Source organism: Hyla sarda, chromosome 2 (assembly GCF_029499605.1).
Source record: "Hyla sarda isolate aHylSar1 chromosome 2, aHylSar1.hap1, whole genome shotgun sequence".
In the NCBI taxonomy this organism is placed as follows: domain Eukaryota; kingdom Metazoa; phylum Chordata; class Amphibia; order Anura; family Hylidae; genus Hyla; species Hyla sarda.
In genome coordinates, this window is record NC_079190.1 from 729,913 (window position 1) to 874,091 (window position 144,179).

General features: G+C 43.4%; 2 protein-coding genes across 4 annotated transcripts; one reads left to right on the forward strand and one right to left on the reverse strand.

Moving 5' to 3' along the window:
• The first annotated feature begins 27,634 nt into the window (after positions 1 to 27,634).
• Positions 27,635 to 97,123, forward strand: LOC130358146 (olfactory receptor 52M1-like). Of its 3 annotated transcripts, none has more exons than XR_008889418.1 (2): positions 27,635 to 27,875; positions 96,918 to 97,123. XR_008889418.1 is itself a non-coding variant. In XM_056560976.1 (2 exons), the coding sequence occupies exon 2, from the start codon at positions 39,442 to 39,444 to the stop codon at positions 40,369 to 40,371; it is 930 nt and encodes a 309-aa protein (XP_056416951.1). In that variant the 5' UTR covers positions 27,635 to 27,875; positions 39,427 to 39,441; the 3' UTR covers positions 40,372 to 41,114. The 3 variants fall into 3 exon arrangements, 2 of the variants coding, with proteins under 2 accessions (XP_056416951.1, XP_056416950.1); XM_056560976.1 differs by lacking the exon at positions 96,918 to 97,123 and adding an exon at positions 39,427 to 41,114; XM_056560975.1 differs by lacking the exons at positions 27,635 to 27,875; positions 96,918 to 97,123 and adding exons at positions 28,992 to 29,316; positions 39,427 to 41,114.
• LOC130358139 (uncharacterized) lies at positions 52,872 to 81,226 on the reverse strand. The gene is made up of 3 exons (XM_056560967.1): positions 80,947 to 81,226; positions 79,825 to 80,730; positions 52,872 to 52,924 (listed from the first exon to the last, which is right to left on the reverse strand). The coding sequence occupies exons 1-3, from the start codon at positions 81,068 to 81,070 to the stop codon at positions 52,872 to 52,874; spliced, it is 1,083 nt and encodes a 360-aa protein (XP_056416942.1). The 5' UTR covers positions 81,071 to 81,226.
• Positions 97,124 to 144,179: the final 47,056 nt, after the last annotated feature.

The following is a 144,179-nucleotide window of genomic DNA, read 5'->3' on the forward strand; positions in this document are numbered from 1 at the left end:
ACATTTGGGAGCAGAACCAGATCTGCGCTGTTTACCAATAGTGCACACATAGGCACTTCCTCCCTTATCTAGTCAATCACACCAGAGCACAAGATACTTCTTTTCTGCTATGCCATGACTTAGTGCTGGAGAAAGTGCACTAGACAGGACATGCTGGCATAGTACAGTACCAGATAAAATGTGGGGGAGAAGAAGTTACTGATGCACTGGGTTTGTAAGGTTTTATATGAGCAGAAAGGGAAGTAACAGCAGCAACACAGTAAGGAAGGGGTTACATCAAGCACCGAATTGCTGATGCTAAGAAGCTAAGGCAAAGAGGGAGAGGACACTGCCCCTCTGTGGACATAAAGCAGTAGGTACTCATTTATCTACACAAGGGACAGTCACCCTGAGGCCACATACTGAGCACAGACCCCGTTTACTGTGTTCTGTCCTGCTCTATCCGTTACTAGAGACAAACTTAGTCTAACAACAGGCAGTGGAGAGCAGATTGCAGGGAGACACCTAGTGCGTAGACTTGACAGCTTAACCCCCCCCCCCCTTCCCTTCACTGCTCTACCATGCTCCACCAGTCCGATACCAGTGCACGGCCTCGAGCACTGCTGGTGATGCCCAGGTGGAAACAGTCTGGAACCCCTGACCCAACAGGGATGGAAATCCTGCACTCCGAGGGGAATGTTGTCCATCTCTTTAGTTCCCGCTGCAAAGGTTCCAAAAACACCAGAAGTGACAAGAGGACAAGAAGATCTGGGGCCAGGAGATCACCAAGAGTGTTGTTTAAATCAAGTTTTTTTTATGTGAAACATATTTTTTATTTTGATTACATTTTTTCTAATTTTTCTGTTTATTATTTTTATTTTAAAATAATCCTGAGATCTTGCAGTTTTTATTCTCAACGCTAAGTCTAATATAAGCAGGGACTTCCAGTTATGTCTGTGATGATACTCAGGAGGCTGATGGAAAGGGATAGAAGTAGATAGAGAAGACAATAGATGATGTTCACATCTCAGACTCCCCCACCCTTTGAAATGACCTCTATGAAGGTCACAAAATACGTAGAGTATCCTTTCCTATTCATGTCAGTAAGACAGCTCCTTTCTATTGTTGTGTGGTCCACCGGGGGACTTCTATGGGATGATGTAGTGGGTTGATAACATATCAAGGACTACAACCCTCATGTTAAGTGGGGGTAGTCCCTCTGTGAGCCCACAATGTCCATTTCTAATGAAGATGTTCCACAAATCCCCGGAAATGGAGTAAACCAAATGGTGAATGTGCAGAACTTCACTCCACTTACTTTTTATGGACTATGCTGAGATGTGTCCCTTAGAAAGTCCCATCCAGGAGAAATTCCCTATAATCCAAGTAAGGAAGGAACAAAAGAGGCACAGTTCACTAACATAATATAAAGGGAGAAACTACGTGGATGCAACTCAAACAAAAAATGCGTAGGATGGTATAGGTGGTGCAGGGATAAAGAAGGTAAGGTAAAATCAATGAAAGTAAATACAATATGGAAATCCCGCACTCACCGTGTCCATCGCTAAATCAATGAAGGCACATGGAAAGGAAAGGGGTGGAGGAGGTAGACGGGGGCTCAGAGGCAACGACTGGTGGTTTAGTGCGAATTAGCACTTCTTCCGGCCTCCGAGGAGGCCGTAAGAAGTGCTAATTTGCACGAAACCACCGTTCGTTGCCTCTGAGCCCCCGTCTACCTCCTGGAGAGGAAGGGGTGGAGGAGGTAGATGGGGGCTCAGAGGCAACGACTGGTGGTTTCGTGCTAATTAGCACTTTGTCCGGCCTACGAGGATGTTGCATCTGAGCTCCCGTCTACCCCCTCCACCCCCTTCCTTTCCATGTGTCTTCATTGATTTAGCGATGGACACGGTGAGGGCAAGATTTCCATATCTTATTTACTGTCATTGAAGTTCCCTATAACGTTGTGTCACTGGACCAGGACCTGAGGCAAAACAGTGTCCAGTGTATTCACATTGAAGCCCCTATATCTATTTACTCTTCAATGTTTCCCCTGTTTCTTCTTGTCTTTCTTTTACTTCTTTAGCTAGTTGTATCCTTGTAGGGGGACTCACTATTCAAAGCAGGTTGGATTTTTCTTGTAGGCAGGACTAGTTATATTGTGGCCTAGTTGTAGAAGGTATGCCTGACTTTAGGTTACCTAGGCCTCACTACTGCAGTCTCCTCAGGGGTGTGACAGGAGCTGCAGAGCAACATGTGCTCTACTGACTAAGGCCAAGACTAGAGGGAAAGAAGTTCCACCTCTAATCCCGGGGCTAGGGGGTAGATCTTGGATAATTAAAAGCTGGACATGTGACCAGATTCCGTTCTGGATTTCATAAAATGTATTAATGCTAGTAATGACAATCTAGGGTTTCCATCATATCAACATGCCGCCAATGGCACAGCCACACACCCCTCTGACGCACCAACTTGATTGTTTTGTGGACCTGAGGAAGGTGCGTGCCTGCACCGAAACACGTTGTCCGAAATATTTTAATGAATATCGTCCTGTGCTATCGTGGCGTTCCGAGTCCCATCATTTCCCGCAGAAGCGCTCCACCCAATTCCCTCCTTTTTACCATTTTACTTCACATCATATCAACACTGAGACACTATTTCTTTTTGGATGTCTTACTTATGGGCAATATGGAGGAACCCTGCACATATACCAGACCATAGTGAAAACCGGTATCTGGTAATCTTTATTGTATGTAACCAGTGGTGAGGAATCTCCCTATATAGAGGAGTATGTCCAGGTATGGAAATCATTGTCCATGGATGAATCCTATAAAGAGGAGCTCGACCTCTTAGATATGTCCCCTCAGAGAGAAGGACTACAAACATAGCCAATGGGAGATCCCAATCAGATCACCTAAATTCGAATCCACAGGAGAGAAGATCATATTCACTGTGATGAGGGGTGCCGTACACTCCCGTTTTCTCGATGCCTTAAATCACTGCGAACAGATGACTGATTTTATGTCAGGTTTTGGACATTTTATCATCAGGCTGTAAAAAAAAAAAAAAAAGGAATTCTCTAGCGAACATTTAGTCTTTGTTCCTTTCCTAGCTTTCGTATTACGGTTACACTTGTGTATGATGTAAACTATGGCAGCTTATATCCTCCCCATTTCACCATCTTGGAGTGGAATGCAGTAATTTTGACTATATCGACCCTGTTTATTATCACCAATGACCATGGCCATTTTTTTAGTCCCCTGATGATCCAGGCACTACCCATAGAAACACGTTGGGACCTTTCTTTCTTTGTACATCATTTAGCTGATCTGTACATGGTACTGGAACGAGCCCTGTTTCAGCACCTTGAGCATGTATATTTTCGGTGTCCTCAGTTACTTTTTATAGTAGTTGCCTATCTCTTACAGAGGGTTATTGTTTTGCTCCATATGAGTCAATTTGCACCTTCTCAGATATTCCAATTAATGTTAGTTTAGTAGAAGGTTTAGTACAATGCCACAGTGATACAGTTGTTTGGCCGACGTAGTCTCCGCTTTCATCTCTCTTATTTGTCTGTTCTGTGATAAACTTTTTCATAAGATCGAGAATAAGGTCTGATGACTCAGACGATGTTCCCTATTATCTCTTAGTGGAGTCCTAAGACTACTTGTGTCATCTGTGTACAACAACAAGTCCAATATGGCATGAAGTATGATTTAACTGTCCGGCAGGTAGGTGCAAAGAATACTCGGTGCAGGGTCCGGGATATAGGGAGAGAAGAGTTTTTTTTTTTTTGTGTGTGTGTGTGGGAGGGGGGGGTGGGGGTGGGGGAATCAGTGCAATAGTGCTGGCATGCTGGAAGGATAAGCAGCCTATCAATATTGAGGCTTCAGGAGACTTTGAAAGATAGATGGCACACAGTATTCGTGTCACACACCTTTCCCAGTCTCCTGAAGTAATCCGAAATGTCTGCTTTACCAGACGGATATTCAAGTCAGATGACTGGGAAACCTTGGTGGCAGGCAGTACACAGTGCAAATCCTGTGAATCAGAACTAATCTGCTTCTTTGTTACATATTTAGCTTTTTATAAACATTTACAACCTGAAAAGGAAAACTAGCAAAAAAAAAAAAAGATCAATGTAGTAAAGAAGGTATAAAACACAATAAAGAAAAGAAGGTAAAAAAAAATTATTAAGAAAAGATGGTATAAAACCCAATAAAGAAAAGACGGTGAAAAACAAAACAAAAAATAAATAAAGGAAAAAAAACACACAAAAAAAGACGGTATAAAGCACAAAGAAAATATGGTATAAAACATATTAAAGAAAAGACTGCATAAAACCAATAAAAAAAGTAGGTATAAAACACAATAAAGAAAAGAAGGTACAAAACAAAATAAAGAAAAGACTGTAAAAAAACGCAATAAAGAAAAGACGGTATAAAACACAATAAAGAAAAGATGACATAAAACACAATAAAGAAAAGACGGTGTAAAACGCAATAAAGAAAAGATGACATAAAACACAATAAAGAAAAGACGGTATAAAACACAATAAAGAAAAGATGACATAAAACACAAGAAAGAAAAGACGGTATAAAACGCAATAAAGAAAAGATGGTAAAAAAAACAAAATAAAGAAAAGACGGTAAAAAACACAATACAGAAAAGAAGCTATAAAACACAAAGAAAAGATGGTATAAAACACAATAAAGAACAGATGGTATAAAACACAATAAAGAAACAACAGTATAAAACACACTAAAGAAGGTATAAAACAAAATAAAAGAAGGTATAAAACAAAAAAGAAAAGAAGGTAAAAAACACAATAAAGAAAAGAAGGTATAAAACACAATAAAGAAAAGACGGTATAAAACATAATAAAGAAAATAAGGTAAAACCACAATTAAAAAAGACGGTATAAAACTCAAAGAAAAGACAGTATAAAACCCAATAAAGAAAAAATGGTAGAAAACACAATAAAGAAATGGCGGTATAAAGCACAATTAAGAAAAGAAGTTATAGAACACAATAAAGAAAATAAGGCAAAAAACAAAATAAAGAAAAGACGGCATTAAACACAAAGAAAAGATGGTATAAAACACAATAAAGAAAAGATGGTATAAAACACTATAAAGGAAAGACGGTATAAAACACAATAAAGAAAAGATGGTATAAAACACTATAAAGAAAAGATGGTATAAAACACAATAAAGAAAAGATGGTATAAAACACTATAAAGGAAAGATGGTATAAAACACAATAAAGAAAAGATGGTATAAAACACTATAAAGAAAAGACGGTATAAAACACTATAAAGGAAAGACGGTATAAAACACTATAAAGAAAAGATGGTATAAAACACTATAAAGAAAAGATGGTATAAAACACTATAAAGGAAAGACGGTATAAAACACAATAAAGAAAAGACGGTATAAAACACTATAAAGAAAAGATGGTATAAAACACTATAAAGAAAAGATGGTATAAAACACAATAAAGAAAAGATGGTATAAAACACTATAAAGGAAAGACGGTATAAAACACAATAAAGAAAAGATGGTATAAAACACTATAAAGAAAAGATGGTATAAAACACAAAGAAAAGACGGTATAAAACACAATAAAGAAAAGATGGTATAAAACACAAAGAAAAGACGGTATAAAACACAATAAAGAAAAGATGGTATAAAACACTATAAAGAAAAGACGGTATAAAACACAATAAAGAAAAGATGGTATAAAACACTATAAAGGAAAGACGGTATAAAACACAATCAAGAAAAAACTGTATAAAACACCATAAAGAAGGTATAAAACACAATAAAGAAATAAATGAAAGAAGGTATAAAACACAATAAATAAATAAAAGAAGGTATAAAACACAATAAAGAAAAGAAGATATAAAACACAAAGAAAAGACAGTATAAAACCCAATAAAGAAAAATAAGGTACTGTATATAGCCTCTCTTCTCTCTATATACTGTATATGTCCTCTCTTCTCTCTATATACTGTATATATCCTCTCTTCTCTCTATATACTGTATATATCCTCTCTTCTCTCTATATACTGTATATATCCTCTCTTCTCTCTATATACTGTGTATATATCCTCTCTTCTCTCTATATACTGTGTATATATCCTCTCTTCTCTCTATATACTGTGTATATATCCTCTCTTCTCTCTATATACTGTATATATCCTCTCTTCTCTCTATATACTGTGTATATATCCTCTCTTCTCTCTATATACTGTGTATATATCCTCTCTTCTCTCTATATACTGTGTATATATCCTCTCTTATCTCTATATATCCTCTCTTATCTCTATATACTGTATATATCCTCTCTTCTCTCTATATACTGTGTATATATCTTCTCTTCTCTCTATATACTGTATATATTTCCTCTCTTCTCTCTATATATCCTCTCTTCTCTCTATATACTGTATATATTTCCTCTCTTCTCTCTATTTACTGTATATATCCTCTCTTCTCTCTATATACTGTATATATATCCTCTCTTCTCTCTATATACTGTGTATATATCCTCTCTTCTCTCTATATATCCTCTCTTCTCTCTATATACTGTATATATATCCTCTCTTCTCTCTATATACTGTATATATCCTCTCTTCTCTCTATATATCCTCTCTTCTCTCTATATACTGTATATATATATCCTCTCTTCTCTCTATATACTGTATATATCCTCTCTTCTCTCTATATACTGTATATATATCCTCTCTTCTCTCTATATACTGTGTATATATCCTCTTTTCTCTCTATATATCCTCTCTTCTCTCTATATACTGTATATATATCCTCTCTTCTCTCTATATACTGTATATATCCTCTCTTCTCTCTATATACTGTGTATATATCCTCTCTTCTCTCTATATATCCTCTCTTCTCTCTATATACTGTATATATATCCTCTCTTCTCTCTATATACTGTATATATCCTCTCTTCTCTCTATATACTGTATGTCCTCTCTTCTCTCTCACCTGTGTGGGTGGACACTCCGGGCGGTGGAGTGTGATGTGGAAGGATCCTTGTAGTGGCGATGAGCAGAATTTATAGAGAAGACGTATGTTCTGAGTCTGCTGGGAGAATCCATTAGTGATGATCTCTGGAGATCTGTGATTCCCCTCCGGATCTTCCTTCTGTCGTTCTCTGCAGCTCAATGCCGGGACACTAAGATACTCAATAAAGGAAATATATTCACCATGTACATTACCATTATATTGTTACTGACCAAATCCTGTATACTGACCAATATTACCAATAACACCAATATACAAGGAGGAATATTATCACCATACATATTACCATCATACTGTTACTGACCAAATCCTGTATACTGAGACCAATATTACCAATAATACTATAACGCCGCTCGCGGCTCGCATCCCAATCCCCTCACCTGTCTCGTCCTCCGTCGGCTCAGTCCCAGCGCGTGCGGCCCAGCTCCCTAGGGCGCGTGCGTGCGCCGGCTCTCTGAGATTTAATGGGCCAGTGAGCCACTGATTGGCGCCTGGCCCAATCAGTACTCACACCTGTGGCCTCATTATAAAAACCCTCACCCCCTTCCTAGCATTGCCGGATCTTGTTGCCTCAGTGCCAGTGAAAGCGTTTCTTGTGTATGTTCCAAGCCAGTGTTCCAGACCCTCTGCCGTTGCCCCTGACTACGATCCTTGCTGCCTGCCCTGACCTTCTGCTACGTCCAACCTTGCTCTTGCCTAATCCCTTGTACCGCGCCTGTCTCAGCCGTCAGTTGGGGTTGAGTCGCTATCGGGTGGAACGACCTGGGGGTTACCTGCCGCTGCAAGTCCATCCCGCTTTGCTGCGGGCTCTGGTGAAAACCAGTAACCCCTTAGACTCAGTTCCCCTGGTACGGCCCACGCCATCACCCCACTGACACAGAGGATTCACCACCAGTATCCTCCACAGTATACCCATCCGGATCCTGACAAATACCAGTATACAAGGAGGAATATTCATCATACATATTACCATCATACTGTTACTGACCAAATCCTGTATACTGACCAATATTACCAATAATACCAATATACAAGGGGGGAAATTATCACTATACATATTACCATGATACTGTTACTGACCAAATCCTGTATACTGAGACCAATATTACCAATAATTCTATTATACAAGGAGGAATATTATCACTATACATACTACCATGATACTGTTACTGACCAAATCCTGTATACGGAGACCAATATTACCAATAATTCTATTATACAAGGAGGAATATTATCACTATACATACTACCATGATACTGTTACTGACCAAATCCTATATACTGAGACCAATATTACCAATATACAAGGAGGAATATTATCACCATACATACTGCCATCATACTGTTACTGACCAAATCCTGTATACTTAGACCAAAATTACCAACAATACCAGTATACAAGGAGAAATATTATAACCATGCATATTACCATCATACTGTACTGACCAAATCCTGTATACTGAGACCAATATTAACATTAATACCAGTATACAAGGAAGAATATTATCACTGTACATATCATCATCATTCTGTTACTAACCAAACCCTGTATACTGAGACCAATATTACCAATAATATCAGTGTACAAGGAGTAGAGATGAGCAAATTTTTGAAAAATTCCTTTAAAAATGCATTTAAATTCTATTACATTTGATTTAAAAATTTTCAAGTCCCTTTTCAGAAATTATAAAAAGTCTTTAACCTCTTAGGGATGCAGGGCATATGCATACGCCCTGCATCCCTGATCCTTAAGGACTCAGGGCGTACCTTTACGCCCTGGTCCAAGTTAAAGAGTTTAAACTGTTGTCACTGGTGGAGAACAGGTTAAACCCGGTGAGTTCCGGTTGCTACGGGCAGCCAGGACCCACGTCTAATGCCGGGCACTGCCAATTGGGCCGATACCCGGCATTAACCCTTTAGATGCCGCAATCAAAGTTGATCGTGGAGTCTAAAGAGCAAGTAAAAGAATCACGGCAGCTCAGCGAAACTGTTTGGGACTATCGTAACAAAATCGCAATGTCCTGATCAGCTTACCGGACGACAGGAGGGAGGGTCGTCACCTGCCTCTCTGTAGAGCAGCAGATCGCCGGTTGCACTGATCAATGCTATGCAATGGCAGAGCACTGATCAGTATATGCAATTAGAAGATTGCGTCTTGTAGCAAAAAAAAAAGTGTAAAATTTGATGTCATTATAAAGTACAATTGGGGACCCAAAAAAAAGCCCTTATATGGGTCTGTAGGTGCAAAATTTAAAGTTTTATGATTTTTAGAAGGGAAGGAGGAAAAAACGAAAATGCAAAAACGAAAATTAGCTGAGTCCTTAAGGTGAAAATAGGCCGAGTCCCTACAGGGTTAAACATAGTCGGCAAACTACAAGGCGATTAGATAAGTGCTAAACATTGTTACTTGATGTGCATTACAGATAGAGCTGTAGCTAGCTCTTTTTGCTCCTGAGGTGAGAACAGAAAATTGTGCCCCTCCCATTTTGGCTAGGGACACCCTTACCGAATAATTTTTTTAAATATGTTTCTTATGTAAATTACAGTACGGTTTAATGCAGAGACTCACAAATGACATATTCCCTGATCAGAGTCATTCTCTTTTTTTTTTCTTCCCCATCTGGCACAGGACATCATGATAATCTGTTCCAGCCAAAACTCTTGGCCAGAACCTGCAACACAATCGTATAAGTATTAGGCTCTGCACTTTTCCAGCATTATCCTCCCCTTTTCCCTACAAATGACTCCAGCCTCCTCCAAACACAATGCCACCAGCCTTCCCCCAACGCACAAGGGGGGAGATTTATCAAAATCTGTGCAGAGAAAAGATTGACCATTTGCCCATAGCAACCAATCAGTTTACTTCTTTAATTTTTAACAAGGCCTTTGGAAAATGAAATAAGAAATCTGATTCCTTTTCACAGGTTTTGATAAATCTCCCCCAATGTTTCCAGCTTCACTCAAATGCCTCCAGCCTCCCCCCCCCCCCCACAAGCACACAAAATGCCTCCTGCATTACCCCACACAGTGACAGAGAGGTGTACATGGGAGACAGGGGTGTTCAGTGGTGCCAGAGGGGTATACAGGGGTGACAGAAGGGTGTAGAGGGGTAACAGAAGGGTGTACAGGATAACAGAGGGGTGTCCAGGGGTTACAGAGGGGTTACAAGGGGTGACACTACCTGAAGCTGAGTAGGCCTCTGTCAGCGCCGCCCCGGCTCCTTCCCTCCATCCACATCATTCTGCTGAGGGACCAGGGAGAATACGGAGTCCAGAGTTTCTCCACAGGAGAGGGAGGATACACGAGGATTGGAGCCGCAGCATCCCCCATCCCGGCACTGCACATAGACTTCCCTCCCGCCTGGCCTGCACTCCTGTGACTCACAGACAGGTGCGCAGGCCTGAAAAATCCCAAAATCTTAACACCATATTTACCACCAGAGTGTCCTGGAACCCTGGTTGGGAATCAATGCCTCAGTGTAATGTGTGCTGGATTTAAAAGAGAGAGTTTAAGTAGTAGAAATTTCTGCAACAGTCCGTTCCATAAACCTGAGTGAGGGGAACTCTGAGATTAATGTTTTGCCACCAGTTGGTTTCAAAACAATTTTATCCAGATTTGCAATTTTCTTCTACTTAAAAATCTTAACACTTCCACTACTTTGAGCTGGAATAACTGTGGCTGCTGGCACCAGACTTGCCCTCCAATGGGTTCTAAAAAAAGGATTTAAAAAAAATGTATATAAATTGAATATAATTAAATAAAAATTAAATTAAAAAATCTCTTTAATCTCTTCAATTGTGACGCCATATGGTCTCCTTACCCTGCTGTCACATCCAGATGCTCTGAGGCAGTGATTCAAATAGCGACACCTGTAATCTGCATGTGACATACATTTTTTAATAATATTTAATATAATTTAAACAAATAATTGCTATGCAACCCACTGACTGTTTACTGTGGGTGTCAAATATCACTTGTGATGAAAAATTTCCTCTGCACACAAGGCAGGTATGATGTGTATACCATCTATGAGTCAAGATATTGTCGCTCTAAAAACATGTCAGTACCAACAACTATGCATTGTATCCCCTGCAGACGTGGCAGGTATGATGGGGATACCACTGCCTATGTGTTGTCATGTTATTGTACTGAAGACGTGACCATAACAACAACTGCTCAGCTAATACCCCTGCAGCCGAATCGCGTATGATCGGTATACAACTGCCTATGTGTGGTGATGTTGTCGCTCTTAAAACGTGTTAGTAACAACAACTATGCAATGGGTCCCCCTGCAGATGTGGCAGGTATAATGGGTATACCACCGCCTATGTATCATGATGTTGGCGCTCTGAAGACATGTCAGTAACAACAACTGTGAAGTGCATCCCCCCGCAGAGGTGTCAGGTACAAAGGATAAATCACCACCTATGTGTCATGATGTTGTTGCCCTGAAGATGTGTCAGTACCAACGATTATGCAATGTATCCCCCTGAAGATGTGGCAGGTACGAAGGATACACCACTTATGTGTGGAAATGTTGTTGCACTGAAGACGCATCAGTAGCAACAACAGCGCAGTGCATCCTCCTGCAAATGTGGCAGGTACGAAGGGTATACAACTGCCTATGTGATGTGATATTGTTGCTCTGAAAAACGTGTCAGTAACAACAGTAACAACAACTATGCAATGTATCCCCCTGCAGACTTGGCAGGTATACTGGGTATATAACCGCCTATGTGTCGTGATGTTGTCACTCTGAAAATGTGTCAGTAGCAACGACTATGCAATGTATCCCTCTGCAGTCGTGGCAAGTATGAGGGGTATACACCACCTATGTATCGTGATGCTGTTGCTCTAAATGTGTCAGAAATGAACAACCTTGTCGAACGAAGTGGCAGGTATGATGGGAAACAACTGTAACACTATGAGCGTATAAACTGTATAATTCCATGCACAATATAAATGCCCTGAGTGCCTGAATCCAATGCACAAGCGCGTGTGGAGCATAAAACACCACGAGTACACGGACTGCATGAATGCTACGAGTATATACAGGACAGGAGCATATGCAGAGTATGAATACCCTGATCACAAGACCGTATGACCGCCATCAATGTGAACAGAACAAATGCATTGAGTACCCGACCAGTAACTGCTTAGAATGTATGAACAATATAGATGCTACGAGCGTGTGAACAATATTGTATGACGAAATGAGTGCCATGAGTCTATGATCTTTATATTTGCCAAGAGCATAAGGGCATTATAAATGCCACGAGTGTGCGGACAGTGAAGCGCCATGAATGTATAAAAACAGTATAAATTACTACGAGGCTATGAAATTGCATTAACAATATAACTGCCATAAGCGTATGAACAGTATCAATGGCCTGATCATGAAATAACAACTACGAGCTGGAGAACAATATAAATACTGATGAAAAGTATAAATGCCATAAATGTGTGAACAGTATAAATATTAAGAGCGTATGAACAGTATAAATGCCATGAGCGTATGAACAGTATAAATATTAAGAGCGTATGAACAGTATAAATGCCATAAACATGTGAACAGTATAAATATTAAGAGCGTATGAACAGTATAAATGCCATAAACGTGTGAACAGTATAAATGCCATGAGCGTATAAACAGTATAAATATTAAGAGCGTATGAACAGTATAAATGCCATAAACATGTGAACAGTATAAATATTAAGAGCGTATGAACAGTATAAATGCCATAAACGTGTGAACAGTATAAATGCCATGAGCGTATGAACAGTATAAATATTAAGAGTGTATGAACAGTATAACTATTAAGAGCGTATGGACAGTATAAATGCCATATACGTGTGAACAGTATAAATATTAAAAGCGTATGAACAGTATAAATGCCATAAATGTGTGAACAGTATAAGTATTAAGAGCTTATGAACAGTATAAATGCCATAAACATGTGAACAGTATAAATATTAAGAGCGTATGAACAGTATAAATGCCATAAACGTGTGAACAGTATAAATATTAAGAGTGTATGAACAGTATAAATATTAAGAGCGTATGAACAGTATAAATATTAAGAGCGTATGAACAGTATAAATATTAAGAGCGTATGAATAGTATAAATATTAAAAGCATATAAACAGTATAAATGCCATAAATGTGTGAACAGTATAAATGCCATGAGCGTATGAACAGTATAAATATTAAGAGTGTATGAACAGTATAACTATTAAGAGCGTATGGACAGTACAAATGCCATATACATGTGAACAGTATAAATATTAAGAGCGTATGGACAGTACAAATGCCATATACGTGTGAACAGTATAAATATTAAGAGCGTATGAACAGTATAAATGTCATAAATGTGTGAACAGTATAAATATTAAGAGCGTATGAACAGTATAAATGCCATAAACATGTGAACAGTATAAATATTAAGAGCATATGAACAGTATAAATGCCATGAGCGTATGAACAGTATAAATATTAAGAGCGTATGAACAGTATAAATGCCATAAACATGTGAACAGTATAAATATTAAGAGCGTATGAACAGTATAAATGCCATAAACGTGTGAACAGTATAAATGCCATGAGCGTATGAACAGTATAAATATTAAGAGTGTATGAACAGTATAACTATTAAGAGCGTATGGACAGTATAAATGCCATATACGTGTGAACAGTATACATATTAAAAGCGTATGAACAGTATAAATGCCATAAATGTGTGAACAGTATAAGTATTAAGAGCTTATGAACAGTATAAATGCCATAAACATGTGAACAGTATAAATATTAAGAGCGTATGAACAGTATAAATGCCATAAACGTGTGAACAGTATAAATATTAAGAGTGTATGAACAGTATAAATATTAAGAGCGTATGAACAGTATAAATATTAAGAGCGTATGAACAGTATAAATATTAAGAGCGTATGAATAGTATAAATATTAAAAGCATATGAACAGTATAAATGCCATAAATGTGTGAACAGTATAAATATTAAGAGCGTATGAACAGTATAAATGCCATAAACGTGTGAACAGTATAAATGCCATGAGCGTATGAACAGTATAAATATTAAGAGTGTATGAACAGTATAACTATTAAGAGCGTATGGACAGTACAAATGCCATATACATGTGAACAGTATAAATATTAAGAGCGTATGGACAGTACAAATGCCATATACGTGTGAACAGTATAAATATTAAGAGCGTATGAACAGTATAAATGTCATAAATGTGTGAACAGTATAAATATTAAGAGCGTATGAACAGTATAAATGCCATAAACATGTGAACAGTATAAATATTAAGAGCATATGAACAGTATAAATGCCATAAACATGTGAACAGTCTAAATATTAAGAGCGTATGAACAGTATAAATATTAAGAGCGTATGAACAGTATAAATATTAAAAGCGTATGAACAGTATAAATATTAAGAGCGTATGAACAGTATAAATGCCATAAATGTGTGAACAGTATAAATGCCATAAACATGTGAACAGTATAAATATTAAGAGTGTATGAACAGTATAAATATTAAGAGCGTATGAACAGTATAAATATTAAGAGCGTATGAACAGTATAAATGCCATAAACATGTGAACAGTATAAATATTAAGAGCGTATGAACAGTATAAATGCCATAAACATGTGAACAGTATAAATATTAAGAGCGTATGGACAGTATAAATGCCATATACGTGTGAACAGTATAAATATTAAGAGCGTATGAACAGTATAAATGCCATAAATGTGTGAACAGTATAAGTATTAAGAGCTTATGAACAGTAAAAATGCCATAAACATGTGAACAGTATAAATATTAAGAGCGTATGAACAGTATAAATGCCATAAATGTGTGAACACTATAAATATTAAGAGCGTATGAACAGTATAAATGCCATAAACGTGTGAACAGTATAAATATTAAGAGTGTATGAACAGTATAAATATTAAGAGCGTATGAACAGTATAAATATTAAGAGCGTATGAACAGTATAAATATTAAGAGCGTATGAACAGTATAAATATTAAGAGCGTATGAACAGTATAAATATTAAAAGCATATGAACAGTATAAATGCCATAAATGTGTGAACAGTATAAATATTAAGAGTGTATGAACAGTATAAATATTAAGAGCGTATGAACAGTATAAATATTAAGAGCGTATGAACAGTATAAATGCCATAAACATGTGAACAGTATAAATATTAAGAGCGTATGAACAGTATAAATGCCATAAACGTGTGAACAGTATAAATATTAAGAGTGTATGAACAGTATAAATATTAAGAGTGTATGAACAGTATAAATATTAAGAGCGTATGAACAGTATAAATATTAAGAGCGTATGAACAGTATAAATATTAAGAGCGTATGAACAGTATAAATATTAAAAGCATATGAACAGTATAAATGCCATAAATGTGTGAACAGTATAAATATTAAGAGTGTATGAACAGTATAAATATTAAGAGCGTATGAACAGTATAAATATTAAGAGCGTATGAACAGTATAAATGCCATAAATGTGTGAACAGTATAAATATTAAGAATGTATGAACAGTATAAATATTAAGAGCGTATGAACAGTATAAATGCCATAAACAGGTGAACAGTCTAAATATTAAGAACGTATGAACAGTCTAAATATTAAGAGCGTATGAACAGTATAAATATTAAAAGCGTATGAACAGTATAAATATTAAGAGCGTATGAACAGTATAAATGCCATAAATGTGTGAACAGTATAAATGCCATAAACATGTGAACAGTATAAATATTAAGAGTGTATGAACAGTATAAATATTAAGAGCGTATGAACAGTATAAATATTAAGAGCGTATGAACAGTATAAATGCCATAAACATGTGAACAGTATAAATATTAAGAGCGTATGAACAGTATAAATGCCATAAACATGTGAACAGTATAAATATTAAGAGCATATGAACAGTATAAATGCCATAAATGTGTGAACACTATAAATATTAAGAGCGTATGAACAGTATAAATGCCATAAACATGTGAACAGTATAAATATTAAGAGCGCATGAACAGTATAAATGCCATAAATGTGTGAACAGTATCAATATTAAGAGCGTATGAGCAGTATAAATATTAAGAGCGTATGAACAGTATAAATATTAAGAGCGTATGAACAGTATAAATGCCATAAATATGTGAACAGTATAAATGCCATAAACATGTGAACAGTATAAATATTAAGAGTGTATGAACAGTATAAATATTAAGAGCGTATGAACAGTATAAATATTAAGAGTGTATGAACAGTATAAATATTAAGAGCGTATGAACAGTATAAATATTAAGAGCGTATGAACAGTATAAATGCCATAAACATGTGAACAGTATAAATATTAAGAGCGTATGAACAGTATAAATGCCATAAACATGTGAACAGTATAAATATTAAGAGCGTATGAACAGTATAAATGCCATAAATGTGTGAACAGTATCAATATTAAGAGTGTATGAACAGTATAAATATTAAGAGCGTATGAGCAGTATAAATATTAAGAGCCTATGAACAGTATAAATATTAAGAGCGTATGAACAGTATAAATATTAAGAGAGTATGAACAGTATAAATATTAAGAGCGTATGAACAGTATAAATATTAAGCGCGTATGAACAGTATAAATATTAAGAGCGTATGAACAGTATGATTGCTATAAGAGTTTGAGCGTATATCTGCCCTGAGCGTGTGAACATTATGAACAGGCGTGTGAACAGTACAAATGCCCAGAGCGTATGAACAGTGTAACTCTATGAGCATGTGACCGGTATGAATGTCATGAGTGTATACGCACAATGAAGCCCCTAAAATGTCAAATATAGATGCTATGAGAGTACCGACCGTATCACAAGAATTCACGAACAGTATAATGCCGTAGGCATATGCACAACATAAATGCCATGGGCGAATCAATCCGCATAGCTGCCACAAACACGTATGCTTAGTAAAGTGAATACAGTGAAGCTGCTAAACTAAAAACGTTATCACCTATACTAGATACAAAAAGAGAATAATTGATGGCACTCACCTATTAAAAATGTAGACTTTATTAATTCTTTTAAACCGGTGCTGGCTCATAACTAGTGTTGGGCATGAATATTCGCAATGCAAATATTTATTGCGAATATCGCATATTCGCGGATTCGCAAATATAGCACTATATATTCGCAATTATGATTTTTTTTTTCCACAGCACACATCACAGGGATGATCGCTCCCTGCTTCCAGCTTGTTGTCTAAACAAGGCTACAATACTAGTTCCGTGTCAGACAGGCGTGCGCACGAAAACACAAAAACGGATGGTCCCATCCTTCATGACCTAGACAAGGGGTGCCGCCCAGGGACTCTGATTCTCCCCGCCCAGGGACTCTGACGTCCGCGTACTTCATGTCAACCTTCTTAAAGGTTTTATACATGCCTGGCGCGACCGGACTGTGTCTTTCTTTGATAGGTGAGATGTTGCTGTCAGAATCCGATGCTGGATCATGGACGTACATCCAAAGTCTGTGGGGTGCTTACTGACTTGATCTCTCGGAGTGGTTTCATCTCCCATTTGGAGTTGTGCCCACCAGGACTCAGGGGGACTTGCAGCACATCCTGTAGTCACTTAGGCCGTCCGCTGTCGGGCCACCTTGCGTACTGTTAAGATGTCCCTTGACTCTAGACGATACAGCTTGGCAACTGGGGTGTATTTAGGTAAGACTGTAGCAACATAGGACAGATTGACTTGCCGGACTAGAACTCTCCCATTGGTAAATGTGACAAGGCTTCTTGCTGCTCGGACTAGGGGAGGATCTTCCAACTGCATGGGCTCAGGCAGTGCTTGATAGTCCTTGTTATTTACTCCAGGACGTGCACGGCACTAGATGATTGTCTCTGTGTTGGATTGTAAGGTCACCGACGGGATGTCTTGGATTCGAACTCTGCAAATTTCCCTGGGCTGGTTGGCAAACTTCTGCTCTGCCTGTAGGACCTTTAAGTGGTGCTGCGCAGCCCGCTGGCCTGAGGGGGACATGTAGGGGAGAGAGGCATGCAAAGAATCTACAGTCAGCAAAACAATGTTTCATGATATTCATCCCCCATATAAACTCTGCAGACCCCTTATCAGATATATCCGTTACAATCACTCCCTTTCCCCTAAGTACATGTTTATGTTTCCCCAACTGGATGGGGGGCTCCCAATATCCATGTCTGGGTATTGGTTTCCCGTTACACTACCCATAAATCAACATTGTCAGGTTCACACAACAAATTGGCATTCCAGTACACTTGTGATCCTGTATCTATCAACCCCTCCAACTGTACACCTTCTACAATGATCTTTACATAGGGGCAGGGGGCGACCTAAAGTGAGAGTCCCGACTTAGGTCGTTCTGGGTTCGGACCTAGTGCCTGTTTTCCTGAGGGCCGGTCCGTGACCTCAGGAGAAATCCGTCTAAATCCCAACATTGTACTTTCCAATGTCCAGATTTATTTCAGTAGGTACAGAAGGGTCTTTGAGTCCCCGGGGTTCTATTGGGAAGAGGTCTGCGGGGGTTAACATGGCAAGGAGCAGAAGCAGAGAAAGGTTTCCTATGTTTGGGCAGTTCACGGTCAGGTGGTGCGGCCCATCTGGCGAGCTCCTTCAGAGCCTGAGTCAATTGTTCAATGTCCTGCTTAACAGTCAGAAATTCAGAGGTTGAAGCGACTGGTAGGGTTGTTGACACTGGGCGGGAGCCCTGGTGGTGACAGGGGTCCGGCTACAGCCCCTAGTAGTCCTGGGACTGGGACACCAGTCGGGGTTGATGTACAGGAGCACAGTCAGGTGGTGATGTACAGGGGCACAGTCAGATGATGATGTACAGGGGCACAGTCGGGGGTGATGTACAGGGGCACAGTCGGGGTTGATGTACAGGGGCACAGTCGGGGTTGATGTACAGGGGCACAGTCGGGTGGTGATGTACAGGGGCACAGTCAGGTGGTGATGTACAGGGGCACAGTCGGGGGTGATGTACAGGGGCACAGTCGGGGGGTTATGTACAGGGGCACAGTCGGGTGGTGATGTACAGGGGCACAGTCAGGTGGTGATGTACAGGGGCACAGTCAGGTGGTGATGTACAGGGGCATAGTCAGGGGGTGATGTACAGGGGCACAGTCAGGTGGTGATGTACAGGGGCACAGTCGGGTGGTGATGTACAGGGGCACAGCCTGGTGGTGATATACAGGGGCACAGTCGGGGGGTGATGTACAGGGGCACAGTCTGGTGGTGATGTACAGGGGCACAGTCGGGGGTGATGTACAGGGGCACAGACAGGTGGTGATGTACAGGGGCACAGTCAGGTGTGGTGTACAGGGGCACAGTCAGGTGGTGATGTACAGGGGCACAGTCAGGGGGTGATGTACAGGGGCACAGTCAGGTGGTGATGTACAGGGGCACAGTCAGGTGGTGATGTACAGGGGCACAGTCAGGTGGTGATGTACAGGGGCACAGACAGGTGGTGATGTACAGGGGCACAGTCAGGTGGTGATGTACAGGGGCACAGTCAGGTGGTGATGTACAGGGGCACAGTCAGATGGTGATGTAGAGGGGCACAGTCGGGTGGTGATGTACAGGGGCACAGTCGGGTGGTGATGTACAGGGGCACAGTCGGGGGGTGATTACAGGGGCACAGACAGGTGGTGATGTACAGGGGCACAGACAGGTGGTGATGTACAGGGGCACAGTCGGGGGGTGATGTACAGGAGCACAGACAGGTGGTGATGTACAGGGGCACAGTCGGGGGGTGATGTACAGGGGCACAGTCGGGGGGTGATGTACAGGAGCGCAGTCGGGTGGTGATGTACAGGGGCACAGTCAGGTGGTGATGTACAGGGGCACAGTCAGGGGTGATGTACAGGGGCACAGTCAGGGGTGATGTACAGGGGCACAGTCGGGGGGTGATGTACAGGGGCACAGTCGGGGGGTGATGTACAGGGGCACAGTCAGGGGGTGATGTACAGGGGCACAGTCAGGTGGTGATGTACAGGGGCACAGTCAGGGGTGATGTACAGGGGCACAGTCAGGGGTGATGTACAGGGGCACAGTCGGGTGGTGATGTACAGGGGCACAGTCAGGTGTGGTGTACAGGGGCATAGTCAGGGGGTGATGTACAGGGGCACAGTCAGGTGGTGATGTACAGGGGCACAGTCGGGTGGTGATGTACAGGGGCACAGCCTGGTGGTGATATACAGGGGCACAGTCGGGGGGTGATGTACAGGGGCACAGTCTGGTGGTGATGTACAGGGGCACAGTCGGGTGGTGATGTACAGGGGCACAGTCGGGTGGTGATGTACAGGGGCACAGTCAGGTGGTGATGTACAGGGGCACAGTCGGGTGGTGATGTACAGGGGCACAGTCGGGTGGTGATGTACAGGGGCACAGTCGGGGGGTGATGTACAGGGGCACAGTCAGGTGGTGATGTACAGGGGCACAGTCAGGGGTGATGTACAGGGGCACAGTCAGGGGTGATGTACAGGGGCACAGTCGGGTGGTGATGTACAGGGGCACAGTCAGGTGGTGATGTACAGGGGCATAGTCAGGGGGTGATGTACAGGGGCACAGTCAGGTGGTGATGTACAGGGGCACAGTCGGGTGGTGATGTACAGGGGCACAGCCTGGTGGTGATATACAGGGGCACAGTCGGGGGGTGATGTACAGGGGCACAGTCTGGTGGTGATGTACAGGGGCACAGTCGGGGGTGATGTACAGGGGCACAGACAGGTGGTGATGTACAGGGGCACAGTCAGGTGTGGTGTACAGGGGCACAGTCAGGTGGTGATGTACAGGGGCACAGTCAGGGGGTGATGTACAGGGGCACAGTCAGGTGGTGATGTACAGGGGCACAGTCAGGTGGTGATGTACAGGGGCACAGTCAGGTGGTGATGTACAGGGGCACAGACAGGTGGTGATGTACAGGGGCACAGTCAGGTGGTGATGTACAGGGGCACAGTCAGGTGGTGATGTACAGGGGCACAGTCAGATGGTGATGTAGAGGGGCACAGTCGGGTGGTGATGTACAGGGGCACAGTCGGGTGGTGATGTACAGGGGCACAGTCGGGGGGTGATTACAGGGGCACAGACAGGTGGTGATGTACAGGGGCACAGACAGGTGGTGATGTACAGGGGCACAGTCGGGGGGTGATGTACAGGAGCACAGACAGGTGGTGATGTACAGGGGCACAGTCGGGGGGTGATGTACAGGGGCACAGTCGGGGGGTGATGTACAGGAGCGCAGTCGGGTGGTGATGTACAGGGGCACAGTCAGGTGGTGATGTACAGGGGCACAGTCGGGGGTGATGTACAGGGGCACAGTCAGGGGTGATGTACAGGGGCACAGTCGGGGGGTGATGTACAGGGGCACAGTCAGGGGTGATGTACAGGGGCACAGTCGGGGGGTGATGTACAGGGGCACAGTCAGGGGTGATGTACAGGGGCACAGTCGGGGGGTGATGTACAGGGGCACAGTCAGGGGTGATGTACAGGGGCACAGTCAGGTGGTGATGTACAGGGGCACAGTCAGGGGTGATGTACAGGGGCACAGTCAGGGGTGATGTACAGGGGCACAGTCGGGGGGTGATGTACAGGGGCACAGTCGGGGGGTGATGTACAGGGGCACAGTCGGGGGGTGATGTACAGGGGCACAGTCGGGGGGTGATGTACAGGGGCACAGTCAGGTGGTGATGTACAGGGGCACAGTCAGGGGTGATGTACAGGGGCACAGTCAGGGGTGATGTACAGGGGCACAGTCGGGTGGTGATGTACAGGGGCACAGTCGGGTGGTGATGTACAGGGGCACAGTCGGGGGGTGATGTACAGGGGCACAGTCGGGTGGTGATGTACAGGGGCACAGTCGGGGGGTGATGTACAGGGGCACAGTCGGGTGGTGATGTACAGGGGCACAGTCAGGTGGTGATGTACAGGGGCACAGTCAGGGGTGATGTACAGGGGCACAGTCGGGTGGTGATGTACAGGAGCACAGTCTGGTGGTGATGTACAGGGGCACAGTCAGGTGGTGATGTACAGGGGCACAGTCGGGTGGTGATGTACAGGGGCACAGTCGGGTGGTGATGTACAGGGGCACAGTCAGGTGGTGATGTACAGGGGCACAGTCGGGTGGTTATGTACAGGGGCACAGTCAGTTTTTATTTACCGTTTCCTGCCATGTGGAAATTCTTTACTATGTTACCAGATGCAGTAAAGCGGGCACAGTGCCGTATCTGCAGAGAGAAAGTGAGGCACAGGCAGGGTCCGAATTTAGGAGTTATTCTAGATAGAAATATCCCTAGTCCACCAGTCACTGCTGACACTGACAGGCATATTGTGTGTATTATGGAACGTGATGAGTAAAGGATAGCCACACTCTTAGACCCTCGGCATGAAGCCAAAATGGGGGATCTTATCTTCTGAGAAAAAATCCCCAAAAAAGAATACATTTTGTGTAATTTAAGTTTTACAAATCACAGAAGCGATTTCTTCACTGTCTTCAGGTTCTTTACTATTTTCAGACACCAACACCGATCCTGTTGCTACTCCCAAAAGGGATCATTTCTGTCATTAAGGCTGGAATTCCACTAAGGTTTTTTTTTGCAAAAACGCTGTAAAAAAACGACAATTTTCCCGCACTGTTTTTTCAGCGAAAAAATGCCGCGTCCAGATGTTAGCTGCAGGTCAATAGTAAACTGCAAAATGCCAAATCCACTTGGCGTTTTTCAGTTTGGCGGGGTTTTTTTTAAATCTTTTTTGTGTTTTTCAGCAATTTTGGGCTCAGAAGCTGGTTTTTCCTGCCCAACCAAACCTAGTTTGGCATTTTTTCAGGCAGTTTTTATTCTTTTTTTGGACTTAAGCGATCCTAAAAAGTGATGGAGATTTGTTTTTTCAAATTTCGTAGGGTACCATTAAAAAAACATAATAAAAAAGATACAATAGTGATGGCAAAAATTGTATTTAACGAAATTTATGTTTTTTATTACTACATTTTTATACATTTTTAAACAGGGATCAATTTATGTGAGCAGGTAAAGCACTAAAAATTTAGCCGACAATAATAAAAATGTAGTGTGTGCGTGTTTCACTTTTTTATAGGTAGTACTACTGCTCCCAGCATGGAATACACTGTTCCATGATAGGAGTACTAGTACCTGTACTAATTGACAGATCTCCCCGGGTCCGTTGCGATCCTTCTGTATAATTTTATAGATGCGGCGGCCGCTCTTCCATGGTCCCCTGCACTGACGTATACAAACACATATTCATATTTCCTGCAGAGCTGTGATTGGCCACATGGTTCCAGCCAATCACAACTCTGTGGGAAATATGAATGTGTATATATATGTCAGTGCAGGGACCATAGAAGAGCGGCCGCCGCATCTATACATTATACAGGAAGATTGCAACAGGTGTCAGGAGTGACATCCGCTGTGATCTGTTCTTAACTGCAAGTACTACTACTCCAACATGGAGCACACTCTGCACACTCTGCTCCATGCTGGGAGCTGTAGTACCTGCATTAATAGACAGATCGCAGCGAGTGTCAGAAATTACACTCGCTGCAAGGTACTACAGGTACTACAGCTCCCAGCATGAAGCAGAGTGTACTCCATATTGGGAGTAGTAGTACTTGCAGTTAAGGAACCATCACAGCGGATGTCACTACTGACACCTGATGTGATCGTCCAGTCTATTGCAGAGATGGAGCGGCTTTCTCCTGCGCTCGCATCTCTGCATTATACTCCGGCCACTCACTCATATTTCCCTCAGAGCTGTGATTGGCTGCAAACATCCGGCCAATCACGACTCTGGGCGGAAAATATGAATGAGTGATGTTCTCTTCACATCACTGGCCGGAGTACAGAGCAGAGATGTGAGCGTTGTATGGAGCCGCATCTCTGCTATATTATGGACGATCGCATCGGGTGTCACGACTGACACCGGGGGCGATATGTCTATTACTACAGGTACTACTACTCCCATCATGGAACAGTCTGTTCATGCTTTGGAGTAGTAGTACTACTTAAAAATGTAAAAAATATAGAGAAAAAAGTTAAAAACACACTTTTTAAAAAACTTTATTACAATTTTGCTAAACAAAAAAAACATTCAGTTAAATACATTTTTTTACATCCCTACTGCAACTTTTTTTTTTTGGTACCCAACTAATTTTGTAAAAAAAAAAATGCCAAAAGGGGCCAAAAAGGCAAATTCCACACAAAGGTAAAAACGCAAGAAAAGACGCCAGAAAAACGCCAAAACACAGGGAAAAACAGTGGCAGTTTTTCTAGTATTTTTTCTGGCGTTTTTGAGCCAAAAAAAATGCAGGGCAAAAACCTCCGTGGACTAACAATACACAAGTTTTGAGGCTTATTTAATTGCCGATTCTCGGGAACTAGATTGACACAGCCGAAGATTTTCTGAAAGTTCAGCGAGCCCGGGAAACCAAACGTCCGATAAGTTCCCTCATCTCTACTCGGTGATATTATGATCCAGTCTCCAGATCTCCACAGCCGGGAGCACAGGTCGTCTTCTCATAATGAAGACCCAGTGGAGATGAGGTCATGTCTTGTAGAAGCTGCTGCTGGGACTACGACAGTCCTGAGTGGATTCTGTACAGCTGTGCTGGGGCCAGAGAGGAGTCAGAAATCTCATATAAAGATCCAAGACCTCAACAAGAGCTCCACACCTCAGAGGTCCCAAGTATACAAGCGTCAGCTATACCTCTCAGGCTTCATATATAACCCAGACCCTAAGCTAAACCCCCAGACCTCATCTATACCCCCGGACCTCTGCTCCAGACCTCCTCTATACCCCCAGACCTCATCTATACCTCTCAGGCTTCATATATAACCCAGACACTAATCTAAACCTCCAGACCTCATCTATACCCCCAGACCTCCTCTATACCCCCAGACCTCCTCTATACCCCCAGACCTCCTCTATACCCCCAGACCTCCTCTATACCCCCAGACCTCCTCTATACCCCCAGACCTCCGCTCCAGACCTCCTCTATACCCCCAGACCTCCTCTATACCCCCAGACCTCCTCTATACCCCCAGACCTCCTCTATACCCCCAGACCTCCTCTATACCCCCAGACCTCATCTATACCTCCAGACCTCCTCTATACCTCCAGACCTCATCTATACCCCCAGACCTCCGCTCCAGACCTCCTCTATACCCCCAGACCTCCTCTATACCCCCAGACCTCCTCTATACCCCCAGACCTCCTCTATACCCCCAGACCTCATCTATACCCCCAGACCTCATCTATACCCCCAGACCTCATCTATACCCCCAGACCTCCGCTCCAGACCTCATCTATACCCCCAGACCTCCTCTATACCCCCAGACCTCCTCTATACCCCCAGACCTCATCTATATCTCCAGACCTCATCTATATCTCCAGACCTCATCTATACCCCCAGACCTCATCTATACCCCCAGACCTCATCTATACCCCCAGACCTCCGCTCCAGACCTCATCTATACCCCCAGACCTCTGCTCCAGACCTCCTCTATACCCCCAGACCTCATCTATACCTCCAGACCTCATCTATACCCCCAGACCTCATCTATACCCCCAGACCTCATCTATACCCCCAGACCTCATCTATACCCCCAGACCTCCACTCCAGACCTCATCTATACCCCCAGACCTCATCTATACCCCCGGACCTCCTCTATACCCCCGGACCTCCTCTATACCCCCGGACCTCCTCTATACCCCCGGACCTCCTCTATACCCCCCGGACCTCCTCTATACCCCCCGGACCTCCTCTATACCCCCAGACCTCCTCTATACCCCCAGACCTCCTCTATACCCCAGACCTCCTCTATACCCCCAGACCTCCTCTATACCCCCAGACCTCCTCTAGACCCCCAGACCTCCTCTAGACCCCCAGACCTCCTCTATACCCCCAGACCTCCTCTAGACCCCCAGACCTCCTCTATACCTCAAGAACTCATCTATACCCCCAGACCTCATCTATACCCCCAGACCTCCGCTCCAGACCTCATCTATACCCCCAGACCTCCTCTATACCCCCAGACCTCCTCTATACCCCCAGACCTCATCTATACCCCCAGACCTCATCTATACCCCCAGACCTCCGCTCCAGACCTCATCTATACCCCCAGACCTCTGCTCCAGACCTCCTCTATACCCCCAGACCTCATCTATACCTCCAGACCTCATCTATACCCCCAGACCTCATCTATACCCCCAGACCTCATCTATACCCCCAGACCTCCACTCCAGACCTCATCTATACCCCCAGACCTCATCTATACCCCCGGACCTCCTCTATACCCCCGGACCTCCTCTATACCCCCGGACCTCCTCTATACCCCCGGACCTCCTCTATACCCCCCGGACCTCCTCTATACCCCCCGGACCTCCTCTATACCCCCAGACCTCCTCTATACCCCCAGACCTCCTCTATACCCCAGACCTCCTCTATACCCCCAGACCTCCTCTATACCCCCAGACCTCCTCTATACCCCCAGACCTCCTCTAGACCCCCAGACCTCATCTAGACCCCAGACCTCATCTAGACCTCCAGACCTCATCTATATCTTCTAGACCTCACGTAAAATGTCATCACCTATCGGTTCCAGACCTAATGTATAATTCCCTGACATCATCTACTGCTCTCTATCTTATGTATAGACCCCAGGCCTCATCCCTGACGCCTTCACCTTCTCATCGTCGCCATGACGGATGATCATCACCTCTCACATTTGTTCATGGATCTGACGTGCACATTTAGGTTCTGGTAAGTAAATATTTATAAAATAGTCCTGAGATAAAATATTAATACATAGGGGGTAGGTGCGCGGTCCATGTGGTGGAATCTAATGTTCCACCATCACATGGAAGAAAACAATAATAACTATACTAACTTTACACTGTGCTGTGAAAAGAAGTATTTGTGCAGTGTCGGTGAAGGTAATATGTAATTAACCGTTTCGTGACGCCAGGACATGGTTTACCTATACACCACCCAAGGTAGACCAGCTTCTCCTGTGCCAGGCACGGGCAAATAAACTCCACCGCAAGGTTACGGAAAACTGGCTGGCTTTACTGAGGTTGGAAAGATGGTGCAATCCGTTGCAGCTCAGATTTGCATGAAGGACGTGCAGGGTGAACGTAGGGAAGCTTATCGGCTTGCTGGGACTTATAGTTGATTGTGCTGTATATGACTGACTTGACTTGTATGCAGCCCACGCTAAACTTTAGTTACTTTGACTTGACTAACTTGACTTGAATTAGTCCCCGGCTGTAGACTTATCTCAAGGCTTTGACTTTCACCTGGGTACTGGGGTTAACTGGTAATTGATGTGTGGAGGCTGGACTAGGCCTCAGGCCTCCATCCGAATCACCTCACAGACTTCACCAAACTTTACCTCAGCAAGAGAGAGAACTGAACTCTGACCTCACTATAGATGGGAGCAATTTAGAGAGATCCCATTGGCCGCATAAGTCACCTGGTTCACCTCCGCATACTCCCCTAGCAACAAGGGTCATAGCAACAGGATTCTTAAGGTAACAAGTGCATAGAAAATACAATACATTAACCCTTATGTAACATTACATTATATAGAGCATTATAGAGAGTTCTGAGGAGTGTGGGGCCAAGACGGACATTGAGTAGCATCTGCCACACAGGATGGGCCGGAGTACAGAAGAACACGGGATTCTGTACTGGGTCACCACATGTGCACCCAGTCATAAAACTAAAGGAACCTGAGGAATCGCAGGAGCAGCCTCTCTCAAAAAGTAAGTGCACCCCTACACTTAACAATTGCACCTTGTGTGATCCTGTTTATATTACACATTCTGTGCTGTCTATTACTCTCTGGAATCATCGACTGTAGGCTTTGGGAATGTTTTTTTTAAGTTTTTCATAGTTAACCCCTACCTGCCCCTGTTAGATGACAAAACATAGATACGGGGAGGGTTACGCGGGTGTCTGAGGAACCCCTGAGGAAGTTACTGACGGGCAACGGAACACGTGGGGTCTCTAGGGGGGCACCTGCCTGACTACTCCTCCATCCATTGTCCTTTACTGTTATTTATGAAGGATAACTGAACTGCTAACGTTGTGGGGATAGGACTGTATTGGTATTACATTCTTACAATATGATGGGCTCATAACCTATTTATTTGTGGAGGCAGGTGCCCTGGGTGGGGTCCCCCCTTATTTGTGCTGTGGCCATTTGGGCCTTTTAATTGATTTTAATTGTATTGTCTGCGTTTTGTATATACTTATGTGCAATAAAGATAACAGTGTTTGAGACATAGCCACTGTGGGTGTTCATTATATTGCGTATCTCTTTCTATTTTGGTGTAGCATTTGTTGGTTGATACGCTTGATAGCACCCCTTTTTATATGGTGCTGAGCCCGCCTGTCTTTCATATACATATAATTTCTATTCCTGACTAAATATGAAGCACTTAAAGGGGTCCTCCGCCCCTAGACATCTAGTCCACTATCTAAAGCATAGGTGATAAGATGTCTGATCAAGGGGGTCCCTCTGCTGGGGATCCCCCGCGATCTCGGCTGCGGCACCACAGACATCCGGTGCACGGGATGACTGGATGACTGGCGATGAAGGGCGGAGGCTCATGAAGTGGATTGGGGATGAGATGTCTCATACGGAGTACCCCTTTAATCCACATTCTGCAGCTTATTTGTTGTGTGGTTTGCCCATTGTGTGGGGATAAAGTGGGGGAATCCTCAAAATCTGTGCAGAGGAAAAGTGGACCAGTTGCCCATAGAAACCAATCAGATCGCTTCTTTCACTTTTGAAAAGGCCTCTAAAAAAAAGTAAAAGAAGCGATCTGATTGGTTGCTATGGGCAACTGGGCATCTTTTCCTCAGCACAGGTCTTGATGAATGTCCCCCAAAGTCCTTATTTGGGGCCAAGTCTTCCTCAGTGTCTGGATTTCGGTGATGAGGGGGATTGTGCAGGGTGGTCACACGGTCACACCTGCCCCTCTACAATCCACCTGAAGATATAGTTTAATACTATGAGGGAGCAGGGATCCATCACATCCCCGCCCAGCTATACACTATATATATATATATATTAGGGGCTTCAGTTCTGAGGCTTCACATGATTCCGTGACGCCATCACTATCACATAGTCGTGCCTCAGACAATGCAGAACTCGGGACACGAGGTCTCCAGACTTCACGATACATCATGAGGGATCAGGTGAGTAGACATTTAATTGTTTTCTTAATTTTTTTGGGGGACACTTTTACTCTGCAGAGACACAAAGGGATTTATGAAGAGATTAAATTAACCAGTTCACTGACTTCTGCTGTACTTGTATTTTTATGTATGTATTTTTGTCATAATGTATATTTTCTATTTAATATGCAAAATTGTTACATCATATCCTACAGATTATATTGTATTCTACAGGTTATATCATATACTACAGGTTATATCATATACTACAGGTTATATCATATACTACAGGTTATATCATATACTACAGGTTACACCATATACTACAGGTTATATCATATACTACAGGTTATATCATATACTACAGGTTATATCATATACTACAGGTTATATCATATACTACAGGTTATATCATATACTACAGGTTATATCATATACTACAGGTTATATCATATACTACAGGTTATATCATATTCTACAGGTTATATCATATTCTACAGGTTATATCATATACTACAGGTTATATCATATACTACAGGTTATATCATATACTACAGGTTATATCATATACTACAGGTTATATCATATACTACAGGTTATACCATATACTACAGGTTATATCATATTCTACAGGTTATATCATATACTACAGGTTATATCATATACTACAGGTTATATCATATACTACAGGTTATATCATATACTACAGGTTATATCATATTCTACAGGTTATATCATATACTACAGGTTATACCATATACTACAGGTTATACCATATACTACAGGTTATATCATATACTACAGGTTATATCATATACTACAGGTTATACCATATACTACAGGTTATATCATATTCTACAGGTTATATCATATTCTACAGATTATATCATATACTACAGGTTATACCATATACTACAGGTTATACCATATACTACAGGTTATATCATATACTACAGGTTATATCATATACTACAGGTTATATCATATACTACAGGTTATATCATATACTACAGGTTATATCATATACTACAGGCTATATCATATACTACAGGTTATATCATATACTACAGGTTATACCATATACTACAGGTTATACCATATACTACAGGTTACATCATATACTACAGGTTATATCATATACTACAGGTTATATCATATACTACAGGTTATACCATATACTACAGGTTATACCATATACTACAGGTTACATCATATACTACAGGTTATATCATATACTACAGGTTATACCATATACTACAGGTTATATCATATACTACAGGTTATACCATATACTACAGGTTATACCATATACTACAGGTTATATCATATACTACAGGTTATATCATATACTACAGGTTATATCATATACTACAGGTTATATCATATTCTACAGGTTATATCATATACTACAGGTTATATCATATACTACAGGTTATATCATATACTACAGGTTATACCATATACTACAGGTTATACCATATACTACAGGTTATATCATATACTACAGGTTATACCATATACTACAGGTTATATCATATACTACAGGTTATACCATATACTACAGGTTATACCATATTCTACAGGTTATATCATATACTACAGGTTACATCATATACTACAGGTTATATCATATACTACAGGTTATACCATATACTACAGGTTATACCATATTCTACAGGTTATATCATATACTACAGGTTATACCATATACTACAGGTTATACCATATACTACAGGTTATACCATATTCTACAGGTTATATCATATACTACAGGTTATACCATATACTACAGGTTATACCATATTCTACAGGTTATATCATATACTACAGGTTATACCATATACTACAGGTTATACCATATACTACAGGTTATACCATATACTACAGGTTATACCATATACTACAGATTATATCATATACTACAGGTTATATCATATACTACAGGTTATATCATATACTACAGATTATATTGTATTCTACAGGTTATATCATATACTACAGATTATATTGTATTCTACAGGTTATATCATATACTACAGGTTATATCATATACTACAGGTTATATCATATACTACAGGTTATATCATATACTACAGGTTACACCATATACTACAGGTTATACCATATACTACAGGTTATACCATATACTACAGGTTATACCATATACTACAGGTTATATCATATACTACAGGTTACATTGTATTCTACAGGTTATATCATATACTACAGGTTATATCATATACTACAGGTTATATCATATACTACAGATTATACCATATACTACAGGTTATATCATATACTACAGGTTACACCATATACTACAGGTTATATCATATACTACAGGTTATATCATATTCTACAGGTTATATCATATACTACAGGTTATATCATATACTACAGGTTACATCATATTCTACAGGTTATACCATATACTACAGGTTATACCATATACTACAGGTTATATCATATACTACAGGTTATACCATATACTACAGGTTATATCATATACTACAGGTTATACCATATACTACAGGTTATATCATATACTACAGGTTATATCATATACTACAGGTTATATCATATACTACAGGTTATATCATATACTACAGGTTATACCATATACTACAGGTTATATCATATACTACAGGTTATACCATATACTACAGGTTATACCATATTCTACAGGTTATATCATATACTACAGGTTATATCATATACTACAGGTTATACCATATACTACAGGTTATATCATATTCTACAGGCTATATCATATTCTACAGATTATATCATATTCTACAGGTTATACCATATACTACAGGTTATACCATATACTACAGGTTATATCATATACTACAGGTTATACCATATACTACAGGTTATACCATATACTACAGGTTATACCATATACTACAGGTTATACCATATACTACAGGTTACATCATATACTACAGGTTATACCATATACTACAGGTTATATCATATACTACAGGTTACATCATATACTACAGGTTACATCATATACTACAGGTTATATCATATACTACAGGTTATACCATATACTACAGGTTATATCATATACTACAGGTTATATCATATTCTACAGGTTATATCATATACTACAGGTTACATCATATACTACAGGTTATACCATATACTACAGGTTATACCATATACTACAGGTTATATCATATACTACAGGTTATATCATATACTACAGGTTATACCATATACTACAGGTTATATCATATACTACAGGTTATACCATATACTACAGGTTATACCATATACTACAGGTTATATCATATACTACAGGTTATACCATATACTACAGGTTATATCATATACTACAGGTTATATCATATACTACAGGTTATACCATATACTACAGGTTATATCATATACTACAGGTTATATCATATACTACAGGTTATATCATATACTACAGGTTATACCATATACTACAGGTTATACCATATACTACAGGTTATATCATATACTACAGGTTATACCATATACTACAGGTTATACCATATACTACAGGTTATACCATATACTACAGGTTATATCATATACTACAGGTTATATCATATACTACAGGTTATATCATATACTACAGGTTATATCATATACTACAGGTTATACCATATACTACAGGTTATACCATATACTACAGGTTACATCATATACTACAGGTTATATCATATACTACAGGTTACATCATATACTACAGGTTACATCATATACTACAGGTTATATCATATACTACAGGTTATACCATATACTACAGGTTATATCATATACTACAGGTTATACCTTATACTACAGGTTATATCATATACTACAGGTTATATCATATACTACAGGTTATATCATATACTACAGGTTATACCATATACTACAGGTTATATCATATACTACAGGTTATACCTTATACTACAGGTTATATCATATACTACAGGTTATACCATATACTACAGGTTATATCATATACTACAGGTTATACCTTATACTACAGGTTATATCATATACTACAGGTTATATCATATACTACAGGTTATACCATATACTACAGGTTATACCATATACTACAGGTTATACCATATTCTACAGGTTACACGATATACTACAGGTTACATCATATACTACAGGTTACATCATATACTACAGGTTATACCATATACTACAGATTATATCATATACTACAGGTTATATCATATACTACAGGTTACATCATATACTACAGGTTATATCATATACTACAGGTTATACCATATACTACAGGTTATACCATATACTACAGGTTATATCATATACTACAGGTTACATCATATACTACAGGTTATATCATATACTACAGGTTATATCATATACTACAGGTTATATCATATACTACAGGTTATATCGTATACTACAGGTTACATTGTATTCTACAGGTTATATCATATACTACAGGTTATATCATATACTACAGGTTATATCATATACTACAGGTTATACCATATACTACAGGTTATATCATATACTACAGGTTATATCATATACTACAGGTTATATCATATACTACAGGTTATATCATATACTACAGGTTATACCATATACTACAGGTTATATCATATACTACAGGTTATATCATATACTACAGGTTATACCATATACTACAGGTTATATCATATTCTACAGGTTATATCATATTCTACAGGTTATATCATATTCTACAGGTTACACCATATACTACAGGTTATATCATATACTACAGGTTATAACATATACTACAGGTTATACCATATACTACAGGTTATACCATATACTACAGGTTATATCATATACTACAGGTTACACCATATTCTACAGGTTACATCATATACTACAGGTTATATCATATACTACAGGTTATATCATATACTACAGGTTATAACATATTCTACAGGTTACATCATATACTACAGGTTATACCATATACTACAGGTTATATCATATACTATAGGTTATATCATATACTACAGGTTATATCATATACTACAGGTTACATCATATACTACAGGTTATATCATATACTTCAGGTTATACCATATACTACAGGTTATATCATATACTACAGGTTATATCATATACTACAGGTTATATCATATACTACAGGTTATACCATATACTACAGGTTATATCATATACTACAGGTTATACCATATTCTACAGGTTATATCATATACTACAGGTTATATCATATACTACAGGTTATATCATATACTACAGGTTATATCATATACTACAGGTTATATCATATACTACAGGTTATATCATATACTACAGGTTATATCATATACTACAGGTTATATCATATACTACAGGTTATATCATATACTACAGGTTATACCATATACTACAGGTTATATCATATTCTACAGGTTATATCATATTCTACAGGTTATATCATATTCTACAGGTTATATCATATACTACAGGTTATACCATATACTACAGGTTATACCATATACTACAGGTTATATCATATACTACAGGTTATATCATATACTACAGGTTATACCATATACTACAGGTTATACCATATACTACAGGTTATACCATATACTACAGGTTATACCATATACTACAGGTTATATCATATACTACAGGTTATATCATATACTACAGGTTATACCATATACTACAGGTTATACCATATACTACAGGTTATATCATATTCTACAGGTTATATCATATTCTACAGGTTATACCATATACTACAGGTTATACCATATACTACAGGTTATACCATATACTACAGGTTATATCATATACTACAGGTTATATCATATACTACAGGTTATACCATATACTACAGGTTATATCATATTCTACAGGTTATATCATATTCTACAGGTTATATCATATTCTACAGGTTATATCATATACTACAGGTTATATCATATACTACAGGTTATACCATATACTACAGGTTATACCATATACTACAGGTTATACCATATACTACAGGTTATACCATATACTACAGGTTATACCATATACTACAGGTTATATCATATACTACAGGTTATATCATATACTACAGGTTATATCATATACTACAGGTTATACCATATACTACAGGTTATACCATATACTACAGGTTATACCATATACTACAGGTTATACCATATACTACAGGTTATATCATATACTACAGGTTATATCATATACTACAGGTTATACCATATACTACAGGTTATATCATATACTACAGGTTATACCATATACTACAGGTTATATCATATTCTACAGGTTATATCATATTCTACAGGTTATACCATATACTACAGGTTATACCATATACTACAGGTTATATCATATACTACAGGTTATATCATATACTACAGGTTATACCATATACTACAGGTTATATCATATTCTACAGGTTACATCATATACTACAGGTTATATCATATACTACAGGTTATATCATATTCTACAGGTTACATCATATACTACAGGTTACATCATATACTACAGGTTATATCATATACTACAGGTTACACCATATTCTACAGGTTACACCATATTCTACAGGTTACATCATATACAGGTTATATCATATACTACAGGTTACACCATATTCTACAGGTTATATCATATACTACAGGTTATATCATATACTACAGGTTATACCATATACTACAGGTTACATCATATACTACAGGTTACATCATATACTACAGGTTACATCATATACTACAGGTTACACCATATTCTACAGGTTATATCATATACTACAGGTTACACCATATTCTACAGGTTATATCATATACTACAGGTTACACCATATTCTACAGGTTATATCATATACTACAGGTTATATCATATACTACAGGTTATATCATATACTACAGGTTATACCATATACTACAGGTTACATCATATACTACAGGTTATATCATATTCTACAGGTTATACCATATACTACAGGTTATATCATATACTACAGGTTATACCATATTCTACAGGTTACATCATATACAGGTTATATCATATACTACAGGTTATACCATATACTACAGGTTACACCATATACTACAGGTTATACCATATACTACAGGTTATATCATATACTACAGGTTATATCATATTCTACAGGTTACACCATATACTACAGGTTATATCATATACTACAGGTTACATCATATTCTACAGGTTATACCATATACTACAGGTTACACCATATTCTACAGGTTACACCATATACTACAGGTTATACCATATACTACAGGTTATATCATATACTACAGGTTATATCATATTCTACAGGTTACATCATATACTACAGGTTACACCATATTCTACAGGTTATATCATATACTACAGGTTATATCATATTCTACAGGTTACATCATATACTACAGGTTATATCATATTCTACAGGTTATATCATATACTACAGGTTATATCATATACTACAGGTTATATCATATACTACAGGTTATACCATATACTACAGGTTATATCATATTCTACAGGTTACATCATATACTACAGGTTATATCATATACTACAGGTTATATCATATTCTACAGGTTACATCATATACTACAGGTTACATCATATACTACAGGTTATATCATATACTACAGGTTACACCATATTCTACAGGTTACACCATATACTACAGGTTATATCATATACTACAGGTTACACCATATTCTACAGGTTATATCATATACTACAGGTTATATCATATACTACAGGTTATATCATATACTACAGGTTATATCATATACTACAGGTTATACCATATACTACAGGTTACATCATATACTACAGGTTATATCATATTCTACAGGTTATACCATATACTACAGGTTATATCATATACTACAGGTTATATCATATACTACAGGTTATATCATATACTACAGGTTACATCATATACTACAGGTTATATCATATACTACAGGTTATACCATATCCTACAGGTTATACCATATACTACAGGTTATATCATATTCTACAGGTTATATCATATACTATAGGTTATATCATATACTACAGGTTACACCATATACTACAGGTTATATCATATACTACAGGTTATACCATATACTACAGGTTATACCATATACTACAGGTTATATCATATACTACAGGTTATACCATATACTACAGGTTATATCATATACTACAGGTTATACCATATACTACAGGTTATATCATATACTACAGGTTATACCATATTCTACAGGTTACATCATATACAGGTTATATCATATACTACAGGTTATACCATATACTACAGGTTATACCATATACTACAGGTTACACCATATACTACAGGTTATACCATATACTACAGGTTATATCATATACTACAGGTTATATCATATTCTACAGGTTACACCATATACTACAGGTTATATCATATACTACAGGTTACATCATATTCTACAGGTTATATCATATTCTACAGGTTATATCATATACTACAGGTTATACCATATACTACAGGTTACATCATATACTACAGGTTATACCATATACTACAGGTTACACCATATTCTACAGGTTACACCATATACTACAGGTTATACCATATACTACAGGTTATATCATATACTACAGGTTATATCATATACTACAGGTTATATCATATACTACAGGTTATACCATATACTACAGGTTACATCATATACTACAGGTTATATCATATACTACAGGTTATATCATATACTACAGGTTATATCATATATCATATACTACAGGTTATATCATATACTACAGGTTATATCATATACTACAGGTTATATCATATACTACAGGTTATATCATATATCATATACTACAGGTTACATCATATACTACAGGTTATACCATATACTACAGGTTATATCATATACTACAGGTTACATCATATACTACAGGTTATATCATATACTACAGGTTATACCATATACTACAGGTTATATCATATACTACAGGTTATATCATATATTACAGGTTATATCATATTCTACAGGTTATACCATATACTACAGGTTATATCATATACTACAGGTTATATCATATACTACAGGTTATACCATATACTACAGGTTATATCATATACTACAGGTTACACCATATTCTACAGGTTATATCATATACTACAGGTTATATCATATACTACAGATTATACCATATTCTACAGGTTATATCATATACTACAGGTTATATCATATACTACAGGTTATACCATATACTACAGGTTATATCATATACTACAGGTTATACCATATTCTACAGGTTATACCATATACTACAGGTTATATCATATACTACAGGTTATACCATATACTACAGGTTATACCATATACTACAGGTTATACCATATACTACAGGTTATATCATATACTACAGGTTACACCATATTCTACAGGTTACATCATATACTACAGGTTATACCATATACTACAGGTTATATCATATACTACAGGTTATACCATATACTACAGGTTACACCATATACTACAGGTTACACCATATACTACAGGTTATATCATATACTACAGGTTATATCATATACTACAGGTTATATCATATACTACAGGTTATACCATATTCTACAGGTTATACCATATACTACAGGTTATACCATATACTACAGGTTATATCATATACTACAGGTTATACCATATACTACAGGTTATATCATATACTACAGGTTATACCATATACTACAGGTTATACCATATACTACAGGTTATATCATATACTACAGGTTATATCATATACTACAGGTTACATCATATACTACAGGTTACATCATATACTACAGGTTATACCATATACTACAGGTTATATCATATTCTACAGGTTATATCATATACTACAGGTTATACCATATACTACAGGTTACACCATATTCTACAGGTTACATCATATACTACAGGTTATACCATATACTACAGGTTATATCATATACTACAGGTTACACCATATACTACAGGTTATATCATATACTACAGGTTATACCATATACTACAGGTTATATCATATACTACAGGTTATACCATATACTACAGGTTACACCATATTCTACAGGTTATATCATATTCTACAGCTTATAGCACATGTTGTACAGTTGTCATTCCTTCTTCTTCTCTGTTATAGACTCCCCCGGCTGTGATGGATTCGCCCAATAATTCCTGTCTCCATTTCACCTCATTCTTCTTGGTGGGGATCCCCGGTCTGGAGCACCTTCACATCTGGATCTCCATCCCGTTCTTCACAATATACCTGTCGGCCATCATTGGGAACTACACCATTGTGCTGATCATTGTCACGGAGGCCAGCCTCCACCAGCCCATGTACATCTTCTTCATCCTTCTTGGTTTCGTAGACCTTATTTTGGCCAACGCGGCTATGCCCAAGCTTCTCGACATCTTCTGGTTTCAGTTTAAAGAGATTGACTACCATGCGTGTCTCCTCCAGATGTTCTTCGTTCACGCCTCATCTACCATTGAATCTGGAATCTTTCTGGCCATGGCGTATGATCGCTATGTAGCCATATGTAACCCTCTGAGATATTCAGTCACGGTGACCACCAGTGTTATTCTGATGAGTGGGTTATTGGCCGTACTGCGGGGGGTGTTTTACATCCTCCCCTTGCCGCTCTTATTGAGAAGGTTCCACCTATATTCCAGCAATGTTATCCTGCACTCGTATTGTGAGCATATGGCGGTGGTGAGGCTGGCTTGTGCAGATGTCTCCTTCAATGACCACCTTGGCATGGCCATTGGCTTCATGGTGCTGGTGATGGACTTGGCGCTTATAGTAACTTCTTACGCCCTGATCCTTCAGGCTCTTCTCAGGTTGACCGCTGAGGCTCGTCTGAAGGCCTTTGGCACCTGTATTTCCCATATCTGTGCTATCTTATGTTTTTATACTCCAATACTTTCCTCATCCTTGGTCCACAGATTTGGGACAAACGTTCCTCACCAAACTCATATCCTCCTGGCAAATGTCTATCTTCTTGTTCCTCCCCTGCTGAACCCCCTGGTCTATGGGATCAGAACTAAACAGATCAGAGAGCGGGTCAGGACATTCTTCTCCTAAAAAATCTAAAACATTCCTGATGGGACAAGCGAGACTGAACCCCCAGTGTCAAAGGTTAAAGGGTTCGCGGTATACATTGGAGTATACAGTATACATGGTGCACCTTACTGCCCTGCAACCCTTGAGCAAACTTTATTATGGACTGAATGATAAAAACCTTGTGCAATACAAGGGATCATGATGCCACAATCCCTCCCCTCATGGTGTCACGCCCCACCCCCTCAATGCAAGTCTATGGAAAGGGGCGTGGCACGACATCAGCAGGGGGCATTGCCATGGCATCACGACCCCCGCAGACTGCCACACAAAATGTTCCGAACACTGGGGCAATGGAGTACCTCTTTAAGGCCCCGTATGTACAGCAGAGCTACGTGTATGGAACCTACATGTGGTTACCCAGGAGTCAAGTGTTGCGTAACAGATAGGGGTTGTAGTAGCGGAGATCGCCATTTCAGATGTCACAGTGGCAGAAGAGGTTCTACTTTTCCAGGTCAGCATGGATAGCCACAATGGACAGCATGGATAGCCACAATGTCTCTAAACCTATTTTGAAGCCTGTGCAGGTCGATATTCTATATATATTCTATTTACCTCAAAGCCTATGACAATTTGTGGTATCCCGGTGTCTTCCTGTCCTGTCAGGTGGATGCCACCTATTGTGTCTGCTCCGTGCCAACTATTCAGGTTTAAATGTATTATTTATTGCAATAAACTATTAATGCACTAATATGCTTTATTGTGTCCTAAGGGGTTAATCTGTTTGAGCAGGAGTATGCTGAGGGGATCACATGCTTGCTTCAGCCAATCAGGGCTGCTGCCCTGCTCCCCTAGGTCTTCTAGACTGGGCAGAGTTAGCCAGTTCAGGGACAGAGAGGACAGTGAGTCACCTCTAGACCTCTGCTGTGAAACTGGGCCTCACCACATGAGGGCAGGCCTAAGAAAATTGAGTTACAGAACTAATCTATTCCTGAGCGACAGCACGCTTCACAGGATCGTGTCAACCAGGTCATCTATTCCAGTCAGAAGCAAGTCTGCAGTAGGGAGAAGAGCCAAGTAAGCCCACAGGCCCTATTAGCCAAGGAGAGGATTACAGGAGAAAGAAAGCCTCTGGCAACTCCGGTCCATAAATCTACAATATAAACCCTGTGGTAAGACCTAATTCCGGATTTCTATGTGGAGAGCAGAGTCAGTGTTGGTAAGCCCCTAAGTCTCTTACAAGCTACACAGTCAAATGCAGATCAGTCTAAAACATAAATCAGCAAGCAAGAAGCTAGTCAGCAAGGTTACATGGTGACCTGAAGCAACTGTGATCCCTGAAGCATACTCCAGCAAACATTGCACTACTGTTTGAACTCTTCCTGTATAATGTTGTGAGTTCCTGAGTAATAATTGGTAGTTTTTGTAACCCTGCATCAATGGTTGTTATTACCCCAGCGTTTGGCCCAGGAAGCTACTACCCTTTGAGCATGGAGGTTAACGCAACCCTGGCGTCATGAACCTTATACCAGACATCACAGCCCAGTGAGCCACCACAAATTCTCCTTTCTCTCTGATCACTAAGGCGTGATACAGGATTTGAAAACCTATTAAACGCACCAGAAAATATTTTTGATGCAAAATATCAAATAATCTTTATTGAAATCTATATATATACATATATATAAAACTCAATGTGTGTGTATGTATGTATATATGTGTATGTGTGTGTGTGTATGTGTGTATATATATATATATATATAAAAATATATGTATGTGTGTGTGTGTGTATATATGTGTGTATGTATGTGTGTGTGTGTATATATATATATATATATATATATATATATATATATGTGTGTGTGTATGTATGTGTGTGTGTGTGTATATATGTGTGTGTGTGTGTGTGTAGGTATGTATGTGTGTGTGTATGTAGGTATGTATGTGTGTATATATGTAGGTATGTATGTGTGTGTGTATGTAGGTATGTATGTGTGTATATATGTGTGTATGTATGTGTGTGTATATAGATGTATGTATGTGTGTATATGTATGTATGTATATATGTGTATGTGTGTGTGTGTATGTGTGTATATATATATATATATAAATATATGTATGTGTGTGTGTATATATGTGTGTATGTATGTGTGTGTATATATATATATATGTGTGTGTGTATGTATGTGTGTATGTATGTATGTATGTGTGTGTATATATGTGTGTATGTGTATGTAGGTATGTATGTGTGTATATATGTGTGTATGTATGTGTGTGTATATAGATGTATATATGTGTGTATGTATGTGTGTATATATATATATGTGTATGTGTGTATGTATGATGTGTGTATATATATGTATGTGTATATATGTGTGTATGTTCCAGCATCACGTCCACACGGCTGTAGATATTACCATTACACTTGGCCACATGTTACTTATATGTCACCAACAAACATAGGATCGGTGATTTAACCCTTACTCACCCCCATTTGCCAGGGGCGGGGTTTTTGTTTAAAGTCCCATGCAAGTCTATGGGAAATATATGTTACTGCATAACTTCCAAACGGCTGGAGATATTTCCATAATACTTGGTCACATGTTACTTATATATCCACTTAAAATATAGGATAGTTAATTTAACCCTTAACTACCCCCATTTGTGAGGGTCGGGTTTTTTGTTTAAAGTCTCATGCAAATCAATTGGAAATGTATGTTCTCACATAACTTCTGTACGGCTGGAGATATTTCAGTACCTGGTCACATATTACGGGTCGGGATATGAGGACGGGATAGGAGGTCGGAATGGGAGGACGGGATAAGAGGTAGAGATAGGAGGTCGACATAGGAGGTCGGGATAGGAGGACGGGATAAGAGGTAGAGATAGGAGGACGGGATAGGAAGTTGGAATAGGAGGCCGAGATAGGAGGACGGGATAGGAAGTCGGGATAGGAGGACGCGATAGGAGGTTGAGATAGGAGGTCGGGATAGGAGGACGCGATAGGAGGTCGAGATAGGAGGACGGGATAGGAGGACGGGATAAGAGGTAGAGATAGGAGGTCGGGATAGGAGGTTGACATAGGAGGTCGGGATAGGAGGACGGGATAAGAGGTAGAGATAGGAGGTCGAGATAGGAGGACGGGATAGGAAGTTGGAATAGGAGGTTGATATAGGAGGCCGGGATAGGAGGACGGGATAGGAGGACGAGATAGGAAGTTGGAATAGGAGGCCGAGATAGGAGGACGGGATAGGAAGTCTGGATAGGAGGACGCGATAGGAGGTCGAGATAGGAGGTCGGGATAGGAGGACGCGATAGGAGGACGCGATAGGAGGTCGAGATAGGAGGTCGGGATAGGAAGACGGGATAAGAGGTAGAGATAGGAGGACGGGATAGGAAGTTGGAATAGGAGGCCGAGATAGGAGGACGGGATAGGAAGTCGGGATAGGAGGACGCGATAGGAGGTCGAGATAGGAGGTCGGGATAGGAGGACGCGATAGGAGGTCGAGATAGGAGGACGGGATAGGAAGACGGGATAAGAGGTAGAGATAGGAGGTCGGGATAGGAAGTTGGAATAGGAGGTTGATATAGGAGGCCGGGATAGGAGGACGGGATAGGAGGACGAGATAGGAGGACAGGATAGGAGGCCGAGATAGGAAGTCGGGATAGGAGGACGCGATAGGAGGTCGAGATAGGAGGACGCGATAGGAGGACGCGATAGGAGGTCGGGATAGGAGGACGGGATAGGAGGACGGGATAAGAGGTCGAGATAGGAGGTCGGGATAGGAGGACGGGATAGGAAGTTGGAATAGGAGGTTGATATAGGAGGTCGAGATAGGAGGACGGGATAGGAGGACAGGATAGGAGGTCGAAATAGGAGATCTGGATAAGAGGACAGGATATGAGGTCGGGATAGGAGGACGGGATATGGGGTTGGGATATGGCAATATATGAGGTCAGGATGTTGGGTTGGGATATGACAATATATGAGGACGGGATATGAAGTCAAAAGCTTCCTCCTCTGCTGATTTTCCTCCACATCAAGGATTAGGAAGGAAAAACCGGGCAACGCCGAGTACTCAGCTAATATATAGATAAAATACATTAAAAAGGGCAACAACAATCAGACAAATCCAGTAAACATAGATGTGTATGAAGTGACAAGTGCAATCTATACCGCTGCTCTATAAAGAAACAAGCAGCAAACAATAGATGACGGCAAAATGAACACTTCAGTATAGGAAAAATAATCCTAATAAAAGATCACGGCAAGATCATGGTGAGATAAAAATGGTAAATCACTTGGTCTCAATGGTTTGCCGGGATGTGAAATGGATCCAGAGCCGACAGCACATAGAACATCCCACCCAGGATCCGCCTAGTAACCAATATCCCCAGCATAGCCCCGGAGCAGTGACCAGCCCTCACACATACCAATGCAGCACGACAGGCCCCAACGCGTTTCACCGTTAAGGCTTCCTCAGGGAGTGATCTAACAGAGGATCAGATGGTCATTTTATAGAGATATCTACCAGATCACAAACATAGAAACTGGTGTATATAGATTAACTCATCGGTGGCCGCATCCAGACTCACTCCAAGCAGTGAGTTAATCTATAGAAAAGGCTAAGCCAAAGGCTCTCTGGGCATGCTGGGAATTGTAGTTTTGCAACATCTGGAGGCACCCTGGTTGGGAAACTCCGGACTAAGTTCTTCCCATCTTCGGCTGCTTTCACACTATAGAATTCTCTGTTTTAAAGATCCGCTATAATGACCCGTTAACAAAACCATTAAAAATGGCCGTTACAAAAGCCCATTATAGTATTACAGTCTATGGGATTTTTCCATTACCCGTTTTAACCCGTCATAGCCCATTATAGTATTACAGTCTATGGGATTTTTCCATTACTCGTTTTAACCCGTCATAGCCCATTATAGTATTACAGTCTATGGGATTTTTCCATTACCCGTTTTAACCCGTCATAGCCCATTATAGTATTACAGTCTATGGGATTTTTCCATTACTCGTTTTAACCCGTCATAGCCCATTATAGTATTACAGTCTATGGGATTTTTCCATTACCCGTTTTAACCCGTCATAGCCCATTATAGTATTACAGTCTATGGGATTTTTCCATTACTCGTTTTAACCCGTCATAGTCCATTATAGTATTACAGTCTATGGGATTTTTCCATTACCCGTTTTAACCCGTCATAGCCCATTATAGTATTACAGTCTATGGGATTTTTACATTACCCGTTTTAACCCGTCATAGCCCATTATAGTATTACAGTCTATGGGATTTTTCCATTACCCGTTTTAACCCGTCATAGCCCATTATAGTATTACAGTCTATGGGATTTTTCCATTACCCGTTTTAACCCATCATAGCCCGTTATAGTATTACAGTCTATGGGATTTTTACATTACCCGTTTTAACCCGTCATAGCCCATTATAGTATTACAGTCTATGGGATTTTTCCATTACCCGTTTTAACCCGTCATAGCCCATTATAGTATTACAGTCTATGGGATTTTTCCATTACTCGTTTTAACCCGTCATAGCCCATTATAGTATTACAGTCTATGGGATTTTTCCATTACCCGTTTTAACCCGTCATAGCCCATTATAGTATTACAGTCTATGGGATTTTTCCATTACCCGTTTTAACCCGTCATAGCCCATTATAGTATTACAGTCTATGGGATTTTTCCATTACCCGTTTTAACCCGTCATAGCCCATTATAGTATTACAGTCTATGGGATTTTTCCATTACCCGTTTTAACCCGTCATAGCCCGTTATAGTATTACAGTCTATGGGATTTTTACATTACCCGTTTTAACCCGTCATAGCCCATTATAGTATTACAGTCTATGGGATTTTTACATTACCCGTTTTAACCCGTCATAGCCCATTATAGTATTACAGTCTATGGGATTTTTCCATTACCCGTTTTAACCCGTCATAGCCCATTATAGTATTACAGTCTATGGGATTTTTCCATTACCCGTTTTAACCCGTCATAGCCCGTTATAGTATTACAGTCTATGGGATTTTTACATTACCCGTTTTAACCCGTCATAGCCCATTATAGTATTACAGTCTATGGGATTTTTACATAACCCGTTTTAACCCGTCATAGCCCATTATAGTATTACAGTCTATGGGATTTTTCCATTACTCGTTTTAACCCGTCATAGCCCATTATAGTATTACAGTCTATGGGATTTTTACATAACCCGTTTTAACCCGTCATAGCCCATTATAGTATTACAGTCTATGGGATTTTTACATAACCCGTTTTAACCCGTCATAGCCCATTATAGTATTACAGTCTATGGGATTTTTCCATTACCCGTTTTAACCCGTCATAGTCCATTATAGTATTACAGTCTATGGGATTTTTACATAACCCGTTTTAACCCGTCATAGCCCATTATAGTATTACAGTCTATGGGATTTTTCCATTACTCGTTTTAACCCGTCATAGCCCATTATAGTATTACAGTCTATGGGATTTTTCCATTACTCGTTTTAACCCGTCATAGCCCATTATAGTATTACAGTCTATGGGATTTTTCCATTACTCGTTTTAACCCGTCATAGCCCATTATAGTATTACAGTCTATGGGATTTTTACATTACCCGTTTTAACCCGTCATAGCCCATTATAGTATTACAGTCTATGGGATTTTTACATAACCCGTTTTAACCCGTCATAGCCCATTATAGTATTACAGTCTATGGGATTTTTCCATTACCCGTTTTAACCCGTCATAGCCCATTATAGTATTACAGTCTATGGGATTTTTCCATTACCCGTTTTAACCCGTCATAGCCCATTATAGTATTACAGTCTATGGGATTTTTACATTACCCGTTTTAACCCGTCATAGTCCATTATAGTATTACAGTCTATGGGATTTTTACATTACCCGTTTTAACCCGTCATAGTCCATTATAGTATTACAGTCTATGGGATTTTTACATTACCCGTTTTAACCCGTCATAGCCCATTATAGTATTACAGTCTATGGGATTTTTACATTACCCGTTTTAACCCGTCATAGCCCGTCATGGAGGGAGGAAGAGCATGCACTATTTCTCTTGTTACTTTCTCCTATCACAAAATAATGTCCGTTATTAAAGGGGTACACCACTGGAAGAAACATTTTTTTTAAATGAACTGGTGCAAAAAAGTTAAAAAGATTTGTAAATTACTTCTAATAAAAAAAAATCTTAATCCTTACAGTACTTATCAGCTGCTGTTCTGATCCACAGGAAGTTCTTCTTTTTTTGAATTTCCTTTCTGCCTGACCACAATGCTCTCTGCTGACACCTCTGTCCATGCCTAGAACTGTCCAGAGCAGGAGAGGTTCACCATGAGGATTTTCTCCTGCTCTGGACAGTTCCCAAAATGAACAGAGGTGTCAGCAGAGAACACTTGTGGTCAGGCAGAAAAGAAATTCAAAAGGAAAAGAACTTCCCGTGGATCATACATCAGCTGATAAGTACTGGAAGCATTAAAATGTTTTAATAGAAGTAATTTACAAATCTGTTTAACTTTCTGGCACCAGTTGATAAAAAAAAAAATGTTTTCCAGTGGAGTACCCCTTTAATAGCGGGCTATGACGGGTTAAAACGGGTAATGTAAAAGTCCCATAGACTATAATGGGCTTTCGTAACGGCCTTTTTTAATGGTTTTGTTAACGGGTCATTATAACGGATCTTTAAAAAGGCGAATTCTGTAGTGTGAAAGCGACTTTAGGCCAGGACGATCAGTGATTAGGGTTCCCCCTGGGTTCTACTCGTCCTGCAGGTACCAGGGACCCCACATGGCAGGGCCGAACTGGCCATAGGGCATAACTGATATTTTCCCAATGGGCTTGTCCGTCTCCCTGCCTTCCCAAATACTCTGAAGATGCAGCCTGAGGCTGCTGCCTTAAAGGGGTACTCCACTGGAAAACATTTTTTTTTTAATCATCTGGTGCCAGAAAGTTAAACAGATTTGTAAATTACAACAACAGTGAGAAATGACACAGACGGACGACTCGCCCGTTCAGCAATATTCTTCTTTATTCGGTGCTGGCAGTATGAGATTACAGCAGGTACAGGGGGGTCTGTCAGCAGGAACGCAGGGCTGTGGAGTGCTACGACCGTATCGCTTCAGACTCAAGCTTCTTCCGGCCTCCTACAGGTGCTCCACGTCCTGCTGTGATTTAAAACCAGGTATGTGGGAGGGGGGAGGGGCCTTCACCTAGACAGAAAATCACCTTCGTGCTAAAACAATGTTAAAAACATTCTAAGCGAATTTACAAAAATGGGCTGAACTCTGCCCTATCATTGAGTCCCGCTGGTCCTAGGGCTCCAGTTCTTAATATCCAGCGTGTTTCCATTTGTATAAGGATATTTACTCTATCTCCTCCTTCTTTCGGGGGGGGGGGGGGGGGGGGATGCGCTGGATGCCAAAGAATTTAAGAGCCCTTGGATCATTCTCATGCTCTTCTTTCATATGTTTCATTAATTTCGGGACCCCTTTCCCCGATCTTAAGGAATAGATGTGTTCTCTGTATCTGGTAGACAATTGTCTTTTCGTTTTCCCGATATAAAATAAGGCACAGGGACACATTAATCCGTACACTACATATGTGCTTTTACATGTTATGACAGTGATGTCCTTTCCTCCTAGGCTTATAGAGCTCACTTTCATATTTTGGGAACAATGTGATCACTGACCACAGGCGTAATTGCCTGGGGGAAGTGAATCGGTTATCCAGTCCTTACTATTTCTCAGTGCGTTTTCCGTGCGTTTTTTGATTTTTTTGATGTTGTCGCTAATCGTGATGTTTTTTCAAAAAGTGATCAAAGGTCTATTTTTGGCTACTGTTTTTAGATCTTCATCTTGTTCTGATATTTTCCAATTATTATGTATTAGTTATTATACTATTCAAAGGTGTATTAGCAAATGAATCAGTGAATCTTTTATCTTCTACGTCATTTATGATGGATGTTTTCTGTTTATAAACAATTCATCTCTCTTCTTCTTTTCTGCCTTCTCACAATCTTGCTGTATGAGTTTTCAGGATATCCTCTTTTTCTCAGCCTATCTTTTAATTCTTCTGCCTGTCTTTGATATTTATGGTCATGTGTATTAATTCGTTTCAACCTGAGGAATTGGCTGTACAGCAGACCCTTTTACATGTTGGGGATGGGAGCTTTTGAAATGTAGCAAGGTGTTTCTCGCTATCTTCTTTCTGAAACCTGTCACTGATACTGTATTGCCTTCAATATTTAATTCTGTATCTAGAAATTCTAATTTTTTGTTTCCATACACTGCCGTAAAAAGCATATGGCAGGTATTAACATGGTTTAGATGTTGTACAAATTCATGAAACACTTCTTCTGTGTTATTCCACACTACTATGATGTCGTCTACGTAACGCTTAAAAAAGCGCACGTATGGTAAATAGGGGATGTATTGATCCTCGAATGCAGCCAGAAAAAGTGTAGCGAATGTACAGGAAACCGGCGTCCCCATCGCGGTACCACTGGGATTCATATTTGAGGGTGTTATTAGTTAGTACAAAGTTTAGGGCGTCACATACTAAATTAATAAAATGGTTGGTTTTACCTGTTTTCATCAGGAAGTAACGAATGGTCTGTATACCCGTATCCAAAGGGATACGAGTATATAGACTTTCTACATCGATACTTCCTAATGTGTCATTGGACTGAATGTGAAAAGATTGGATGGAGGTGATCAGATGGGTGGTGTCTTTTAGGTATGTCCTAGTGTTATCCAGCAATGGGCGCAATAACCAATCAAGGTATTGGGACATGTATTCTGTACTGGACCCAATGCCCGCTATAATGGGGCGACCAGGTGGTTGGCATAATGTTTTGTGTACTTTTGGTATTATATACCACTTGGCGGGTTTAGGGGCAATTGGAAGTAATTTTTCTGTTGTTGTTTTTTTTTTGCTCAAGATATTTTTATCTACCGTATTTTTCGCCGTATAAGACGCACTTTTTCTTCCCCAAAACTGGGGGGGAAAAGTAGGTGCGTCTTATACGGCGAATACACCCCTATCGCGGCGGTCCCTGCGGCCATCAACGGCCGGGACCCGTGGCTAATACAGGACATCAGCGATCGCGGTGATGCCCTGTATTAACCCTTCAGACGCAGTGATCAAAGCTGACCGCCGCGTATGAAGGGAAAGTGACACTAAATTGGCTGTTCAGTCGGGCTGTTCGGGACCGCCGCGATTTCACCGCGGCGGTCCCGAACAGCCCGACTGAATAGCCGGGTTAGTGCTTACAGGACACCGGGAGGGACCTTACCTTCCTCCTCGGTGTCTTCTCCGTTCAGGGATCCCCTGTATGGCCGGCGCTCTCCTTCCTCGTTATGACATTGTCGCATACGTGCATCGGCGTGCGTAACGACGTGATGGCGGCGACGGAGAGCGAGGATACCCGGCCGGCAGCAGAGACGTTCCGGAGCGACGGCGACAGCGATAGAGCGACATCCAGGGCAGCGGTGACAAGTCCGGAGCGGCGGGGACACGTGAGTATTACCTCCTATGCAGTGATCTTCAATCTGCGGACCTCCAGATGTTGCAAAACTACAACTCCCAGCATGCCCGGACAGCCAACGGCTGTCCGGGCATGCTGGGAGTTGTAGTTTTGCAACATCTGAAGATCCGCAGGTTGAAGACCACTATTGGGTTCAAAATCTTAATTTTTTTAGATTTTGCACCTATAAATTGGGTGCATCTTATACGCCGGTGCGTCCTATTGGACGAAAAATACGGTACTTGGATTCTAAGGAATGTTTTTAATGCACTAATGGTTTTAGGTGTTGGGTCCCCTTTTAATTTTACATATGCAGTCTCATTGCCAAGCTGTTTTAAAGGGGTACTCCGGTGAAAACCTTTTTTCTTTTAAATCAACTGGTGGCAGAAAGTTAAACATATTTGTAAATTACTTCTATCAAAAAAATCTTAATCCTTCCTGTACTTATTAGCTGCTGAATACTACAGAGGAAATTCCTTTCTTTTTGGAATGCTCTCTGATGACATCACGACCACAGTCCTCTCTGCTGACGTTATTATAATAATAATAATAATAATAATGCTTTATTTATTGTTGTCCTTAGTGAGATTTGAACCCAAGTCTTCAGCACTGCAAGGCAGCAGTGCTAACCACTGAGCCACCATGCTGCCCTTAGCATACATCTGCTGTGTACGGTTGCTAAAATGGACAGAGATGTCAGCAGAGAGCACCGTGCTCGTGATGTCATCAGTGTTCCAAAAAGAAAGCAATTTCCTCTGTAGCATTCAGCAGCTAATAAGTACTGGAAGGATTAAGATTTTTTAATAGAAGTCATTTACAAATATGTTTAACTTTCTGCCACCAGTTGATTTAAAAGAAAAAAGGTTTTCACCGGAGTACCCCTTTAATGCCTCTTTTTTATAGTCTTCGGTATACATGACTTCTATTGAGCCGCCTTTATCGGCTCTCGTAATAGTTGTGTCTTCCCTGGATGCGATTTTCTCTATTGCTGTTAGAGATATTATTTTCTGCCTTGGGGTAGATGATACTTTTAACTCCATGTGTGACGGCTTTTCTAAACAGCTCGAGGGGGCTCCCTGGGCCAATAGGAGGGGAGAATAGAGATGGATTGGCTCCTGTGAAGATAGAATTAGGCTGGGTCCACACTACGTTTTGTCCCATACGGGAGCGCATACGGCAGGGGGGAGCTAAAAGCTCGCGCTCCCGTATGTGACCGTATGCGCTCCCGTATGTCATTCATTTCAATGAGCCGGCCGGAGTGAAACGTTCGGTCCGGTCGGCTCATTTTTGCGCCGTATGCGCTTTTACAACCGGACCTAAAACCGTGGTTGACCGGACGGAACGTTTCACTCCGGTCGGCTCATTGAAATGAATGACATACGGGAGCGCATACGGTCACATACAGGAGCGCGAGCTTTTAGCTCCCCCCTGCCGTATGCGCTCCCGTATGGGACAAAACGTAGTGTGGACCCAGCCTTAGACAAACTCTCTACAGGTCCCTGTTCACATTCTAAATGACTCCAAATCTGTATATTTGTTATATCTTGTGTGGTTAGTTGTGGGTTGGGAATAAATCCCAAAGGACCTATACAACATTGTTTTTCTCCCTCTAGTGCTTCTTTATTATTTTTATTAGGTTTATTGCTAAAAACTTATGCAGATTTATTTTTCTTATGCCCTTTTATATGTCAATTTCGAAATCTTCCTCTCGGAAGTTTTCTAAGATACCAAAGTTCAGGCCTTTGGATAAGGCTCCTATAGTGGTGGCGTCCAATGTCTCTGAGGTCAGATTGACTACATTGTCCTCCTCTTCTATGTCTTGCCCCAGGTCACGACCCTTTTCTTGGGGGCCGGTGCGTTTTTTCTCTGCCTCCTTCTCCTCTTGGCTCTTCTTGTAGTTTTCCTAAAGGGACTTTTGTTTCCGTTTTTTGAGTGCTACCGGCTCCGCCTATTTGTTCATTTGGTGCAGAATCTGAGTCTGAAGTCCAAAAATCAAGAAATCTGAAAAAAAAAGAAGAGATGACTTGTTAATTACCAAACAGAAAACATCCATCATAAATGACGTAGAAGATAAAAGATTCACCGCTTCATTTGCTAATACACCTTTGAATAGTATAATAACTAATACATAATAATTGGAAAATATTAGAACAAGATGAAGATCTAAAAACAGTAGCCAAAAATAGACCATTAATCACTTTTAGAAAAAATAACACGATTAGCGACAACATCAAAAAAATCAAAAAACGCACGGAAAACGCACTGAGAAATAGTAAGGACTGGATAACCAATTCCCTTCCCCCAGGCAATTACGCCTGTGGTCAGTGATCACATTGTTCCCAAAATATGAAAGTGAGCTCTATAAACCTAGGAGGAAAGGACATCACTGTCATAACATGTAAAAGCACATATGTAGTGTACGGATTAATGTGTTCCGGTGCCCGATTTTACATCGGGAAAACGAAAAGACAATTGTCTACCAGATACAGAGAACATATTTATTCCTTAAAATCAGGGAAAGGAGTTCCGAAATTAATGAAACATATGAAAGAAGAACATGAGAATGATCCAAGGACTCTTAAATTCTTTGGTATAAAGCGCATCCCCCCCCCCCCCCCCCCCCCCGAAAGAAGGAGGTGATAGCGAAAATATCCTTATACAAATGGAAACTCGCTGGATATTAAGAACCGGAGCCCTAGGACCAGCGGGACTCAATGATAGGGCAGAGTTCAGCCCATTTTTGTAAATTCGCACAGAATGTTTTTAACATTGTTTTAGCACGAAGGTGATTTTCTGTCTAGGTGAAGGCCCCTCCCCCTCCCCACATACCTGGTTTTAAATCACAGCAGGACGTGGAGCTCCTGTAGGAGGCTGGAAGAAGCTTGAGTCTGAAGCGATACGATCGTTGCACTCCACAGCCCTGCGTCCCTGCTGACAGACCCCCCTGTACCTGCTGTAATCTCATACTGCCAGCACCGAATAAAGAAGAATATTGCTGAACGGGCGAGACTTCTGTCTGTCATTTCTCACTGTTGTTGCATTATAGTAGTTATATTCTTGTATATAGGAGCAGTATTATAGTAGTTATATTCTTGTATATAGGAGCAGTATTATAGTAGTTATATTCTTGTATATAGGAGCAGTATTATAGTAGTTATATTCTTGTATATAGGAGCAGTATTATAGTAGTTATTGTCACGATGCCGGCTGGCAGGTAGTGGATCCTCTGTGCCAGAGAGGGATTGGCGTGGACCGTGCTAGTGGACCGGTTCTAAGCCACTACTGGTTTTCACCAGAGCCCGCCGCAAAGCGGGATGGTCTTGCTGCGGCGGTAGTGACCAGGTCGTATCCACTAGCAACGGCTCACCTCTCTGGCTGCTGAAGATAGGCGCGGTACAAGGGAGTAGGCAAAAGCAAGGTCGGACGTAGCAGAAGGTCGGGGCAGGCAGCAAGGATCGTAGTCAGGGGCAACGGCAGAAGGTCTGGAAACACAGGCAAGGAACACACAAGGAACGCTTTCACTGGCACTAAGGCAACAAGATCCGGCAAGGGAGTGCAGGGGAAGTGAGGTGATATAGGGAAGTGCACAGGTGAACACACTAATTGGAACCACTGCGCCAATCAGCGGCGCAGTGGCCCTTTAAATCGCAGAGACCCGGCGCGCGCGCGCCCTAGGGAGCGGGGCCGCGCGCGCCGGGACAGAACAGACGGAGAGCGAGTCAGGTAGGGGAGCCGGGGTGCGCATCGCGAGCGGGCGCTACCCGCATCGCGAATCGCATCCCGGCTGGCAGCGGAATCGCAGCGCCCCGGGTCAGAGGACGTGACCGGAGCGCTGCCGCGGGGAGAGTGAAGCGAGCGCTCCGGGGAGGAGCGGGGACCCGGAGCGCTCGGCGTAACAGTACCCCCCCCCTTGGGTCTCCCCCTCTTCTTAGAGCCTGAGAACCTGAGGAGCAGACTTTTGTCTAGGATGTTGTCCTCAGGTTCCCAGGATCTCTCTTCAGGACCACAACCCTCCCAGTCCACTAAAAAAAAATTTTTCCCTCTGACCTTTTTGGCAGCTAAAATTTCTTTGACCGAGAAGATGTCCGAGGAGCCGGAAACAGGAGTGGGAGGAACAGATTTGGGAGAAAAACGGTTGAGGATGAGTGGTTTGAGAAGAGAGACGTGAAAGGCATTAGGGATACGAAGAGAGGGAGGAAGAAGAAGTTTATAAGAGACAGGATTAATTTGACACAAAATTTTGAAAGGACCAAGATAGCGTGGTCCCAACTTGTAGCTAGGGACACGGAAGCGGACATATTTAGCGGAGAGCCATACCTTGTCTCCAGGGGAAAAAACGGGGGGAGCTCTTCTTTTCTTATCCGCGAACTTCTTCATGCGTGATGAAGCCTGTAAGAGAGAATTTTGGGTCTCTCTCCATATGATGGAAAGGTCACGAGAAATTTCATCCACAGCGGGCAGACCAGAGGGCAAGGGAGTAGGGAGGGGGGGAAGAGGGTGACGGCCGTACACCACGAAAAATGGGGATTTGGAGGAAGACTCAGAGACCCTGAAGTTATACGAGAATTCGGCCCATGGGAGGAGATCTGCCCAGTCATCCTGGCGGGAGGAAACAAAATGTCGCAAATAATCACCCAAGATCTGGTTAATCCTTTCTACTTGTCCATTGGACTGGGGATGATATGCAGAAGAAAAATTTAATTTAATCTTGAGTTGTTTACAGAGAGCCCTCCAGAATTTAGACACGAATTGGACGCCTGTATCCGAGACAATCTGCGTAGGCAACCCGTGAAGACGAAAAATGTGTACAAAAAATTGTTTAGCCAACTGAGGCGCAGAAGGAAGACCAGGAAGAGGGATGAAATGTGCCATTTTGGAGAATCGATCAACGACCACCCAAATAACAGTGTTGCCACGGGAAGGGGGTAAATCAGTAATAAAATCCATACCAATCAGAGACCAAGGCTGTTCGGGGACAGGCAGAGGATGAAGAAAACCAGCGGGCTTCAGGCGAGGAGTCTTATCCCGGGCACAGATAGTGCAGGCTCGCACAAAGTCCACAACATCCGTCTCCAGAGTCGGCCACCAATAGAAGCGGGAGATGAGTTGCACAGATTTCTTGATACCCGCATGACCTGCGAGATGGGAGGAGTGACCCCATTTGAGGATTCCGAGGCGTTGGCGTGGAGAAACGAAGGTCTTTCCTGGAGGAGTCTGCCTGATGGAGGCAGGAGAAGTGGAGATCAGGCAGTCAGGTGGAATGATGTGTTGCGGAGAGAGTTCAACTTCTGAGGCATCCGAGGAACGAGAGAGAGCATCGGCCCTAATGTTCTTATCGGCAGGACGAAAGTGAATCTCAAAATTAAATCGGGCAAAGAACAGAGACCACCGGGCCTGGCGAGGATTCAGCCGTTGGGCAGACTGGAGGTAGGAGAGGTTCTTGTGGTCGGTGTAGATAATAACAGGAGAACTTGATCCCTCCAGCAGATGCCTCCATTCCTCAAGTGCTAATTTAATGGCTAGAAGCTCTCGATCCCCGATGGAGTAGTTCCTCTCCGCTGGAGAGAAGGTCCTAGAGAAAAAACCACAAGTGACAGCATGCCCGGAAGAATTTTTTTGTAGAAGAACAGCTCCAGCTCCCACTGAGGAGGCATCAACCTCCAATAGGAAGGGTTTGGAAGGGTCAGGTCTGGAGAGGACGGGAGCCGAAGAAAAGGCAGACTTGAGTCGTTTAAAGGCGTCTTCTGCTTGAGGAGGCCAGGACTTGGGATCAGCATTTTTTTTGGTTAAAGCCACGATAGGAGCCACAATGGTAGAAAAATGTGGAATAAATTGCCTGTAATAATTGGCGAACCCCAAAAAGCGTTGGTTAGCACGGAGTCCGGAGGGGCGTGGCCAATCTAAGACGGCAGAGAGTTTGTCTGGATCCATCTGTAGTCCCTGGCCAGAGACCAAATATCCTAGAAAAGGAAGAGATTGGCATTCAAACAGACATTTCTCAATTTTGGCATAGAGTTGGTTGTCACGAAGTCTCTGAAGAACCATACGGACATGCTGGCGGTGTTCTTCTAGATTGGCAGAAAAAATTAGGATATTGTTACGCCGAGCGCTCCGGGTCCCCGCTCCTCCCCGGAGCGCTCGCTACACTCCTCTCACTGCAGCGCTCCGGTCGGTTCCACGGACCCGGGGCGCTGCGATACCGCCTCTGGCCGGGATGCGATTCGCGATGCGGGTAGCGCCCGCTCGCGATGCGCACCCCGGCTCCCGTACCTGACTCGCTCTCCGTCAGTTCTGTCCCGGCGCGCGCGGCCCCGCTCCCTAGGGCGCGCGCGCGCCGGGTCTTTGCGATTTAAAGGGCCACTGCGCCGCTGATTGGCGCAGTGGTTCCAATTAGTGTTTACACCTGTGCACTTCCCTATATCACCTCACTTCCCCTTCACTCCCTCGCCGGATCTTGTTGCCTTAGTGCCAGTGAAAGCGTTTCCTTGTGTGTTCCTAGCCTGTGTTCCAGACCTCCTGCCGTTGCCCCTGACTACGATCCTTGCTGCCTGCCCCGACCTTCTGCTACGTCCGACCTTGCTTCTGTCTACTCCCTTGTACCGCGCCTATCTTCAGCAGCCAGAGAGGTTGAGCCGTTGCTAGGGGATACGACCTGGTCACTACCGCCGCAGCAAGACCATCCCGCTTTGCGGCGGGCTCTGGTGAAAACCAGTAGTGACTTAGAACCGATCCTCTAGCACGGTCCACGCCAATCCCTCTCTGGCACAGAGGATCCACTACCTGCCAGCCGGCATCGTGACAGTAGATCCGGCCATGGATCCCGCTGAAGTTCCTCTGCCAGTTGTCGCTGACCTCACCACGGTGGTCGCCCAGCAGTCACAACAGATTGCGCAACAAGGCCAACAGCTGTCTCAACTGACTGTTATGCTACAACAGTTACTACCACAGCTCCAGCAACCATCTCCTCCGCCAGCTCCTGTACCTCCTCCGCAGCGAGTGGCCGCTTCTGGACTACGACTATCCTTGCCGGATAAATTTGATGGGGACTCTAAGTTTTGCCGTGGCTTCCTTTCCCAATGTTCATTACACTTGGAGATGATGTCGGACCAGTTCCCCACTGAAAGGTCTAAGGTGGCTTTCGTAGTCAGCCTGCTGTCTGGAAAAGCCCTGGCTTGGGCCACACCGCTCTGGGACCGCAATGACCCCGTCACTGCCTCTGTACACTCCTTCTTCTCGGAAATTCGAAGTGTCTTTGAGGAACCTGCCCGAGCCTCTTCTGCTGAGACTGCCCTGTTGAACCTGGTCCAGGGTAATTCTTCCGTTGGCGAGTATGCCGTACAATTCCGTACTCTTGCTTCTGAATTATCCTGGAACAATGAGGCCCTCTGCGCGACCTTTAAAAAAGGCCTATCCAGCAACATTAAAGATGTTCTGGCCGCACGAGAAATGCCTGCTAATCTTCATGAACTTATTCACCTAGCCACTCGCATTGACATGCGTTTTTCCGAAAGGCGTCAGGAGCTCCGCCAAGATATGGACTCTGTTCGCACGAGGCGTTTCTTCTCCTCGGCTCCTCTCTCCTCTGGTTCCCTGCAATCTGTTCCTGTGCCTCCCGCCGTGGAGGCTATGCAGGTCGACCGGTCTCGCCTGACATCTCAAGAGAGGACACGACGCCGCATGGAGAACCTCTGCCTGTACTGTGCTAGTACCGAACACTTCCTGAGGGATTGTCCTATCCGCCCTCCCCGCCTGGAAAGACGTACCCTGACTCCGCACAAAGGTGAGACAATCCTTGATGTCCACTCTGCTTCTCCACGTCTTACTGTGCCTGTGCGGATGTCTGCCTCTGCCTTCTCCTTCTCTTCTGTGGCCTTCTTGGACTCTGGATCTGCAGGAAATTTTATTTTGGCCTCTCTCGTCAACAGGTTCAACATCCCAGTGACCAGTCTCACCAGACCCCTTTACATCAATTGTATAAACAATGAAAGATTGGACTGTTCCATACGTTTCCGCACGGAGCCCCTTCTAATGAGCATCGGATCTCATCACGAGAGGATTGAACTTTTGGTCCTCCCCAATTGCACCTCGGAAATTCTCCTTGGACTTCCCTGGCTTCAACTTCATTCCCCAACCCTGGATTGGTCCACTGGGGAGATCAAGAGTTGGGGGCCCTCTTGTTCCAAGGACTGTCTAAAACCGGTTCCCAGTAACCCTTGCCGTAACTCTGTGCTTCCTCCAGTAACCGGTCTCCCTAAGGCCTATATGGACTTCGCGGATGTTTTCTGCAAAAAACAAGCGGAGACTCTACCTCCTCACAGGCCTTATGATTGTCCTATCGACCTCCTCCCGGGCACTACTCCACCCCGGGGCAGAATTTATCCTCTCTCTGCCCCAGAGACTCTTGCCATGTCTGAATACGTCCAGGAGAATCTAAAAAAGGGCTTTATCCGTAAATCCTCCTCTCCTGCCGGAGCCGGATTTTTCTTTGTGTCCAAAAAAGATGGCTCTCTACGTCCTTGCATTGACTACCGCGGACTTAATAAAATCACGGTTAAGAACCGCTACCCCTTACCCCTCATCTCTGAACTCTTTGATCGCCTCCAAGGTGCCCACATCTTTACTAAATTGGACTTAAGAGGCGCCTATAACCTCATCCGCATCAGAGAGGGGGATGAGTGGAAAACAGCATTTAACACCAGAGATGGACATTTTGAGTATCTGGTCATGCCCTTTGGCCTGTGCAACGCCCCTGCTGTCTTCCAAGACTTTGTTAATGAAATTTTTCGTGATCTGTTATACTCCTGTGTTGTTGTATATCTTGATGATATCCTAATTTTTTCGGCCAATCTAGAAGAACACCGCCAGCATGTCCGTATGGTTCTTCAGAGACTTCGTGACAATCAACTCTATGCTAAAATTGAGAAATGTCTGTTTGAATGCCAATCTCTTCCTTTTCTAGGATACTTGGTCTCTGGCCAGGGACTACAAATGGATCCAGATAAACTCTCTGCCGTCTTAGATTGGCCACGCCCCTCCGGACTCCGTGCCATCCAACGTTTTTTGGGGTTCGCCAATTATTACAGGCAATTTATTCCACATTTTTCTACCATTGTGGCTCCTATTGTGGCTTTAACCAAAAAAAATGCCGATCCCAAGTCTTGGCCTCCTCAAGCGGAAGACGCCTTTAAACGACTCAAGTCTGCCTTCTCTTCGGCTCCCGTGCTCTCCAGACCTGACCCATCTAAACCCTTCCTATTGGAGGTTGATGCCTCCTCAGTGGGAGCTGGAGCTGTCCTTCTACAAAAAAACTCTTCCGGGCATGCTGTTACTTGTGGGTTTTTTTCTAGGACCTTCTCTCCGGCGGAGAGGAACTACTCCATCGGGGATCGAGAGCTTCTAGCCATTAAATTAGCACTTGAGGAATGGAGGCATCTGCTGGAGGGATCAAGATTTCCAGTTATTATTTACACCGATCACAAGAACCTCTCATACCTCGAGTCTGCCCAACGGCTGAATCCTCGTCAGGCCAGGTGGTCTCTGTTCTTTGCCCGATTTAATTTTGAAATTCACTTTCGGCCTGCTGATAAGAACATTAGGGCCGATGCTCTCTCTCGTTCCTCAGATGCTTCTGAAATTGAACTCTCTCCTCAACACATCATTCCTCCTGACTGCCTGATTTCCACTTCTTCAGCCTCCATCAGGCAAACTCCTCCAGGAAAGACCTTTGTTTCTCCACGCCAACGCCTCGGAATCCTCAAATGGGGTCACTCCTCCCATCTCGCAGGTCATGCGGGCATCAAGAAATCTGTGCAACTCATCTCTCGCTTCTATTGGTGGCCGACTCTAGAGACTGATGTGGTGGACTTTGTGCGAGCCTGCACTATCTGTGCCCGGGATAAGACTCCTCGCCAGAAGCCCGCTGGTTTTCTTCTTCCTCTGCCTGTTCCCGAACAACCTTGGTCTCTGATTGGTATGGATTTTATTACTGACTTACCCCCATCCCATGGCAACACTGTTATTTGGGTGGTCGTTGATCGATTCTCCAAAATGGCACATTTCATCCCTCTTCCCGGTCTTCCTTCAGCGCCTCAGTTGGCTAAACAATTTTTTGTACACATTTTTCGTCTTCACGGGTTGCCTACGCAGATCGTCTCGGATAGAGGCGTCCAATTTGTGTCTAAATTCTGGAGGGCTCTCTGTAAACAACTCAAGATTAAATTAAATTTTTCTTCTGCATACCATCCTCAATCCAATGGACAAGTAGAAAGAATTAACCAGATCTTGGGTGACTATTTACGACATTTTGTTTCCTCCCGCCAGGATGACTGGGCAGATCTTCTACCTTGGGCCGAATTCTCGTATAATTTCAGAATCTCTGAATCTTCCTCCAAATCCCCGTTTTTCGTGGTGTACGGCCGTCACCCTCTTCCCCCCCTCCCTACCCCCTTGCCCTCTGGTCTGCCCGCTGTGGATGAAATTTCTCGTGATCTTTCCATCATATGGAGAGAGACCCAAAATTCTCTCTTACAGGCTTCTTCACGCATGAAGAGATTCGCGGATAAGAAAAGAAGAGCTCCTCCCATTTTTTCCCCTGGAGACAAGGTATGGCTCTCCGCCAAATATGTCCGCTTCCGTGTCCCTAGCTATAAGTTGGGACCACGCTATCTTGGTCCTTTCAAGATTTTGCGTCAGATTAATCCTGTCTCTTACAAACTTCTTCTTCCTCCTTCTCTTCGTATTCCTAATGCCTTTCATGTTTCTCTTCTTAAACCTCTTATCATTAACCGTTTCTCTCCCAAGTCTGTTCCCCCCGCTCCTGTCTCCGGCTCCTCGGACATCTTCTCCGTCAGAGAGATTTTAGCATCTAAAAAGGTCAGAGGGAAAACCTTCTTTTTAGTGGATTGGGAGGGTTGTGGTCCAGAAGAGAGGTCCTGGGAACCTGAGGACAATATCCTGGACAAAAGTCTGGTCCTCAGGTTCTCAGGCTCCAAGAAGAGGGGGAGACCCAAGGGGGGGGGTACTGTTACGCCGAGCGCTCCGGGTCCCCGCTCCTCCCCGGAGCGCTCGCTACACTCCTCTCACTGCAGCGCTCCGGTCGGTTCCACGGACCCGGGGCGCTGCGATACCGCCTCTGGCCGGGATGCGATTCGCGATGCGGGTAGCGCCCGCTCGCGATGCGCACCCCGGCTCCCGTACCTGACTCGCTCTCCGTCAGTTCTGTCCCGGCGCGCGCGGCCCCGCTCCCTAGGGCGCGCGCGCGCCGGGTCTTTGCGATTTAAAGGGCCACTGCGCCGCTGATTGGCGCAGTGGTTCCAATTAGTGTTTACACCTGTGCACTTCCCTATATCACCTCACTTCCCCTTCACTCCCTCGCCGGATCTTGTTGCCTTAGTGCCAGTGAAAGCGTTTCCTTGTGTGTTCCTAGCCTGTGTTCCAGACCTCCTGCCGTTGCCCCTGACTACGATCCTTGCTGCCTGCCCCGACCTTCTGCTACGTCCGACCTTGCTTCTGTCTACTCCCTTGTACCGCGCCTATCTTCAGCAGCCAGAGAGGTTGAGCCGTTGCTAGGGGATACGACCTGGTCACTACCGCCGCAGCAAGACCATCCCGCTTTGCGGCGGGCTCTGGTGAAAACCAGTAGTGACTTAGAACCGATCCTCTAGCACGGTCCACGCCAATCCCTCTCTGGCACAGAGGATCCACTACCTGCCAGCCGGCATCGTGACAGATATCGTCCAGATATACAACAACACAGGAGTATAACAGATCACGAAAAATTTCATTGACAAAGTCTTGGAAGACGGCAGGGGCGTTGCACAGTCCAAAGGGCATGACCAGATACTCAAAGTGTCCATCTCTGGTGTTAAATGCCGTTTTCCACTCGTCCCCCTCTCTGATGCGGATGAGGTTATAGGCGCCTCTTAAGTCCAATTTAGTGAAGATGTGGGCACCTTGGAGGCGATCAAAGAGTTCAGAGATGAGGGGTAAGGGGTAGCGGTTCTTAACCGTGATTTTATTAAGACCGCGGTAGTCAATGCAAGGACGTAGGGAGCCATCTTTTTTGGACACAAAGAAAAATCCGGCTCCGGCAGGAGAGGAGGATTTACGGATAAAGCCCTTTTTTAGATTCTCCTGGACGTATTCGGACATGGCAAGAGTCTCTGGGGCAGAGAGAGGATAAATTCTGCCCCGGGGTGGAGTAGTGCCCGGGAGGAGGTCGATAGGGCAATCATAAGGCCTGTGAGGAGGTAGAGTCTCAGCTTGTTTTTTGCAGAAAACATCCGCGAAGTCCATGTAGGCCTTAGGGAGACCGGTTACTGGAGGAACCACAGAGTTACGGCAAGGGTTACTGGGAACCGGTTTTAGACAGTTCTTGGAACAAGAGGACCCCCAACTCTTGATCTCCCCAGTGGACCAATCCAGGGTAGGGGAATGAAGTTGAAGCCAGGGAAGTCCAAGGAGAATTTCCGAGGTGCAATTGGGGAGGACCAAAAGTTCAATCCTCTCATGATGAGATCCGATGCTCATAAGAAGGGGCTCCGTGCGGAAACGTATGGTACAGTCCAATCTTTCATTATTTACACAATTGATGTAGAGGGGTCTGGCGAGACTGGTCACCGGGATGTTGAACCTGTTGACGAGAGAGGCCAAAATAAAATTTCCTGCAGATCCAGAGTCCAAGAAGGCCACTGTAGAGAAGGAGAAGGCAGAGGCAGACATCCGCACAGGCACAGTAAGACGTGGAGAAGCAGAGTAGACATCAAGGACTGTCTCACCTTTGTGCGGAGTCAGCGTACGTCTTTCCAGGCGGGGAGGACGGATAGGACAATCTCTCAGGAAGTGTTCGGTACTAGCACAGTACAGGCAGAGGTTCTCCATACGGCGTCGTGTCCTCTCTTGAGGTGTCAGGCGAGACCGGTCGACCTGCATGGCCTCCACGGCGGGAGGCACAGGAACAGATTGCAGGGGACCAGAGGAGAGAGGAGCCGAGGAGAAGAAACGCCTCGTGCGAACAGAGTCCATATCTTGGCGGAGTTCCTGACGCCTTTCGGAAAAACGCATGTCAATGCGAGTGGCTAGGTGAATAAGTTCATGTAGATTAGCAGGAATTTCTCGTGCGGCCAGAACATCTTTAATGTTGCTGGATAGGCCTTTTTTGAAGGTCGCGCAGAGGGCCTCATTATTCCAGGACAATTCTGAAGCAAGAGTACGGAATTGTACGGCATACTCGCCAACGGAAGAATTACCCTGGACCAGGTTCAACAGGGCAGTCTCAGCAGAAGAGGCTCGGGCAGGTTCCTCAAAGACACTTCGGATTTCCGAGAAGAAGGAGTGTACAGAGGCAGTGACGGGGTCATTGCGGTCCCAGAGCGGTGTGGCCCATGACAGGGCTTTTCCGGACAGAAGGCTGACTACGAAAGCCACCTTAGACCTTTCAGTGGGAAACAGGTCCGACATCATCTCCAGATGCAGGGAACATTGGGAAAGAAAGCCACGGCAAAACTTAGAGTCCCCATCAAATTTATCCGGCAAGGATAAGCGTATCCCAGGAGCGGCCACTCGCTGCGGAGGAGGTGCAGGAGCTGGCGGAGGAGATGACTGCTGAAGCTGTGGTAGTAACTGTTGTAGCATAACGGTCAGTTGAGACAGCTGTTGGCCTTGTTGCGCTATCTGTTGTGACTGCTGGGCGACCACCGTGGTGAGGTCAGCGACAACTGGCAGAGGAACTTCAGCGGGATCCATGGCCGGATCTACTGTCACGATGCCGGCTGGCAGGTAGTGGATCCTCTGTGCCAGAGAGGGATTGGCGTGGACCGTGCTAGTGGACCGGTTCTAAGCCACTACTGGTTTTCACCAGAGCCCGCCGCAAAGCGGGATGGTCTTGCTGCGGCGGTAGTGACCAGGTCGTATCCACTAGCAACGGCTCACCTCTCTGGCTGCTGAAGATAGGCGCGGTACAAGGGAGTAGGCAAAAGCAAGGTCGGACGTAGCAGAAGGTCGGGGCAGGCAGCAAGGATCGTAGTCAGGGGCAACGGCAGAAGGTCTGGAAACACAGGCAAGGAACACACAAGGAACGCTTTCACTGGCACTAAGGCAACAAGATCCGGCAAGGGAGTGCAGGGGAAGTGAGGTGATATAGGGAAGTGCACAGGTGAACACACTAATTGGAACCACTGCGCCAATCAGCGGCGCAGTGGCCCTTTAAATCGCAGAGACCCGGCGCGCGCGCGCCCTAGGGAGCGGGGCCGCGCGCGCCGGGACAGAACAGACGGAGAGCGAGTCAGGTAGGGGAGCCGGGGTGCGCATCGCGAGCGGGCGCTACCCGCATCGCGAATCGCATCCCGGCTGGCAGCGGAATCGCAGCGCCCCGGGTCAGAGGACGTGACCGGAGTGCTGCCGCGGGGAGAGTGAAGCGAGCGCTCCGGGGAGGAGCGGGGACCCGGAGCGCTCGGAGTAACAGTTATATTCTTGTATATAGGAGCAGTATTATAGCAGTTATATTCTTGTATATAGGAGCAGTATTATAGTAGTTATATTCTTGTATATAGGAGCAGTATTATAGTAGTTATATTCTTGTATATAGGAGCAGTATTATAGTAGTTATATTCTTGTATATAGGAGCAGTATTATAGTAGTTATATTCTTGTATATAGGGGCAGTATTATAGTAGTTATATCCTTGTATATAGGGGCAGTATTATAGTAGTTATATCCTTGTATATAGGGGCAGTATTATAGTAGTTATATCCTTGTATATAGGGGCAGTATTATAGTAGTTATATTCTTGTATATAGGAGGCAATTTTTATTGTGAAAACAAACAAAATTACAATTAACATAAATTCTTACAATGCAAAACAAAAATAACAAGCATTGTACACACAATGACTACTCAACTAGAGTATGTACAGAGTAATATTAAACTTAGAAAGTCCACATTTGCTGGAAAAGGAAAAACACAAAAAATTTAATAAAATAACATGACATCATCCGTGTTAAACCAAAGAGACATTCCTCCATAATTTCCCATTATTTTGGTTTCTCCGTATCTCTAATGATTTTACCCACTGGAGCTCGGACATGATCTGTCTTACTGCTGTGATGTGGTGGAATGGCTCGTTGTGTATGGATACTCTAGTTCTCATGTGCCAATGGTAATATTTAGTGATAGTAATTATAATGTACATAGTCCCCCTGTCTACAGTCCTGTTACTGGATGGTACAGCATATATGATGTCAGTATACGTCAGGTTCTGCAGTAATGGGATGTTCAGCTTACTGGACACTTCTTCCCATATCCTCCTCCCGCCCCTGCAGTCAGATATGAAATGCTCCATGGTCTCCTCCTGCTGACAACCCAGAGGACAGTTCCTATCTGAGACACTTAGATATTTCAGGTTACCCCTGACAAAGAGCCTCCCATGGAGCGACAGCCAAGCTATGTCAAAGAATTTTGCGGGGAGTCGTTTCCCATTGAGGAACTTAAGACTTTCTTGTAAAGTGCTGGTCACACAGTCCCTCAAGGCAAGTGGAGAGCAGAAGAAAGCCCTACAAACCCTTACGTATAGATCCTTCCTTGGCTTACTCTCTATATAGGACTTCTCAATGCGCCATCTCTTCAGACATCTGAGCCCGTATTCCAGGTACGGGGGGAGGTAGTCACGCGTCCATCTCCCCCTCTTGAGACTGCCGCCTCGCACCCAAGACTCTGCAAAAGGCAATATCCAGTCCCTGATACTATTCGCCCACAGGGAGCTGTTGTTTGAGTCCAGGCAACCAAAATTAACTTTTAGAAACATGGAGTCAAAGAACACCCTTGGATTCAGCATATCCAACCCACCCTCTCTCCTCTGTAGGTAGGTGACCCCTCTTTTTATCAGGTTCAACCTGTTCCCCCAGAACATTTGGAAGAACAGGCTAAAGAGCCGAGCAGAGAAAGATTCTGGCAAAGGAAAAACAACAGAGACATACAAGAAGACAGGGACCAGGTAAGTCTTCAACATTTTAACCCTTTCTCTATAGGTCAGCCTCCAGTTCTTCCATCGCTGAACCTTTGCATTTCCGGCTTCCAACTTCTCTTCCCAATTTAGTTTGGCGTTATCGTCCCTCCCGAATTTGACCCCTAGGATTTTAATATAGGAGGAGGCTCTCACAAATTGGGGCAGATCAAAGTCTGGATCAGTATCTGATACCCAGAGAGCTTGACTCTTCTCAAGGTTGACCAGAGACCCTGAGGCCTCCGAGTAACTTCTGATGGCTGCAGAAAACATCTCCACCTCACGAGGCTCAGATATCACTACAGTCACATCATCCGCATAGGCAACAACACTCAGGGGCAGGCAGTGGGGGACTGGCACCCCCTGAAAACCACACTCCTGCAGTGACCTCAGAAATGGATCTAAGGCAAATACATACAGCAGCGGACTCAGTGGGCAACCTTGTCTCACCCCCGCCTCAACCCTGAAGGTGTCACCCTGCCAACCATTGATCAGAGGAAAGCTCTCGGCCTCACAATACAAAGTCTTCAGCCAATCAATGAATTGTCCTGGAATACCGTACTTTGACAAAGTGGCCCATAGATACTCATGATCTACTCTGTCAAAGGCTTTAGCCTGGTCAAGACTCACAACATATCTCCCACACCTCAGGGCTTTACATCTCTCAAACATCTCCCTTATGGAGATCACTGCCCCAGAGATGTTCCGCCCTTTTACTGTGCCATACTGACAGCCTGCCAACAGTGCCGGGGACAGACAAACTAACCTAGAAAACAGGATTTTTGCCAGAATCTTCCTGTCGACATTCAAGAGGGCAATCGGCCTCCAGTTCTTGATGTCACTCGGCTCTTTACCTTTAGACAGCAGAATCAGCGAGGACACTCTCATGGATGGAGGCATCAGGTGACTTTCTAGACAATTTGTATAAACATCCACGAGGATTGGGGCCAAGAGGTCTCTGAATGTCTTATAGAATTCTGCTGTTATCCCATCTGGACCTGGTGCCTTCTTCACATGTAACTTATCAATGGCCTCTTTGACCTCCGCCACCGTCAATTCTGCTGTCAAAGGAGAAAAGTCCAAATCATTAGTATCAGGGAGCGGAGTTGTCTCCAAGAATTGGGTCATCTTGTCTCTATCCAAAACCTTCCTCTGAAACAAGTCAGCATAGTACGATCTCACCACCCCCAGGATACCCTACCGAGATTCCTGCAAAACACCCTGGGAGTCAGTGAGACCGGTGACAGATTTATTTGCCACCCGCTCCCGGCAATTCTCAAAGGGATCAGGAGACCCTAAGGACCCATAATCCCTTTCAAGAACCAGGGAGGTATACCTGCTGTACTGATACTGCCTTATCTCAGATTTCAGCCGGTCTATCCTTTGTTGGTCCCCACCCGCCAAATATAGTGACTCCAATTCTTTCCGCAGCTTGAGATACTGGCCATACTTACTCTTCCCCTTTATAACTGACAGTCTCTTTAAGAGGGTTCTGATCTCATCCTTGACATCCTCCCACCAGGCGGCCATATCATCATAGAAGTCCACCCTCTCTAGTTGACCCTGTATAAGAGAGTGAACCTGTCTCTGCACAGAAGGATCCTCTAATAGACTGGAATTCAGTCTCCACAACCCTCTACCTGTCTCAGGACACCGTGTGACACCCAGACAAAAATATAAGGCCAGATGGTCAGAATAAGGGACGATCTTCTCATCCTTCTCACCAATGGTCTCTGTGGGACTAACCAAAGCTAAATCTATACGACTACTTCTTCCACCACAGAAATAGGTAAATTTTGGTTTCCGACCACCCTGCACAAACACATCTGACAACCCGGCCTGTAGAATGATGTTGTTTAAGACCTTGGAGTCTCGTGTTAGAGGTCTATTAGAGGATCTGTCACTAGGTGTTCTGGAGGCATTAAAATCTCCGGCCAAGATGACGGGGACAGACTTGAAGAGATATGGCTTCACTTCATTATAAAGGTTAACCCTTTCAGTCACTGTCTGTGAACCATTGATATTAATGAGTCGGAGCCTTCTACCCCGAATAGTAACTTCTAGCATTAGGCACCTTCCCATCAATACCTCTGTCAGCCTATGTACAGTTACATCATTGGTGGTAAACAGGATAGAGACCCCGGCACTTGGTTCCACAGCCAGTGACCAAAAGGATGGACCAGACCGCCATTCACGCTCTGCCTCACGTAAAAGTCCTTGAGTATTTAAACGTGTCTCCTGTAAGAAGAAGATGTCAGCATCAATAGACTTTAGATTGTCATAAACCGCGTGTCTGGTCCTCCTCACTCTGACACTGTTCACATTACTGGAGAACACTTTAAGGGTAAAGTCGGCCATCATAACAAAGGAAAGAAGAAAGTGCAGAGATGTCACCCCCATCATCACAGATCTGAGTCTGAGCCCTCCTGCTGACCACCTGTTTCCATGTCCGATTCGGACAGACGTTTTGCTCGTGGGGGTCTCTTTTTTGTGGGGGGATCACCCTCTTGGTCTTCATTAAATTCATCTATCACTCTCTTTAGCTCCCTCTCCATCTCTTCCTCAACGTCTGACTCTGATAGGACACTGTACCTATTTGTGATGGTCATGACACCTGACCCGGGGTCTACTTTCTTTTTGGAAGGTTTTTGGACAGTGGTCCATCCCTCCTCAGGCTTACGGCTGGTTTTGTCTTTCTTCCGTCTCTTCTGCGGATTTATTGATGCTGGGGCAGAAGAAGACATGGCCACAACCTGCTCAGTGACCTCCCTGTTCCCCTCAGTGGCTCCTGGCTGGGACTGGTCGGGCACTGTGTCACCAATATTGTCACCCATATTGTCACCGCTAGTGTCACCAATATTGTCACCCATATCGTCACCTCTAGTGTCACCCATGTTATGCTGAGGCTCGGGTTGTGTCACTGCTGACCCTGACACCAATGTCTCCCCCTCCAGGTCCTCTGCCCCCTCCAGCAGGTCCTCATCAGGGAAGTCCTTACAGATGTTATGCCAGGCGTCAGGACAGTCCCTATGGGAGTGACCGGTCTTACCACAGAGGTTGCAGCGGATATTCTGGCAGGTGGCGCTGACATGGCTGATCTCCCCACATAAATTACACTTCACTAGGGTGCACACACTCGCGATATGACCGGTCTTCCCACACTTGAAGCATTTTCTGGGCTGACCTGCATAGAAGCAAACCCCTTTCTCCCGGCCAATGAAGAAAGAATTGGGCAGATGTTGGGTTATGTTATTAATCTGCCGTAACTTTACCAGGACCTTCCACCCGCCCGTCCATATGCCGTCCTCATCCCTGGTCTTAGTCAGGTCTGACATTAGGTCACAGTGTCTCTTTAACCATACGACAATATCCTGGGGGGGGACAGACTCGTTCCAGAATATAATGGTGACGTTTGCTGTGTCTGGTCTGGAGATGGGGACAAAGCTGAACTTATTCCAGCCATCAGCATCTCTCACCCGGGTGACATGGGCCCAGAAGCGGTCCAGGTCAGACATGAGTTTGAAGCTGATGTCATAGCCCTGCCTGTCAGGAAGGTTTATCACTGCCAGGATGTTAGATGGCAGGAAGCCCATTTGGTGGCACAGAAGTTCACGGACCACAAACCTCCTGTCAGGCAGCTCCTCCTTGGCCCCTCTATGTCTGAACCTGACCACGTTCCTCCTCTTGAAAGCCTGACCTGTATAATTCACATTGGACATGAATGGTGATCCACGACTCCAGGCATTACCAGAGGAGGCGCCACTACTTCTACCCTCCTGCTGTACTTGGGGGCGCTGTGGTGGCTGCTGACCAGCCGTACTAGGGGGGGTCTGATACTTGTGTGACTAAAGGGGGGAAGTGTTGTGCATCAGACTGTACAGCCCCCTCCCCACCATCAACCTCTATACTCTGGGGGTCACAAGCCTCTGAAGGCTGAACTAATGGTGGACCTGACCCCAGAGATGACCCCAGATCCCACACAGACTGTGAAGCGCCCCCCTCTGCAGACACATTATCAGTAATATCACATACATTCATATCATTGCAGTCACTGGCAGAATGATCTTGCACTACAGAGCCCAGCAAGCCCTGCAGAGCCATGTCCTGTGAACTCTCTGCTGCACTGCTGCCTTCAGGTAAGAGTCCACAGTCCTGCTGCTCTCTACTGCCCCCAGGGGCTTGTGGTGACTGCACAACGGTTACAGAGTTACCTTCAGGTATGTGTCCATAGTCCTGCTTCACCGTGCTGACTGCTGGGACTTGTGGTACCTCTGGAGGAGTCTCTGCAGGTCTCTGTTGTTGTTGGACGCTTGCTTCTGCTTGTCTGTACAAATTTCCTTTCTCAAAAGGGAAGCTGGCTGGTCTGAGGAGTGGTCTTGCACAGGACTGCTGGATGTCCTCTTGTCTTGTACAGGACTGCTGGGTGTCCCCTGGACAGGTTGTAGACTTGGGTTCAGCAGTAGATGGAGATGACTTTGTTGCTGGTCTTTCCTTATATCCCTCAAATCGCTGCTGGTTTCTGAAGGTCTCAGCGACTGGTCCCATCTGGTCCAATACGTCCTCCATGTCCTGCACAGTGTCAGCGAGCTGCACAGCGAGGGAGCTCAGCTTCTTGTCATGTACGGCCTGGTTATTGGGGTTTGCTGCCTTTAGCTTGTATATACAGTCTATCTGTTTCTGCAGCTGTAACTTTGTCTTTTTTAAAGTCTCAAGTCTCTTTACCTGAGCTGGGATCTGCTCGGCCAAACACAGTTCAGGTGCCCACTGAGTATTGGGGGGCCGCACTGGTGGGGTACTCACAGGACTCTGCTTCTGAGGTGGGATCTGTCTCGGTGCGGCTGTGGTCACTGCTGCGGGGTCACAATCTCCAGACTGGGGACTGGGCCCCTGGTTCTTCCCAGTGACCGCACTTGTGGCCCCCTGAAGCCTTCCTGGTGTACTCCCTCTGGTCTCATCTGGCGTGCTTGTAACTTTTGCGCTGCTCCCGCTCCCGTATCGTGTGCGGACAGAACGTATCAGGACCGGCTGCTGCAGATTCTCCTGCATGGTCTGCTTCTCCAGGGATGTTCTCCTCTGTCTGACTGCAGGAGGGGTGGATTGTACCTGCAGCCATTACCTTACTTGATGATTCCTTCTTTAGTTCCACAGCTTTCTTCTCATCTGTGCTTCTTGCTGCACTGAGACTTCTGACATTCTGGACATTTCCATCTTCCAAATCAACTTTTGGATGTTCATTCAGGGTTTGAGGTGTCTGGGGATTAATTCCCAGAATAGGCCTTGAAGCCTGGGCCTTGCTTGGGGAGCTTCCCCACCCAGGGTGGCCCCTCCCTGGGCTTTCTCCAGACATCAGGAGAGCTACACAGACACAACCTCTCAGCTGGGAGGCAGTATTATAGTAGTTATATTCTTGTATATAGGGCCAGTATTATAGTAGTTATATTCTTGTATATAGGAGCAGTATTATAGTAGTTATATTCTTGTATATAGGAGCAGTATTATAGTAGTTATATTCTTGTATATAGGAGCAGTATTATAGTAGTTATATTCTTGTATATAGGAGCAGTATTATAGTAGTTATATTCTTGTATATAGGAGCAGTAGTATAGTAATTATATTCTTGTATATAGGGGCAGTATTATAGTAGTTATATTCTTGTATATAGGAGCAGTATTATATTAGTTATATTCTTGTATATAGGAGCAGTATTATATTAGTTATATTCTTGTATATAGGAGGCAGTATGATAGTAGTTATATTCTTGTATATAGGAGCAGTATTATAGTAGTTATATTCTTGTATATAGGAGCAGTATTATAGTAGTTATATTCTTGTATATAGGAGCAGTATTATAGTAGTTATATTCTTGTATATAGGAGCAGTATTATAGTAGTTATATTCTTGTATATAGGGGCAGTATTATAGTAGTTATATTCTTGTATATAGGAGCAGTATTATAGTAGTTATATTCTTGTATATAGGAGCAGTATTATAGTAGTTATATTCTTGTATATAGGAGGCAGTATTATAGTAGTTATATTCTTGTATATAGGAGGCAGTATTATAGTAGTTATATTCTTGTATATAGGAGGCAGTATTATAGTAGTTATATTCTTGTATATAGGTGCAGTATTATATTAGTTATATTCTTGTATATAGGGGGCAGTATTATAGTAGTTATATTCTTGTATATAGGAGCAGTATTATAGTAGTTATATTCTTGTATATAGGAGCAGTATTATAGTAGTTATATTCTTGTATATAGGAGCAGTATTATAGTAGTTATATTCTTGTATATAGGAGCAGTATTATAGTAGTTATATTCTTGTATATAGGAGCAGTATTATATTAGTTATATTCTTGTATATAGGAGGCAGTATGATAGTAGTTATATTCTTGTATATAGGAGCAGTATTATAGTAGTTATATTCTTGTATATAGGAGCAGTATTATAGTAGTTATATTCTTGTATATAGGAGCAGTATTATAGTAGTTATATTCTTGTATATAGGAGCAGTATTATAGTAGTTATATTCTTGTATATAGGGGCAGTATTATAGTAGTTATATTCTTGTATATAGGAGCAGTATTATAGTAGTTATATTCTTGTATATAGGAGCAGTATTATAGTAGTTATATTCTTGTATATAGGAGGCAGTATTATAGTAGTTATATTCTTGTATATAGGAGGCAGTATTATAGTAGTTATATTCTTGTATATAGGAGGCAGTATTATAGTAGTTATATTCTTGTATATAGGTGCAGTATTATATTAGTTATATTCTTGTATATAGGGGGCAGTATTATAGTAGTTATATTCTTGTATATAGGAGCAGTATTATAGTAGTTATATTCTTGTATATAGGAGGCAGTATTATAGTAGTTATATTCTTGTATATAGGAGCAGTATTATAGTAGTTATATTCTTGTATATAGGGGCAGTATTATAGTAGTTATATTCTTGTATATAGGAGGCAGTATTATAGTAGGTATATTCTTGTATATAGGGGCAGTATTATAGTAGTTATATTATTGTATATAGGAGGCAGTATGATAGTAGTTATATTCTTGTATATAGGAGCAGTATTATAGTAGTTATATTCTTGTATATAGGAGGCAGTATTATAGTAGTTATATTATTGTATATAGGAGGCAGTATGATAGTAGTTATATTCTTGTATATAGGAGCAGTATTATAGTAGTTATATTCTTGTATATAGGAGGCAGTATTATAGTAGTTATATTCTTGTATATAGGAGGCAGTATTATAGTAGTTATATTCTTGTATACAGGAGCAGTATTATAGTAGTTATATTCTTGTATACAGGAGCAGTATTATAGTAGTTATATTCTTGTATATAGGAGCAGTATTATAGTAGTTATATTCTTGTATATAGGAGCAGTATTATAGTAGTTATATTCTTGTATATAGGAGCAGTATTATAGTAGTTATATTCTTGTATATAGGAGCAGTATTATATTAGTTATATTCTTGTATATAGGGGGCAGTATTATAGTAGTTATATTCTTGTATATAGGAGCAGTATTATAGTAGTTATATTCTTGTATATAGGAGGCAGTATTATAGTAGTTATATTCTTGTATATAGGAGCAGTATTATAGTAGTTATATTCTTGTATATAGGGGCAGTATTATAGTAGTTATATTCTTGTATATAGGAGGCAATTTTTATTAGTAAAAAACAAACAGAAATATTACAGTACACTCGACCAAAATTATCAAAACAATATCAAATATTAAATATCATACACTTCCATTACAAAAGAAACAATAATGTTAACTTAGAAAAAGCCCATTGCTTTTAAATGAGAATAAAAGTAAATAAATAAATAACAACACAAAAGTATCATGAAGGTAAATATCATTCTATATACACGTTCCTCCATAATAAACAATTTTTCTCATCCTTCCTGATCTCCAAGCACTTTACCCACCTCAGTTCTGTCAGGATCAGGTCTACTGCTCTCCTATCATGGAAGGGTTCACTGTACATGGAGACTCTGGTTCTGGTGTGCCAATGGTAGTATTTTATGACAGATATGATGATATATAAGGTCTCCCGGTCAATGCCACTTACACTAGATGTTACACCGTAAATTATTTCTGAGTATTTTAGGGTCTGTAATCTCGGGATTCTTAGCTTGTTGGATATCACCTGCCATATGTGTCGCCCTCCCCAGCACTCAGATATAAAATGTGTCATGGTCTCCTCCTCCTGACACCCTAGGGGACACTTCCGATCTGACACACTTAAGTATTTTAAATTCCCTCTTACAAACAGTTTCCCATGCAGTGACAGCCAGGCGATGTCATGGAATTTGTTCGGTAGCCTCACACTGTTTAGAAGCCTCAGACTGTCTCGTAAAATGGCGGATGTACAGTCCCTTAGAGCTGGCTGTAAAAAGAAAAAGGTCCTACAAACCCTGACATAAAGCTCTTTACGGGTCTTACTCTCTATATAGGACTTCTCAATGCGCCATCTCTTCAGACATCTGAGCCCGTATTCCAGGTACGGGGGGAGGTAGTCACGCGTCCATCTCCCCCTCTTGAGACTGCCGCCTCGCACCCAAGACTCTGCAAAAGGCAATATCCAGTCCCTGATACTATTCGCCCACAGGGAGCTGTTGTTTGAGTCCAGGCAACCAAAATTAACTTTTAGAAACATGGAGTCAAAGAACACCCTTGGATTCAGCATATCCAACCCACCCTCTCTCCTCTGTAGGTAAGTGATCCCTCTTTTTATTGGGTTCAACCTGTTCCCCCAAAACATCTGGAAGAACAGGCTAAAGAGCCGAGCGGAGAAAGATTCTGGCAAAGGAAAAACGACAGAGACATACAAGAAGACGGGGACCAGGTAAGTCTTCAACATTTTAACCCTTTCTCTATAAGTCAGCCTCCAGTTCTTCCATCGCTGAACCTTTGCATTTCCGGCTTCCAATTTCTCTTCCCAATTTAGTCTGGCATTATCGTCCCTCCCGAATTTGACCCCTAGGATTTTAATATAGGTGGAGGCTCTCACAAATTGGGGCAGGTCAAAGTCTGGATCAGTATCTGATACCCAGAGAGCTTGACTCTTCTCAAGGTTGACCAGAGACCCTGAGGCCTCCGAGTAACTTCTGATGGCCATAGACAACATCTCCACCTCACGAGGCTCAGATATCACTACAGTCACATCATCCGCATAGGCAACAACACTCAGGGGCAGGCAGTGGGGGACCGGCACCCCCTGAAAACCACACTCCTGCAGTGACCTCAGAAACGGGTCTAAGGCAAATACATACAGCAGCGGACTCAGTGGGCAACCTTGTCTCACCCCCGCCTCAACCCTGAAGGTGTCACCCTGCCAACCATTGATCAGAGGAAAGCTCTCGGCCTCACAATACAAAGTCTTCAGCCAATCGATGAATTGTCCCGGAATACCGTACTTTGACAAAGTGGCCCATAGATACTCATGATCTACTCTGTCAAAGGCTTTAGCCTGGTCAAGACTCACAACATATCTCCCACACCTCAGGGCTTTACATCTCTCAAACATCTCCCTTATGGAGATCACTGCCCCAGAGATGTTCCGCCCTTTTACTGTGCCATACTGACAGCCTGCCAACAGTGCCGGGGACAGACAAACTAACCTAGAAAACAGGATTTTTGCCAGAATCTTCCTGTCGACATTCAAGAGGGCAATTGGCCTCCAGTTCTTGATGTCACTCGGCTCTTTACCTTTAGACAGCAGAATCAGCGAGGACACTCTCATGGATGGAGGCATCAGGTGACTTTCTAGACAATTTGTGTAAACATTCACGAGGATTGGGGCCAAGAGGTCTCTGAATGTCTTATAGAATTCTGCTGTTATCCCATCTGGACCTGGTGCCTTCTTCAGATGTAACTTATCAATGGCCTCTTTAACCTCTGCCACCGTCAATTCTGCTGTCAAAGGAGAAAAGTCCAAATCATTAGTATCAGGGAGCGGAGTTGTCTCCAAGAATTGGGTCATCTTGTCTCTATCCAAAACCTTCCTCTGAAACAAGTCAGCATAGTACGATCTCACCACCCCCAGGATACCCTCCCGAGATTCCTGCAAAACACCCTGGGAGTCAGTGAGACCGGTGACAGATTTATTTGCCACCCGCTCCCGGCAATTCTCAAAGGGATCAGGAGACCCTAAGGACCCATAATCCCGTTCAAGAACCAGGGAGGTATACCTGCTGTACTGATACTGCCTTATCTCAGATTTCAGCCGGTCAATCCTTTGTTGGTCCCCACCTGCCGAATATAGTGACTCCAATTCTTTGCGCAGCTTGAGATACTGGCCATACTTACTCCTCCCCTTTTTAAAGGACAGTCTCTTTAAGAGGGTTCTGATCTCATCCTTGACATCCTCCCACCAGGCGGCCATATCATCATAGAAGTCCACCCGCTCTAGCTGGCCCTGTATAAGAGAGTGAATACCTCCCTGAACATGCACATCATCCAAGATATTAGAATTGAGCTTCCAGAGCCCCCTTCCAATATCTGGGCGCTTAGTGACACCAAGATGGAAAACTAAGGCCATGTGATCTGAATAAGGGACAGTTTTTTCATTCCTATCACTAATAAATTCTTCAGGACGCACAAACGCCATATCTATTCTACTGCTCCTGTCAGAACAGGTGTATGTGAGTTTTGGTTTTCTTCCACCCTGTGTGAACACATCACACAGACCGGCCTGCAAGATTATGTTATTTAGGACCTTGGAGTCCCTGGCCACCGCTCTACCTGAGGACCTGTCACTTGATGTCCTAGTGACGTTAAAATCCCCGGCCATTATAACAGGAACAGATGTGAATAGATATGGCTTGACATCATTAAATAGCTGGATCCTTTCGGTCACTGTCTGCGGGCCATAGATATTTATTAGCCGGAGCCTTCTACCATGGATAGTGACCTCCAGGATCAGACACCTTCCCATGACAACCTCTGTCATCCTATGTACAGTCACATCCCTGGTGGTAAACAGTATGGCCACCCCGGCATAAGGCTCCACAGCCAGTGACCAGAAAGAAGGCCCAGACGTCCATTCCCTCTCAGCCTCACGTAAATACCCTGAAGAAGTCAGGCGCGTCTCCTGCATGAAGATGACATCTGTGTCCAGGTCTCTAAGATGGTCATAGACTATGTGCCGTGTCCTCCTCACTTTGATACTGTTCACATTAGTAGAAAGGACCCTTAAAGTAAACCCAGCCATGATAAGACAGAAGAGCAGAGACCTGATCCCCATCATCACAAGTCAGAATCTGAGTCCCGCTGGCCACCACCTGTCTCCATATCTGACTCTACATTATCTTTCACACTCTGCGGTTTTCTTTTTATTGGGGGTTGGTCCCTTGTGTCACCATCACATTCACCCTCTATTCTTTTTATCTCAGTGTCCAAATCTCCCTCGGACTCTGACAGGACCTCGTACCTGTTGGACACCACCATCACTCCTGCCCTGTTGTCAGCCCTTTTTTTCACACTTTGAACGATGCTGTTCTCCCCCTCAGGCCTGCGGGAGGACTTGTCTTTTTTCCTCCTTTTATTTTGCTGCATCCTATTCCCCTCAGACACAGAAGAGGATACCCCCGGCTGCTGCTGGTCTTGTGGCACAACCTCCATGTCCCCCTGTGTGCTCTCTGACTGCTGAGGTGTTGGTGCAGTGTTACTCACATCTGTCTGGACCTCCTGTCTGGTCAGAATAGGGTCTGATAACAAAGCCTCCTCCTCTACAGCCTCTGCCCCCGCCACAAGGTCCTCATCAGGAAGCTCCCGGCAGATGTTGTGCCAGGCATTGGGACAGTCCCGGTGAGGGTGACCGATCTCACCACAGAGATTACACCTGATGTTTTGGCAGTCAGCACTTAGGTGACCAGTCTCACCACACAAGTTACACTTTACCACAGTACAGGTGTTAGCCAGATGTCCAGGTTTACCACATTTAAAGCACTTTCTGGGCTGACCGGGGTAGAAGCAAACGCCCTTTTCCCTCCCAATGAAGAAGGAGTTGGGCAGATGTTGTGTGATGTTCCCATGTTGGCGCAGCTTCACCAGGACCTTCCACCCTCCAGTCCAGATACCGTCATCATCTCTGTTCTTGGTGAGATCAGACACCAGGTCACAATGTCTGCGGAGCCACACCACAATGTCCTGGGGAGGAACAGCTTCATTCCAGAAGATGATATTGATGATGACGGTATCTGGCTTGGATATGGGAATAAAACTAAATTTACTCCATCCATCCTTGTCTCTGAACCTGGGGAAGTTGGACCAGAACCTATCCAGATTAGACATGAGCTTAAAGCTGACATCATAGCCCTGTCTATCTGGAAGGTTTATTACCGCCAAGATGTCCGCTGGCACAAACCCCATCTGGTGGCACAGGAGCTCCCTCACCACAAACCTCCTATCCGGAAGGTCCTCCTTGGCACCTCTGTGCCGAAATCTCACCACATTCCTCCTTTTAAATGCCTGGCCAGTGTAATTGGCGCTGGAGGTGAAGGATGGAGCACCACGGCTCCAGGCATTTCTTGAAGGAACCTGGCGGGTCCCTGCGTCCTGTCTTACAGGGTTGGGGTCTACTCTAGGGGGCCCCACCACAGCTGCTGTGCTTGTAGGTAAAGGGGGGAAATCATGCACAGAATTGTGTACAACATCACCTGTCCCATCCACCTCTATATCATTATCAGACATTACACCCCACACAGATTGTGCACCCCCTCCAGCCACCAACCCCTCAGGAACATCACAGTCCGCACCCCCAGTCTGTGCCCCAACATCATCACAGTCCTCACCCCCAGTCCGTGCCCCAACATTATCACAGTCCTCACCCCCAGTCCGTGCCCCAACATTAGAGCTCTGCTCCATCACCCCATCACCTTCATACACCGGCAAATGTCCACTGTCCTCCTGATGCACTGGGACTTCTGGGACTTGTAGTGCCTCTGCAGGTAAGTGAGTTGCAGGCTCCAGAACATCTGCAGGTCTCTGAGGTTGCTGCTCCTCGGGCTTATGAACATGCCGATCCTTGAAGGTGAAACTTGGGGGTTTTATAAGGGGTCTTGTCACCTCCTGGGGCTCATCTGGGGTGATGACAGGTGCCACATCCGATCTGGGCTCTGCACCAAAACTCAGCTGGTATTGGGAAAAGCGCTCCTTGTTCCTATAGGATTCCGCCAAAGGTCCCATCCTCTCCAGTATAGAGTCCATCTCACTCACTATGGTGGCCAGTTCTGTGCTCAGTGCATATAGTTTATCATCATGCATGGACTTGTACTGTGGATTCGCTGTCTTCAGTTTGTATATACAGTCAATCTGCATTTGCAGCATATGTTTTAGGTGCTTCAGCTCCTCCATCCTCCTCACCAGTGCTGGGATCTCCTCCGCCAGCTGTAGCTCTGGTGCCCGGGTGGTCTCTTTGTCCTGCTGGAGGGGTCTGGAAAGTCTCTCACGCTGGGTGAACACAGAGGAGCCTTGGCTGCTTGTATCTCCTGAGGCCCGGTCACATACATTAGGGTCCGGGGCAGGAACAGTTTTGTAAACACTTTCATATTTCTCCACATATTTCCCTGGTGTCACCTCCATAGACTTGTCAGTATTGTGGCTCTTACCTCCAGCCTGGGATCTTGTGCGGCCTGAGCGGGTCATGCTGGAGACCACCTCTTGTTGTTTCAGGTTCTCCTGTAATGTTAGCCTCTCCAGTGATGTCCTCCTCTGTCTCTGTGCTGGAGAGTGGAGCTGCACACCTGCTGCCTGTGATCCACTCTGCCCCAGCTCCTGTGCACCTCCATGTGATCCACTCTGCCCCAGCTCCTGTGCACCTCCATGTGATCCACTCTGCCCCAGCTCCTGTGCACCTCCATGTGATCCACTCTGCCCCAGCTCCTGTGCACCTCCATGTGATCCACTCTGCCCCAGCTCCTGTGCACCTCCATGTGATCCACTCTGCCCCAGCTCCTGTGCACCTCCATGTGATCCACTCTGCCCCAGCTCCTGTGCACCATCATGGCCTCGGTTAGCAGACTTTGGAGTTCCCACAATGGATTCTGTCTTGAATTCAGTCATGTTACCATCACACTGTACACCATGGCTGGCAGACTGTTCCACATCACATTCCTTAGACATACTTGCTGCTGCTGCTGCTGCTTTCTTTTCTTTACATACGTCCTTCGCTGTATTTTCCTTCTTTGCAATGGCTGGACTTACATGCTCAGTATTCTTCTGTACTGGAATGACTTTAGGATTTACATCCACATTAGAAGAAGCCTGGGAGTTTTCCCCCAGTGTAGGCCGAGAAGCCTGGGCCTTGCTTGGGGAGCTTCCCCGCCCTGGGCTTGCTCCAGACATGAGGAGAACCACAGACACACAACCTCACAGCTAGGAGGCAGTATTATAGTAGTTATATTCTTGTTTATAGGAGGCAGTATTATAGTAGTTATATTCTTGTTTATAGGAGGCAGTATTATAGTAGTTATATTCTTGTATATAGGGGCAGTATTATAGTAGGTATATTCTTGTATATAGGGGCAGTATTATAGTAGTTATATTATTGTTTATAGGAGCAGTATTATAGTAGGTATATTCTTGTATATAGGGGCAGTATTATAGTAGTTATATTATTGTATATAGGAGGCAGTATGATAGTAGTTATATTCTTGTATATAGGAGTAGTATTATAGTAGTTATATTCTTGTATATAGGAGGCAGTATTATAGTAGTTATATTCTTGTATATAGGAGCAGTATTATAGTAGTTATATTCTTGTATATAGGAGCAGTATTATAGTAGTTATATTCTTGTATATAGGAGGCAGTATTATAGTAGTTATATTCTTGTATACAGGAGCAGTATTATAGTAGTTATATTCTTGTATATAGGAGCAGTATTATAGTAGTTATATTCTTGTATACAGGAGCAGTATTATAGTAGTTATATTCCTGTATATAGGAGCAGTATTATAGTAGTTATATTCTTGTATATAGGAGCAGTATTATAGTAGTTATATTCTTGTATATAGGAGCAGTATTATAGTAGTTATATTCTTGTATACAGGAGCAGTATTATAGTAGTTATATTCTTGTATATAGGAGCAGTATTATAGAAGTTATATTCTTGTATATAGGAGCAGTATTATAGTAGTTATATTCTTGTATATAGGAGCAGTATTATAGTAGATATATTCTTGTATATAGGAGCAGTATTATAGTAGTTATATTCGTGTATATAGGAGCAGTATTATAGTAGTTATATTCTTGTATATAGGAGCAGTATTATAGTAGTTATATTCTTGTATATAGGAGCAGTATTATAGTAGTTATATTCTTGTATATTGGAGCAGTATTATAGTAGTTATATTCTTGTATATAGGAGCAGTATTATAGTAGTTATATTCTTGTATATAGGAGCAGTGTTATAGTAGTTTTCTTGTATATAGGAGCAGTATTATAGTAGTTATATTCTTGTATATAGGAGCAGTATTATAGTAGTTATATTCTTGTATATAGGAGCAGTATTATAGTAGTTATATTCTTGTATATAGGAGCAGTATTATAGTAGTTATATTCTTGTATATAGGAGCAGTATTATAGTAGTTATATTCTTGTATATAGGGGCAGTATTATAGTAGTTATGTGGAGGGGAGAAAGAGAGATAGGACCGCACCGCGGAGACCCACAATGTCCGGGAGTGTGTACACTGTATCAGGGGAAATCGGAGGTATGGAGCGGGGTGGTGCAAGAAAGCAGGAGAGAACAATGTCCAAAATATCAAAGTGAGAAAAAGGTTGCTTCTGCACTCACCCTTCTAGCGCTGTGTCACTGAGTTAGTCCATGTACGGCCGGCCGCTGTACGGGAGATGATACGGAGAGATCGCTACAGCCGAAGCTGAGCGGAGACAGCTACGAGCTCGTTTCGCGGTTAAAACCGCTTCTTCGGGCCTCACCTCGTGTCTGTCTGAGCGCATCCTTTATCTGGGCGCTCCTATTACGTCATCCTCAGTAGGAGGAGACTAGTGTTACCTGTTCAGGTACGTGATTGACATTCACAAAAAATGTTATCAAAGTGGATAAAAACGAAGAAGTTGCAATAAGAATAAAAAATGTGTAAGGGGGGAGTGAGATAAATTCAAACAAAGGGGGAAGTCTTTAAGTACACGTGGATTGTAGAATTAGTTCATGTCAGTGTACGGGACGTAATACACTAGAGCTCACAGAAATACTGTAAGCTCGTTGCGATCATTAAGCCCCAAAATGCCCATGGCATCGGTCTTAATGATCCAATGTGCCTCTCGCTGTCGGAGGACTTTCTCTCTGGCTGTGCCCCCGGTGGCTATTTTTTCTAAGCCGCAGAAAATCAGTGTTTTTTCATCACTGTTGTGGTGAGCCTTCATATGCTCGATTAGTCTGGCCGAGCCGATCCCTGTTTTAAGGGACCGTTTGTGCTCCCTGAATCTAGAAAAAAGGCAGCGTTTGGTGGATCCTATGTAGTACCTTTTGCAAGGACATAGGATCGCATATATGACCCATTCAGATCTGCAGAAAATAAAGTCATGTATAGAGATGTCACAGTTACCCAATTTTATGTAGGCGCCTCTGTACATCTGGGGGCAGTGAATACATGTCCCACATTTGTAGTTTCCTTTTAATTCATTTTTCGCCATCCAGTTTTCGCCAAGTTTTTTGCTGGAGAAAGAGGAGGAGACTAATTGGTTTTTCAGACTTTCACTTCTGCGGAAAGTGACCAGTGGTTTTTTCATTGCGGCTTTTTGTAAGACAGGATCTCTTTCAAGAATGTGCCAATTATTGAGAAGAGCTTTTCTGATGATATTGGCAAGAGGGTTATATTGAAAAGAAAAAACAAATCTCTGCTCTTCAATGTCTTTTTCCGTTTTAGCAGACGTGGCATGTTTTTTATTTTTCTTATATTTTTTTGTTGATCAAGTCACTGCGGGGGATCTTTTTCACTCTCTCCAGAGCTTCTTTTAGTAACCTGGGAGGATAACCTCTTTCTTGGACAAGAATGTGGAGAAAGGACTTCTAGACAAGAAGAAGGCTGAAAAGCTTATACCAGAATGCGCAAAGAAACCGCACTGGTATTTTTTACCTAAGGTTCATAAAAGCCTGGAATCTCCCCCGGGGAGACCCATTGTTGCAGGAATTGGGGCACCCTTGGAATACCTCTCCCAGTATCTGGACTGGCTATTGAGACCTTTACTGGCAAGTGTACCTTCTTACCTGAAGGACACAGACAGCTTCCTAAAAACTCTAGACAGCACCCAATGGTCTGACTCCTACAGACTGGCCACCATTGATGTAGAGAGCCTCTATACCCGGATCCCACAAGAATTAGGGATCCGGGTAATAGGTGATTTCCTGATCACCGCCGGCAAAAGTGAAGCTTACACTAACTTTGTGAAAGAGGGTTTGGAGTTAATTCTCACCAACAATTGCTTCACATTTGATGGAGATTGGTACTCCCAGCGTACAGGTACGGCGATGGGGACTCCGGTCGCATGTACCTTCGCAAACCTTTTTTTGGCAGCACTTGAGCAGAAGATCATCTACAGTTCACAAAATCCTTTTATCGGGCATATTAAATTGTACAGTCGCTTTGTGGACGATGTGTTTATTGCATGGGAAGGCGAAGAATACGAATTCAACGAGTTTGTACAGTACCTAAATAATCATAACAGGATGAACATGTTCTTCACCAGTAAATTTTCAGCCGAAAAAATTGAATTTCTGGACGTAGAGATCCACATTAGAGATGGCAACATAACAACCACAGGATACAGAAAGGAGACAGCCACCAACTCATATCTCCACTACCAAAGTTATCATCCTCAGCACACAAAAAATGCTCTACCATACAGCCAATACCTCCGGATAAAAAAGATTAATAGTACAGAAGAAGGTTTTATAAAACAAGCTGACGAACTCACCAGCAGATTCCAAGAAAGAGGTTATCCTCCCAGGTTACTAAAAGAAGCTCTGGAGAGAGTGAAAAAGATCCCCCGCAGTGACTTGATCAACAAAAAATATAAGAAAAATAAAAAACACGCCACGTCTGCTAAAACGGAAAAAGACATTGAAGAGCAGAGATTTGTTTTTTCTTTTCAATATAACCCTCTTGCCACTGTCATCAGAAAAGCTCTTCTCAATAATTGGCACATTCTCGAAAGAGATCCTGTCCTACAAAAAGCCGCAATGAAAAAACCGCTGGTCACTTTTCGTAGGAGTGAAAGTCTGAAAAACCAATTAGTCTCCTCCTCTTTCTCCAGCAAAAAACTTGGCGAGAACTGGATGGCGAAAAATGAATTAAAAGGAAACTACAAATGTGGGACATGTATTCACTGCCCCCAGATGTACAGAGGCGCCTACATAAAATTGGGTAACTGTGACATCTCTATACATGACTTTATTTTCTGCAGATCTGAATGGGTCATATATGCGATCCTATGTCCTTGCAAAAGGTACTACATAGGATCCACCAAACGCTGCCTTTTTTCTAGATTCAGGGAGCACAAACGGTCCCTTAAAACAGGGATCGGCTCGGCCAGACTAATCGAGCATATGAAGGCTCACCACAACAGTGATGAAAAAACACTGATTTTCTGCGGCTTAGAAAAAATAGCCACCGGGGGCACAGCCAGAGAGAAAGTCCTCCGACAGCGAGAGGCACATTGGATCATTAAGACCGATGCCATGGGCATCTTAGGGCTTAATGATCGCAACGAGCTTACAGTATTTCTGTGAGCTCTAGTGTATTACGTCCCGTACACTGACATGAACTAATTCTACAATCCACGTGTACTTAAAGACTTCCCCTTTTGTTTGAATTTATCTCACTCCCCCCTTACACATTTTTTATTCTTCTTCGTTTTTATCCACTTTGATAACATTTTTTTGTGAATGTCAATCACGTACCTGAACAGGTAACACTAGTCTCCTCCTACTGAGGATGACGTAATAGGAGCGCCCAGATAAAGGATGCGCTCAGACAGACACGAGGTGAGGCCCGAAGAAGCGGTTTTAACCGCGAAACGAGCTCGTAGCTGTCTCCGCTCAGCTTCGGCTGTAGCGATCTCTCCGTATCATCTCCCGTACAGCGGCCGGCCGTACATGGACTAACTCAGTGACACAGCGCTAGAAGGGTGAGTGCAGAAGCAACCTTTTTCTCACTTTGATATTATAGTAGTTATATTCTTGTATATAGGGGCAGTATTATAGTAGTTATATTCTAGTATATAGGGGGCAGTATTATACTAGTTATATTCTTGTATATAGGAGCAGTATTATAGTAGTTATATTCTTGTATATAGGAGCAGTATTATAGTAGTTATATTCTTGTATATAGGAGCAGTATTATATTAGTTATATTCTAGTATATAGGGGGCAGTATTATACTAGTTATATTCTTGTATATAGGAGCAGTATTATAGTAGTTATATTCTTGTATATAGAAGCAGTATTATAGTAGTTATATTCTTGTATATAGAAGCAGTATTATAGTAGTTATATTCTTGTATATAGGAGCAGTATTATAGTAGTTATATTCTTGTATATAGGAGCAGTATTATAGTAGTTATATTCTTGTATATAGGAGCAGTATTATAGTAGTTATATTCTTGTATATAGGAGCAGTATTATAGTAGTTATATTCTTGTATATATAGGAGGAGTATTATAGTAGTTATATTCTTGTACATAGGAGCAGTATTATAGTAGTTATATTCTTGTATATAGGAGCAGTATTATAGTAGTTATATTCTTTTATATAGGAGCAGTATTATAGTAGTTATATTCTTGTATATAGGAGCAGTATTATAGTAGTTATATTCTTGTATATAGGAGCAGTATTATAGTAGTTATATTCTTGTATATAGGAGCAGTATTATAGAAGTTATATTCTTGTATATAGGAGCAGTATTATAGTAGTTATATTCTTGTATATAGGAGCAGTATTATAGTAGTTATATTCTTGTATATAGGAGCAGTATTATAGTAGTTATATTCATGTATATATAGGAGCAGTATTATAGTAGTTATATTCTTTTATATAGGAGCAGTATTATAGTAGTTATATTCTTGTATATAGGAGCAGTATTATAGTAGTTATATTCTTGTATATAGGAGCAGTATTATAGAAGTTATATTCTTGTATATAGGAGCAGTATTATAGTAGTTATATTCTTGTATATAGGAGCAGTATTATAGTAGTTATATTCTTGTATATAGGAGCAGTGTTACGCCGAGCGCTCCGGGTCCCCGTTCCTCCCCGGAGCGCTCGCCTCATCTTCGTTGTTGCAGCGCCCCGGTCAGATCCACTGACCGGGTGCGCTGCGGTCCCGCCTTCAGCCGGGATGCGATTCGCGATGCGGATAGCGCCCGCTCGCGATGCGCACCCCGGTCCCCGTACCTGACTCGCTCTCCCTCGGTCCTGTCCCGGCGCGCGCGGCCCCGCTCCCTAGGGCGCGCGCGCGCCGGGTCTCTGCGATTTAAAGGGCCAGTGCACCAATGATGGTGCCTGGCCCAATCTTCCCAATTAGCTTAATTGGCTCCCACCTGTTCCCTGGCTATATCTAGTCTCCTCCCTTGCACTCCCTGGCCGGATCTTGTTGCACTTGTGCCTAGTGAAAGCGTTCCCTTGTCTGTTCCTAGTCCGTGTTCCTGACCTCCTGCCGTTGCCCCTGACTACGATCCTTGCCGCCTGCCCCCGACCTTCTGCTACGTCCGACCTTGCTTCTGCCTACTCCCTTGTACCGCGCCTGTCATCAGCAGTCAGAGAGGTGAGCCGTTGCTAGTGGATACGACCTGGTCACTACCGCCGCAGCAAGACCATCCCGCTTTGCGGCGGGCTCTGGTGAAAACCAGTAGTGACTTAGAACCGGTCCACTAGCGCGGTCCTCGCCAATCCCTCTCTGACACAGAGGATCCACTACCTGCCAGCCGGCATCGTGACAGTAGATCCGGCCATGGATCCCGCTGAAGTTCCTCTGCCAGTTGTCGCTGACCTCACCACGGTGGCCGCCCAGCAAGCCCGACAGATCGCCCTTCTAACCCGTCAGCTGTCGGAAATGTCCACCATTTCGCACCAACTTCAGTCGCAACTTCTCCAGCAATCTTCTCCTCCGCCAGCTCCTGCACCTCCTCCGCAGCGAGTGGCCACTCCTAGCCTCCGCCTGTCCTTGCCGGACAAATTTAATGGGGACTCTAAGTATTGCCGTGGCTTTCTTTCGCAATGTTCCCAGCACTTGGAGATGATGTCGGACCAGTTTCCTACTGAAAGGTCTAAGGTGGCTTTCGTGTTCTGCCTTCTGTCTGGAAAAGCCCTGTCATGGGCCGCACCGCTCTGGGACCGCAATGACCCCGTCACTGCCTCTGTACACTCCTTCTTCTCGGAAATTCGAAGTGTCTTTGAGGAACCTGCCCGAGCTTCTTCAGCCGAGATTGCCCTGCTGAACCTGGCCCAGGGTGTTTCTTCCGTTGGCGAGTACGCCATTCAGTTCCGTGCTCTTGCTTACGAGTTGTCCTGGAATAGTGAGGTTCTCTGCGCGACCTTTAAAAAAGGCCTATCCAGCAACATTAAAGATGTTCTGGCCGCACGAGAGACTCCTGCTGACCTACATGAACTCATTCATCTAGCCACTCGCATTGACATGCGTTCTTCCGGATGGCGTCTGGAGCTCCGCCTGGATATGGACTTTGTTCGCACGAAGCGTTTTTTCTCTCTGGCTCCTCTCTCCTCTGGTCCTCTGCAATCTGTTCCTGTGCTTCCCGCCGCGGAGGCTATGCAAGTTGACCGGTCTTGCTTGACACCTCAAGAGAGGACACGACGCCGCATGGAGAATCTTTGCCTGTACTATGCCGGTACCGAACACTTCCTGAAGGATTGTCCTATCCGTCCTCCCCACCTGGAAAGACGTACGCTGACTCCGCACAAAGGTGACACAGTTCTTGATGTCAACTCTGCTTCTCCACGCCTTACTGTGCCTGTACGGATATCTTCTTCTACCTTCTCCTTCTCTACTATGGTCTTCTTGGATTCCGGATCTGCAGGAAAATTTTTTTTGGCCTCTCTCATCAACAGGTTCTACGTTCCTGTGACCAGTCTCGCCAGACCCCTCTACATCTATTGTTTTTACAATAAAAGATTGGACTGTCTCGTACGTTTCCACACAGAACCCCTCCTAATTTGCATCGGACCTCATCACGGAAAAATTGAGTTTTTTTTCCTCAGGTTCTTTGGCCCCAAGAAGAGGGGGAGACCCAAGGGGGGGGGTACTGTTACGCCGAGCGCTCCGGGTCCCCGTTCCTCCCCGGAGCGCTCGCCTCATCTTCGTTGTTGCAGCGCCCCGGTCAGATCCACTGACCGGGTGCGCTGCGGTCCCGCCTTCAGCCGGGATGCGATTCGCGATGCGGATAGCGCCCGCTCGCGATGCGCACCCCGGTCCCCGTACCTGACTCGCTCTCCCTCGGTCCTGTCCCGGCGCGCGCGGCCCCGCTCCCTAGGGCGCGCGCGCGCCGGGTCTCTGCGATTTAAAGGGCCAGTGCACCAATGATGGTGCCTGGCCCAATCTTCCCAATTAGCTTAATTGGCTCCCACCTGTTCCCTGGCTATATCTAGTCTCCTCCCTTGCACTCCCTGGCCGGATCTTGTTGCACTTGTGCCTAGTGAAAGCGTTCCCTTGTCTGTTCCTAGTCCGTGTTCCTGACCTCCTGCCGTTGCCCCTGACTACGATCCTTGCCGCCTGCCCCCGACCTTCTGCTACGTCCGACCTTGCTTCTGCCTACTCCCTTGTACCGCGCCTGTCATCAGCAGTCAGAGAGGTGAGCCGTTGCTAGTGGATACGACCTGGTCACTACCGCCGCAGCAAGACCATCCCGCTTTGCGGCGGGCTCTGGTGAAAACCAGTAGTGACTTAGAACCGGTCCACTAGCGCGGTCCTCGCCAATCCCTCTCTGACACAGAGGATCCACTACCTGCCAGCCGGCATCGTGACAAGCAGTATTATATTAGTTATATTCTTGTATATAGGGGGCAGTATTATAGTAGTTATATTCTTGTATATAGGAGCAGTATTATAGTAGTTATATTCTTGTATATAGGAGGCAGTATTATAGTAGTTATATTCTTGTATATAGGAGCAGTATTATAGTAGTTATATTCTTGTATATAGGGGCAGTATTATAGTAGTTATATTCTTGTATATAGGAGGCAGTATTATAGTAGGTATATTCTTGTATATAGGGGCAGTATTATAGTAGTTATATTATTGTATATAGGAGGCAGTATTATAGTAGTTATATTCTTGTATACAGGAGCAGTATTATAGTAGTTATATTCTTGTATATAGGAGCAGTATTATAGTAGTTGTATTCTTGTATATAGGAGCAGTATTATAGTAGTTATATTCTTGTATATAGGAGCAGTATTATAGTAGTTATATTCTTGTATATAGGAGCAGTATTATAGTAGTTATATTCTTGTATATAGGAGCAGTATTATATTAGTTATATTCTTGTATATAGGGGGCAGTATTATAGTAGTTATATTCTTGTATATAGGAGCAGTATTATAGTAGTTATATTCTTGTATATAGGAGGCAGTATTATAGTAGTTATATTCTTGTATATAGGAGCAGTATTATAGTAGTTGTCACGATGCCGGCTGGCAGGTAGTGGATCCTCTGTGCCAGAGAGGGATTGGCGTGGACCGTGCTAGAGGATCGGTTCTAAGTCACTACTGGTCTTCACCAGAGCCCGCCGCAAAGCGGGATGGTCTTGCTGCGGCGGTAGTGACCAGGTCGTATCCCCTAGCAACGGCTCAACCTCTCTGGCTGCTGAAGATAGGCGCGGTACAAGGGAGTAGACAGAAGCAAGGTCGGACGTAGCAGAAGGTCGGGGCAGGCAGCAAGGATCGTAGTCAGGGGCAACGGCAGGAGGTCTGGAACACAGGCTAAGAACACACAAGGAAACGCTTTCACTGGCACTAAGGCAACAAGATCCGGCGAGGGAGTGAAGGGGAAGTGAGGTGATATAGGGAAGTGCACAGGTGTAAACACTAATTGGAACCACTGCGCCAATCAGCGGCGCAGTGGCCCTTTAAATCGCAGAGACCCGGCGCGCGCGCGCCCTAGGGAGCGGGGCCGCGCGCGCCGGGACAGAACTGACGGAGAGCGAGTCAGGTACGGGAGCCGGGGTGCGCATCGCGAGCGGGCGCTACCCGCATCGCGAATCGCATCCCGGCCAGAGGCGGTATCGCAGCGCCCCGGGCCCGGAGCGCTGCAGTGAGAGGAGTGTAGCGAGCGCTCCGGGGAGGAGCGGGGACCCGGAGCGCTCGGCGTAACAGTACCCCCCCCCTTGGGTCTCCCCCTCTTCTTGGAGCCTGAGAACCTGAGGACCAGACTTTTGTCCAGGATATTGTCCTCAGGTTCCCAGGACCTCTCTTCAGGACCACAACCCTCCCAATCCACTAAAAAGAAGGTTTTCCCTCTGACCTTTTTAGATGCCAAAATTTCCTTGACGGAGAAGATGTCCGAGGAGCCGGAGACAGGAGTGGGGGGAACAGATTTGGGAGAGAAACGGTTAATGATAAGTGGTTTAAGAAGAGAAACATGAAAGGCATTAGGAATACGAAGAGAAGGAGGAAGAAGAAGTTTGTAAGAGACAGGATTAATCTGGCGCAAAATCTTGAAAGGACCAAGATAGCGTGGTCCCAACTTATAGCTAGGGACACGGAAGCGGACATATTTGGCGGAGAGCCATACCTTGTCTCCAGGGGAAAAAATGGGAGGAGCTCTTCTTTTCTTATCCGCGAATCTCTTCATGCGTGAAGAAGCCTGTAAGAGAGAATTTTGGGTCTCTCTCCATATGATGGAGAGATCACGAGAAATTTCATCCACAGCGGGCAGACCAGAGGGCAAGGGGGTAGGGAGGGGGGGAAGAGGGTGACGGCCGTACACCACGAAAAACGGGGATTTGGAGGAAGATTCAGAGATTCTGAAATTATACGAGAATTCGGCCCAAGGTAGAAGATCTGCCCAGTCATCCTGGCGGGAGGAAACAAAATGTCGTAAATAGTCACCCAAGATCTGGTTAATTCTTTCTACTTGTCCATTGGATTGAGGATGGTATGCAGAAGAAAAATTTAATTTAATCTTGAGTTGTTTACAGAGAGCCCTCCAGAATTTAGACACAAATTGGACGCCTCTATCCGAGACGATCTGCGTAGGCAACCCGTGAAGACGAAAAATGTGTACAAAAAATTGTTTAGCCAACTGAGGCGCTGAAGGAAGACCAGGAAGAGGGATGAAATGTGCCATTTTGGAGAATCGATCAACGACCACCCAAATAACAGTGTTGCCATGGGATGGGGGTAAGTCAGTAATAAAATCCATACCAATCAGAGACCAAGGTTGTTCGGGAACAGGCAGAGGAAGAAGAAAACCAGCGGGCTTCTGGCGAGGAGTCTTATCCCGGGCACAGATAGTGCAGGCTCGCACAAAGTCCACCACATCAGTCTCCAGAGTCGGCCACCAATAGAAGCGAGAGATGAGTTGCACAGATTTCTTGATGCCCGCATGACCTGCGAGATGGGAGGAGTGACCCCATTTGAGGATTCCGAGGCGTTGGCGTGGAGAAACAAAGGTCTTTCCTGGTGGAGTTTGCCTGATGGAGGCTGGAGAAGTGGAAATCAGGCAGTCAGGAGGAATGATGTGTTGAGGAGAGAGTTCAATTTCAGAAGCATCTGAGGAACGAGAGAGAGCATCGGCCCTAATGTTCTTATCAGCAGGCCGAAAGTGAATTTCAAAATTAAATCGGGCAAAGAACAGAGACCACCTGGCCTGACGAGGATTCAGCCGTTGGGCAGACTCGAGGTATGAGAGGTTCTTGTGATCGGTGTAAATAATAACTGGAAATCTTGATCCCTCCAGCAGATGCCTCCATTCCTCAAGTGCTAATTTAATGGCTAGAAGCTCTCGATCCCCGATGGAGTAGTTCCTCTCCGCCGGAGAGAAGGTCCTAGAAAAAAACCCACAAGTAACAGCATGCCCGGAAGAGTTTTTTTGTAGAAGGACAGCTCCAGCTCCCACTGAGGAGGCATCAACCTCCAATAGGAAGGGTTTAGATGGGTCAGGTCTGGAGAGCACGGGAGCCGAAGAGAAGGCGGACTTGAGTCGTTTAAAGGCGTCTTCCGCTTGAGGAGGCCAAGACTTGGGATCGGCATTTTTTTTGGTTAAAGCCACAATAGGAGCCACAATGGTAGAAAAATGTGGAATAAATTGCCTGTAATAATTGGCGAACCCCAAAAAACGTTGGATGGCACGGAGTCCGGAGGGGCGTGGCCAATCTAAGACGGCAGAGAGTTTATCTGGATCCATTTGTAGACCCTGGCCAGAGACCAAGTATCCTAGAAAAGGAAGAGATTGGCATTCAAACAGACATTTCTCAATTTTAGCATAGAGTTGATTGTCACGAAGTCTCTGAAGAACCATACGGACATGCTGGCGGTGTTCTTCTAGATTGGCCGAAAAAATTAGGATATCATCAAGATATACAACAACACAGGAGTATAACAGATCACGAAAAATTTCATTAACAAAGTCTTGGAAGACAGCAGGGGCGTTGCACAGGCCAAAGGGCATGACCAGATACTCAAAGTGTCCATCTCTGGTGTTAAATGCTGTTTTCCACTCATCCCCCTCTCTGATGCGGATGAGGTTATAGGCGCCTCTTAAGTCCAATTTAGTAAAGATGTGGGCACCTTGGAGGCGATCAAAGAGTTCAGAGATGAGGGGTAAGGGGTAGCGGTTCTTAACCGTGATTTTATTAAGTCCGCGGTAGTCAATGCAAGGACGTAGAGAGCCATCCTTCTTGGACACAAAGAAAAATCCGGCTCCGGCAGGAGAGGAGGATTTACGGATGAAGCCCTTTTTTAGATTCTCCTGGACGTATTCAGACATGGCAAGAGTCTCTGGGGCAGAGAGAGGATAAATTCTGCCCCGGGGTGGAGTAGTACCCGGGAGGAGGTCGATAGGACAATCATAAGGCCTGTGAGGAGGTAGAGTCTCCGCTTGTTTTTTGCAGAAAACATCCGCGAAGTCCATATAGGCCTTAGGGAGACCGGTTACTGGAGGAAGCACAGAGTTACGGCAAGGGTTACTGGGAACCGGTTTTAGACAGTCCTTGGAACAAGAGGGCCCCCAACTCTTGATCTCCCCAGTGGACCAATCCAGGGTTGGGGAATGAAGTTGAAGCCAGGGAAGTCCAAGGAGAATTTCCGAGGTGCAATTGGGGAGGACCAAAAGTTCAATCCTCTCGTGATGAGATCCGATGCTCATTAGAAGGGGCTCCGTGCGGAAACGTATGGAACAGTCCAATCTTTCATTGTTTATACAATTGATGTAAAGGGGTCTGGTGAGACTGGTCACTGGGATGTTGAACCTGTTGACGAGAGAGGCCAAAATAAAATTTCCTGCAGATCCAGAGTCTAAGAAGGCCACAGAAGAGAAGGAGAAGGCAGAGGCAGACATCCGCACAGGCACAGTAAGACGTGGAGAAGCAGAGTGGACATCAAGGATTGTCTCACCTTTGTGCGGAGTCAGGGTACGTCTTTCCAGGCGGGGAGGGCGGATAGGACAATCCCTCAGGAAGTGTTCGGTACTAGCACAGTACAGGCAGAGGTTCTCCATGCGGCGTCGTGTCCTCTCTTGAGATGTCAGGCGAGACCGGTCGACCTGCATAGCCTCCACGGCGGGAGGCACAGGAACAGATTGCAGGGAACCAGAGGAGAGAGGAGCCGAGGAGAAGAAACGCCTCGTGCGAACAGAGTCCATATCTTGGCGGAGCTCCTGACGCCTTTCGGAAAAACGCATGTCAATGCGAGTGGCTAGGTGAATAAGTTCATGAAGATTAGCAGGCATTTCTCGTGCGGCCAGAACATCTTTAATGTTGCTGGATAGGCCTTTTTTAAAGGTCGCGCAGAGGGCCTCATTGTTCCAGGATAATTCAGAAGCAAGAGTACGGAATCGTACGGCATACTCGCCAACGGAAGAATTACCCTGGACCAGGTTCAACAGGGCAGTCTCAGCAGAAGAGGCTCGGGCAGGTTCCTCAAAGACACTTCGAATTTCCGAGAAGAAGGAGTGTACAGAGGCAGTGACGGGGTCATTGCGGTCCCAGAGCGGTGTGGCCCAGGCCAGGGCTTTTCCAGACAGCAGGCTGACTACGAAAGCCACCTTAGACCTTTCAGTGGGGAACTGGTCCGACATCATCTCCAAGTGTAATGAACATTGGGAAAGGAAGCCACGGCAAAGCTTAGAGTCCCCATCAAATTTATCCGGCAAGGATAGTCGTAGTCCAGAAGCGGCCACTCGCTGCGGAGGAGGTACAGGAGCTGGCGGAGGAGATGGTTGCTGGAGCTGTGGTAGTAACTGTTGTAGCATAACAGTCAGTTGAGACAGCTGTTGGCCTTGTTGCGCAATCTGTTGTGACTGCTGGGCGACCACCGTGGTGAGGTCAGCGACAACTGGCAGAGGAACTTCAGCGGGATCCATGGCCGGATCTACTGTCACGATGCCGGCTGGCAGGTAGTGGATCCTCTGTGCCAGAGAGGGATTGGCGTGGACCGTGCTAGAGGATCGGTTCTAAGTCACTACTGGTCTTCACCAGAGCCCGCCGCAAAGCGGGATGGTCTTGCTGCGGCGGTAGTGACCAGGTCGTATCCCCTAGCAACGGCTCAACCTCTCTGGCTGCTGAAGATAGGCGCGGTACAAGGGAGTAGACAGAAGCAAGGTCGGACGTAGCAGAAGGTCGGGGCAGGCAGCAAGGATCGTAGTCAGGGGCAACGGCAGGAGGTCTGGAACACAGGCTAAGAACACACAAGGAAACGCTTTCACTGGCACTAAGGCAACAAGATCCGGCGAGGGAGTGAAGGGGAAGTGAGGTGATATAGGGAAGTGCACAGGTGTAAACACTAATTGGAACCACTGCGCCAATCAGCGGCGCAGTGGCCCTTTAAATCGCAGAGACCCGGCGCGCGCGCGCCCTAGGGAGCGGGGCCGCGCGCGCCGGGACAGAACTGACGGAGAGCGAGTCAGGTACGGGAGCCGGGGTGCGCATCGCGAGCGGGCGCTACCCGCATCGCGAATCGCATCCCGGCCAGAGGCGGTATCGCAGCGCCCCGGGCCCGGAGCGCTGCAGTGAGAGGAGTGTAGCGAGCGCTCCGGGGAGGAGCGGGGACCCGGAGCGCTCGGCGTAACAGTAGTTATATTCTTGTATATAGGGGCAGTATTATAGTAGTTATATTCTTGTATATAGGAGGCAGTATTATAGTAGGTATATTCTTGTATATAGGGGCAGTATTATAGTAGTTATATTATTGTATATAGGAGGCAGTATGATAGTAGTTATATTCTTGTATATAGGAGCAGTATTATAGTAGTTATATTCTTGTATATAGGAGGCAGTATGATAGTAGTTATATTCTTGTATATAGGAGCAGTATTATAGTAGTTATATTCTTTTTATAGGAGGCAGTATTATAGTAGTTATATTCTTGTATACAGGAGCAGTATTATAGTAGTTATATTCTTGTATATAGGAGCAGTATTATAGTAGTTATATTCTTGTATATAGGAGCAGTATTATAGTAGTTATATTCTTGTATACAGGAGCAGTATTATAGTAGTTATATTCTTGTATATAGGAGCAGTATTATAGAAGTTATATTCTTGTATATAGGAGCAGTATTATAGTAGTTATATTCTTGTATATAGGAGCAGTATTATAGTAGTTATATTCTTGTATATATATATGAGCAGTATTATAGTAGTTTTCTTGTATATATATGAGCAGTATTATAGTAGTTTTCTTGTATATAGTGTTTTGGTTTACAATGTTCTAGGATTATAGGAAACTTAGTATATATATTTGACTATATAAAATGTTTTTTCCTCTTTTGATCACTTGCAGTGACTTGGAGGGCATTGTTCTGGACGGAGCGGCACGTGGTGACGACCTGGCTCCCGGTAGGGCAGTGTTTGTGGTTTTCATCGCCCGCAGAGACCGGAGAGGTGTAAACAGGATAATTAGCGCGTCCCTCGCCTCCTGGTCACAGTCCGGCCGGCCTTGTTATTCCGCCGCTGTCCTCTGTAATTAGTTCAGTTCCCATAATAAACCTTTGCACCGTAGTAAAGACGTAATTTCAGCTCATTAACTGTGGCGCGCTGCGGCTGGCAGGCGGTAGTGATGTAATTGTCAGGGCCGCACGTGAGGACAGATTCCATGACTGACAGCGGAGGAGACAGTAAATCAGGAGACCCGTGATATAGGAGCCATGATGATACCAGGATATATCTAATATGTCTCCTACATGTATAATGGACACTGGGTGACAACTTAAGGTCACCGCTACAGTCTACCGCTACAGTGTTCCAAACCAGAGTACCTCCAGCTCTTGCAAAACTACAAATCCCAGCATGCCCGGACAGCCAAAGGCTGTCCGGGCATGCTGGGAGTTGTAGTTTTGTAACAGCTGGAGGCACCCTGGTTGGAGAAACACTGCCATATAGGTTGTCATACATATTTTAAGACCCCATATCCAGAGTCGCACCGATCAGACATTTATATCATTGTTAAAGGGGTACTCCAGTGGGGGGGAAAAAATTTTTATTAATTTTTTTTTTTAAATCAACTGATGCCAGAAAGTTAAACAAATTTGTAAATTATTTCTATTAAAAAAAAATCTTAATCCTTACAGTACTTATTAGCTGCTGAATACTACAGAGGAAATTCTTTTCTTTTTGGAACACAGAGCTCTCTGCTGACCTCACGAGCACAGTGCTCTCTGCTGACATCCCTGTCCGTTTTAAGAACTGTCCAGAGCAGGAGAAAATCCCCATAGAAAACATATGCTGTTCTGGACAGTTGCTAAAATGGACATAAATGACAGCAGAGAGCACTGTGCTCGTGATGTCAGCAGAGAGCTCTGTGTTCCAAAAAGAAAAGAATTTCCTTTGTAGTATTCAGCAGCTGATAAGTACTGTAAGATTAAGATTAAGATTATTTTTAATAGAAGTAATTTACAAATCTGTTTAACTTTCTGGCACCAGGAGACCCTTCCCGATCACACAGTTTTACTTCACACTGCACCAGCTTCTGCCTTCATTTTGGCCACCTCTCCCTTCACTATGACCTTGACCTCAAGGGCATAAACTCATATGTGGTCTTCCTCTATTGGTGACACTTTTTCAGATCAGGAACCTGTTCACCTCACAGGAGACCCTTCCTGGCCGGTGTTACTTCACACAGCACCAGCTTTCAGTTTCTGCTTTCATGGGGCCATCACTTCCTTCACTCTGACCTTGACCACAAGGGCATAGTCTTCCTCTATTGGTGACACTTTTTCAGATGAGGAACCATTACTGGCCAATGTTACTTCACACAGCACCCGCTTGTCAGTTCCTGCCTTCAGTCTGTCCCCTCCTTTTTTCATTCTGACCTTGACTTCAAGGGCATGATCCCAGTTGTAGTCTTCCACTATGGGTGACATTTTTTCAGATGAGGAACCTGTTCACTTCACAGGAGCCATTCCTGACCAGTGTTACTTCATACAGCACCAATTTTTCAGTTCTTGCCTCCAATTTGGCCACCACTCCATTTACTCTGACTTTGACCTCAAGGGCATAAACCCAGATGTAGTCTTCCTCTATTGGAGACTTTTTTTTAGATGAGGATCCTATTCATTTCACAGGAGACCTTTCCTGGCCCATGTTACTTCACACATCACCCGCTTGTCACCTTCTGCCTTCATTTTGTCCATGTCTCCCCACTATGACATAGGGCATGAACCCAGATGTAGTCTTCCTCTATTGGTAACTTTTTTGGTAACCTGTTCACTTCAAAGGAGACCCTTCCTGGTTGCCACCTTCTGCCTTCATTTCGGCCACCTCTACCTTCACTATGACTTGGGCCTCAAAGACATAAACTAGTTGTAGTCTTCCTCTACTTCACACAGCACCAGATCGTCAGTTTCTGCCTTTAATCTGGCCAATCTGCTAGTCTTCCTCTATTTGTTCCACTAGCGCCCCACTTAGGTCTACTTCTAATCTTCTTCTCAAAACCCATTGGGAATAATCAGGGGGCTCTTTAGACTCCACTCTAAGGATACCCACTTTTCCACCCCTCATGGTCTACAAGGCCTAGCCAATTTTTAAGGACTCTCCATTTTGCTGTCTACTTAGTACCCAACATTCGATACCACACTACAGGCCTCCAGGGTATCCAGACCCCCAAGTAGCTATCCACCAGCTCACCAGGACTAGGGATTGACCTTCAGATCCCAGAACAGACCTAACTACACGGCTTACAAAGTCTAACAACTCCATTGCTTGCTCCCTGCAGCATTGTTTCCCAACCAGTCTGCCAGCTATGCAAAACTACAACTACCAGCATGCCTGGGCCGACAGTAAAGGACACTTTATAACCCGTTTGCGCAACATCAGGTACATGTACCTGATGGACATAAACTGTCACAGCGCCGCCGGGCGCTGTGACAGTTTAGCGAAACTTGCTGTGCTACACAGCAGGACCTCCCTGAAGCCGGCCAGGGACCAATCACAGTGGTCCCCGGCCGGCGATTGCTGCTATTGGTCCGTCAGTTCAGACGAACCGAAAGCAGGGATCTGGCGGGGGTCTCCTCCTTCCCCCTCTCCTCCGTCGATTCATTCAGTGAAGCAATCAATGGTGAGAGGGGCCCCGTTGGGGGAGGCCGCTCGCAGCACTCAGGATTGGAGCGCAGCTCCGATCCTGAGTTAACCCTGTAGACGCTGCGGTCACTGTGAGGGAGGGAGCTCAGAGGGAGGGAGGGAGCTCAGACTGTCACCATTGGCGCTCTGCAAAGTGAAAGCAGAGCGCTGATGGTTGCCATGGCAACAGGAGAACTGACAGTAGCCTCCGTTGCCATGGCAATATGAGTGATCAGTCTCTACCTAAGGTAGGGACTGATCTTTCCTATGCCTGTCAGTACTGACAGACATAGGCAAAATTTAATGGAGTACAGATGTGTACTCCATTGAATTGTGTGTATAACAGTAAAACAAAAAAAGCTAAATGTGAAATAAAGTGAAAAAGAAATAACAAAAAGTGAAAAAAAAATGTGAAAAAAAATGAAAATAAAAAATGTGAAAAATAAAATTAAATAAATTTGAAAAAAATAGTAAAATAAATTATATAAATATATATATAATACACCCCCAACACAAACCCAAAAATAGTCCCCCCAAAAACATCAACATGTTCCACAAAAAAAGAGTCCTCACACAATTGCGTCAGTGAAAAAATAAAAAAGTTATGGCTCACAGAATACGGCGAATTAAAAACGTGATTTTTTTTTTCAAAAATAGTTTTTATGCTATAAATGAACTAAAATATAAAAAAGCATAGAAATTTGGTATCGCCGTAACCGTATCAACCTGCAGAGTAAAGTTAACACGTCATTTATACCGCATGACGAACGACCTAAATTCTTTTAATAAAAAACAACTGCAGAATAGATTTTTCTATGTATATCACCTCATAAAAAATAAAATAAAAAACGATCAGTGTGTCACATGTGCCCCAGAATGGTACCAATGAAAGCGTCAACTTGTCTCCCAAAAATTTTTTTCATCCCAAGGCCTCTGCGACTTTATATGATGCCAACAAAATATCCTAAACTAAAAGGAGGCCCCAAAATCCACACAGCACTCCTTCATGTCTGAGGCCTGTGTGAGAGACACGTAGCGCACAAAGGCCACATATGGGATATTTCTAAAAACGTCAGAATTCAGGGAATAAATCTTGAGTTTTATTTATTCGTCAACACCTACTGTGTTACAGAAAAAAAATTGATAAAAATGAAAAATCTGCAAAAAAATTAAATTTTTAAATTCAGCCTCCACTTTGCTTTAATTTCTGTGAAGCACCAAAAGGGTTAATAAACTTCTTTAATCTCATTCTGACTACTTTAAGGGGTGCAGGTTATAAAATGGGGTGATTTATTGGGGGTATCTAACATACATGCCCCTCAATTACACTTCAGAACTGAACTGGTCCCTGAAAAATCAGATTTTGAAAATTTCTTGAAAATCTGGAAAATTGCTGCTAAACTTATAAACCTTCTAACATTCTAAAAAAGTCAAATAATGTTTATCAAATGATGGGAACATAAAGTAGACCTATTGTAGATGTGAATTAATCATTAATTTGGAGCGATATGACTATTTATGGTACAAGCAGAAAATGTAAAGTCTAGAAAAATGCTAATTTTTAATTTATTTCGCCAAATTTTTAATTTTTTTTAAACAAAAAACGCTGAATATATCAATCAAAATTTACCACTAATGTAAAGTACAATATGTCATGAAAAAACAATCTCGGAATTGGGTTGATAAGTAAAAGCGTTCCAAAGTTATTACCACATAAAGAGACACATGTCAGATTTGAAATAAAGGCCTTGGTCATTAAGGCCAAAACAGGCTGTTGAGTAAAGGGGAAAACTCCCAGCATGCCTGGGCAGCCAGCAAACGACACGTTATAATACCAGGACGCTGCGCTATGGAGGCAATTCAATATTAAACAGGAACATCTTTATATATTGCTTTATTACTGTTATTATTACTGATTATTATTTTTCTGTTTGCTGATTTCTATTCCTCTGATCATTGTTATTTATTTCTTCTTTTTGTTTACTATACTGATTATTATAATTTTTTCTTATTAATTATTATTGTTCTATTTGTTTATTACTGCTATTATTAATTTTTATTTGTTCCCTTTATTTATGTTTTAGAATTATTATTATTAATATTATTATTATTACTGTTATTATTCATTTTTATTTGTTCCCTTTATTTATGTTTTAGAATTATTATTATTATTACTGCTATTATTCATTTTTATTTGTTCCCTTTATTAATGTTTTAGAATTATTATTATTAATATTATTATTACTGCTATTATTAATTTTTATTTGTTCCCTTTATTTATGTTTTAGAATCATTATTATTAATATTATTATTATTACTGCTATTATTAATTTTTATTTGTTCCCTTTATTTATGTTTTAGAATTATTATTATTAATATTATTATTATTACTGCTATTAATTTTTATTTGTTCCCTTTATTTATGTTTTAGAATCATTATTATTAATATTATTATTTTTACTGTTATTATTCATTTTTATTTGTTCCCTTTATTTATGTTTTAGAATCATTATTATTAATATTATTATTATTACTGCTATTAATTTTTATTTGTTCCCTTTATTTATGTTTTAGAATCATTATTGTTAATATTATTATTATTACTGCTATTATTAATTTTTATTTGCTCCCTTTATTAATGTTTTAGAATTATTATTATTAATATTATTATTATTACTGCTATTATTCATTTTTATTTGTTCCCTTTATTTATGTTTTAGAATTATTATTATTAATATTATTATTATTACTGTTATTATTCATTTTTATTTGTTCCCTTTATTTATGTTTTAGAATTATTATTGTTAATATTATTATTATTACTGCTATTATTCATTTTTATTTGTTCCCTTTATTTATGTTTTAGAATTATTATTATTAATATTATTATTATTACTGTTATTATTCATTTTCATTTGTTCCCTTTATTTATGTTTTAGAATTATTATTATTAATATCATTATTATTATTATTATTACTGCTATTATTAATTTTTATTTGTTCCCTTTATTTATGTTTTAGAATTATTATTATTAATATTATTATTATTACTGCTATTATTCATTTTTATTTGTTCCCTTTATGTTTTAGAATTATTATTATTATTAATATTATTATTATTACTGTTATTATTTTTTTATTCAATAATACTGATTATTATTACTATAATAATAATAATAATTATTGTTATTATTTTTATGAATACTGATGATTATTACTATTATTATCATTAGTAGTAGATGTATAATCATCATCAATCATTATTATTATTTTTATTTTTCTATGAAACAATGGAGACGATTATCATTATTAATATTATTTTTATTATGCCTATTCTGCAGCATATTCCAGTCATTGTATGAGGTTGTGGCTCTGCAGATGGTTGCACACGCGATCACTGTATATTATAGAGATCAGAGTTAGTTCTTGTGGCCCCTCGGGGACACGGTCGCTTCCTTAGAATCATTTAACCTTTCTATTTGTACAAACACATGACTATGCCTAATGAAGTGGACACCTCGGGGGCCCCGGGGCCGGTGACTGTTTACTAGGTGTTGGGTCCCTTTGGTCTGAGGATCTGAAGCAATCATCAGTAAGTGTTGTTGGGGGAGCGGGGGCCCCGGACGGTCCCTGATGTCCTCATTACCTCCTGTCCAGCTCGTTAGGATAATTGGATGATGAGAATGTCCCAGCAGATCTGTCATAGGGACGAGGGGACGGTCCGCACCATCACAGACACAATTACTGATCCATCTAACACCGACATAGAGTCACCGGAGAATAACACAGAAAACTACCGCAAAACCTCACACAGGGCGCGAATAACTTCTGTATAATAAAATATCCATATAGAGGTATATACACTGCTCAAAAACATAAACACCACAATGTATATACACTGCTCAAAAACATAAAGGGAACATAAACAACACAATGTATATACACTGCTCAAATATATATAAAGGGAACATAAACAACACAATGTATATACACTGCTCAAAAACATAAAGGGAACACAAACAACACAATGTATATACACTGCTCAAAAACATAAAGGGAACACGCAAACAACACAATGTATATACACTGCTCAAAAACATAAAGGGAACATAAACAACACAATGTATATACACTGCTCAAATATATAAAGGGAACATAAACACCACAATGTATATACACTGCTCAAAAACATAAAGGGAACATAAACAACACAATGTATATACACTGCTCAAAAACATAAACACCACAATGTAATGAATATACACTGCTCAAAACATAAAGGGAACATAAACAACACAATGTATATACACTGCTCAAAACATAAGGAACACAAACAAACACAATGTATATACACTGCTCAAAAACATAAACACCACAATGTATATACACTGCTCAAAAACATAAAGGGAACATAAACAACACAATGTATATACACTGCTCAAATATATATAAAGGGAACATAAACAACACAATGTATATACACTGCTCAAATACTATATAAGGGAACATAAACATTACAATGTATATACACTGCTCAAAAACATAAAGGGAACATAAACACCACAATGTATATACACTGCTCAAAACATAAAGGGAACATAAACATTACAATGTATATACACTGCTCAAAAACATAAAGGGAACATAAACACCACAATGTATATACACTGCTCAAAAACATAAAGGGAACACAAACAACACAATGTATATACACTGCTCAAAAACATAAAGGGAACACAAACAACACAATGTATATACACAGCTCAAAAACATAAAGGGAACATAAACAACACAATGTATATACACTGCTCAAAAACATAAAGGGAACATAAACAACACAATGTATATACACTGCTCAAAAACATAAAGGGAACATAAACAACACAATGTATATACACTGCTCAAAAACATAAAGGGAACACAAACAACACAATGTATATACACTGCTCAAAAAACATAAAGGGAACATAAACAACACAATGTATATACACTGCTCAAAAACATAAAGGGAACATAAACAACACAATGTATATACACTGCTCAAAAACATAAAGGGAACATAAACAACACAATGTATATACACTGCTCAAAAACATAAAGGGAACATAAACAACACAATGTATATACACTGCTCAAAAACATAAAGGGAACATAAACAACACAATGTATATACACTGCTCAAAAACATAAAGGGAACATAAACAACACAATGTATATACACTGCTCAAAAACATAAAGGGAACATAAACAACACAATGTATATACACTGCTCAAAAACATAAACAACACAATGTATATACACTGCTCAAAAACATAAAGGGAACATAAACACACAATGTATATACACTGCTCAAAAACATAAAGGGAACATAAACAACACAATGTATATACACTGCTTAAAAACATAAAGGGAACATAAACAACACAATGTATATACACTGCTCAATAACATAAAGGGAACATAAACAACACAATGTATATACACTGCTCAAAAACATAAAGGGAACGCAAACAATACAATGTATATACACTGCTCAAAAACATAAAGGGAACACAAACAACACAATGCATATACACTGCTCAAAAACATAAAGGGAACATAAACAACACAATGTATATACACTGCTCAAAAACATAAAGGGAACATAAACAACACAATGTATATACACTGCTCAAAAACATAAAGGGAACATAAACACCACAATGTATATACACTGCTCAAAAACATAAAGGGAACATAAACAACACAATGTATATACACTGCTCAAAAACATAAAGGGAACATAAACACCACAATGTATATACACTGCTCAAAAACATAAAGGGAACATAAACACCACAATGTATATACACTGCTCAAAAACATAAAGGGAACGCAAACAATACAATGTATATACACTGCTCAAAAACATAAAGGGAACATAAACAACACAATGTATATACACTGCTCAAAAACATAAAGGGAACATAAACACCACAATGTATATACACTGCTCAAAACCATAAAGGGAACATAAACAACACAATGTATATACACTGCTCAAAAACATAAAGGGAACATAAACAACACAATGTATATATACTGCTCAAAAACATAAAGGGAACATAAACACCACAATGTATATACACTGCTCAATAACATAAAAGGTAACACAAACACCACAATGTATATACACTGCTCAAAAACATAAAGGGAACATAAACAACACAATGTATATACACTGCTCAAAAACATAAAGGGAACATAAACAACACAATGTATATACACTGCTCAAAAACATAAAGGGAACACAAACAACACAATGTATATACACTGCTCAAAAAACATAAAGGGAACATAAACAACACAATGTATATACACTGCTCAAAAACATAAAGGGAACATAAACAACACAATGTATATACACTGCTCAAAAACATAAAGGGAACATAAACAACACAATGTATATACACCGCTCAAAAACATAAAGGGAACATAAACAACACAATGTATATACACTGCTCAAAAACATAAAGGGAACATAAACAACACAATGTATATACACAGCTCAAAAACATAAAGGGAACATAAACACCACGATGTATATACACTGCTCAAAAAACATAAAGGGAACATAAACAACACAATGTATATACACTGCTCAAAAACATAAAGGGAACATAAACAACACAATGTATATACACTGCTCAAAAACATAAAGGGAACATAAACACAATGTATATACACTGCTCAAAAACATAAAGGGAACATAAACAACACAATGTATATACACTGCTCAAAAACAAAGGGAACATAAACAACACAATGTATATACACTGCTCAAAAACATAAAAGGAACACAAACAACACAATGTATATACACTGCTCAAAAACATAAAGGGAACATAAACAACACAATGTATATACACTGCTCAAAAACATAAAGGGAACACAAACAACACAATGTATATACACTGCTCAAAAACATAAAGGGAACATAAACAACAATGTATATACACTGCTCAAATATATAAAGGGAACACAAACAACACAATGTATATACACTGCTCAAAAACATAAAGGGAACACAAACAACACAATGTATATACACTGCTCAAAAACATAAAGGGAACATAAACAACAATGTATATACACTGCTCAAATATATAAAGGGAACACAAACAACACAATGTATATACACTGCTCAAAAACATAAAGGGAACATAAACAACACAATGTATATACACTGCTCAAAAACATAAAGGGAACACAAACAACACAATGTATATACACTGCTCAAAAACATAAAGCAAACATAAACAACACAATGTATATACACTGCTCAAAAACATAAAGGGAACATAAACAACACAATGTATATACACTGCTCAAAAACATAAAGGGAACATAAACAACACAAGGTATATACACTGCTCAAAAACATAAAGGGAACATAAACAACACAATGTATATATACTGCTCAAAAACATAAAGGGAACATAAACAACACAATGTATATACACCGCTCAAAAACATAAAGGGAACACAAACAACACAATGTATATACACTGCTCAAAAACATAAAGGGGACATAAACACCACAATGTATATACACTGCTCAAAAACATAAAGGGAACACAAACAACACAATGTATATACACTGCTCAAAAACATAAAGGGGACATAAACACCACAATGTATATACACTGCTCAAAAACATAAAGGGAACACAAACACCACAATGTATATACACTGCTCAAAAACATAAACAACACAATGTATATACACTGCTCAAAAACATAAAGGGAACATAAACAACACAATGTATATACACTGCTCAAAAACATAAAGGGAACATAAACAACACAATGTATATACACTGCTCAAAAACATAAAGGGAACATAAACACCACAATGTATATACACTGCTCAAAAACATAAAGGGAACATAAACAACACAATGTATATACACTGCTCAAAAACATAAAGGGAACACAAACAACACAATGTATATACACTGCTCAAAAACATAAAGGGAACATAAACAACACAATGTATATACACTGCTCAAAAACATAAAGGGAACACAAACACCACAATGTATATACACTGCTCAAAAACATAAAGGGAACATAACACCACAATGTATATACACTGCTCAAAAACATAAAGGGAACATAAACAACACAATGTATATACACTGCCCAAAAATATAAAGGGAACATAACACCACAATGTATATACACTGCTCAAAAACATAAAGGGAACATAACACCACAATGTATATACACTGCTCAAAAACATAAAGGGAACATAAACACCACAATGTATGTACACTGCTCAAAAACATAAAGGGAACACAAACAACACAATGTATATACACTGCTCAAAAACATAAAGGGAACACAAACACCACAATGTATATACACTGCTCAAAAACATAAAGGGAACATAAACAACACAATGTATATACACTGCTCAAAAACATAAAGGGAACACAAACAACACAATGTATATACACTGCTCAAAAACATAAAGGGAACATAAACAACACAATGTATATACACTGCTCAAAAACATAAAGGGAACATAAACAACAATGTATATACACTGCTCAAAAAACATAAAGGGAACATAAACAACACAATGTATATACACTGCTCAAAAACATAAAGGGAACATAAACAACACAATGTATATACACTGCTCAAAAACATAAAGGGAACACAAACAACACAATGTATATACACTGCTCAAAAACATAAAGGAAACACAAACAACACAATGTATATACACTGCTCAAAAACATAAAGGGAACACAAACACCACAATGTATATACACTGCTCAAAAACAGAAAGGGAACGCAAACAACACAATGTATATACACAGCTCAAAAACATAAAGGGAACACAAACAACACAATGTATATACACTGCTCAAAAACATAAAGGGAACATAAACAACACAATGTATATACACTGCTCAAAAACATAAACAACACAATGTATATACACTGCTCAAAAACATAAAGGGAACATAAACAACACAATGTATATACACTGCTCAAAAACATAAAGGGAACACAAACAACACAATGTATATACACTGCTCAAAAACATAAAGGGAACATAAACAACACAAGGTATATACACTGCTCAAAAACATAAAGGGAACATAAACAACACAATGTATATATACTGCTCAAAAACATAAAGGGAACATAAACAACACAATGTATATACACCGCTCAAAAACATAAAGGGGACATAAACACCACAATGTATATACACCGCTCAAAAACATAAAGGGAACACAAACAACACAATGTATATACACTGCTCAAAAACATAAAGGGAACACAAACAACACAATGTATATACACTGCTCAAAAACATAAAGGGAACATAAACAACACAATGTATATACACTGCTCAAAAACATAAAGGGAACATAAACAACACAATGTATATACACTGCTCAAAAACATAAACAACACAATGTATATACACTGCTCAAAAACATAAAGGGAACATAAACAACACAATGTATATACACTGCTCAAAAACATAAAGGGAACATAAACAACACAATGTATATACACTGCTCAAAAACATAAAGGGAACATAAACAACACAATGTATATACACTGCTCAAAAACATAAAGGGAACATAAACAACACAATGTATATACACTGCTCAAAAACATAAACAACACAATGTATATACACTGCTCAAAAACATAAAGGGAACATAAACAACACAATGTATATACACTGCTCAAAAACATAAACAACACAATGTATATACACTGCTCAAAAACATAAAGGGAACATAAACAACACAATGTATATACACTGCTCAAAAACATAAAGGGAACACAAACAACACAATGTATATACACTGCTCAAAAACATAAAGGGAACATAAACAACACAAGGTATATACACTGCTCAAAAACATAAAGGGAACATAAACAACACAATGTATATATACTGCTCAAAAACATAAAGGGAACATAAACAACACAATGTATATACACCGCTCAAAAACATAAAGGGGACATAAACACCACAATGTATATACACCGCTCAAAAACATAAAGGGAACACAAACAACACAATGTATATACACTGCTCAAAAACATAAAGGGAACACAAACAACACAATGTATATACACTGCTCAAAAACATAAAGGGAACATAAACAACACAATGTATATACACTGCTCAAAAACATAAAGGGAACATAAACAACACAATGTATATACACTGCTCAAAAACATAAAGGGAACACAAACAACACAATGTATATACACTGCTCAAAAACATAAAGGGAACATAACCAACACAATGTATATACACTGCTCAAAAACATAAAGGGAACATAAACAACACAATGTATATACACTGCTCAATAACATAAAGGGAACATAAACACCACAATGTGTATACACTGCTCAAAAACATAAAGGGAACATAAACAACACAATGTATATACACTGCTCAAAAACATAAAGGGAACATAAACAACACAATGTATATACACTGCTCAAAAACATAAAGGGAACATAAACACAATGTATATACACTGCTCAAAAACATAAAGGGAACATAAACAACACAATGTATATACACTGCTCAAAAACATAAAGGGAACATAAACAACACAATGTATATACACAGCTCAAAACATAAAGGGAACACAAACAACACAATGTATATACACTGCTCAAAAACATAAAGGGAACATAAACACAATGTATATACACTGCTCAAAAACATAAAGGGAACATAACACCACAATGTATATACACCGCTCAAAAACATAAAGGGAACACAAACACCACAATGTATATACACTGCTCAAAAACATAAAGGGAACATAAACAACACAATGTATATACACTGCTCAAAAACATAAAGGGAACACAAACAACACAATGTATATACACTGCTCAAAAACATAAAGGGAACACAAACACCACAATGTATATACACTGCTCAAAAACATAAAGGGAACACAAACACCACAATGTATATACACTGCTCAATAACATAAAGGGAACATAAACAACACAATGTATATACACTGCTCAAAAACATAAAGGGAACATAAACAACACAATGTATATACACTGCTCAAAAACATAAAGGGAACATAAACAACACAATGTATATACACTGCTCAAAAAACATAAAGGGAACATAAACAACACAATGTATATACACTGCTCAAAAACATAAAGGGAACATAAACAACACAATGTATATACACTGCTCAAAACCATAAAGGGAACATAAACACCACAGTGTATATACACTGCTCAAAAACATAAAGGGAACATAACACCACAATGTATATACACTGCTCAAAAACATAAAGGGAACATAAACACCACAATGTATATACACTGCTCAAAACCATAAAGGGAACATAAACAACACAATGTATATACACTGCTCAAAAACATAAAGGGAACATAAACAACACAATGTATATACACTGCTCAAAAACATAAAGGGAACACAAACACCACAATGTATATACACTGCTCAAAAACAGAAAGGGAACGCAAACAACACAATGTATATACACTGCTCAAAAACAAAGGGAACATAAACAACACAATGTATATACACTGCTCAAATATATATAAAGGGAACATAAACAACACAATGTATATACACCGCTCAAAAACATAAAGGGAACATAAACAACACAATGTATATACACCGCTCAAAAACATAAAGGGAACACAAACAACACAATGTATATACACTGCTCAAAAACATAAAGGGAACATAAACACCACAATGTATATACACTGCTCAAAAAACATAAAGGGAACATAAACACCACAATGTATATACACTGCTCAAAAACAGAAAGAGAACATAAACAACACAATGTATATACACTGCTCAAATATATATAAAGGGAACATAAACAACACAATGTATATACACTGCTCAAAAACATAAAGGGAACACAAACAACACAATGTATATACACTGCTCAAAAACATAAAGGGAACACAAACAACACAATGTATATACACTGCTCAAAAACATAAAGGGAACACAAACAACACAATGTATATACACTGCTCAAAAACATAAAGGGAACACAAACAACACAATGTAACTCCAAGTCACTGACACTTGTGTGAAATCCCACTGTCCACACAGAAAGAACACTGATTGACAATCAATTTCACATGGAACAGACAACACGTGGAAATTATAGGCACTTAGCAAGACACCCCCAATAAAGGAGTGGCTCTGCGGGTGGTGACCACAGACCACTTCTCATTTCCTATGCTTCATGGCTGTTGTTTTGGCCACTTTTGAATGCTGGCGGTGCTTTCACTCTAGTGGTATCTACAACCCACACAAGTGTCTCAGGTAGTGCAGCTCATCCAGAATGGCACATCAATGCGAGCTGTGGCAAGAAGGGTTGCTGTGTCTGTCAGCGTAGTGTCCAGAGCATGGAGGCGCTACCAGGAGACAGGCCAGTACATCAGGAGACGTGGAGGAGGCCGTAGGAGGGCAACAACCCAGCAGCAGGACCGCTACCTCCGCCTTTGTTCATGGAGGAGCAGGAGGAGCACTGCCAGAGCCCTGCAAAATGACCTCCAGCAGGACACAAATGTGCATGTGTCCACTCAAACGGTCAGAAACAGACTCCATGAGGGTGTTATGAGGGCCCGATGTCCACAGGTGGGGGTTGTGCTTATAGCCCAACACCGTGCAGGACGTTTGGCATTTGCCAGAGAACACCAAGATTGGCAAATTCACCACTGGTGCCCTGTGCTCTTCACAGATGAAAGAAGGTTCACACTTAGCATGTGACAGATGTGACAGAGTCTGGAGATGCCATGGAGAACGTTCTGCTGCCTACAACATCCTCCAGCATGACCGGTTTGGCGGTGGGTCAGTAATGGTATGGGGTGGCATTTCTTTGGGGGGCCGCACAGCCCTCCATGTTCTTGCCAGAGGTAGCCTGACTGCCATTAGGTACAGAGATGAGACCCTCAGACCCCTTGTGAGACCATATGCTGGTGCGGTTGGGTTCCTCCTAATACAAGACAATGCTAGACCTCATGTGTCTGGAGTGTGTCAGCAGTTCCTACAAGAGGAAGGCATTGATGCTATGGACTGGCCGCCCGTTCCCCTGAATCCGATTGAGCACATCTGGGACGTCTCGCTCCATCCACCACAGACTGTCCAGGAGTTGGCGGATGCTTTAGTCCAGGTCTGGGAGGACATCTCTCAGGAGACCATCCTCCACCTCATCAGGAGCATGCCCAGGCGTTGTAGGGAGGTCATACGGGCACGTGGAGGCCACATACACTACTGAGCCTCATTGGGACTTGTATTAAGGACATTACATAAAGTTGGATCGGCCTTTAGTGGGGTTTTCCCCCCTGATTTTGAATTTTACTCCATATCCAGACCTCCAGGGGTTGATACATTTGATTTCCACAACAGAGAAAAGAAAAAAGAAAAGAAAAGAAAGGAAAGAAAAAGAAAAGAAAAAGAAGGGCTCAACCCATTCACAAAGCTGTGACATACGGGTGCTACACAGTTATTAAAAAGCCAAACTTAGAAAGAATAAAGAAACACTGAAACAAAACAGCACAGCAGACATAATAGTAAACAAGGCTTTATTAGAACAAAACGCATTCTGTAAACAAGACATTTCATTACACTCATAGAAGGAAAGTCTAAAAACAATAAAAATCCGCTCACTGAGAGCCTAAGCACAACCCTAGGGAGGGGCCATGAACCCCTATATAATGGCTCCCCTCCTCTAAGAATTTATTGGGTAGTCATGTTCCATGCAGGAATATACATTATATGTCCTAGAAATAGTGCATGTACTATAGGAGCGAGACAACGGGAACACAATAAGGAGAAGTCCCAACAACATACATCACGGCTCCTGATCCCCACTATACAACAACGCAGAGGCGGACTGACAACACTCAGGGCCCCCGGACCAAAAAAGTGCCCCCTGCGATGCTCTGCTGCCGGTCACAGTTCTGCCCCTATTCTACCCAAATCCCTCCACCAGCCCTACACACAAAATAAATGAAAGGTTATATTTAAGAAGTAAATATAGACCACCACACAATAACTGGATAATACCGCCATACTGTACTGAATAAAACCACTATACACAGACCAGTATACTATACAAGATCTGTATACAATATAAGTGATTATATACAGGACCATATGGCAGTAGATATCAGTTGTACACAGGATCTGTATACCATATAAGTGATTATATGCAGGACCATATGACGGTAGATATCAGCTGTACACAGGATCTGTATACCATATAAGTGATTATATACAGGACCATAAGGCGGTAGATACCAGCTGTACACATGATCTGTATACCATATAATTGATTATATACAGGACCATATGGCAGTAGATATCAGCTGTACACAGGATCTGTATACCATATAAGTGATTATATACAGGACCATATGGCGGTAGATACCAGCTGTACACAGGATCTGTATACCATATAAGTGATTATATACAGGACCATATGACGGTAGATATCAGCTGTACACAGGATCTGTATACCATATAAGTGATTATATATTATATACAGGACCATATGGCAGTAGATATCAGCTGTACACAGGATCTGTATACAATATAAGTGATTATATACAGGACCATAAGGCGGTAGATACCAGCTGTACACAGGATCTATATGCAATATAAGTGATTACAGTTACATAAAGGGACTCACAATTACGTCTTTTCTGATCAGCGGCGTCCTCTTTACTTTTCTTCTCCGTCCAGATCAGACCGCCATGTGGATCTCTTAACATCTGCAGGACAAACATGTTTGAAATGTTTCCAGTGCTCTCCCCTTCTCTACACAATCTTCACATCTATAGGCCCACAAACTGTAATAATGCTCTCATTGGTGTCCTGCAGAGTAAAAGGGTAAGTAGGTAGCCATGTAAATAGTTAACTAGGTAGGTAGATCAGGAAGCCAGATTTTTAGGTAGGTGACTAGCCAGGTAGGGAGGTAGGTTGCTAGCTAAGTAGTTAGGCAGCCATGTGTGAAGGCCAAGTATGTACATAGTTAGGTAGCCAGATATGTAGGTGGGTAGAAAGATATGTAGGTAGGTAGTTAGGCAGCCAGGTATGTAGGTAAGTAGATAGGCATCCAGGTTAAATGTTAGGTAGACCGGGAGTTAGTCTAGTAGGTAGCAAGCACCCCCTCCACTCCCTCCACCCAGGATCCCCCCACAGTAGGTGCAGGCAGCAGGGTCCCCCCCCCCCCCAGTAGTAGTAGGCGTAGGCATCAGATTTCCCCCCACAGTAGGCCTAGGCATCACTGCCACCGCCATCAGGTCATAGTAATTTATAGAGGAGGATTACACCGCCATCAGGTCATAGTAATATATACAGGAGCATTACACCGCCATCAGGTCATAGTAATATATACAGGAGCATTACACCGCCATCAGGTCAGAGTAATATATACAGGAGCATTACACCGCCATCAGATCATAGTAATATATACAGGAGCAGTACACCGCCATCAGGTCATAGTAATATATACAGGAGCATTACACCGCCATCAGGTCATAGTAATATATACAGGAGGATTACACCGCCATCAGGTCATAGTAATATATACAGAAGGATTACACCGCCATCAGGTCATAGTAATATATAGAGGAGGATTACACCGCCATCAGGTCATAGTAATATATACAGGAGCATTACACCGCCATCAGGTCATAGTAATATATAGAGGAGAATTACACCGCCATCAGGTCATAGTAATATATACAGGAGCATTACACCGCCATCAGGTCATAGTAATATATACAGGATCATTACACCGCCATCAGGTCATAGTAATATATACAGGAGGATTACACCGCCATCAGGTCATAGTAATATATATAGAGGAGCATTACACCGCCATCAGGTCATAGTAATGTATACAGGAGCATTACACCGCCATCAGGTCATAGTAATATATACAGGAGCATTACACCGCCATCAGGTCATAGTAATATATAGAGGAGGATTACACCGCCATCAGGTCATAGTAATATATACAGGAGCATTACACCGCCATCAGGTCATAGTAATATATAGAGGAGGATTACACCGCCATCAGGTCATAGTAATATATACAGGAGCATTACACCGCCATCAGGTCATAGTAATATATAGAGCAGGATTACACCGCCATCAGGTCATAGTAATATATAGAGGAGGATTACACCGCCATCAGGTCATAGTAATATATACAGGAGCATTACACCGCCATCAGATCATAGTAATATATACAGGAGCATTACACCGCCATCAGGTCATAGTAATATATAGAGGAGGATTACACCGCCATCAGGTCATAGTAATATATAGAGGAGGATTACACCGCCATCATGTCATAGTAATATATAGAGGAGCATTACACCGCCATCAGGTCATAGTAATATATACAGGAGCATTACACCGCCATCAGGTCATAGTAATATATACAGGAGCATTACACTGCCATCAGGTCATAGTAATATATAGAGGAGCATTACACCGCCATCAGGTCATAGTAATATATAGAGGAGCATTACACCGCCATCAGGTCATAGTAATATATACAGGAGGATTACACCGCCATCAGGTCATAGTAATATATAGAGGAGGATTACACCGCCATCATGTCATAGTAATATATAGAGGAGCATTACACCACCATCAGGTCATAGTAATATATACAGGAGCATTACACCGCCATCAGATCATAGTAATATATACAGGAGGATTACACCACCATCAGGTCATAGTAATATATAGAGGAGGATTACACCGCCATCAGGTCATAGTAATATATACAGGAGGATTACACCGCCATCAGGTCATAGTAATATATACAGGAGCATTACACCGCCATCAGGTCATAGTAATATATAGAGGAGGATTACACCGCCATCAGGTCATAGTAATATATACAGGAGCATTACACCGCCATCAGGTCATAGTAATATATACAGGAGGATTACACCGCCATCAGATCATAGTAATATATACAGGAGCATTACACCGCCATCAGGTCATAGTAATATATACAGGAGGATTACACCGCCATCAGGTCATAGTAATATATACAGGAGGATTACACCACCATCAGGTCATAGTAATATATACAGGAGGATTACACCGCCATCAGGTCATAGTAATATATAGAGGAGGATTACACCGCCATCAGGTCATAGTAATATATAGAGGAGGATTACACCGCCATCAGGTCATAGTAATATATACAGGAGGATTACACCGCCATCAGATCATAGTAATATATACAGGAGCATTACACCGCCATCAGATCATAGTAATATATAGAGGAGCATTACACCGCCATCAGGTCATAGTAATATATACAGGAGGATTACACCGCCATCAGGTCATAGTAATATATACAGGAGGATTACACCGCCATCAGATCATAGTAATATGTAGAGGAGGATTACACCGCCATCAGATCATAGTAATATGTAGAGGAGGATTACACCGCCATCAGGTCATAGTAATATATACAGGAGGATTACACCGCCATCAGGTCATAGTAATATATAGAGGAGGATTACACCGCCATCAGGTCATAGTAATATATACAGGAGGATTACACCGCCATCAGATCATAGTAATATATACAGGAGCATTACACCGCCATCAGATCATAGTAATATATAGAGGAGGATTACACCGCCATCAGGTCATAGTAATATATACAGGAGCATTACACCGCCATCAGATCATAGTAATATATACAGGAGGATTACACCGCCATCAGGTCATAGTAATATATAGAGGAGGATTACACCGCCATCATGTCATAGTAATATATAGAGGAGCATTACACCGCCATCAGGTCATAGTAATATATACAGGAGCATTACACCGCCATCAGATCATAGTAATATGTAGAGGAGGATTACACCGCCATCAGATCATAGTAATATGTAGAGGAGGATTACACCGCCATCAGGTCATAGTAATATATAGAGGAGGATTACACCGCCATCAGGTCATAGTAATATATACAGGAGCATTACACCGCCATCAGGTCATAGTAATATATACAGGAGCATTACACCGCCATCAGATCATAGTAATATATACAGGAGGATTACACCGCCATCAGATCATAGTAATATATAGAGGAGCATTACACCGCCATCAGGTCATAGTAATATATACAGGAGCATTACACCGCCATTAGGTCATAGTAATATATACAGGAGGATTACACCGCCATCAGGTCATAGTAATATATACAGGAGGATTACACCGCCATCAGGTCATAGTAATATATACAGGAGCATTACACCGCCATCAGGTCATAGTAATATATACAGGAGGATTACACCGCCATCAGATCATAGTAATATATACAGGAGGATTACACCGCCATCAGGTCATAGTAATATATACAGGAGGATTACACCGCCATCAGGTCATAGTAATATATACAGGAGCATTACACCGCCATCAGGTCATAGTAATATATAGAGGAGCATTACACCGCCATCAGGTCATAGTAATATATAGAGGAGGATTACACCGCCATCAGGTCATAGTAATATATACAGGAGCATTACACCGCCATCAGGTCATAGTAATATATACAGGAGGATTACACCGCCATCAGGTCATAGTAATATATACAGGAGCATTACACTGCCATCAGGTCATAGTAATATATAGAGGAGGATTACACCGCCATCAGATCATAGTAATATATAGAGGAGCATTACACCGCCATCAGGTCATAGTAATATATACAGGAGCATTACACCGCCATCAGGTCATAGTAATATATACAGGAGGATTACACCGCCATCAGGTCATAGTAATATATAGAGGAGCATTACACCGCCATCAGGTCATAGTAATATATAGAGGAGGATTACACCGCCATCAGGTCATAGTAATATATACAGGAGCATTACACCGCCATCAGGTCATATTAATATATATACAGGAGCATTACACCGCCATCAGGTCATAGTAATATATAGAGGAGGATTACACCGCCATCAGGTCATAGTAATATATACAGGAGCATTACACCGCCATCAGGTCATAGTAATATATACAGGAGGATTACATCGCCATCAGATCATAGTAATATATAGAGGAGGATTACACCGCCATCAGGTCATAGTAATATATACAGGAGCATTACACCGCCATCAGGTCATATTAATATATATACAGGAGCATTACACTGCCATCAGGTCATAGTAATATATACAGGAGGATTACACCGCCATCAGGTCATAGTAATATATAGAGGAGGATTACACCGCCATCAGGTCATAGTAATATATACAGGAGGATTACACCGCCATCAGGTCATAGTAATATGTAGAGGAGGATTACACCGCCATCAGGTCATAGTAATATATAGAGGAGCATTACACCGCCATCAGGTCATAGTAATATATAGAGGAGGATTACACCGCCATCAGGTCATAGTAATATATAGAGGAGGATTACACCGCCATCAGATCATAGTAATATATAGAGGAGGATTACACCGCCATCAGATCATAGTAATATATAGAGGAGGATTACACCGCCATCAGATCATAGTAATATATACAGGAGGATTACACCGCCATCAGGTCATAGTAATATATAGAGGAGGATTACACCGCCATCAGGTCATAGTAATATATACAGGAGGATTACACCGCCATCAGGTCATAGTAATATATAGAGGAGGATTACACCGCCATCAGGTCATAGTAATATATACAGGAGCATTACACCGCCATCAGATCATAGTAATATATACAGGAGGATTACACCGCCATCAGGTCATAGTAATATATAGAGGAGGATTACACCGCCATCAGGTCATAGTAATATATACAGGAGCATTACACCGCCATCAGATCATAGTAATATATACAGGAGGATTACACCGCCATCAGGTCATAGTAATATATACAGGAGGATTACACCGCCATCAGGTCATAGTAATATATAGAGGAGGATTACACCGCCATCAGGTCATAGTAATATATACAGGAGCATTACACCGCCATCAGATCATAGTAATATATACAGGAGCATTACACCGCCATCAGGTCATAGTAATATATACAGGAGCATTACACCGCCATCAGGTCATAGTAATATATACAGGAGGATTACACCGCCATCAGGTCATAGTAATATATACAGGAGCATTACACCGCCATCAGATCATAGTAATATATACAGGAGGATTACACCGCCATCAGGTCATAGTAATATATACAGGAGCATTACACCGCCATCAGATCATAGTAATATATACAGGAGGATTACACCGCCATCAGGTCATAGTAATATATAGAGGAGCATTACACCGCCATCAGGTCATAGTAATATATACAGGAGGATTACACCGCCATCAGATCATAGTAATATATAGAGGAGGATTACACCGCCATCAGGTCATAGTAATATATACAGGAGCATTACACCGCCATCAGATCATAGTAATATATACAGGAGGATTACACCGCCATCAGGTCATAGTAATATATACAGGAGGATTACACCGCCATCAGGTCATAGTAATATATACAGGAGGATTACACCGCCATCAGGTCATAGTAATATATAGAGGAGGATTACACCGCCATCAGATCATAGTAATATATAGAGGAGGATTACACCGCCATCAGGTCATAGTAATATATACAGGAGGATTACACCGCCATCAGGTCATAGTAATATATACAGGAGCATTACACCGCCATCATGTCATAGTAATATATAGAGGAGGATTACACCGCCATCAGGTCATAGTAATATATACAGGAGGATTACACCGCCATCAGGTCATAGTAATATATACAGGAGCATTACACCGCCATCAGGTCATAGTAATATATACAGGAGGATTACACCGCCATCAGGTCATAGTAATATATACAGGAGCATTACACCGCCATCAGATCATAGTAATATATACAGGAGGATTACACCGCCATCAGGTCATAGTAATATATACAGGAGCATTACACCGCCATCAGATCATAGTAATATATACAGGAGGATTACACCGCCATCAGATCATAGTAATATATACAGGAGGATTACACCGCCATCAGGTCATAGTAATATATAGAGGAGCATTACACCGCCATCAGATCATAGTAATATATAGAGGAGGATTACACCGCCATCAGATCATAGTAATATATACAGGAGCATTACACCGCCATCAGATCATAGTAATATATACAGGAGGATTACACCGCCATCAGGTCATAGTAATATATAGAGGAGGATTACACCGCCATCAGGTCATAGTAATATATAGAGGAGGATTTAAACTAGGTGAGTGGGGGGAGGATAATAAAGCAAAGAAAGCAGACAGTGGGATGGATAGGTTAGAGAGGGGTCAGGACATAATGGTGGGTGGAGACGAGTCCTGTGGGGGGAGGGTAAGAGCAGCGGATAAGGAGATCCATGGGTTACAAACCAGCCATAAAAGTAAATGTAGCCCAAAAAATTGTAATTCCAATAACTCAAAAAATCCCATTAGCCCTAATAAGTTAAATAGTATAATTAGCCCTTATAACTCAAATAATAACATTAACCCCAATAACTCCGAAAATCCCATTAGTAAGACCATATGTGTAAAACTTTATGGAAATGTAAAGTGTATGTTCACAAATGCCAGAAGACGAGCAAATAAAATGGGGGAGCTAGAGGCCTTTATACTGGAGGAACATATTGATATAGTTGGGGTCACTGAGACATGGCTGGTGATATAGTTGGGGTCACTGAGACATGGCTGGTGATATAGTTGTGGTCACTGAGACATGGCTGGTGATATAGTTGGGGTCACTGAGACATGGCTGGTGATATAGTTGGGGTCACTGAGACATGGCTGGTGATATAGTTGGGGTCACTGAGACATGGCTGGTGATATAGTTGGGGTCACTGAGACATGGCTGGTGATATAGTTGGGGTCACTGAGACATGGCTGGGGATATAGTTGGGGTCACTGAGACATGGCTGGTGATATAGTTGGGGTCACTGAGACATGGCTGGTGATATAGTTGGGGTCACTGAGACATGGCTGGTGATATAGTTGGGGTCACTGAGACATGGCTGGGGATATAGTTGGGATCACTGAGACATGGCTGGGGATATAGTTGGGGTCACTGGGACATGGCTGGTGATATAGTTGGGGTCACTGAGACATGGCTGGGGATATAGTTGGGGTCACTGAGACATGGCTGGTGATATAGTTGAGGTCACTGAGATATGACTGGGGATATAGTTGGGGTCACTGAGACATGGCTGGTGATATAGTTGGGGTCACTGAGACATGGCTAGTGATATAGTTGGGGTCACTGAGACATGGCTGGTGATATAGTTGGGGTCACTGAGACATGGCTGGTGATATAGTTGGGGTCACTGAGACATGGCTGGGGATATAGTTGGGGTCACTGAGACATGGCTGGTGATATAGTTGGGGTCACTGAGACATGGCTGGTGATATAGTTGGGGTCACTGAGACATGGCTGGTGATATAGTTGGGGTCACTGAGACATGGCTGGGGATATAGTTGGGATCACTGAGACATGGCTGGGGATATAGTTGGGGTCACTGGGACATGGCTGTTGATATAGTTGGGGTCACTGAGACATGGCTGGGGATATAGTTGGGGTCACTGAGACATGGCTGGTGATATAGTTGAGGTCACTGAGACATGACTGGGGATATAGTTGGGGTCACTGAGACATGGCTGGTGATATAGTTGGGGTCACTGAGACATGGCTGGGGATATAGTTGGGGTCACTGAGACATGGCTGGTGATATAGTTGGGGTCACTGAGACATGGCTGGTGATATAGTTGGGGTCACTGAGACATGGCTGGTGATATAGTTGGGGTCACTGAGACATGGCTGGGGATATAGTTGGGGTCACTGAGACATGGCTGGTGATATAGTTGGGGTCACTGAGACATGGCTGGTGATATAGTTGGGGTCACTGAGACATGGCTGGTGATATAGTTGGGTTCACTGAGACATGGCTGGTGATATAGTTGGGTTCACTGAGACATGGCTGGTGATATAGTTGGGGTCACTGAGACATGGCTGGTGATATAGTTGGGGTCACTGAGACATGGCTGGTGATATAGTTGGGGTCACTGAGACATGGCTGGTGATATAGTTGGGGTCACTGAGACATGGCTGGTGATGTAGTTGGGGTCACTGGGACATGGCTGGGGATATAGTTGGGGTCACTGAGACATGGCTGGTGATATAGTTGGGGTCACTGAGACATGGCTGGTGATATAGTTGGGGTCACTGAGACATGGCTGGTGATATAGTTGGGGTCACTGAGACATGGCTGGGGATATAGTTGGGGTCACTGAGACATGGCTGGTGATATAGTTGGGGTCACTGAGACATGGCTGGGGATATAGTTGGGGTCACTGAGACATGGCTGGTGATATAGTTGGGGTCACTGAGACATGGCTGGTGATATAGTTGGGGTCACTGAGACATGGCTGGTGATATAGTTGGGGTCACTGAGACATGGCTGGTGATATAGTTGGGGTCACTGAGACATGGCTGGTGATATAGTTGGGGTCACTGAGACATGGCTGGTGATATAGTTGGGGTCACTGAGACATGGCTGGTGATATAGTTGGGGTCACTGAGACATGGCTGGTGATATAGTTGGGGTCACTGAGACATGGCTGGGGATATAGTTGGGGTCACTGAGACATGGCTGGTGATATAGTTGGGGTCACTGAGACATGGCTGGGGATATAGTTGGGGTCACTGAGACATGGCTGGTGATATAGTTGGGGTCACTGAGACATGGCTGGTGATATAGTTGGGGTCACTGAGACATGGCTGGTGATATAGTTGGGGTCACTGAGACATGGCTGGTGATATAGTTGGGGTCACTGAGACATGGCTGGGGATATAGTTGGGGTCACTGAGACCTGGCTGGTGATATAGTTGGGGTCACTGAGACATGGCTGGGGATATAGTTGTGGTCACTGAGACATGGCTGGTGATATAGTTGGGGTCACTGAGACATGGCTGGTGATATAGTTGGGGTCACTGAGACATGGCTGGTGATATAGTTGGGGTCACTGAGACATGGCTGGTGATATAGTTGGGGTCACTGAGACATGGCTGGTGATATAGTTGGGGTCACTGAGACATGGCTGGTGATATAGTTGGGGTCACTGAGACATGGCTGGTGATATAGTTGGGGTCACTGAGACATTGCTGGTGATATAGTTGGGGTCACTGAGACATGGCTGGTGATATAGTTGGGGTCACTGAGACATGGCTGGTGATATAGTTGGGGTCACTGAGACATGGCTGGTGATATAGTTGGGGTCACTGAGACATGGCTGGTGATATAGTTGGGGTCACTGAGACATGGCTGGTGATATAGTTGGGGTCACTGAGACATGGCTGGTGATATAGTTGGGGTCACTGAGACATGGCTGGTGATATAGTTGGGGTCACTGAGACATTGCTGGTGATATAGTTAGGGTCACTGAGACATGGCTGGTGATATAGTTGGGGTCACTGAGACATGGCTGGTGATATAGTTGGGGTCACTGAGACATGGCTGGACTCCTCACATGACTGGGCTGTTAATCTGCAGGGGTTTACATTGTTCCCCAAGGATAGAATGAACAGAAAAGGTGGTGGAGTCTGTCTGTATGTAAGAAGTGGTATGAAAGTCAGTGTGAACGATGCCATAGTGTGTGATGATTCTGAGGAGGTGGAATCATTGTGGGTAGAATTACAAAAGGAGGGAAATACTGAAAAAATAATATTTGGTGTAATCTACAGACCCCCTAATATCACTGAAGAGATAGAAGGTCGGCTGTATAAACAAATAGAGAGGCCGCCCGGGCAGGTACAGTGGTAATAATGGGAGATTTTAACTATCCAGATATAGATTGGGGTCCGGGGTTGGCTAAAACTACAAAGGGGCGACAATTCCTAAATTTATTGCAGGATAATTTTATGGGCCAGTTTGTGGAGGACCCAACAAGAAGTGATGCCTTGTGGGATCTGATCATTTCCAACAACGCAGAGCTGGTTGGTAATGTAACTGTGCGGGAAAACCTTGGGAATAGCGACCACAATATAGTTACTTTTCACTTAAAATGTAGAAAACAAAGACAGGCGGGGAAGGCAAAAACATATAACTTTAAAAAGGCAAATTTCCCTGGGCTGAGATCTGCACTACAGGACATAGACTGGGGGAGGGGTTCTCAAATACTGATACAGAAGGTAAATGGGACATCTTTATATCAACTCTAAATAACTATACAGCTAAATATATACCAAAGGGGAACAAATATAAACCATTAAAACTAAATCCTACATGGCTGACAAATGATGTTAAAAGAGCAATAAACAACAAAAAAATATCCTTCAAAAAATTCAAATCTGATGGGTCAGCGATAACATTTAAACAGTACAAAGAGCTTAATAAAATCTGTAAAAATGTAATAAAAACAGCAAAAATTCTAAACGAGAGACAGGTGGCCAAAGAAAGCAAAACTAATCCTAAATATTTTTTTAGATATATAAATACAAAAAAACCAAGGACAGAGCATGTAGGACCCCTTAATAATGATAATGGGGAGGTTGTCACAGGCGATCAAGAGAAAGCGGAGCTACTGAATGGGTTCTTTAGTTCTGTATATACTAGGGAAGAAGGAGGAGCTGACATTGGCCAGGTCAGTGCTGGTAACACATCATGTACAGGTCAGTGCTGGTAACACATCATGTACAGGTCAGTGCTGGTAACACATCATGTACAGGTCAGTGCTGGTAACACATCATGTACAGGTCAGTGCTGGTAACACATCATGTACAGGTCAGTGCTGGTAACACATCATGTACAGGTCAGTGCTGGTAACACATCATGTACAGGTCAGTGCTAGTAACACATCATGTACAGGTCAGTGCTGGTAACACATCATGTACAGGCCAGTGCTGGTAACACATCATGTACAGGTCAGTGCTGGTAACACATCATGTACAGGTCAGTGCTAGTAACACATCATGTACAGGTCAGTGCTGGTAACACATCATGTACAGGTCAGTGCTGGTAACACATCATGTACAGGTCAGTGCTGGTAACACATCATGTACAGGTCAGTGCTGGTAACACATCATGTTCAGGTCAGTGCTGGTAACACATCATATAATGTACTGAACTGGCTTAATGTAGAGATGGTACAAGGTAAGTTAAGTGATATAAATGTAAGCAAATCCCCAGGACCGGATGGACTACACCCAAGAGTTCTTAGAGAGGTAAGTTCAGTAATATCTGTACCCCTGTTCATGATATTTAGAGATTCTCTGGTGTCTGGTATTGTGCCAAGGGACTGGCGCAAGGCGAATGTGGTGCCAATCTTCAAGAAGGGCTCTAGGTCTTCGCCAGGCAATTATAGACCGGTAAGTCTAACATGCATTGTGGGTAAATTGCTTGAAGGATTTATAAGGGATTATATACAGGAATACATAGGGGATAATAGTATTATAAGTGATAGCCAGCATGGGTTTACTAAGGATAGAAGTTGTCAAACCAATCTAATTTGCTTTTATGAAGAGGTGAGTAGAAGCCTTGACAGAGGATTGGCTGTGGATATAGAGGGGGTGGCTGTATATAGAGGGGGGCTGTGTATATAGAGGGGGTGCTGTGTATATAGAGGGGGGCTGTGGATATAGAGGGGGCTGTGTATATAGAGGGGGCTGTGTATATAGAGGGGGGCTGTGTATATAGAGGGGGGCTGTGTATATAGAGGGGGGCTGTGTATATAGAGGGGGCTGTGTATATAGAGGGGGGGCTGTGTATATATAGGGGGCTGTGTATATAGAGGGGGGGCTGTGTATATAGAGGGGGGGCTGTGTATATAGAGGAGGGCTGTGTATATATAGAGGGGGCTGTGTATATAAAGGGGGGCTGTGTATATAGAGGGGGCTGTGTATATAGAGGGGGGGCTGTGTATATAGAGGGGGGCTGTGTATATAGAGGGGGGCTGTGTATATATAGAGGGGGGCTGTGTATATAGAGGGGGGGCTGTGTATATAGAGGGGGCTGTGTATATAGAGGGGGGCTGTGGATATAGAGGGGGGGCTGTGTATATAGAGGGGGGCTGTGTATATAGAGGGGGGGCTGTGTATATATAGAGGGGGGCTGTGTATATAGAGGGGGGGCTGTGTATATATAGAGGGGGGCTGTGTATATAGAGGGGGGCTGTGTATATAGAGGATGTGTATATATAGAGGGGGGCTGTGTATATAGAGGGGGGCTGTGTTTATAGAGGGGGGCTGTGTATATAGAGGGGGGGCTGTGTATATAGAGGGGGCTGTGTATATAGAGGGGGCTGTGTATATAGAGGGGGGCTGTGTATATAGAGGGGGGCTGTGTATATAGAGGAATGGCTGTGTATATAGAGGAATGGCAGTGTATATAGAGGGAGGCTGTGTATATAGAGGGGGGGCTGTGTATATAGAGGGGGCTGTGTATATAGAGGGTGTGTATATAGAGGGGGGCTGTGTATATAGAGGGGGGCTGTGTTTATAGAGGGGGGCTGTGTATATAGAGGGGGGGCTGTGTATATAGAGGGGGCTGTGTATATAGAGGGGGCTGTGTATATAGAGGGGGGCTGTGTATATAGAGGGGGGCTGTGTATATAGAGGAATGGCAGTGTATATAGAGGGTCGCTGTGTATATAGAGGGGGGGCTGTGTATATAGAGGAGGGCTGTGTATATAGAGGATGTGTATATAGAGGGGGGCTGTGTATATAGAGGGGGGCTGTGTATATAGAGGGGGGCTGTGTATATAGAGGATGTGTATATAGAGAGGGGCTGTGTATATAGAGGGGGGCTGTGTTTATAGAGGGGGGGCTGTGTATATAGAGGGGGGCTGTGTATATAGAGGGGGCTGTGTATATAGAGGGGGCTGTGTATATAGAGGAATGGCTGTGTATATAGAGGGGGGCTGTGTATATAGAGGGGGGCTGTGTATATAGAGGGGGGTCTGTGTATATAGAGGGGGGCTGTGTATATAGAGGGGGGCTGTGTATATAGAGAGGGGCTGTGTATACTAATAACCTGCAGCATCGTATGTCTTAGGGGGGATTAAACTGGTAGAGAAGGATCTGGGGGACTTGTAGATCACAGACTACAGAATAGCACAATGTCAGGCTGCTGCTTCCAAAGCCGGCAGGATATTGTCATGTATAAAAAGAGGCCTGGACTCAAGGGACAGGGACATAATACTCCCCCTTTATAAAGCATTGGTACGGCCTCACCTGGAATATGCTGGTCAGTTTTGGGCACCTGTCCATAAAATGGACACTGCGGAGCTGGAAAGGGTGCAGAGACGCGCGACTAAACTAATATGGGGCATGGAACATCTTAGCTATGAGGAGCGATTAAAGGAGTTACAATTGTTTAGTCTTGAGAAGAGACGTATAAGGGGGGATATGATAAACGTATATAAGTATATAAATGGCCCATACAAAAAATATGGAGGAAAACTGTTCCAGGTTAAACCCCCCCCCCCCCCCCCCCAAAGGACGAGGGGGCACTCCTTCCGTCTGGAGAAGAAAAGGTTTAGTCTAAAGGGGCGACACGCCTTCTTTACCGTGAGGACTGTGAATTTATGGAACGGTCTACCTCAGGAACTGGTCACAGCAGGAACAATTAATAGCTTTAAAACAGGGTTAGATACATTCCTGGAACAAAATAACATTAATGCTTATGAAGAAATATAAAATCCCATCCCTTCTCCAATATCGTGCCACACCCCTACCCCTTAATTCCCTGGTTGGACTTGATGGACATATGTCTTTTTTCGACCGCACTAACTAACCAACCTATGTCAGTGCTTATGTCCGAACCATCTATGTCAGTGCCTATGTCCGACCCACCTATGTCAGTGCCTATGTCTGACCCATCTATGTCAGTGCCTATGTCCGACCCATCTATGTCAGTGCCTATGTCCGAATCATCTATGTCAGTGCCTATGTCTGACCCGTCAATGTCAGTGCCTATGTCCGACCCATCTATGTCAGTGCTTATGTCCGAACCATCTATGTCAGTGCCTATGTCCGATCCATCTATGTCAGTGCCTATGTCCGACCCATCTATGTCAGTGCCTATGTCCGACCCATCTATGTCAGTGCCTATGTCCGACCCACCTATGTCAGTGCCTATGTCTGACCCATCTATGTCAGTGCCTATATCTGACCCATCTATGTCAGTGCCTATATCTGACCCACCTATGTCAGTGCCTATGTCTGACCCACCTATGTCAGTGCCTATGTCTGACCCATCTATGTCAGTGCTTATGTCTGACCCACCTATGTCAGTGCCTATGTCCGACCCATCTATGTCAGTGCCTATGTCTGACCCATCTATGTCAGTGCCTATGTCCGACCCACCTATGTCAGTGCCTATGTCCGACCCATCTATGTCAGTGCCTATGTCTGACCCCTCTATGGCAGTGCCTATGTCCGACCCATCTATGTCAGTGCCTATGTCCGATCCATTTATGTCAGTGCTTATGTCTGACCCACCTATGTCAGTGCCTATGTCTGACCCATCTATGTCAGTGCTTATGTCTGACCCATCTATGTCAGTGCCTATGTCCGACCCATCTATGTCAGGGCCTATGTCCGACCTACCTATGGCAGTGCTTATGTCCGAACCATCTATGTCAGTGCCTATGTTTGACCCATCTATGTCAGTGCCTATGTCCGACCCATCTATGTCAGTGCTTATGTCCGACCCACCTATGTCAGTGCCTATGTCCGACCCATCTATGTCAGTGCCTATGTCCGAACCATCTATGTCAGTGCCTATGTCCGAACCATCTATGTCAGTGCCTATGTCTGACCCATCAATGTCAGTGCCTATGTCTGACCCCTCTATGGCAGTGCCTATGTCCGACCCATCTATGTCAGTGCCTATGTCCGATCCATCTATGTCAGTGCTTATGTCTGACCCACCTATGTCAGTGCCTATGTCTGACCCCTCTATGGCAGTGCCTATGTCTGACCCATCTATGTCAGTGCCTATGTCCGACCTATCTATGGCAGTGCCTATGTCTGACCCATCTATGTCAGTGCCTATGTTCGACCCATCTATGTCAGTGCCTATGTCCGACCCATCTATGTCAGTGCCTATGTCTGACCCACCTATGTCAGTGCCTATGTCCGACCCATCTATGCCAGTGCCTATGTCTGACCCACCTATGTCAGTGCCTATGTCTGACCCACCTATGTCAGTGCCTATGTCTGACCCACCTATGTCAGTGCCTATGTCTGACCCACCTATGTCAGTGCCTATGTCCGACCCACCTATGTCAGTGCCTATGTCCGACCCATCTATGTCAGTGCTTATGTCCGAACCACCTATGTCAGTGCCTATGTCCGACCCATCTATGTCAGTGCTTATGTCTGACCCATCTATGTCAGTGCCTATGTCCGACCCATCTATGTCAGTGCCTATGTGTGACCCATCTATGTCAGTGCTTATGTCCGACCCATCTATGTCAGTGCCTATGTCCGACCCACCTATGTCAGTGCCTATGTCCGACCCATCTATGTCAGTGCCTATGTCCGACCCACCTATGTTAGTGCCTATGTCCGACCCACCTATGTCAGTGCCTATGTCCGACCCATCTATGTCAGTGCCTATGTCCGACCCATCTATGTCAGTGCCTATGTCCGACCCATCTATGTCAGTGCTTATGTCCGACCCATCTATGTCAGTGCCTATGTCCGAACCATCTATGTCAGTGCCTATGTCCGATCCATCTATGTCAGTGCCTATGTCCGACCCATCTATGTCAGTGCCTATGTCCGACCCATCTATGTCAGTGCCTATGTCCGACCCATCTATGTCAGTGCCTATGTCCGACCCATCTATGTCAGTGCCTATGTCCGACCCATCTATGTCAGTGCCTATGTCCGACCCACCTATGTCAGTGCCTATGTCTGACCCATCTATGTCAGTGCCTATGTCTGACCCATCTATGTCAGTGCCTATATCTGACCCATCTATGTCAGTGCCTATGTCTGACCCATCTATGTCAGTGCCTATGTCTGACCCATCTATGTAAGTGCCTATATCTGACCCACCTATGTCAGTGAATATGTCTGACCCACCTATGTCAGTGCTTATGTCTGACCCACCTATGTCAGTGCCTATGTCCGACCCACCTATGTCAGTGCCTATGTCCGACCCATCTATGTCAGTGCCTATGTCTGACCCCTCTATGGCAGTGCCTATGTCCGACCCATCTATGCAGTGCCTATGTCTGACCCATCTATGTCAGTGCCTATGTCTGACCCACCTATGTCAGTGCCTATGTCCGACCCATCTATGTCAGTGCTTATGTCTGACCCACCTATGTCAGTGCCTATGTCTGACCCATCTATGTCAGTGCTTATGTCTGACCCATCTATGTCAGTGCCTATGTCTGACCCATCTATGTCAGTGCCTATGTCCGACCTATCTATGGCAGTGCCTATGTCTGACCCATCTATGTCAGTGCCTATGTTAGACCCATCTATGTCAGTGCCTATGTCCGACCCACCTATGTCAGTGCCTATGTCCGACCCATCTATGTCAGTGCCTATGTCCGAACCATCTATGTCAGTGCCTATGTCCGAACCATCTATGTCAGTGCCTATGTCTGACCCATCAATGTCAGTGCCTATGTCTGACCCCTCTATGGCAGTGCCTATGTCCGACCCATCTATGTCAGTGCCTATGTCCGACCCATCTATGTCAGGGCCTATGTCTGACCCATCTATGTCAGTGCCTATGTCCATTTATATCAGTGCTTATGTCTGACCCATCTATGTCAGTGCTTATGTCTGACCCACCTATGTCAGTGCCTATGTCCGACCCATCTATGTCAGTACCTATGTCTGACCCATCTATGTCAGTGCCTATGTCTGATCCATCTATGTCAGTGCCTATGTCTGACCCACCTATGTCAGTGCCTATGTCTGACCCACCTATGTCAGTGCCTATGTCCGACCCATCTATGTCAGTGCCTATGTCTGACCCACCTATGTCAGTGCCTATGTCCGACCCATCTATGTCAGTGCCTATGTCTGACCCACCTATGTCAGTGCCTATGTCCGACCTATCTATGTCAGTGCCTATGTCTGACCCACCTATGTCAGTGCCTATGTCTGACCCATCTATGTCAGTGCTTATGTCTGATCCATCTATGTCAGTGCTTATGTCTGACCCACCTATGTCAGTGCCTATGTCCGACCCATCTATGTCAGTGCCTATGTCCGACCCATCTATGTCAGTGCCTATGTCTGACCCATCTATGTCAGTGCCTATGTCCGACCCATCTATGTCAGTGCCTATGTCCGACCCATTTATGTCAGTGCTTATGTCCGACCCACCTATGTCAGTGCCTATGTCCGACCCACCTATGTCAGTGCTTATGTCTGACCCATCTATGTCAGTGCCTATGTCCGACCCATCTATGTCAGTGCCTATGTCCGACCCATCTAAGTCAGTGCTTATGTCCGACCCATCTATGTCAGTGCCTATGTCCGACCCACCTATGTCAGTGCCTATGTCCGACCCATCTATGTCAGTGCCTATGTCCGACCCACCTATGTCAGTGCTTATGTCTGACCCACCTATGTCAGTGCCTATGTCAGACCCATCTATGTCAGTGCTTATGTCTGATCCATCTATGTCAGTGCTTATGTCTGACCCACCTATGTCAGTGCCTATGTCCGACCCATCTATGTCAGTGCCTATGTCCGACCCATCTATGTCAGTGCCTATGTCTGACCCATCTATGTCAGTGCCTATGTCCGACCCATCTATGTCAGTGCCTATGTCTGACCCATCTATGTCAGTGCCTATGTCCATTTATGTCAGTGCTTATGTCTGATCCATCTATGTCAGTGCTTATGTCTGACCCACCTATGTCAGTGCCTATGTCCGACCCATCTATGTCAGTGCCTATGTCCGACCCATCTATGTCAGTGCCTATGTCTGACCCATCTATGTCAGTGCCTATGTCTGACCAATCTATGTCAGTGCCTACGTATGACCCATCTATGGCAGTGCCTATGTCTGACCCATCTATGTCAGTGCCTATGTTCGACCCATCTATGTCAGTGCCTATGTCCGACCCATCTATGTCAGTGCCTATGTCCGACCCATCTATGTCAGTGCCTATGTCCGACCCATCTATGTCAGTGCCTATGTCCGACCCATCTATGTCAGTGCCTATGTCTGACCCATCTATGTCAGTGCCTATATCTGATCCATCTATGTCAGTGCTTATGTCTGACCCACCTATGTCAGTGCCTATGTCTGACCCATCTATGTCAGTGCTTATGTCTGATCCATCTATGTCAGTGCTTATGTCTGACCCATCTATGTCAGTGCTTATGTCTGATCCATCTATGTCAGTGCCTATGTCTGACCCACCTATGTCAGTGCCTATGTCCGACCCATCTATGTCAGTGCCTATGTCTGACCCACCTATGTCAGTGCCTATGTCCGACCCATCTATGTCAGTGCCTATGTCTGACCCACCTATGTCAGTGCCTATGTCTGACCCACCTATGTCAGTGCCTATGTCTGACCCACCTATGTCAGTGCCTATGTCTGACCCACCTATGTCAGTGCCTATGTCCGACCCACCTATGTCAGTGCCTATGTCCGACCCATCTATGTCAGTGCTTATGTCCTACCCACTTATGTCAGTGCTTATGTCTGACCCATCTATATCAGTGCCTATGTCCGACCCATCTATGTCAGTGCCTATGTCTGACCCCTCTATGGCAGTGCCTATGTCCGACCTATCTATGGCAGTGCCTATGTCTGACCCATCTATGTCAGTGCCTATGTTCGACCCATCTATGTCAGTGCCTATGTCCGACCCATCTATGTCAGTGCCTATGTCTGACCCATCTATGTCAGTGCCTATGTCCGACCCATCTATGTCAGTGCCTATGTCTGACCCATCTATGTCAGTGCCTATGTCCATTTATGTCAGTGCTTATGTCTGACCCATCTATGTCAGTGCTTATGTCTGACCCACCTATGTCAGTGCCTATGTCCGACCCATCTATGTCAGTACCTATTTCTGACCCATCTATGTCAGTGCCTATGTCTGATCCATCTATGTCAGTGCCTATGTCTGACCCACCTATGTCAGTGCCTATGTCTCACCCACCTATGTCAGTGCCTATGTCCGACCCATCTATGTCAGTGCCTATGTCTGACCCACCTATGTCAGTGCCTATGTCTCACCCACCTATGTCAGTGCCTATGTCCGACCCATCTATGTCAGTGCTTATGTCTGACCCATCTATGTCAGTGCTTATGTCTGACCCATCTATGTCAGTGCCTATGTCTGACCCATCTATGTCAGTGCCTATGTCCGACCTATCTATGGCAGTGCCTATGTCTGACCCATCTATGTCAGTGCCTATGTTCGACCCATCTATGTCAGTGCCTATGTCCGACTGTTACGCCGAGCGCTCCGGGTCCCTGCTCCTCCCCGGAGCGCTCGCTTCACTCTCCCCGCGGCAGCGCTCCGGTCACGTCCTCTGACCCGGGGCGCTGCGATTCCGCTGCCAGCCGGGATGCGATTCGCGATGCGGGTAGCGCCCGCTCGCGATGCGCACCCCGGCTCCCCTACCTGACTCGCTCTCCGTCTGTTCTGTCCCGGCGCGCGCGGCCCCGCTCCCTAGGGCGCGCGCGCGCCGGGTCTCTGCGATTTAAAGGGCCACTGCGCCGCTGATTGGCGCAGTGGTCCCAATTAGTGTGTTCACCTGTGCACTTCCCTATATCACCTCACTTCCCCTGCACTCCCTTGCCGGATCTTGTTGCCTTAGTGCCAGTGAAAGCGTTCCTTGTGTGTTCCTTGCCTGTGTTTCCAGACCTTCTGCCGTTGCCCCTGACTACGATCCTTGCTGCCTGCCCCGACCTTCTGCTACGTCCGACCTTGCTTTTGCCTACTCCCTTGTACCGCGCCTATCTTCAGCAGCCAGAGAGGTGAGCCGTTGCTAGTGGATACGACCTGGTCACTACCGCCGCAGCAAGACCATCCCGCTTTGCGGCGGGCTCTGGTGAAAACCAGTAGTGGCTTAGAACCGGTCCACTAGCACGGTCCACGCCAATCCCTCTCTGGCACAGAGGATCCACTACCTGCCAGCCGGCATCGTGACAGTAGATCCGGCCATGGATCCCGCTGAAGTTCCTCTGCCAGTTGTCGCTGACCTCACCACGGTGGTCGCCCAGCAGTCACAACAGATAGCGCAACAAGGCCAACAGCTGTCTCAACTGACCGTTATGCTACAACAGTTACTACCACAGCTTCAGCAGTCATCTCCTCCGCCAGCTCCTGCACCTCCTCCGCAGCGAGTGGCCGCTCCTGGGATACGCTTATCCTTGCCGGATAAATTTGATGGGGACTCTAAGTTTTGCCGTGGCTTTCTTTCCCAATGTTCCCTGCATCTGGAGATGATGTCGGACCTGTTTCCCACTGAAAGGTCTAAGGTGGCTTTCGTAGTCAGCCTTCTGTCCGGAAAAGCCCTGTCATGGGCCACACCGCTCTGGGACCGCAATGACCCCGTCACTGCCTCTGTACACTCCTTCTTCTCGGAAATCCGAAGTGTCTTTGAGGAACCTGCCCGAGCCTCTTCTGCTGAGACTGCCCTGTTGAACCTGGTCCAGGGTAATTCTTCCGTTGGCGAGTATGCCGTACAATTCCGTACTCTTGCTTCAGAATTGTCCTGGAATAATGAGGCCCTCTGCGCGACCTTCAAAAAAGGCCTATCCAGCAACATTAAAGATGTTCTGGCCGCACGAGAAATTCCTGCTAATCTACATGAACTTATTCACCTAGCCACTCGCATTGACATGCGTTTTTCCGAAAGGCGTCAGGAACTCCGCCAAGATATGGACTCTGTTCGCACGAGGCGTTTCTTCTCCTCGGCTCCTCTCTCCTCTGGTCCCCTGCAATCTGTTCCTGTGCCTCCCGCCGTGGAGGCTATGCAGGTCGACCGGTCTCGCCTGACACCTCAAGAGAGGACACGACGCCGTATGGAGAACCTCTGCCTGTACTGTGCTAGTACCGAACACTTCCTGAGAGATTGTCCTATCCGTCCTCCTCGCCTGGAAAGACGTACGCTGACTCCGCACAATGGTGAGACAGTCCTTGATGTCTACTCTGCTTCTCCACGTCTTACTGTGCCTGTGCGGATGTCTGCCTCTGCCTTCTCCTTCTCTACAGTGGCCTTCTTGGACTCAGGATCTGCAGGAAATTTTATTTTGGCCTCTCTCGTCAACAGGTTCAACATCCCGGTGACCAGTCTCGCCAGACCCCTCTACATCAATTGTGTAAATAATGAAAGATTGGACTGTACCATACGTTTCCGCACGGAGCCCCTTCTTATGAGCATCGGATCTCATCATGAGAGGATTGAACTTTTGGTCCTCCCCAATTGCACCTCGGAAATTCTCCTTGGACTTCCCTGGCTTCAACTTCATTCCCCTACCCTGGATTGGTCCACTGGGGAGATCAAGAGTTGGGGGTCCTCTTGTTCCAAGAACTGTCTAAAACCGGTTCCCAGTAACCCTTGCCGTAACTCTGTGGTTCCTCCAGTAACCGGTCTCCCTAAGGCCTATATGGACTTCGCGGATGTTTTCTGCAAAAAACAAGCTGAGACTCTACCTCCTCACAGGCCTTATGATTGCCCTATCGACCTCCTCCCGGGCACTACTCCACCCCGGGGCAGAATTTATCCTCTCTCTGCCCCAGAGACTCTTGCCATGTCCGAATACATCCAGGAGAATCTAAAAAAGGGCTTTATCCGTAAATCCTCCTCTCCTGCTGGAGCCGGATTTTTCTTTGTGTCCAAAAAAGATGGCTCCCTACGTCCTTGCATTGACTACCGCGGTCTTAATAAAATCACGGTTAAGAACCGCTACCCCTTACCCCTCATCTCTGAACTCTTTGATCGCCTCCAAGGTGCCCACATCTTCACTAAATTGGACTTAAGAGGCGCCTATAACCTCATCCGCATCAGAGAGGGGGACGAGTGGAAAACGGCATTTAACACCAGAGATGGACACTTTGAGTATCTGGTCATGCCCTTTGGACTGTGCAACGCCCCTGCCGTCTTCCAGGACTTTGTCAATGAAATTTTTCGTGATTTGTTATACTCCTGTGTTGTTGTATATCTGGACGATATCCTAATTTTTTCTGCCAATCTAGAAGAACACCGCCAGCATGTCCGTATGGTTCTTCAGAGACTTCGTGACAACCAACTCTATGCCAAAATTGAGAAATGTCTGTTTGAATGCCAATCTCTTCCTTTTCTAGGATATTTGGTCTCTGGCCAGGGACTACAGATGGATCCAGACAAACTCTCTGCCGTCTTAGATTGGCCACGCCCCTCCGGACTCCGTGCTATCCAACGCTTTTTGGGGTTCGCCAATTATTACAGGCAATTTATTCTACATTTTTCTACCATTGTGGCTCCTATCGTGGCTTTAACCAAAAAAAATGCTGATCCCAAGTCCTGGCCTCCTCAAGCAGAAGACGCCTTTAAACGACTCAAGTCTGCCTTTTCTTCGGCTCCCGTCCTCTCCAGACCTGACCCTTCCAAACCCTTCCTATTGGAGGTTGATGCCTCCTCAGTGGGAGCTGGAGCTGTTCTTCTACAAAAAAATTCTTCCGGGCATGCTGTCACTTGTGGTTTTTTCTCTAGGACCTTCTCTCCAGCGGAGAGGAACTACTCCATCGGGGATCGAGAGCTTCTAGCCATCAAATTAGCACTTGAGGAATGGAGGCATCTGCTGGAGGGATCAAGTTCTCCTGTTATTATCTACACCGACCACAAGAACCTCTCCTACCTCCAGTCTGCCCAACGGCTGAATCCTCGCCAGGCCCGGTGGTCTCTGTTCTTTGCCCGATTTAATTTTGAGATTCACTTTCGTCCTGCCGATAAGAACATTAGGGCCGATGCTCTCTCTCGTTCCTCGGATGCCTCAGAAGTTGAACTCTCTCCGCAACACATCATTCCACCTGACTGCCTGATCTCCACTTCTCCTGCCTCCATCAGGCAGACTCCTCCAGGAAAGACCTTTGTTTCTCCTCGCCAACGCCTCGGAATCCTCAAATGGGGTCACTCCTCCCATCTCGCAGGTCATGCGGGTATCAAGAAATCTGTGCAACTCATCTCCCGCTTCTATTGGTGGCCGACTCTGGAGACGGATGTTGTGGACTTTGTGCGAGTCTGCACTATCTGTGCCCGGGATAAGACTCCTCGCCAGAAGCCCGCTGGTTTTCTTCATCCTCTGCCTGTCCCCGAACAGCCTTGGTCTCTGATTGGTATGGATTTTATTACTGATTTACCCCCTTCCCGTGGCAACACTGTTATTTGGGTGGTCGTTGATCGATTCTCCAAAATGGCACATTTCATCCCTCTTCCTGGTCTTCCTTCTGCGCCTCAGTTGGCTAAACAATTTTTTGTACACATTTTTCGTCTTCACGGGTTGCCTACGCAGATTGTCTCGGATAGAGGCGTCCAATTCGTGTCTAAATTCTGGAGGGCTCTCTGTAAACAACTCAAGATTAAATTAAATTTTTCTTCTGCATATCATCCCCAGTCCAATGGACAAGTAGAAAGGATTAACCAGATCTTGGGTGATTATTTGCGACATTTTGTTTCCTCCCGCCAGGATGACTGGGCAGATCTCCTCCCATGGGCCGAATTCTCGTATAACTTCAGGGTCTCTGAGTCTTCCTCCAAATCCCCATTTTTCGTGGTGTACGGCCGTCACCCTCTTCCCCCCCTCCCTACTCCCTTGCCCTCTGGTCTGCCCGCTGTGGATGAAATTTCTCGTGACCTTTCCATCATATGGAGAGAGACCCAAAATTCTCTCTTACAGGCTTCATCACGCATGAAGAAGTTCGCGGATAAGAAAAGAAGAGCTCCCCCCGTTTTTTCCCCTGGAGACAAGGTATGGCTCTCCGCTAAATATGTCCGCTTCCGTGTCCCTAGCTACAAGTTGGGACCACGCTATCTTGGTCCTTTCAAAATTTTGTGTCGAATTAATCCTGTCTCTTATAAACTTCTTCTTCCTCCCTCTCTTCGTATCCCTAATGCCTTTCACGTCTCTCTTCTCAAACCACTCATCCTCAACCGTTTTTCTCCCAAATCTGTTCCTCCCACTCCTGTTTCGGGCTCCTCGGACATCTTCTCGGTCAAAGAAATTTTAGCTGCCAAAAAGGTCAGAGGGAAAAATTTTTTTTAGTGGACTGGGAGGGTTGTGGTCCTGAAGAGAGATCCTGGGAACCTGAGGACAACATCCTAGACAAAAGTCTGCTCCTCAGGTTCTCAGGCTCCAAGAAGAGGGGGAGACCCAAGGGGGGGGGTACTGTTACGCCGAGCGCTCCGGGTCCCCGCTCCTCCCCGGAGCGCTCGCTTCACTCTCCCCGCGGCAGCGCTCCGGTCACGTCCTCTGACCCGGGGCGCTGCGATTCCGCTGCCAGCCGGGATGCGATTCGCGATGCGGGTAGCGCCCGCTCGCGATGCGCACCCCGGCTCCCCTACCTGAGTCGCTCTCCGTCTGTTCTGTCCCGGCGCGCGCGGCCCCGCTCCCTAGGGCGCGCGCGCGCCGGGTCTCTGCGATTTAAAGGGCCACTGCGCCGCTGATTGGCGCAGTGGTCCCAATTAGTGTGTTCACCTGTGCACTTCCCTATATCACCTCACTTCCCCTGCACTCCCTTGCCGGATCTTGTTGCCTTAGTGCCAGTGAAAGCGTTCCTTGTGTGTTCCTTGCCTGTGTTTCCAGACCTTCTGCCGTTGCCCCTGACTACGATCCTTGCTGCCTGCCCCGACCTTCTGCTACGTCCGACCTTGCTTTTGCCTACTCCCTTGTACCGCGCCTATCTTCAGCAGCCAGAGAGGTGAGCCGTTGCTAGTGGATACGACCTGGTCACTACCGCCGCAGCAAGACCATCCCGCTTTGCGGCGGGCTCTGGTGAAAACCAGTAGTGGCTTAGAACCGGTCCACTAGCACGGTCCACGCCAATCCCTCTCTGGCACAGAGGATCCACTACCTGCCAGCCGGCATCGTGACACCGACCCATCTATGTCAGTGCCTATGTCTGACCCATCTATGTCAGTGCCTATGTCCGACCCATCTATGTCAGTGCCTATGTCTGACCCATCTATGTCAGTGCCTATGTCAATTTATATCAGTGCTTATGTCTGACCCATCTATGTCAGTACTTATGTCCGACCCACCTATGTCAGTGCCTATGTCCGACCCATCTATGTCAGTACCTATGTCCGACCCATCTATGTCAGTGCCTATGTCTGATCCATCTATGTCAGTGCCTATGTCTGACCCACCTATGTCAGTGCCTATGTCTGACCCACCTATGTCAGTGCCTATGTCCGACCCATCTATGTCAGTGCCTATGTCTGACCCACCTATGTCAGTGCCTATGTCCGACCCATCTATGCCAGTGCCTATGTCTGACCCACCTATGTCAGTGCCTATGTCTGACCCACCTATGTCAGTGCCTATGTCTGACCCACCTATGTCAGTGCCTATGTCTGACCCACCTATTTCAGTGCCTATGTCTGACCCACCTATGTCAGTGCCTATGTCTGACCCACCTATGTCAGTGCTTATGTCCGAACCATCTATGCCAGTGCCCATGTCCGACCCATCTATGTCAGTGCCTATGTCTGACCCATCTATGTCAGTGCCTATGTCTGACCCATCTATACCTATGTCTATGTCTGACCCACCTATGTCAGTGCCTATGTCCGACCCACCTATGTCAGTGCCTATGTCCAACCCATCTATGTTAGTGCCTATGTCCGAACCATCTATGTCAGTGCTTATGTCCGAACCATCTATGTCAGTGCTTATGTCTGACCCATCTATGTCAGTGCCTATGTCCGACCCATCTATGTCAGTGCCTATGTCCGACCCATCTATGTCAGTGCTTATGTCTGACCCATCTATGTCAGTGCCTATGTCTGACCCATCTATACCTATGTCTATGTCTGACCCACCTATGTCAGTGCCTATGTCCGACCCACCTATGTCAGTGCCTATGTCCAACCCATCTATGTTAGTGCCTATGTCCGAACCATCTATGTCAGTGCTTATGTCCGAACCATCTATGTCAGTGCTTATGTCTGACCCATCTATGTCAGTGCCTATGTCCGACCCATCTATGTCAGTGCCTATGTCCGACCCATCTATGTCAGTGCTTATGTCTGACCCATCTATGTCAGTGCCTATGTCTGACCCATCTATGTCAGTGCTTATGTCTGACCCACCTATGTCAGTGCCTATGTCTGACCCACCTATGTCAGTGCCTATGTCTGACCCATCTATGTCAGTGCCTATGTCCGACCCACCTATGTCAGTGCCTATGTCCGACCCATCTATGTCAGTGCCTATGTCCGACCCATCTATGTTAGTGCCTATATCCGAACCATCTATGTCAGTGCCTATGTCCGACCCACCTATTTCAGTGCTTATGTCCGACCCATCTATGTCAGTGCCTATGTCCGACCCATCTATGTCAGTGCCTATGTCCGACCCATCTATGTCAGTGCTTATGTCTGACCCATCTATGTCAGTGCCTATGTCTGACCCATCTATGTCAGTGCTTATGTCTGACCCACCTATGTCAGTGCCTATGTCTGACCCACCTATGTCAGTGCCTATGTCCGACCCATCTATGTCAGTGCCTATGTTTGACCCATCTATGTCAGTGCCTATGTCCGACCCATCTATGTCAGTGCCTATGTCCGACCCATCTATGTCAGTGCCTATGTCCGACCCATCTATGTCAGTGCCTATGTCCGACCCATCTATGTCAGTGCCTATGTCCGACCCATCTATGTCAGTGCTTATGTCCGACCCACCTATGTCAGTGCCTATGTCCGACTCACCTATGTCAGTGCCTATGTCCGACCCATCTATGTCAGTGCCTATGTCCGACTCACCTATGTCAGTGCCTATGTCCGACCCACCTATGTCAGTGCCTATTTCCGACCCATCTATGTCAGTGCCTATTTCCAACTCACCTATGTCAGTGCCTATGTCCGACCCATCTATGTCAGTGCCTATGTCCGACCCATCTATGTCAGTGCCTATGTCCGACTCACCTATGTCAGTGCTTATGTCCGACCCACCTATGTCAGTGCCTATGTCCGACCCACCTATGTCTGACCCATCTATGTCAGTGCCTATGTCCGACCCATCTATGTCAGTGCCTATGTCGACCCATCTATGTCAGTGCTTATGTCTGACCCACCTATGTCAGTGCCTATGTCCGACCCATCTATGTCAGTGCCTATGTCCGACCCATCTATACCTATGTCTATGTCAGATCCACCATTTTGTGCATAGGGGATAATTTTACAAGTTGGGAAACCCCTTTAACTTTGGATCTAGAAAGTTTCTACAACGTCCAAGTTATAGTGCCCCCTAGTGTGTAGTAGATGTCAGAGTTTTGTACTGACTGCACCAGTTTTTAACTATTTGTAAAAGTCAAGAATTTCCTATTCTTTGCGTTCTCCTGTTTGCGTTGTTACGTGAGGGGGGGGGGGCACTCTGGAGGAAGGATGAGAATCACATCCACAAAAATCTGAATTTGTTCAAATCAGATTTCTTTGTGATTTGGGATTTGTTGAGCAGATGGGCGTATACTGTATACTGTATAAATACTGAGGTCTGTAGGGAATTTACCCATTCCCGCTCGTGTCACGCTCCGGACCAACAGCGTCTTCCTATGCGCACACTAGTGACCTTTCAGAGCAGCATTTCCCAACCAATGTGCCTCCAGCTATTGCCAAACTATAACTCCCAGCATGCCCATACAGTCCTGGGCCAGGAGTTGTAGTTTTTCACTGGCTGGAGGCGCGCTGGTTGGGAAACACTGATATTTTTATTTAGGGATCTCCTCTGAAGCTTCTTCTGATCAGTAAATGGTCACTAGAGGGCGTATAGGAAGAAACTGCGGTCCCTGGCCTCACAGGAGAGCCCCCATTCACTACACAGTAGGTGCAGGTTCTACTGTCATTTTGACAGGTGTCCCTGATCTTCTACAGAAGTTTCCTGGTTCTAGTAAGGACATACTTGTTGTGATGCAGAACATGCACAACATGCACAATGCTTTAGGGGGCGCTGTGGGAGGGGATATAGGGCTGGGTTCTGGAGAGTGTACACTTACCCGAGTGGTATATAAGGAGCTTGTATTAGTATAAGTCGACCAGATCCTGTCTTCACTGTGGGAGATAAGTGACTGATGGGGGATATAAGGGAGTAAGAGTGACTTTAGGCCTGAGAAGAGACTGCAGTGTGGGTCCATCTTGTTATTACTGGAGACCAAGTGTCATGAGGCAGACCTCATGGGGTTAACTAGTGATGCCTGTGAAGTGTCACAGTAAGCTAAACGGTTGTATAGAAGCCTTTGGGTTAAAGAGGTTCTCCGCCCCTAGACATCTTATCCCCTATCCAAAGGATAGGAGATAAGATGTCTGATCACGGGGGTCCCGCTGCTGGAGACTCCGATGATCACCCTGCTGCACCAGGCGTTTGTATAGAGCATGGGGTGGAGCGCCGGAGGCTTGTGACGTCACGGCAACGCCCCTCCCATAGACTTGCATTGAGGGTGTGTGGCTGTGACGTCATGAGTGGGCTTGACCTAACGTCACGCTCTGCCCCGTATCGCCAGTCATCCGGCATAGAGCGAAGTTCGCTTCTTGCAACGGATGTCTGTGGTGCCGAAGCCTAGATCGAGGGGGTCCCCAGCAGCAGGACCCCTGCGATCAGACACCTTATCCCCTATGCTTTGGATAGGGGATAAGATATCTAGGGGCAGAGTACCCCTTTAAGGCCGAAGGGTCATGAAGGTGAATTATTCTGTTCTCATTACCTCCTCTGGACTGTCCCCATTCTCGGCATTTGTGGGGGGTTTTCTATCAGTAAACATTGGTGTTGTCCTCCCATCTCCTGCTCTATTGATCTCTTCTGGGACCTTCTATTTACACATGAAACCCGGGAGGTTACAGGCTCACTGAAGACATTGACGGTAATAAGAGGAAATCCCTCAGGAGCCAGAAGAGTATATACTATATAGAGCAGCCGCGCCATCACCTCCAGCACTGGGAGAGTAGAACCTGATACAGCAAGGTAAGTGAATGAGAGGAACAGACACCCACCTGGATATTAGTGATAGGCGACTGGGGGAGATAGGACACAGAAAGGACATTAAGGTTAACCTGGTGCTTAGGGGTCGTCATTTTTTGCTGACTGAACCACAAGTCATCAGGTCGGTCCCCGGCAGAGGGGGAATAAAGAATCAGGAATCTTGAGGGGACCGTA

What these genes read in the sequence shown, in the direction of transcription:
- LOC130358139 (XM_056560967.1), bottom strand. Translation starts at nt 81,070, where the DNA reads ATGTCTAAGGAATGTGATGTGGAACAGTCTGCCAGCCATGGTGTACAG. An exon ending in TGCTAACCGAGGCCATGATG is followed by an intron (nt 80,731 to 80,946) that starts GTGCACAGGAGC and finishes GATCACATGGAG; the next exon opens with GTGCACAGGAGCTGGGGCAG. An exon ending in ACATTTGCCGGTGTATGAAG is followed by an intron (nt 52,925 to 79,824) that starts GTGATGGGGTGA and finishes TTTTTTTTTCAG; the next exon opens with ATTTCTTGATTTTTGGACTT.